Source organism: Eublepharis macularius, chromosome 17 (genome assembly GCF_028583425.1).
Source record: "Eublepharis macularius isolate TG4126 chromosome 17, MPM_Emac_v1.0, whole genome shotgun sequence".
NCBI lineage: Eukaryota > Metazoa > Chordata > Lepidosauria > Squamata > Eublepharidae > Eublepharis > Eublepharis macularius.
In genome coordinates this window covers 13,890,443-14,034,621 of record NC_072806.1, presented here as the reverse complement: position 1 = coordinate 14,034,621, position 144,179 = coordinate 13,890,443, and the positions used below count along the sequence as shown (strand labels likewise).

At 45.4% G+C, this 144,179-nt stretch overlaps 1 protein-coding gene across 1 annotated transcript; it reads right to left on the bottom strand.

The window, feature by feature from the left end:
• Positions 1-42,460: 42,460 nt before the first annotated feature.
• Positions 42,461-113,652, bottom strand: VWA5B1 (von Willebrand factor A domain containing 5B1). The gene is made up of 21 exons (XM_055001735.1): positions 113,514-113,652; positions 111,984-112,133; positions 102,206-102,428; positions 100,339-100,484; positions 98,034-98,165; positions 95,272-95,396; positions 90,053-90,229; positions 83,266-83,376; positions 79,229-79,431; positions 78,217-78,331; positions 68,822-69,007; positions 67,675-67,870; positions 66,217-66,410; positions 58,504-58,726; positions 56,677-56,988; positions 51,480-51,617; positions 49,103-49,237; positions 48,079-48,153; positions 46,998-47,058; positions 44,315-44,438; positions 42,461-43,168 (listed from the first exon to the last, which is right to left on the bottom strand). The coding sequence occupies exons 1-21, from the start codon at positions 113,650-113,652 to the stop codon at positions 42,461-42,463; spliced, it is 3,873 nt and encodes a 1,290-aa protein (XP_054857710.1).
• Positions 113,653-144,179: the final 30,527 nt, after the last annotated feature.

The window sequence follows — 144,179 nt, the reverse complement described above, 5'->3', positions numbered from 1 at the left end:
AGTAATTTCCCAACCCGGAGCTGGCTGGGAAAGACATATAGGACCAACAGAGGCCCCAGACAGCTTGTTCAGATTTCTTGGCCTGTTTCCCCTTCCCAGTCAGAAGCCCTTGAATCACACAACAGTTCTTTCTGTACCCCTGCACTGAAAACTGCAAAGTTTTCCGTTTTTCTCCCAAAAGGAAATCCTTTTCCTCTGTCCTTGTCTGTTGAGAAGACCCTGCTTGGCTGCTATGGAACTCCATCTATTGCAGAGTATTCACAGAATTTCACATGGGGGAATCCTTTGCAGCCCTTTGTGAAGAAACTCTCTCGTAAAGTATCCAAGGTCTGGTTCATGCATGCAAGAGTGTGAGGTGGCATTGTTGAGGCAGAAGAATGGACTGCACCATTCGGATGGCAGATAAGGGAATGCTCTTATAATAATAAAACTCCCTGCAAACAGAAAACTAGCACCTCAGGCAAACAGAGAGGATAGAATCCTTTGCTGGACTAGTGTTTTGTTCGTGGGGACTCTTTAAGGCAGAAGAACGTGCCAGGTTCTGAACTACAATTTCCAATCTGAAGGGGTGCTGGGTCTTTAACTACCTTATTCCCACTTTATCTTCCATCTTCCTCCAGCAGATGAGTCTCTGGTAACTTGCCAGCTACTGCAGAGTAGTTCATACATTCCCCTAGAAGACTGAGGAAAAGACTGCAAAAATATCTCCCCTAGACTATTTATTTTTAAAAGTTTTTCTTTCATTTTCTTTCTTTTCCTCTCTGCTTAGGTGATGGCTTCATTTCTCAGTTTCTTCCTAGGATATGTTCTGGTTTTATAGCAGAACAAAACTCAGTAACGTTCTGGATGCGAGGGAGGGAAAATAGAGCCGGATATTTTTCATTACTCAGAAGTAGCTTTCGTGAAACAAAAGGCTGGCAATCCCTTCACCAGCCTTTCAACTTGTTGGATTGTCTAAGTCAAAGAGTATCATATGCAGCCCCCTTTCCATGGGGTGAGAGCATCATGGTGGGCAGGGGGCAGTGACACCACCCCACCAATGGAGTAGAGCACAGAGAGAGCAGCATGCAATATTCCCTGGGTAGGCTTGCCAAACAGTGAAATAAATTGGGCTGAAAGAGTGACTTTGCAGTGTCACTTTCAGTCACATCACAGAAAGTGATGGCACACATCACCAGGGATGTCTAGCTACCCCCCTAAACTCTATGGTTTTACCTCCAGGTTTGATCATAGATTTTGGGAGGAGTTGCTAGAACATCCTGGCTAAATGTGACATCACTTCTGGTTATGTGAAATGAAATTGCAGCATTGTGCGGCATCATGTGACACCATGTGATGCTCAGCTCTGTCCTCAGAAGTTTCCAGGGATTGCTAGGCTGACAGCCCTAGGTGCCAACTTCCAGGTAAGGCCTGGAGTTCTCCTGGAATTACAACTGATCTCCAGACTACAGAGATCACTTCCCCTGGAGAAAATGGACTCACAACTCTATTGAGTTGCTTTACTCCCCCAAAATCCTCCTTCCCCAGGCACTGCTCCCAAATCTCCAGGTAGTCCCCAAGTCACAGTTGGCAATCCCATCAGATGAGCAACACAGAGGGCTGCAGCTGTCAGGGTAAGGAGAGAGTTGAAGGCAGCTGGGGGTGGAAGGAAAAGGAGAGTGAGGAGAGGGGAGGGAGGCACCAGGAAGCAGATCTAATTCTATAAAGGGAGTCAAGCAAGAAAGGCCCAAGGAAAGTTCTTTCTACTTTTTTTGTATCTCTTCTCTTCTGCCCACTCAGGAGCTCTGTTTGACCCTCAGCCTAGCTCCCAAAGTGGTCCCAGCACAGCATGTGCTTACTTCATGTCACTCCTCCAGACACGACAGTTGGGGCGGCAGGACATCAACCGAGTGCCAGGAAAGATCAGTAGGCGCCATGTTGGGGACCCTTGGCTTAGATGACCCCATTTGAAGATTCACCAGCGTGTTTAGAGAACAGCATTTTACCTCACACAGCTACCGTCTAATGTGCATTAAAGTTCCTCTTGACCACTTGGTGGGAGGATGCAGGCAACAATTGCTTGGCCATCTTTATGTGCTTTCTGTGAGTCTGATACTAGATTTTTGGAACAGTCACCCGGATTATACTGGATTATAGTTCAAAGGACAGCCGTTGCCTAGGCTAAGCTAAACCAACCACACTGACTAAACCAGAGATTGTAAAGATATTTTCCTCAGTTCTGTTTTTCTCTGAGGGACTCTGTCTAAAACTCCTGCTATGCTGGGGGGCAGGGGGGATGCTAGAGTTTCCATGGTTACCTACAAGTGCATTTTTGTTGAAGAAGTTACGTCCAAGTTATTTCTGTGTTCTATTGTTGAGATGAAACTTCTCCTTTGTTGAGATGAAACTAATGATACTCCACCACTCCATTCTCCTCAAAATGCACTCTCCATTTCTAAACAGTGGCCATTGTGTTGATTCTTAAGCCCTGAGCAGAAGTCCATGATGGGGCCCTTAAATCACTAAGGGTTGCGAGGTCCCCTTACTCTCCCAGGATGCTCCTTGAATGCAGCCCCACACTGGCATGATGACATAATCATGCAAGGCAGGGAGCATGCATGCTTCACAGAGGGCTGATTTGAGTCCCAAATGGACCGTATTTGGCTGGTTTGGGGCCCAAATTGTCCCGCTGTGAAGCACATGTGCGCTTTTGGGGCGGTACATGACATCAGTGACATCGTTGCACCAGCCATGGGAATGCACCTGGGAGGCCCATTCCCTGCCTTCTGCCCTGCCTAGTTAGGGTTGCCAGCCTCCAGGTAGTGGCTGGAGATCTCCCGGAATTACAGCTGGTCTTGAGGCCACAGAGATCAGTTCACCTGGAGAAAATGGCTACTTTAGGGGATGGACTCTATGGAATTATGTCATGCCAAGGTCTTTTCCCTCCTCAAACCCCACTTTCTCCAGGTTTCTCCAGGTTTCACCCCCCAGATCTCCAGGAATTTCCCAACTTGGAGGTGGCAACCCTAGCCCCGCTGGCCAGGTAAGCAGTGGTGGGGGCAAAAGATAGGAGGGGAGGATCCCCCCCTGACTGGGGTAATGGGATCCTTGGAATTACTGCCAGAAACCCCTGCTGGGGTCAAGCAAGATGTGGTCCTTGCAAGGTGGGCAAGAGCCACTGCCGCCACTCGAACTCAGCTATCATACCCCACATGGGGCAGAGGCAAGCACGCACAAAAGCATGCTCTTCTTCTCCTTTATCTGCCCACCACAAGCATGGGGCCTGTTTCTAAAGTAACTATGATCTATCCCTGCGAGAACAGCGGCAAGAGTTTTTGGTAAGGGAGAAAATAACGGATTGTCCTAGACGCTGGACAGGGCACACAGTTCCTGATCTGTCTGGACGAGTACCACGCTTATGTTCCACCTGACATCGCGTACTTCCTCTGCAATTGCTTGTTGTACTCCAGACCTCCTAACTGGACTCCTGGGAAGAGAAGCACATGGCCTCCTGTGCCAGCAATCATGAGGGCGATGATGAACAACTCGAAACAGCCCACATAAAAAGGAGGTCAGTATGCTGTATTAAGAGAGGGTGGAAGCCTCATCTCTGCTGAGGACCTCACACGTGTTTGATCAAAGAAGTCAGGCAACCCGCCCCCCCCCCATACCCTGCCTGGAACAAAGATAAACAGGTTAATTATTCACAACTCCCATATCCAAGCTGTCTTCTCCCTCCGCTTGTCTGAAATATATAAATATTCATCCCCCCCCCCCGCTCAAGTAGGGCATGTGAAAGTAGGTCAGCGTTTTACTGGGAAATGTTTTATTTATGATGGTGGAGGAGGAGGGAGAGAGTGACTTTATTCGGAAAGTAGTTTTTTCGCAACGAAGGTGAAGGAATTTGGCCTGGTTTGCAGAAGAGGATGGAGCAAAGTGCTCGAGGGTCGGCTTCCTTTGTGTTGGCCAGGTTCCTAACACAATAAGAGTGGATTCCACAAGAAAGCATGGCTGCCAATGGGATTCCACAAGCAAAAAACAGTATCAGTTCCCCCAGAATAAATAATACGTTCAAAGTGGTTCACAGATGTGATAGCGGTAATTTTTATAACAACCCTATAAGGCAGGTCAGTATCTTGTCTTTCCTCCCGTTTCTCATTTTCTCTCTTTTCTTGACTGTCTTACCCTTCCTGGGAAACATGAAAACTGCAACCAAAATGATCATGGGATTGGAGTGCTTGTCCTAGGAGGTCAGGCTAAAGCCTTTGGATCTTTTTAGTTTAGGGGAAAAAGTGACAGAGAGGTGTCATGATAAAGGTCTACAAAATGATGCACGGTGTAGAGAATGTGGATAAGAAAGAATCCATCTCACCCTTAATGCTAGAACTCTGGGTCCCTGTATGAGAAACTTAGGGCCAAGCTACAAGTGACAAATGACACTTGCCTGGCAAGTGAACAGACTCAGGGCCAAACTACAAGTGACGAATGACACTTGAATGGCAAGTGTATTCCTCCCTGTTCACTTGCCCTCCACTTGCCTCCACTTGATCCACTTGCCGTTCAAGTGTCATTCATCACTTGTAGCTTGGCCCTGATTGGCAGTAGATTCACGAAAGACAAAAGGAAACACTTCTTTACACAAGAGACCAGATTACTCGTGGAACTCATTGACGTGTAGGGTTTGCTGACCTCCAGGTGGGGTCTGGCATTCTCCTGGAATTACAATGGACCTCCAGATTACAGCTTTGGAGGGTGGACTTGATGGCATCATGCCTCCACTTGGAGCCAAGCTACAAGTGACGCCTGACACAGGTTGGACACTTGTCAGCTTCCCTCAAGTTTTGATGGGAAATGTAGGCATCCTGGTCTTGCAGCTGTAATGGAGAGCCAAGCTGTAAAACCAGGATGCCTACATTTCCCATCAAAACTTGGGGTAAGCTGACAAGTGTCCAACCTGTGTAAGGCATCACTTGTAGCTTAGCTCTGAGTTCTGTCCCCTCCCCAAACTCCACCCTCCCCAGGCATTGCCCTCAAATCTCCAGGAATTTTGCAAGTTAGCACTGGCAATCCTACTGACACAATAGGCAGTGAGGTCCACAGGCTTCAGTGAATTTGAAAAGCGATGGATCAAAGATAGATCTATTTGCTTGTAACCATGATGCTCAAATGGGGCCTCTTGGTTATGGTTGCCAACCCAGAGGTGAGGCCTGGAGATCTTCCTAGAATTAAAACTGATATCCAAACAACAAGGCTTTTTACTCAAACGGGAGGGCTGTATTGTAGGGAAAGGGTCTCAGATGTTTCGCTAATGAGTTAGGGACCATAGACTTCATCACTATATTGCCTTACATATTATCTGCTGCTTTAAATATGTACTCCTATGTACCACCACTGCTCCAAGTTGTCTAATGTTAGTCCTAGAACTGATTATGTTCTGCTTCCGTATTTTTTCTACTCTGTATTGGATTCTTGCTAATACTGTGTCTTTGAAACTTGTATCTATTTACCCTATGGTATTGTTTATGGAAATGTCCTTGATACTGTATTGAAACGTACTTGATACTGATTGTACTAATCTCATACTGTGTAATCCGCCTTGAGTCTCAGTAAGAAAGGTGGACTATAAATGACATAAATAAATAGATAAATAAATAAATAAAACAGAGAGCAGGTCCCCTGGAGAAAATGGCAGCTTTAGAGAGGGGACCGTATAGAATTATACCCTGCTGAGATCTCTTCCTTCCTCAAACACTGCCCTCCCCAGGTTCCGCCCCCAAATCTCCAGGAATTTTCCAGCCCAGAGTTAGCAACCCTACTCTGATGTTCAGATGCTTGGGAGTGGTCAGGAGGAAGGGCTGTTACCAGCAGGCCCTGCTTAGGGGCTTCCCTGTAGCACCTGACTGGCCACTGTTAGAAACAATATAGTGAACTTGATTGAACATTGATCTAATTCAGCCTGGCTTCTCTTATGTTCTCCCCCACCCCACCCCCAAGAACAGAATCTGCAAAGCAGTGGACAAAAATGAAAAACAGAACGTCAATAAGGGAATGTATCAACAAAACAAACCCTTCTTAAGAAAAATGCGGTTAAAAAAACCTCTTGTAAACATTCTAAACCCCAAATGAGAAACAGTCCCTTTTCCAGCTGCCTAGGAAAGGTAAAAGGAAGGGTGCCTGACACACTTCCCTAAGGAGGACGTACAACAACTCCAGGCCCAGAAAAAGCTCTGTATCTCATGGATGTCAATTTATGTCTCTATGTAAGATGGAACATGAAACTAGCTTTCACTGGTAAGTATGAAATACTGGGGAGGTTCATGTGGGAAGGTGCTCTCTTTGAGATCGCTCACCATAAGGAGAGAGTCTTGACGCAGTAACGGAGCATATGCTTTGCGCACAGAAGGTCGTCAGTTCAATCTCTGCTGTAAGCTTCCATTGATCTTAGGTCCTTGGGAAAAAAAACTTCCAGTACCTGACATATTGAAGGCTCTTGAGGAGACAATGAGTTAGAGGGACCTGCAGTCTGACTCACGATAATAAACTGTATGTGCATAGATTATGAAGATGTGCCTTAGCTCAGCAAGCACATCTGTCGTGAGCAAGAAAGTCCCAGGTGTGATTCCCAGCCTCTCTGGTTAAAACAATCTCCAGCAGGGTTTTGGGAAAGGCCTTTGGGAAAGCTGCCAGTTAAGAATAAACAGGATTGAGCTAGGCGGGCTAAGCTTTCATCTCATTTTATATAAGGGAGTTTGGAGGCAGCTCTGAAAGTTAAAGGGAAAAACCCAGAAAACTTTTGGATTCACTGCTACAGAGTGTAGCAATGGCCACTAATTGAGTTGGCTTTAAAAGGGGGTGAGTCCAACTGATGGTGGAGAGGTACATCAATTGTACCTCTCACATTGTCTAGATGGAACCACATCAAGAGGCAGCGGTGAGGACAATAAAGGCTAGGCCTTTTGGAGGCACCTGTTTGAAACAGTTTCTGAATGGATTAGCAGACTTTGGGTCACAGGGCACCTTAGAGACCAACAAGATTTTCAGAGTATGAACTTTTGAGACTCCCTTCTTCAGATACAATTAGGAATGGAGATCCCTGTGCCCATTCCTACTAGTACCTGAAGAAGGGAGCTTTGACCCTCAAAAGCTCATATCCTGACAATCTTGTTGGTCTCTAATGTGCCCCGGGATTCAAATCCTGCAGTTCTACTGCAGATCACCCACCTGAAACTATCTGGGTGGATTAGGTGACCCTTTGCTCTGTTCTAGCACTTAGATTCTTCTCTACTAAGAATCCAAGCTGGTTAGGATTTTAAAATCAACACCTTGAATTCAATTGAAAGCCTGGGTAGATGAACAGATGAAATATGTGCTATACCTCTGAAGATGCCAGCCACAGCTGCTGGCAAAACGTCAGGAACTACAATGCCAAGACCACGGCAATACAGCCCGGAAAACCCACAACAACCAGATGAAATATGACTTCAAGTAACTAAGCAGCGGTATTTTTCATGAGTGGAACTATCTCCAAAGGTAAATAACTTTGTCTGTCACTCTGCAACCTTGGTTTAACCTCCAGGGGAACACTGGAAAGGGTAGATTAGTGAGAAAGGATGCTAAAAAACTTTTCTTTGTGCCCTCATCAAACTACAGTTCCTAGGATGCTTTGGGAGATGTTAGGAAAGTTAAACTGGTAAAATACCCACATATTCTTGCAGTGCAAATATGCCCTTAGAGGCCCATCTTGACTGTGTGTGCTGTTAGAAACAAAATTGTCTTTTATTGCTGCAAGTTTCTCTGGCTTTGTTCTTAGACTGCGGTTAAAATGTACTTGCATTTGGAAACAGGGAGAGAGAAGATCTAGTGAAGCCAAAAAAGAAAAAGAAAAATCTTTGATATGCATCCAAACTCTGTTCATTCTCTGCCTGACAATTTATTTGAGACTGAATCTGTGCTAATTAGACCAACGGAAGTGTGTGTGTGCGATACACAGACTGACGCAAGCAGTTTTTGTGTTTCACAGTCTGTACCCTGTCAGGAAAGATATGTGGCTTTCGAAAATGAGAGCCCCTGGAACAACAGGGAAATATTTGCTGACTCTGGACTGGGCAGCTGAGACCCGGCACGCCTGCCTCCCCGCAAAGATTTCCCTGGGTTTTCCCTCAACCAAAACCAATCAAAGCAAATCCGGTGACTCGCCTGGCTCCATGGGCCTCCAAGGAGACCAGGAACACTGGAATGTTGTCCCATAGTCCTCCCCCCTTATCCTTCCAGGTTATGCTAAATCTGCTGTACAGACTGCACAAACTCCACCCTGTACTTCCACAATGGATCAGTGGCAGAATATCAATTTGGCATGCATAAAATTCCAAGTTTAATCCTTGGCATCTCTAGTGAAAAAGATCAGGTGATGAGAAAAACCTTCACTTAGTGTTGCCAGCCTCCAGGTAGTGGCTAGAGATCTCCTGGAATTACAACTGGTCTCCAGGCCACAAAGATCAGTTCACCTGGAGAAAATGGCTACTTCGGGGGGTGGATTCTATGGAATTATGCCATGCTAAGGTCCTTTCCCTCCCCAAACCCCTCTTTCTCCAGGTTTCCCCAGGTTTCACCCCCTAGATCTCCAGGAATTTCCCAACGTGGAGGTGGCAACCCTACCTTCACCTGAGATTCTGGAGAGCTGCTGCCAGTCTGAGTAGACAATATTATTTGTGTGGACTAGTTGAACTGGAGGAGTGAGGGAATGAACTGGCCTGGCTTCCATTTCTATCCCACAAAACTGCAAAGCATTGCATAGAGGCTGTCCTCAGTCTCTGATGTTTTAAGGTAGACTGCCTCTATACATTTCACTATCAGGGTTCAATGATTCTTGATACCCCTTTCTTCCAAAATATGGCTAATCCTTTTTAGCATCCTTTTTAGTCTATGTGACACCTTGTGTCAGTGAGTTCTGCAAGATAATTCTGCTTTGCTTGAATGAGCGCTTTTAAAATTCAAGCCTTCTGCCAATCGGGGCTCTCTTCACTATTCATAATTATATATACTTTTGTCATAGGCCCCTTAACAACAACAACAAACAACAACAACAACATTCAATTTATATACCGCCCTTCAGGACAACTTAATGCCCACTCAGAGTGGTTTACAAAGTATGTTACAATTATCCCTACAACAAACACCCTGTGAGGTGGGATGCCTCTAGCTAGGGCCTGCCTAATTCAATAGGAGGAATTCCAGCTAGTTTGGGACAAAACCCCTTCCCTGGCATTTCTTGAGCTAATATGGCCTGAAGTATGGGGGCAATCAGCCCCCAATCACTTTACTGACTGCAGCCCCCTTTCCACAATTCCAGGGAACTGAATGCACTGAGGGCCAAGCTACAAGTGACGAATGACACTTGCCTGGCAAGTGAACAGACTCACGTGTATTCCTCCCTGTTCACTTGCCATTCACTTGCGCTCCACGTGATCAAGTGGAGCGAAAGTGAATGGCAAGTGAACAGGGAGGAATAAGCTTGAGTCTGTTCACTTGCCAGGCAAGTGTCATTCGTCACTTGTAGCTTGGCTCTTAGATTCCTTGCCATCAGAACAGGGAAAGCTACAGCGGGGAAAATCCTTAAGGAAGAAGCGTAATTCCTCCAACCACAGGAACACCAAGAAAGTATCATTTCTGTCACCCAGAGCAAAAAATTATTTTGATCTGGCCTTGCTTCCCAGTCTTTAACGCTCCATAGGTTATATCTATCTATCTATATCTATCTATATATATGCATGTGCCATCAAATCACAACCAATTTATGGCAACTCCAACAAGGAGTTTGCAAGACAAATGAGGAGAAGAGTGGTTTGCAATTGGCCTTCCTCTGCAGAGGAACCTCAGTCTTCCTTGGCAGTCTCCCTTCTAAGTACGGACCTGAGCCAACCCTGCAAAACATCAAAGCTCTGTCAAGAGCAGGCTATACCATGCCGCCTTCCCCTCCATACCTTGGCAACTCATAACCCCAGAATAGAATGCTGAGAAACGTTCCTTTTTCCAGAGGCATTTGATGTACATCATGGGAATGTTACGCAAGTTTCAATGGTGCGTCGTAAACAGTCATTAAGGTGATTGAAAGGCCTGGGCGGATGTCAAAGGAACATTTTTTTAAAAAAGATAAAGGAAGAATATGGATGACGCTGACAATAATTACAGCAGGGAAGACCTTCCATAAATGTTCAAGTCATCACAAAGGTGAGAAGAACTAGTATACAACAGAGAGATGGTGGATTCAAAATATGAACTTTATTATATGGATGGCGAAAATGCTTCCTGGCTTCTGAAAGTGGTGTGGTGAATCAAAGGAAAATTGTGCTTTACGGTAGATGATGCTATTCTCCTGGGTGGATAGTCTTCACTGTAGGGTTGTCCAAATGTCACTAATTCTTTGCCCTGATTGACTTGTAATTTTGTTACATCAACACGTTAGTTTCTCATGCTTCCAATGATCCAATGTGTATTTCTGCCCAGGGGCCTGAAGTTCTCCTGGAATTATAACTCTTTTCCAGACGACAGAAAACAGTTTCCCTGAAGGAAATGACAACTTAAGAGGACGACCTCTAGGTCAGACTCCCCCACCCCTTCCCCGTTCTTTGCCCTCCTCAGGCACTGTCCACAAATCTCCAGGAGTTCCCCAAGCTGGCACCAGCAACACTAGAACACATTCATAGAAAACGTGCAAAAATAAGACATGTCAGGTTCTGTTCTGTGACACAGTCAATTGAAATGATTTATAAAGAAAAGTTGTATGCCACCTCAGGTTTTGCCAACTCCAGCCTGGTGAATTCCTCAAGATTTGGGAAAGGAACCTAGGGAGAGGGGAGGCCTAAGCGGGGTATAATACCATAGATTCCAGCCTTCAAAGTTGCCATTTTCTCCAGTGGAACCAAACTCTGTCATCTGGAGAACCGTTTTAATTCTAGGAGATCTCTAGACCCCACCCGAGGGTTGACAGTCCTACAGCTCTACAGAGTGGCTCAAATGTGAGATACTAATGGCTTGTTTCTTCTTAGTCTTAAGACATGATGAGGCCCTAAGCTATTCCAAGTTTAAGAGTCCCCTTCAGAATTACCAAAAGATGACAGACGATCTAGTAAATCTTTGTATTTTTTTGTATTTAGATGCCCCTCATAATCTGAGACCCTGACCTGGATAGCCCAGGTGAGCCTGATCTCATCAGATCTCAGAAGCTAAGCAGGGTCGTCCTTGGCTAGTAATTGGATGGGAGACCTCCAACAAAGACCAGGGTGGTAGAGGCAGGCAATGGCAAACCACCTCTGTTAGTCTCTTGCCATGAAAAGCCCACCAGGGGTTGACTTGAAGGTACTCTTCTCCTCATAATCTGAGGCCCTAAACTGTAGTTAATATAGTTTGTACATAAGTCCAGTTTTGACCCCACCGCTCACCAGAATCAAGAAAGGAACAGGATTTTATCTCTCCAGAAACCACAATTTCAGGGAGCTCACAAAATATATGAACTCCTGCCTCAGTTGGTGGTACATGAATACATTTCTGCTGCAATTTTCATGATTGCAGTGTTTGCTAATAATTGAAAAAGGAGAGGAAACTGGGCAGAAAACATGGGACATCTGTCCAGAGCAATCAGAGAAAAGCTTGTTACTATTGAACTGAGCTAGTCATTCCCATCTAACTGAAAAAGGGCTGGATTCAACAGTAAGCATCAATAAAGACAGTGAGTTCAGCCCTTACCAGAGGCCTTTCAGAAAAATATGCATTCATTAATCTACAGCTGCCCAAGAGCAAAGGGGTCAAATGGGTTTCTTGGAGCAGAGAGTTTCAAAGTCTAGGCTACTGCTGAAGAAAGCCCTTTGCTAGAAGAGGCATTCTTCCTTCTCCCTCACATAGCAGGAAATGCCTCTTCTGAGTGTCTCTCTACACAAGACTTCTGACACATGCTCTTCATGTACTAAATACAAAGGTCCCTCTTCTCAAAACATGAACCAGTCAACAATTCAGCAAGTAAATGTATTAAGCTGTAAATCAATATCATGCAAAGTGCTAACATTCTAAGTAGCAATAAATATATTTTCTGAAATTACATACAAATAATACAAAGCATGAATATATACACATACTCCCATCGGCTGTTAGAGTAAAGAATTGCACATAACCAGTATCATCTAATCATAACACGCCCGGGAGGATAAGGCTGTGTGAGTCTCTGCAGAATGCAAGTCCCTTTCCAAGGTCCGTGGTGTTCACAGTAAGATAAGTGATATGTTTTCCAAGTCTCAAAGAATGTAATCCTCAATTCAATGATGCTGTATGAGGTAGGTGTGGAAAATATCCTACTTTATATCTTATCAAAGATGTATAATTAGCCCAACAAAATGCCAGCAGGAATTGTTTCGCTTATTCCAAGCTTTCTCAGGGGCCGTAATTAATCCAGTTCACACATCTAGATTTCGGATGTGCATGGAAGGAACGTGACGGTTACAATTTAGTACGTGTGCCAGTCCTTCCTGTTGCCTTTTTGTTGTTGTACATGCTCTTCATGTGTCAGGAGATGCAATGTTAGCTGGGAAGAGAAGTTTTAAAAGACAGAGCCGGCGGAGATCGTTCCAGAGGGGGTGGATTCTCTCACAGCCCTCCGCTGCCTCTAGCAGGCCAGACTGTCTCCTCTTCCGGAGCCTTTGACCTGCTGAGGCTCGGTTAATTCAAAGTTTTAAGCAGCCAGTCTCTCTACACAAGACATCTTACACAGGGACGCTGAAGTGAAAGATCTTACACTTGTTTTCCCATTGTGGATACAATGCACTGCTACGGAGACAGAGTATACTTGACTATAAGACCACACAGAAAGTAAGTCACTTGAGCGTCCCAGTGTGAGATGTCTTGTGTAGAGAGACTCTGAGATGGGGCTCGCTGTGAGACATACCCACACACATCATCTATGAGCAAAGAAATAATGCTTCTCTCCTCAGAGCTATCATTTTATTCTTATGCAGATTTGCAAAAAAATAAATGATTGATCAATTGATGACGATTCGGCTTGGATTTCTTCATTAAGCTGACTGCCCAAGTTTGGTTGATGGCAACGCATGAATGAGTCCCCAAATGGATTCTTACAAAGCAAATAAGGCAACCAGCCGAGAAACAGCTTCTATTTATGCGGAAGTATCTTAATCAGCCATGTTCGGAGAATGGCAGAAGGAAATGTGTGACTGTTTATCAGGATTTGGGTACAAATGTTGCACAACAATCTACGCTGTGCATTCCACAGCAATTCTTGTGCAGTCGAAGACCACTTGGAGGTACAGGGGAAAATTCCAGGTGGCATTAGGAATACAGGCTGTTGCCGAATTTTGTGAGAACTCTGGTTCAGTTAATAAAATCAAGTTCATTTATGGTTTCTCCACACTTGGGATGAAACTGTGAATATCCTTTCCTCAACCCTATTAACTGAATTAATGGAAATAGTGCCGTTAAAATGGATGATTATTGTTGCATGAATTGTGTATAAATGGTGTTAAGAACTGGAAAGATTACTGCAGCCTGGAGGAAATACCTCTGCCAACCTTTCTTCATCCATGGTTGATCTATTTTTATATTCTCTCTAGTGGCTAATTTCCCCCAAGGATGGGGAGGAAAGAGAAAGGGTAATCGGATGCATAGGAGAGTTAACAAGCAATGGTAGGGCTGCTACTTTGCATGCATGCTTAGACTGGCGTAATTCTTCTCAGGATTGCGCTGTTAGGGTCTGAGTCAGTGGAAGGTGACTTCATGCACTCAAATGCCAGAGAAAGGGGCTTCCAGTTTTCTCAGACGCTCTCCGGGGAACCTGTGGGAATTTTCATCCGAGTCAGGTTTACATACAGCCAGGGGTCATTTCTTAGAAAAAGAGCTGCAGGAACTCATTAGCATAACTCATTAGCATATGCCATTCCCTTTGACAATCACTGGAAGTGTGTCATTAGCATAACTGATTTGCATATGCCCCACTCCCTGACATCACCTATCCTGGCTGTTTTGGACCCAATCCTGGCCATTCAGGGCTGAAATTGGGCCCAAAATGGCAAAAGAGGGCTACAAATGCCCCCCAAATGGTCAGGATCAGGCTGCTGCTGAGTGGGAGAGTGATCCGCCACCCATCAGAGGCCCGATCCTGGCCATTTCGGGACCAATCCTGGCTGTTTGGGGCCTGATCCTGGCCATTTTGGGCCCGAATTGGGCCGTTTTGGCCCCGATCCAGGCTGAAACGGACCCAAAATGGCCAAAAATGAGGTGGGCAGAGCCACCTGACATGTGACCTTTTTGGAGAACTACCGGAACTGCATTCCTGCGCGTTCCCCCTCAAAATGAGCCCTGCATACAGCTACTTTTCACATGCTGAAAATAACGTGAAGGCAGCCTCTCGGAAGAAAGGGCTTAAGATGAAGGCAAAAAGACAGACATGCCAATTTAACAGCGGCTCCTTCGCTAGCATCACGATCCGTACACTTGGTGGATGCGGTTTGGTCTTGCTAGTTTCAAGAAAGCCAGTGTGGTACAGTGGTTTGAGTATCAGATTAGAATTTGGGAGATCTGAGTTCAATTGCCTGCTCTGCTATGCAAGTTTGTGGGGTGACCTTGGGCCAGTCACACAACCTCAGCTGATCCTACCTCACAGGGTTGTTGTGAGGATAAAATGGAGGTGAGGAGAACAATCTAAGCCGCTTTGGCTCCCGTTGGGGAGAAAAGTGGGATGCAAATATTTAAATAAATAAACATTTTAAAGATGTATACTTCAACATAAGTATACACATACACCCTTCATTATATACAAATGTACAAAACAGGGATTTGAATGGAAGCATGTTGGTTATGTCTCTGGAGTCCTCTCCACAGTGAGTTCTTGCCCTGGTTCAAATGACCCCAAATAAAAACTGGCAAAACCAATTTTTAAAATGCATCCCAGAACAGCAAAAGGAACCTATGTACTGGAAAGAGCAAGAGTGCTTTCAGACTGGTCCCTCCGCTCTCAGAATGCTCTCCTAAGGTCAAAATGGTGACAGTCCATTCTGTGACTTGATATTTTTCTCCTTGTGATAGAGCTCATACAACCAAAGCGTTGTTTGAAATCTCACCCCACCTCTCCTAGTTGCCTGCTGATGGCAGACGATCTCCCAGGGGTTTGCCCCATTGCCCGCCGATCGCTGGTGAAAGTGCATACCAGGAGTGCTCCCAGTGGGGTGAGACAACAAGTGATGTCATTGCGCTGGCCACAGGCATGTTCCCGCACTTTGCTGAGGCCAGTTATGGGCCAGAATTAGCTCTGTGTGAAGCGTGGGAGCATGCTCGGGGCTGGAGTGACGATGACATCACTTTCCAGAAGTGACATCATTGCGCTTCTCTGGGAGCATGCACACACAAGGAGATCACAACAGGTAAGTCCCGGAATCCCCTCTCCCACCGGGAGGGTATAAAGATCTGGGAACTCTACTTATATGTCTTTTCCTCCCACTCATCTTTAATTAACAAAGTCAGGGCCAAATAAAATATGACATGGAAAATCTGTGACAAGGATCTCATGTGCTTCCTGCCTTAATAATTGGTAGGACCACATGGCTGCCTTGTAGCTATGATATCAGAACCCAAATATTTTCATTAGCAGAAAAAATGGAACCGATCAGTTGGAGGTTTTCAAGTAGACTCCTGACAGCCGTCTATTGAGGGTTGCCCTGGGTTTCTTACACTGAACAGTGGGTTGGACTAGATTGTCTAGGTATAAGGTAAAGGTAGTCCCCTGTGCAAGCACCGAGTCATTACTGACCCACGGGGGGATGTTGCAGCACAACATTTTCTTGGCAGACTTTTGTTACAGGGTGGTTTGCCATTGCCTTCCCCAGTCATCTACACTTTACCCCCAGGAAACTGGGTACTCATTTTACTGACCTTGGAAGGATGGAAGGCTGGGTCAACCTTGAGCCGGCTACCTGAACCTGGTTTCCGCCTGGATCGAACTCAGGTCATGAGCAAAGCTTGGGCTGCAGTACTGCAGCTTACCACTCTGCGCCACAGGGGCTCTTATCATCTATTTAGTATTTATTAGATTTTTATACTGCCTCTCCTTCGACCGAGGCCTGAAGTGTTTTGCAACAATTAAAAACAATAAATATTAAAACTAAAAACATTACTACAATTAAGGGGTTTAACCAATACAACCAATAGTAAAAAAAATCAGGTGGGAAAGATTTCTGCTGAAACAGACTAGATTGTCTATTAGGCCTCTTCTAACTCTTGTGATTCTATGAGATGTGAATAACAGTGGCTGATGACAGAAAAACAGAAGTGAATTGTTTCAGCATCCTTGCTTTTTTGTAACCTGTAACAAAAGTATAATACAAATCTTCAGCATAGAAACTAGGGCCAAACTACAAGTGACGAATGACACTTGAACGGCAAGTGTATTCCTCCCTGTTCACTTACCCTGCACTTGCTCTCCACTCGATCCGCTTGCCGTTCAAGTGTCATTCGTCACTTGTAGCTTGGCCCCTAGAAATCTCTGTTCATTTCAGACTACACCCAAGCCCTCATTTGCCACAGGGAGACTTTAGTCAAAACTGTAGAGGGCCAGTCTGAACTCCAAACATCTAGTATGCCTCAAATTTAGAAAATCCAATATTTACCTTCATTCTATTCGTTTTTAAGCTGGGTTTTGTTTTTAAGCTGTAAAGCAGTACACTTCTAAGTACTGAGCCGAGAGACCTTCAGTTCTGGGGACATCCTGAGATTTATCCAAAGAAATCAGGTCATGTTCATTCCCCTGGTCTTCCCTTGATATTGACTTCTCTTAAATACCACTCCATGGAAATTGCTGTTCAGCCAAGCAGCATTAATCTTCATTTGGTCTTGAAATTCGACAGAATGACTCTCTCCATAATGATACCAATTTATTTCCTTTTCTTTGAGTGGCTGTGGAGGAAATGGCTTGCATTTTACGGCAAACAGCTGCAGGGCTTCCCCGGAGTTTAAAATTCAGGTCATTCTTGGAGATCTCATAGTGCTGATTGTTATGGGCAGATTGTTTTTCAGAAACTGGCTCAGATCCTTTAAAAAAAAAAACTAAAGTGCAAAGACAAATCAGAGGCAGCTTCCTTAACTTTTCTCTCTTTTCTTTCTGAACAATCTATCCGACACTCAGACCATGCACCCCTCCCTGTCCATTAGTCCTTTCATCCCATATTTTCCTGCATCTAGGCACAAAATGATCGCCAAAGCTTTGTAGGACCTCATCCTTCTGCTTTGTGGCAGCAGAGGCATAAGTGAATCTGGAAAGGACCAATCAGATGTCAGAATGGTGAGACTGACTGATGGTTTTCTAACAGTTTGTGTTTGGGTACTAGAGTTGCCAACTTTGGGGTGGGAAATGCCTGGAGATTTTGGAGGATGGAGCTTGGGGAGGGGAGGGACCTCAGCTGGGTATAATAGAGTCCACTCCACAATCCAAAGAACTCATTTTCACCAGGGGAATTGATCTCTGGGGATCAGTTGTAATTTTGGATCTCCAAGACCCACCTGGAGTTGGCAGCCCTATCTGGTACATACATTTGTGTCACTTCAGTTGTTCAGTTGGGAGGAAGCTGGTGTGAATCCCCTTTTTATGGCCGTCCTCAGCCCTAACTTACTTGTTTAGACTATGAATGTGCCCACCTCTAAAAGGTCTGAATTGGTGCTCTGAATAATTTTTGACTCACATCTGTGATTCCTTTTCATGTACATGTATTACACTTGCTCACATGGATCTTGAATTTTCTTTCCTGAACTCACTCTCTCTCTGCCTCCTCTAATTCCAAATATAATTTCGTAAGGTCTTTAGAATTACAAACAGGTCCAATTTTGTTAAATGCCAAGTTTTACAATAATCCACAAACCAACACAAATTGTTGGTGGGGTTCCCTCCCCCCCACCCCCCGCACCGGACAGTTTTGTTTTTATCCTAGGCAGATCTAACTTAAGCAATGCCAAGTTGTCATAGCAACTTTAAAAGTTAGACTTCTGATCAAAGAGTGGAGGGGGAGGCCAGAATCATCCATGATTGTATATTCTGAGAATATGTGTGGACACTGGAAAGAATCATTAGAAAGCAGCGGGACTGTCTCTCCCCATATATTTCCCGATCGGGAGAAAAACAGCTATTAGTGGTCCCTGGTCCCAAGGAGGCCCGCCTGGCCACGACAAGATCCAGGTCTTTCTTGGTCCTGGCTCCTACCTGGTGGAACGCCGTCTACTGAGACCAGGGCCCAGTGGGATTTATTGTCTTTCCGCTGGGCCTGCAAGACAGAGTTGTTCCGCCAGGCTCATGGCTAAGGCTGGGCCTCCGCCGGCCTGGGGGGGGGGGAAGGAAATTTAACACACACCCCTGTGAAAAACTGTCCACAACAGTATGCATGCAAAATATTATAAGTCTTCCTGATGCTGCCGCCATACAATACAAAATGTCGCTGTTTTAAATGGTGTTTTAATATTTAATATTAATATAGATGTAATGTAATAGATAGCCCAGGAGAGCCTGATCTCGTCAGATCTCAGAAGCTACACAGGGTCGGCCTTGGTTAGTAATTGGATAGGAGACCTCCAATGAGGACCAGTGTTGCGGAGGCAGGCAATGGCAAAACACCTCTCTTAGTCTCTTGCCTTGAAATCCCTAGGGGGTTGCCATAAGTCAGCTATGACTTGATGGCACTCTCCACCACCAATATTTATTTATGCAAAATACTTCCCACCTCATCAGCGAATGTGATCCAGGCAGCCTCCGTCAACTTTAAAAATACAATAACAGCATTCATTTAACAATGAATTAAAGAAACTCATGCTAAAAAGACCAATGGGTTAATAAATATTTTAAAAATAATTGTTTGCAGTCCATAGCAGCGAATGGGGTGGGTGTCAATTAAACCTCAAGGAGCAAGGACGCCATTGAAAGCATTAAACTCGAGTCCAAACTCACCACACTCAGGGAGAAGACCGTAATAAAACCAGAGAGTTTTCTTTTGCTTATGCTTCTCTGTATGTCACTGATGGCTTTAGATAACTCACTCTTTTATCATAACACTTCCCATTTTCCTTTCGGCTCTATTTGCTTGGCTAGGAACCTCGCAGTATAGAAAAGGGGACAAAGATTGTAATGCTTAATAAGCCTGGAAGGAAAAGATCAAGAAACCCGCTATGCATAGATGAACCAGCCATCCCCAACACAGCTACTGCCCATTAATAGGAACACTCTGTCAGCACAAACCCCTCAGGCACTGTGTTAATTCCTTTGCTGATCTCTCCTCTTGAGAAAATCCCAAATTCCTTTGATTATTGACTTGGTTTTGCTCCTTTCTCTGGTTCATCCCAGTTGCTGGATTATTTCAGCTCTTAACTACCATTTTACCAAAAGTGTACTGGACTTGCAAGCTGATTAGACTTGCAAGCTGATTAGACTTCCAGTTCCAAACTTTTCCATGGCCAGTGATCCATTAGCATCTCCCCTCCCTCATTTGCGGGACTGCACATTCTCTTCATGCTCTCTGCTTGCATCCCAAGTCCTTACACACTGCAACAATCACCCACGAATATGGGTTATGTAACGGAGGTTGGAGGTGGGGAGCAAACCTCTTCCCACGCCACCAAGGCAACAAGAGAGGCAGAATATCAGGGGGAAATCATGCAGCATCAAGTTTGGCTGGTGAGCACCAAATACTCTACCTATTGATCAAACAAACACTCCTTGCAGACATGAGCTAGATCACAAGGAAAAGGACAAGCCAACACCAGCCTTGGCATTCCAGTGCTGCTTGATGGGAAGGATAAATTTTGCTTCCCAGTAGGGGTATATTATTTCCTTAAACATTACATGTCATCCAGTAGGTGAACTTCCATATGGAGTCTCCACAGGGGCAGTCTTAGGGAGGGTGGCAAGTAGAACAGGGAATGCAGATGGGAAGAGCACCTAGACTGTAGCACTTTTCTTAACCCTCCTATCAACTGAGCAACAAGGCAAGGTATTGATCCAGCTGCTGCCTTGTAGTCATCGCACTCCCCGTGTCTCCCTAGTCTCTCTACAGGAAACCAGGTATCCCTCGAAAACTGACAGAGGTAAGGAGGTTCCCTGCCTCAATGTCATCCAAGCCACACAGAAAGCCTAACAGCAACAGCAGCACTGACCAATGGTGTCGCCATCACCATTCAGTGTCATGTCATGGATAGAGTAGATTGGGGAAGATCTGGGTTCGGATTCTATGTGATGCAGCTCACTGGATGATTTTGGGTCACATGTCGTTTTTCAGGCTAAGATAAAGGATTGTGATGAATCTGAAGAAGTGGAGCATGTCTACTGCCCCAACCTCCATAGAGGAAGAGCAGGACAAATGTTTAACAAATAATTCTTCTTAGGCTATAGTGCCTTGATTTGGAAACAGAGGAGATTAAGCTGCTTTATATGGAATCAGACCATTGATCCATGAAAGTCAGTATTGTCTACATAGACTGGCAGTGGCTCTCCAAGGTCTCAGGGGGAGATCTTTCACATCACTTCCTCTCTGATCCTTTTAGCTGGAGAAGCCGGGGATTGAACCTGGGACATTCTGTATTCCAAACTGATGTTCTACCACTGAGCCACAGCCCCTCCCCAACTTGTGAAAGTACACAATGGAGTTTGTGCGGTCTGTATGGCTGGTTTAGCTTAACCTGGAGAGGTGAGGGGGGACTATGGGACAACATTCCAGATGCTCTACAACTTAGGCATGGTTCCTCCCCTAGTAAAAACCAAACTGCATCTTTTTTCCAAAAGCAAAGAGCCAATCTCAGCTTTCTTTCACATCCTTGGGACAGCAGGTGCTTCAGAAGAGCTTGGGGGCACGACCTTTTTGTATCCAGAAACAAGATTGTTTGGAAGCAGCTGCCCCCCTCTTGGGAATGCTTGGCTTGGATCCTCCCAGCATTCTGGAGAACTCCCCAGTTTTGTGATTCGCCCATCCTCCCGTGGCAACCATTTTGTGATGGTGTGACCACTGACCTTTTCTCAAACTGCCAAAAGTGTCTGAAAAACAGGAGAAGCAGAAGAGGCTGGCTTCACAGAGGGATGACTGCAAACTATTCTATTAAACTACTTTTCTTTTCTGCAAGAATGTATGCTAACTCTCATTTTTGTCCTTCTTTAGCTGCACACTCTGCAATGTACTTCTGTATTTTCTGTGCCATCTCTCCCTCCTCCCCCCCCCCTCCCCGGCAGCCTGCAGCCAAATCAGTGCTGAAGTTATCTCTATGGAAACCAGCAAAGATTAGGAACCTGCTGTAGATCTAAACATGTTTGTTCTGCATCGGCTTCATGAAACGATTCACCTTTCATGTTCTATTAATCTACTGTAATAACCCTTATAATTCGGGGGCAGTGGGGACACCGTATTTGGCCGGGCTAGCAGATGGGAATCCCAAAGGGCAAGCAACTTGTTATGTTCAGGGCTATTGCAGGTTTCCCCCCAGAGTATGTTGTAAACAAGGTCAGATCTGTAAAGCCGAAAAAGATTGATCCAGAGACAGCTAAGAATGTGATTAAGACCAGTTGAAAAATCAATAAGACTTCAGATTTACTTTTGTTGAAATCCTATTGATTGATGGACTTCATTATTAGGATACCAGAAGATTAAGGAATATTTTAGTTGATTAACCAGCCTTTTAACCAATTAATTGATCTATTAATCCAGTGGTTTTTCCAAACTGCTTTGCAGAAAACCCTGGAATTTCTCAGAAGTTTATTTGAGGTTCCTCAAAGGGAAAATCAGTAATGGTAGATAAGCTTCTTGGAAAGACATCCTACCTCTTGATTTTTCTTATAATGCCCAGCCACCCAAGGAGTTTTGTGTGTCCTATTGGAGGCACAGTTCACAAGCATTAATGCTGACATCTCAAAGGCCCTTTGTGAATATGAATAGGCAGATTGGAATACAATACTTCCCAGAATCCTCTGCAAAAGACATGGCAGTCCAGCAGGGATTCAAATGCCAGAAAAGTAGGGGTAGAAAAGTTTCCCAAAGCTAGAAAATTTGAAATATTTCAATACGTTTTTGTATTTCCCAGACTTCAAACGACTGCTTTGGAGGGTAGATTCTATGACATTATACCCTGCTTAGGTCCTTCCTCTCCCCAAACCTTGCTTTCTCCCAAAGTCTCTAGGATTTTCCTGACCTGTGGTTGGCAACCTTATGGCACTTCTACTTGAACTGAAGTGAGGAGCTGCCATCTTGCATCAACTGTTCTGACATACCTGGAATGAGGAGCTGCCATCTTGTGTCAACCCTCTTGTCATACCCAAAATGAGGAGCTGCCATCTTGTGTCAACCACACTGTCACATCTTCCAGCATGGGCCCATTCTTCCCATCCCTTCTATGAAGTTTGCTGGGAACAATGGCCTGGATCCTAAGCCTTGTTTCCACTCATGTTGCACTGTTTTCCAAGATGGTGGCAGCTCTCTGCTACAGAACTTCCTTAGATGCTCAGGGTTTCTATTCATGCCAGACCAACATCCTTCAAGGAACAGAAAAGTACAAACATCAGTGGAAAACTATGCAGTGGAAGAGTGCCTCTACAGAGGCAGTTTCTGATGGGTAGCAATATTGGTCTGTAGTAGAAGAGCAAGATTTGGGTAGAGTAGCGCCTGAAAGATCAGCAAAGATTTCCAGGGTAAGAGCTTTCAAATGTCAAAGCTCACTTTGTCACATACAAGGAGTGGAAAATTCTACTTCTCATATCTGATGAAAGGAGCTTTCGAAAGCTCATTACCTTGGAAATCTAGTTGGTCTTTAAAACGCTGCTGGACCCAAAATCTTGCTCTTCTGCTGAGGCAAAGGACATACATGGAAACAAGGCACAAGTTATAACTAGAGATGGGCATGGACCAAAATACATGATGAACCAGGCCAGTTCATAGTTCGTGAACCAGCGGTTCATCGGTTCACATTTCTGATGAACCGCCACGAAATTTAGGCTGGTTCATTTGGTTCGTTTTTTTGGTTTGTCACTGCAGACAGCCTGGTGCTGATCAATCAGTTTCCTAGGCAATAGGGGATGGACTTCCTGCAGACCTTCTGCTGACCCGAAAGTGACGGTTTTCTGACCTGGATGTGACGTTTTCACAAACCAAACAAACCGGTTTGCAAACCAGGAGCAGGTTCGTGAAAATTCGTGGTTCGTGAATTTTGATGAACTATGAACCACATAGTTCGGTTTTTTCCTGGTTCATGTGCCCATCTTTAGTTATAACCCAATGGTGCTCTCTCCTCGTAAAAAAAGACCTTCATGTGCACACCAGATCAGTGGACATTAGGCTTGCCACTCAAGGTTGCAAAATTCCTTAAGATTTGGGGGTGGAGCTTGGAGAAGGCAGGGTTTAGGGAAGAGAGAAACCTCAGTAGGATATAATTCCACAGAGTCCACCCTCCAAAGCAGCCATTTTCTCCAGGGGAACTGACCATTGTAATCTGGAGAACAGTTGTAATTCTAGGAGATCTTCAGACCACCCCTGGAGGCTGGCAACTCTACAGCACAATAGTTGTGGGGTGACCCCCAAAGGAAAAAGCCCAAGAAGGGCTCAGAGAATTTAAAGGTCCAATTCCTCCCTCGTGCCTTTCCCGTTATAAATCAATCGTATGACCAACTTATCATCTCTTTTCCACTATTTCAATAAAAGCCCCGTTTGGAAAAATGTGAGTACATATAGTTAGACTAACAGATCAATACAACAAATACAGTGTGATGAAATAACATGACTCATCATCCTTTTTTTTTAAAAAAAAGGGGGTAACGTGCTCCAGAAACCATTCTCCAGTAGTCATTCCTTACAATTTATTTGCTTTTTTATTTATCTCCCACAGCAGTGTGTGTGTATGTATATATATCCACCACGAATCGCTGGCCAGCCCACTCACCATCTGTAATTCTGATATCACTTTCTGGACCATCCTCACATATGCATATTTGACTACGGCCTCTGCTAGGTGTTAACAAGTTCTGCCAAACACAAATCGAGAAACCATGTGAGTCTCTATCAGTGCAATCTTAAGGAGAGTTGCACCCCTCTAAACCCATTGTCTTCCATGGGACTTAGAAAGGTGCAACTACGACAGGACTGCATGGCAAATATCACGATGAGCAGATCTTCTTCTATTATTTCTTGTAACTGGGAGAAATGGCAGCATTAGAAATGCACACCATGACTACAAAGTGGCTTTCAACATAAAATTTGGAAACCTAACTTCAAACTTTAATAATTTTTTTTAAAAAAGTTTCCAGCCCCTTGTGAATGTCATGGAAAACGTATTTCGTAAGCAAGTGGTCTTTGCATCGGACTATGTATATTGCAGCTTTCCTCTGCCTTTGAACCCCTTGGTATCGTTTCTGGTATAATAATTAACATACTTTTAAACTGCACTGAGTGGGCATGAAGTTGTCCTGAAGGGTGGTATATAAATCAAATGTTGTTGTTGTTGTTATATGCCTGTGTTGATTTGCCAGGGAGCAGTTCCAACTAGCAGGTAGTGTATATTTTCTCAAGCAAATCAGTAGCTCTGATTCTGAAAGAAAGGCAGTTCTCAAATTCTCAATGAAAATCTGTGAACATTTTCAGCAGCTTTTATGGTGTGGCGTTATTTATTGCATTGCATTATATTGTTTTTATTCCATTGTTTTCTAACATTGCGGTTCAGTTTTATTGTATTGTTGATTGTATGGGTTATACTGTTTTTACTGCATTCATTTTTTTTTAAAAAAAATTGTATAATCTGCCTTGAGTATCAGTGAGAAAGGCAGACTACAAATGAAGTAAGTAACTAAATAAATCACGCCAGGAGCATTGGTTGAGTCACTAGCTCCTTATGCACTGATCATAACTTTATGGCGCCGAAGGCAATCTAAACTCCCCTCTGTCTGGAGATCAGGGGGCGGGGCCACCAGCCATGTGACCATTTTCACCTAGGGCAATTAAAACTTTTTTTTAAAAAAAAACCCTTGTTCCAGCTGACCCAAAGTGACGTCATTGTGTGGCCCTGAGTTCCACCACTGAGTTCCACCACCTCTTTTCCCAGAAAAAAAGCCCTGGTCTTTGGCCTGTCCCCAGTCGCAAAGCTCATTGGTGGGTCTGGGAGCACCTGACATTATTAAGCTGCCAAATGTTTACATTTTTTAAAAAAACATTTATTTAGTTTTTGAAAAATATAACATAGAACAATTATAACTATATACAAGGAAAATAAGTGCAAAGTGAATTTCAGCTGAGGAACATTAAGTCTCTTTAGTACATAAACAATCAACTTTTATAGTATAAAGGAGTTGACTGGGTATGCTTTGTTGCAAGCCCATACTAGTCATATATTCCAGAACCTGAGTTGCCAAATGTTTAACAGAGGAGGATGCTCTTTCATGGGGGTGGGAAAAGCCACCCCCTTCCCCTTTTGTCCAGTTGTGTAGAAATCTTGCTGGTCCCCAACCATTCTGCTTCCCTGCTCAGCTGTTGAAATTAGGGCTAAAATACACATTACGTGTGGCACGGGTTGGGTCATGGGTGCTTGACCCAACTCTCAATCACACATTCATATGTTGTTATGCTTAGGGGGAATTCTGACTTAGAGATGTTCGGTGATAATCTCACAGATGGTAGCTTCACCCTATTGGCTCCTCAGCCAATGTTTTACCCTACTGGTGATGTATTGTTGCCATAGTAATCTTGCTCAGTACGAGAAGAACTGCACGTTCAGACATTCACATGGGAACTTTAAAAACCTCTCTGCACAGTTCCAAATGCTGCAAGTGGGAAGGAGGGGCTTCAGGCTTCCCAGTTCCGGGCTGGAAAATTCCTGGAGATTTGGGGATGGGGCCTGGGGAGGGCTGGGTTTTGAAAGGGATAAAACCATGGAGTCCACCCTACAAAACAGCCATTTTCTCCAGGGGAACTGATCTGTGTAGTGTGGAAATCACTTGTAATTCTGGGAAATCTCCAGACCCCACCTGAAGTTTGGCAACCCTAGGCTTCCCTCCTGCACCATATTCCCCAGTGAAAATGGCCACGCAGATGGGGCTGTTTGCCCCTTCCTTGAGCTCCATATGACCATATCAGGACTCCAGCATCCTTTCATCCTCATGACAAGCACTCAGCAGTGGTTACCTTCCATCCACTGCTTCACATCCCACTGACTCGTATACAAACAAGAATAATGCTTTCTTCGAAACCTCCCAAAAATGGAAATCCCAAACTCCAAGGTTAAACCCATTCCCCCCCTTATTTTACCTTCAGTGGACTACACAGACATCTTTCTAACTCACCTGGCAACAAATCTTCCTCAGTTCTTAAGATCAGATTGACGGCCACCTGCCTCAGGAGGGGTCAGCCCAAGGGAAAGCGGTAACACTTGGCCATCGGAGTCATACTTGCTGCTAACCACATTTATCACTTCCTCTCCCCCTGTTCTTGTATCCTTAACAGCCCCAAGAGCACAACACTTTGTGAACAAGCATAGCCTTCCCCTTCAAGGCTTTGGGCCCATTTACTGTAAGTCCCTCGAAACCAGTGCTGACAAAAAGATAGGTGGCTGGATCGCAACCAACCGCCACCAGGCCTCCTTCCTTGGGACCCTGTGCTTCAGCTTCAAACAAATGACGCATCATGAGGTGAACGGGAATGAGATGAAAACAAACTCCAAAATGTTTGAAGCTGAGATGTTTCCCGTTTAATTAGTCCCTCTGGGAGGGCATTTGCCATCTCCTTGCTGTTGTTTCAGTGACTAGGTCAGATCCGATTCCGGGAGAGCACCTGCTTTGTTTACATGCAAAATGGCCACCAAGCGGAGGCTCTTTTAAAATTGTAGCTACTTGAGGCTGCCATGTTGTCTTTTTTCCCACTTGAGGTAGTGGTTTGAGCCAACTCCCGCTTGGGAAATTCCTGGAGATTCGGAGGAGGACAGAATTTGGGGGAACATAGGACTTCAGCGGAGATGTAATTCCATAGGGTCCCCTCTCCCAAACGGCCATTTTCTTCAGGGGGAGCTGGCCTTTGTCGTCTGGACTGGAGAATAATTTGTAATTCTGGGAGAGATCCAGGTTCCACCTGGAAGTTGACAATCCTAAACCAGCTCTAGATTTTTGCAGACCCTGGGCAGGAAAGGACCTTGCTTCTTCTCCAATAATAATGCAATGGTCATTCATTTTGGGGGGCCTTAATCTGCCTCTCTTCATTGAGGAAGCAATGGAGAAACAACGTGTAATGAGGTCTAGGAATGTGGTGCATTTGGGGCTCTGCTAGCTAGTCTTTTGAACCATCTGTGATCCCAGAAACTGGTGTTGCTGCTAGCTGTTGCTGTGGTGATAAACCATGTGATGGTTGTTGCCTGCACAGGCGGCTTGTGCTACAGAGTAGCTACCACACAAGTGCACGTTTAGAGGCAGAGTTCCATAGGTCAACTATTGTATTGATTTCATTTATTTGCAAGAGGGATACCCTGCTTTTCTGCCCTCATTAGGGCCACCCATGCGGTTGACAGATCGAAAATACACATAATAGCAACATGTCTTCAAAACCGTTAAAGCCAAACTAAACACATCATTCAAACAATTACAATTAAGTTATGGTACGCATACAATACAATAAAATACATACAGATTTTTAAAAAAATTAAAAACAGTTGGATGCTGTAGCATCGTGGTTAAGTGGTTGGGTTACAAATCAGTACTCTGCTGGTTCGAATCCCACTACTGCCATGTGCTCTGCAGGTGGCCTTGGGCCATCCACTCCTCTCAGCCCCAGCTCCCCAGCTGTATTGTGGGGATAATGATAATACTGCCTTTGTTCACTGCTCTGAGTGCGGCACTAATCTGTCTAGAAGAGTGGTATATGAGCACAGTTATTATTATGAAAGTAGCTGTAACATAATTGTTAAGTGGTTGGGATGTGAATCAGCATTCTGCTGGTTCGACTTCCACTACTGCCATGAACTCTGCAGGCAGCCTTGGGTAAGCCACTCCTCCCCTGCTGTATTATAGGGATAATAATAACACTGACTTTCTTCATTGCTCTGAATGGGGCACTAATCTGTCCAGAAGAGTGGTATATAAGAGCAGTTATTAATCACAGAGGAAATGCAAGTTAAAACTTTATTAAAGGAATCACCCCCCCCCAAATGCTCTTGACTGTATTAAGCTAGAAGAGAAGGTTTGTATATATGGAAGACTGATAATATACAGCTGTCCATTCCATGCATGGCAAGATGGAAGGATAAATCTTTTAGTGGCTGCTTGCCCATTCAGCCAAAAGTGAACGGGAGATTATGAACAAATGGATGGATCCTGCTTTCACTGTGCAGTCCTGCAAGGAACGCACGGTTCCTGAATCCTGGGCACATCATCCCAAGTCCTTTCAAATGTTACATTTGTGAGACATCAGTTGTTGAGGGACAGGATGCAATCTAGAGGGACAGCTGGGCTGTTTTCATACATCTTTAAAATAGCGCAAGACTCACCGAACGCCAGTGGTTTCGGCATGCAATTTCTGATGTCACCCCGTCATGATGCCATTTTCATGGTGCTCTCGTAACTGCCTGCATCCGGGTGACGTCAAAAATCACTCTACAAAGCCACCAGCATTCAGTGAGTCTTGCAGTATTTTAAAGATGTGTGAAAACGGCCCCGGTCTCAGCCAGCACAACCAGTTCCTACCTGTGAATGTGTTTAGCCTCCCATACTACTTTGCTCCGTCCTTGTGGCCTGTAGCCCTCAGATGCAACATAGTGTGTATCAAATGCTAAAAATAATTGAATAATTAAGGAATAATTAAATTAAGGCAATCAGATTTGGCACCAAGAAAGGGTGACTTCTGTAACCGGCTTAAATCAAACAGATCTGAGTAACGCTTTCTGCAACTTTTCCTGTTTTGTCTTATGTAATCTGGTTGCTCCAAGATGCATGGCCTCCTAACTGCTGGAAATCTGCTCAGCTTCTGATGGGCCCGCAGCAATCGCCCACACCCTGCCAAGCAAGCCACAGGGACTAGAAACTTGTCTTGTCTGTAAATCAAGCCTGACGTCAATACCGGGTAAGTTGGTGGGAACTATTATCAAAAATAAAATTAGTGGGCACATTGATGACCAAAAGCTGATGAGGAAAACTCAGCATGGGTTCTGTAAGGGAAGATCTTGTCTCACCAATCTGTTAGAGTTCTTTGAGGGAGTGAACAAACAAGTGGACAAGGGAGACCCGATAGATATTGTTTATCTTGACTTCCAGAAAGCTTTTGACAAAGTTCCTCATCAAAGGCTCCTAAGTAAGCTCAGTAGCTATGGGATAAAGGGCCAAGTCCTCTTGTGGATCGAAAACTGGCTAATTAATAGGAAACAGAGAGTGAGTATAAACGGGCACTTCTCACAGTGGAGGGTGGTGAGCAGTGGGGTGCCACAGGGGTCGGTATTGGGTCCAATGCTTTTTAACTTGTTTATTAATGATTTGGAATTGGGATTAAGCAGTGAAGTGGCTAAATTTGCAGATGACACAAAATTGTTCAGGGTGGTGAAAGCCAGAGAGGATTGTGAGGCACTCCAAAGGGATCTGTCGAGGCTAGAAGAGTGGGCATCCATGTGGCAAATGAGGTTCAATGTAGCCAAGTGCAAAGTAATGCACATTGGAACCAAAAATCCAAAATATAAATACAAGTTGATGGGGTCTGAACTGGCGGAGACTGACCAAGAGAGAGATCTTGGAGTCATGATAGATAACTCACTAAAAACGTCAGCACAGTGTGCGACTGCCATAAAAAAAGCTAATGCTATGCTAGGGGTTATTAGGAAAGGGATTGAAAACAAATCAGCCGGTATCATAATGCCTCTGTATAAATCGATGGTGAGGCCTCATTTGGAGTACTGTGTACAGTTCTGGTCGCCACACCTTAAAAAAGATATCATAGCACTGGAAAAAGTACAGAGAAGGGCAACTAAAATGATTAAAGGGTTGGAACACTTTCCCTATGAGGAAAGATTGAGGCGCTTGGGGCTCTTTAGCCTGGAGAAAAGACGACTGAGGGGAGACATGATAGAGGTTTACAAGATAATGCACGGGTTAGAGAAGGTAGAGAAAGATGTGTTTTTCTCCCTTTCTCACAATACAAGAACTCGTGGGCACTCTATGAAATTATTGAGCAGTCGGGTTAGAACAGATAGAAGAAAATACTACTTTACACAAAGGGTGATAAACACATGGAATTCGTTGCCACAGGAGGTGGTGGCAGCTACAAGCATTGCCAGCTTCAAGAGGGGACTGGACAAATATATGGAGCAGAGGTCCATCAGTGGCTATTAGCCACAGGAGATAGATGGTATTCTCTTTGTGGGGAGGTGGTGCTCTGTTGTCTTGGTGCTGGAAGGAAGGCAGTGGGAGGGCTTCTGGTGTCCTGGCCTCACTGACAGTCCTTTAGATGGCACTGGATTTCTAGCCACTGTGTGTGACAGAATGTTGGACTGGATGGGCCACTGGCCTGATCCAACATGGCTTTGCTTATGTTCTTATGTTCTTAAGCCTGAGATGGAAATGAATTCTGCTTCGAATACCACATTGTGGAATTGTTGCAGATGCGCTGGTAAAAGCCACTGGAGTGGATTTCTAAGAGTAAAACCCCATCACATTTTCTCAGTACTGAGCTTTAGGTACACCACGATTTCAAAAAGGGATGCTGTGTGTTTCCCTGGTCTTGCCTAGCACTGTCAGTGTTTTGCAGCTTTTTCCCAGCATAAAAAGACTCCCCATTTCACAGTTCAGTTGCTCTGGCTCTGCCAGAGATCAGAGTCCCTTTGATTTAGGATGGATGGCTTTCATTATCCTAATTTCCTTCATCTTGTCTGCACTGCATCGTTTTGCAAGGAAGGGATGAGAAGTGGGGGGGAGCCTGCAGTGTGATAATTGCTATGGCAGACGCATCGTGCCAAAAACCCATGGGAGAAATCTTAGTAGGAAACCGCTAGCATTAAATATTCTGCCAAGAATAATGAGAATTGTAACTAGTGGAGGAAAAAAAGGCCTTGCCACAGCTCAAGGGACCTGGCATGCCCTTAAAGCAAAAGGATTGCCGGCAGAGTATTTTTCGGTTTCCATAAGGATTAAAAACACTTCGCTTTCTGCGGCTTCACACACTCTGGGATCTTTCTACTTCCTATGTTTGCAAGCAAAACAGCCACTCGTTCTTTACTCGGGTTCCTTGGCTGGACCAGGGTGGGGGGGGGGAAGAGTATAGCCAAAAGCCATTCTGGGGGATAGGGAAAGGGAAAGAATCAATAGAAATGTACAGAACTATCCCTCAGCTCCATTCCTGGATCTGACCTGACCCTGTTTAAAGTAGGGTTGCCAACCTCCAGGTGGGGCCAGGAATTATCCCAGAATTACAACTGACCTTCAGACTGCAGACATCAGTGCCCCTGGAGAATAAGGCAGCTTTGGAGGGTGGGCTGCTGAGCCGCCGCCCCTCCCCAGGCTCCACCCGCAAATCTCAAGGAATTTCTCTACCTAGAGTCGGCAACAGCACTAAATCTGTTCTCTACAATTCAAATGAGTCAAAGCAACGCAGCAGTTTGCGTATTGACAAGAATGCAAGTGGAAGAATTTGACCAAGCCCAAGCTAGAGCCAGTGAGAAGGCCTACTCTGTAACAGAGGTTGTGGCAAAGTTAGTTCTGCTTAATACCGAACAGTGGTACTCTCCCGGGTGGTGAAGGTAGAACAGCAGGGAGCTGGTTTTTAACTAATGGGATCACATTCCCTACAAAATATCATGTTTGGAGTTTGGATATGCTGGTAGCTTCTGGGTTGCTTATGGTACAATTGGAGGGCACAGCTTTGAACATCTTCAACCAAACGTGATTGTTGAGGCCTTCCTGGAAATGGATTATTTTGCCGCACTTATTATCCTTTAGCCTTGATAGTTTTCTCTGCCCCCATATCGCCTCAGGAGATGTCACTGACTAGCTGTAGCTCAGGTAATGGCTGTTTAAACTGACAGTCCCCTGTGGCGGTTGCCCAAATGGACAGCAGCCTTTCCCTCATCCCAGGGTGGCTTCCAGTTGGAAACAGGGGAATCTCACCCTCCCAACACAAATCCAGATTAGACTGACTCTAAAGCCTTGTTCTCAGGTTACAGTGAACATAGATTCAATCCATGTACAGTATAGACTTGATTGTTTTAATACGTGCATTGGGGAGTTCTCGTTTTATCTTCATGGCATCATAGACTCATAGGGTTGGAAGGGACCTCTCAGGTCATCTAGTCCAACCCCCTGCACAATGTGGGAAATTCACAAATACCACCTCCCCACATACCCAGTGACCCTTACTCCATGCACAGAAGTTGGCAAAACACCACCAGGATCCCTAACCAAACTGGCCTGACCCCAAGGCAGCGATCGGCCTTACTCTGGGCATGTAAGAAGGGGCCACGAGAACTAAGAACTGATGTAATCTTTCCTACGTATGTACGGCTCAATGTGGGCTAGAAACTACACATTTATTCAGTTTCTGGTCCCTGGTTTCACTACCAAAGTGAACATGTGTTGGTCCTGTCTTACAAATAGATCTATATACATCCACTGTAATGCAAACAGGTCTAAAGAAACTATTTATTGCTGCTTATTCAAAATGTGCACCTGGAGGCTTGCTCTTACGAAGCCGAGAATGGCAAAGGTTAAGTACTGAAGATATCAGCTGCATTCCTCCAATCAACTAGTCCATATCCTTTAACTGTAACTGAAAATCATCCAAGCAGTTGAGGGCCAAGCTACACATGACGAATGACACTTGAACGGCAAGTGGATTGAGTGGAGGGCAAGTGAACAGGGAGAAATACACTTGCTGTACAAGTGTCATTCGTCATGTGTAGCTTGGCCCTGAGAAACGACAAAGCACAGATAACATTCTGCCTTTGTAATCACTGGGCAAGGTACTCTAACTGGGAATACAGTTCTGCGTATCCCACCCTATCCAATCACGCCTGCTTTTGTCATTCACCGGTTTTTATCATTTGGCTTCTGTAATCACTCCACTCTCCAAGGTATAAAGACTGATGGACTCACATTCTAGCTGTATCTGAAGAAGTGAGCTGTGGCTCACGAAAGCTCCTTCCCTACCACTAATTTTGTTAGTCTTATAGGTGCTACTGGACTCTTGCTCTTTTCCACTGGGAATACTACTGTTTTTCCATTCTTCAGTTAAGATCATGGACAGCCTTCCCCTGAAAAAGTGTTATAGCAAAATGTGTAGGGGAATTTTTGTTTTCACTAGCACCTAGGATTACCAAGTCCAGGTTGGGAAATTCCTGGATATTTGGGGGGTGGAGCCTGGAGAGGGTGGGGTTTGGGGAAGGGTGGGGTCTCAGTGGAGTATAATGCCATAGAGTTCACCCTTCAGAGCAGCCATTTTCTCCAGGGATCTTTCTTACCTGGAGATCAGTTGTAATTCTGGGAGCTCTACTGCTACCTCTTGGAGACTCAAACCAAAGAACTCGGTGGAAAATCACACTGGAGGTCCAAAGAAATACAATTATAAATATATGAATATATTCAGGTGAAAAAAGACCAGTGCATTCTCTGTAACTATTAATAAATATTTAAGATCAACATTAATAAATAGATGGCAATAAATACACATATCCACAAGACATTTCTCTGTAGAAAGCCAAAATCCAAATAAGTAAAATTCATACGAGCATAATAGTTCATGTACAATACTTTCCTCTTTTCTTGGGTGTAGACGTTAATTCCAGGGACGAATGCTCAGCCGCGGGCAGAAGTATAACAGGTAGTTAATAAAGGACAAAATTTCACTTATCTTTTTTTCCTGTTCTTTTAACAGGTGGAAGTTCCAGAGGAGAATGCTCAGCTGAAGGCAGAAATTCGACAAGTAATTCAAACAATAAATAAAGTCTCTGGGGGTGCCTCCGTCATTTGTGTGGTACCTCTTGGAGACTGGCAACCCTATTGGCTTTTGACTATTTTTATTTTTTTGTGGATTATCAGCATTCAGTTGAAGCTGGCTTCAGGGCTGGGGTGTTACAAGTGTGTCCCTGTGTCTATCCGCAAAATGTTACCAGGCTTACGGCAGGTTATGTATTCACACAAACAAGCTCATGAGATACTGATGGTTGTTGTGGGTTTTCCGGGCTGTATTGCCGTGGTCTTGGCATTGTAGTTCCTGACGTTTCGCCAGCGGCTGTGGCTGGCATCTTCAGAGGTGTAGCACCAAAAGACAGAGATCTCTCAGTGTCCAACGTCAGGAACTACAATGCCAAACGTCAGGAACTACAATGCCAAGACCACGGCAATACAGCCCGGAAAACCCACAACAACCATCGTTCTCCGGCCGTGAAAGCCTTCGACAATACATCGAATCATGAGATACTGTCTGCACTATTAGCACTGACCACAAGCTCTGGGTGAATGGGCACAGTGTACGTGAAGATACAGGCAGGAGATGTCCTCTCAGAACAGATCTGTTGAACAATAATGCCGCTTTCTGCAAATCACAATTTTAGTACAGTTCTCTAGGCCTGCTGGTAGCAACAAGACCAAAATCTCCTGGTTGGGGTGCATGAAGAATCCAACCTGGCAATACAGCACCCCCTTGTGGTATTTCTGGGGATAACCCTGGCAAGCAGACGCCTCTTTCTCTCTGATCATGAAAGCCAGGCGCTTATTTCTTTTGAACATTCTATGCCAAAGGCTCGAGATGGCTCCCAAATATCATGATACAAAGCTTTAACACAAATAATAATCCTGTTATACGCATTTATTTATTTTGAATATTTCGATCCTGCCCCATCTCCTTGGATTTGGAGCAGCTGAACAACAGCAGCGGGATGAAAACAGCAGCCAGGTGACAGTCGGATGGCACGCACAGCCTGCTGAACCAAAGGCCAATGGGAAAAGGTGTGTCTCACACCTCTCCACACAAGGAAGCCAGCAAAGCCTTGCTGAACAAGGCCAATGTTCCATCTACTTCAGCACTTATTTTTCCCTTGACAGCCTACAACCTGCGCATGGAAGTCAACGATTCCTCCTAGCAACAGTTATTCAAAACTGCCTCTCAATAGGGACCCCGGTTTGCCTGCTCTTCCTTGTTCTTATCCATTCTTGCAGGGGGAGAAAGGGGGAGGAGCTCACAGATGCACAGATAGTTACACTCTTGGAATGGGAGGAATTCCCAAAGCATTGCACACTGCTTCCTTCTCCCATGCTCATGCTCAAAGCTCCTTAGATTGCCGGTAGATATCCCGTCGTGAATGTACACCAGATGGAGAATGTATGATGTAGTTTTGTATTGATGGTCGTGGCCAAGATGAGCCTTTGAAAAAGTGTTTATTACGAAATGGGATTATAATGCTGGCGAACGCCCGTCAGTCTCCACTCACTTAATTTAGAATATAATTACAGTCAGGGCTCATTTCGAGGGGGAATGCGCAGAAACGCAGTTCCGGCAGTTCCCCAAAGAGGTCACATGTCAGGTGGCCCCACCCACCTGACTCTTGGCCATTTTGGGCCCGTTTCGGCCTGGATTGGGGCCGAAACAGCCCAGATTGGGCCTCTGAGGGACGGTGGATCACTCTCCCACTCAGCAGCGGCCCGATCCTGACCATTTTAGCCCCCTTTTCGGCCATTTTCAGCCCCTTTTTGCCATTTTGGGCCCAATTTTGGCCCTGAATGCCCAGGATTGTGTCCAAAACAGCCAGGATAGGTGATGTCAGGGGGTGGGGCATATGCAAATCAGTTATGCTAATGACACATTTCTGGTGATGTCAAGGGGTGTGGCATATGCTGATGAGTTATGCTAATGAGTGATGTTAATGAGTTCCTCCAGCTCTTTTTCTACAAAATGACCCCTGATTACAGTTACAACAACTTTTCATTTTTCTGAAAAAAGTTCTGTTTATTGATAAATATCTCCAAAGAAATTGATGTTGGTCTTCTTGGTGGCACTCGACATCACGTTGACAACCAATCATCTGAAAACTAAGAAATAATTATTTGCTAATTAAGACAAAACAAATAGCAGAACACTTATGTGATGCTTACTTATCCTTGGACATTTACCAATGGTGTTTGAGTATTCATCTCTCCTGAAGATATATTTTTGTACTGTGATTGATCGTATTCATTGATTGTACTATTTATATTATCTTTGCACTGTTAAGCACTTTCACTCTGGATTATCCTCCGATGGGCAGTTGCCTTCTTCTTGCTTGCCAGCCTCCAGGCAGTGGCTGGAGATCTCCCGGAATCACAACTGATCTCCAGGTGACAGAGATAAGTTCCCCTGGAGAAAATGGCTCCACCTCTAAAACACCCAGGAATTTCCCAACCTGGAGCTGGCAACCCTAGCAGGTCTGGCAACCTGACTTCTGAACATGGGGTTCCATTTAGCGGTCAGGGCTAATAGCCATTGATGGATTTTCCCTCTGTCAATAATAGTAGCCCTCACTATATTTGGGGCCATCAGTTATACACTCAGGGCTTTTTTTCAGCTGAAACGCGGTGAAACGGAGTTCTGGCACCTCTTGAAAATGGTTACATGGCCGGTGGCCACTTGGCGTAGAGGGCAATCTAAACTCCCCTCAGTCTGGAGATCAGGGGGCGTAGCCACCAGCCATGTGACCATTTTCACCGAGGGCGATTTAAACTTTAAAAAACTCCTCCTTTGTTCCAGCTGACCCAAAGTGACGCCATTGTGTGGTCCTGAGTAGAGATAGGCATGAACCAAAATTAAGCACGAACCAGGCCGGTTCGTGGTTTGCGAACTGTAGTTCGTCAGTTCCCATTTCTGATGAACCACCATGAACTTTAGGCTGGTTCGTTTGGTTCATTTTTTTGGTTCATGACTGCAGACAGCCTGGTGCCAATCAATCAGTTTCCTAGGCAACAGAGGATGGACTTCCTGCAGACCTTCTGCTGACCCGGAAGTGACCTTCTTCTGTCCCGTAAGTGACCTTCTGTTGACCCAGAAGTGATGATTTTCTGACCTGGATGCGATGTTTTCATGAGCCAAATGAGCCGGTTCCTGAACCAGGGGCAGGTTCATGAAAGTGGTTCAGTTTTTTTTCCGGTTCATGCCCATCTCTAGTCCTGAGTTCCATCACTGAGTTCCACCACCTCTTTTCCCAGAAAAAAAGCCCTGTATACACTGCGTAAGAAAAAGCTTCCTTTTGTCTGCTCTAAGGCTACCACCCCTCAAGGTGGCTCTGAGTTACAGGATCAGGGGAGAGAGGAAGGAAAAGTTCTCTCTCCCTGCTTTCTTCTTCCCTTGCCCAAATTTATGAAACCTCAACCATATTTTATAAACTGCTATCCACCCACATGGGAGGGAAAATGACATGGTATAGCTTGGAAGCTAAGCAGGGTCAGTACTTGAATGAGCAACTGCTGAGAAAGATTCTGCAGAGAAGGCTTTAGCAAACCACCTCTACGAGCCCCTTTGCTGGGGTTGCCATAGGTGGATTGTGACTTGATGGCAGACACACACATCCAGCCGCACAGTTAATAAAAATGACGTGCCCTTAAGTTTTCTTAAGCTGATTTTTGCCAGTTTCCCCTGAGCCTCCCACAGTTTTCTGGCTGGGGGCCTGCACTCTGAAATACTTGGAAGTAAGTCCTGTTTTATTAAATGAGGCTTGTGTTCTTAGCCTTCTATATACAGTACCTCCTTGTGGGCCAAAAGCAACTATTTTGGGGGGGGCAACCAGTGGAGGGGGTCTATGATGTAGGCTGCAAGATCCCTTAATGCTGGTGTTGGGGGTTGCTTCTTGGATCATGTAACCCTCCATATCCTCTACAACATCTCACGAGGATGTCGGGTACAGTTTATCAATCATGCGTTTGAGCACAGCAAAAAGGACTGGGACATCCCTAAGTGGGCCATTCCAATGAGATTTACACCACTGTATACTATAAGGAAAAAACTGAGAATCAGGCCAGCATGCCCACCCACACGTGCGGGGGATGAGGTGGGCGGGGGAGAGAATCTTTTGCTCTTTGCTGGTGTTTGGGAATTCTAAAAAGCAATTGTGCGAGCACTAATGAATAACACGGAGATAGGTGCTTTATAAATATACCTGCACCTAATAATTCTCATAATTACCAGGCAAAGGAAGCGAAGGTGTGGGCTGGAAGCAGAAGATTTGAAGTGAGTTTTTGACGCCCCAGATTTCACTGTCAGCTTAACTTTGCTGTGACACTTTGATCACTGCTGGGCTCGATCCTGTGAGCGGTAGGCGAAGTGTTCAAAGGCTTGGAGCCATCCCCCAGCCCATATGTACTGTGCATATGGAGGGAATATGCTTGCACACCTGCCCGCCCACCCCAGCAGTGAAGGATCAGCTCTCGCACCACAGAGATGGTCTGTGTGAAGCAAGGGCTGTTTCCAGATGGCTTACCTTCACGCGGGACGTCGCGCCTCGTTGCGGGGAAAATGCGAAATATCGCGTTTCCTCGCGCGAGTTTTGCGCGACGTCGTGCAATGTCGCACAAAACTCACGCAAGGAAACGCGATATTTCACATTTTCCCCGCAACGAGGCGCGATGTCCCGCGTGAAGGTAAGCCATCTGGAAACGGCCAAGGTGTGAAATCAATGGATTTTCAATCCATGCGTGAATCAGCTCTGTACTGTTTGAGGGTCTGATGGAGAAAACAGAAGCCAGAGAGATGCAAGATTTTTGCAACAGAATCGATGGTGTAAAGTGAAACTGTAAACCTTAACTAATTGGGAAATCCAATATCGGATGCAAAAATAATTCTCTCCAGTAGTCAAACAGGTGACCCCCATGCTCACCAGTAAACTAGCAAAAGAGGCCACCCACAAAGAAATTGGGGGGGGAACCCCCAGGCATGCCCCCTCAAGGACGGCTTATGCTGTGAAATGGTTAGACCCCTTAAGAGGATGGGATCAGAGCCAGAGAAGTGCACCGTGAGGGACACAATCTCTGAACCATTTCAGCGAAAACTCTTACACTCAGCAGAAGGGAAGTAAAAACAGGCCTTTTTTTCAGCTGGAACGCGGTGGAACGGAGTTCCGGAACTGCTTGAAAATGGTCACATGGCTGGTGGCCCCACCCCCTGATCTCCAGTTTAGATCTAAACTACCCTCTGTCTGGAGATCTGGGGGCGGGGCCACCAGCCATGTGACCATTTTTTCCAAGGGCAACCCACTGAGTTCCACCACCTCTTTTCCCAGGAAAAAAGCCCTGAGTAAAAGTATCTGTGCTGCACTGCTCATATTTAGCAATTGATGATGAAGCTCTTTACCCCAACTAGTTAAACACTCTTGTTCTTCTCTCCCTTCTCCCTTCTCCCCAAGATTACTCACAGGACCCTCATTTTCTTACCTAGTTTAGGTACCAGAGTCTGAGAGCAGAACTACAAGCTCTCAGCAGAATTTCAGTTCTTTAAGGCCCAATAGGAAAAGTGACACAGATTTTGTGCATCAAACCTTGATTTATTGGGAAGCGGTCACAAGAGAAGCCCAGCACAAGAAATGAGCTGGATGAGCCAGACATAGTACCATTTGAAGCTCTTCCCGCTGTTCACAATTGGCTCCTCCAAAATGAACACATACACATGCATGCGTGCACAGCATAGGTATTAAATGCCAGGGACAGTTAAGTTTTCATTTCTTAGGCATAGGACTCGCAAGTCAATGGGTTTCAAATGGTGTGACTCTGCTTAAGGCGGCACCGTTAAGTCACCTTGCAAAAGCAGGATTCCAGAATGTTTTTTGAAACGTTCTTTTGGAGTCGAAAGAAGGACCTGTCTTGGACCCCAAACCAACCTGTGTAATCTGCCAAACATATTTTAATCCACCTGACAAGGCAAGAATTCTTTGTTAGCTAGAAAATGAACAAAAACGTTTTTTGATTGTTCCTTCCAAATGCTAAAAACCACAGGCAGCACAGTCAAACAGTTGGCTATATGGCGGGTGTGACATCTCACACAGGCACTTCAGAGTTTGGAGAATTATATTATCACATCCAGTGCTGAGAAAAGCTGCAGAAAGCCACCAGGTGGACTATAGAAAGTCACTAACAAATTGCCAGCAGTTGAAGAACAGCTTTGCAGACACAGCTGTGGCCAAATGCATTCCTGGCAGAAGAACTGGTGGACTGGGAAGTTAGATGAGATGTAGCATTCAGGGAAACTCTGTCCTCTTCTATACCCAAGCCAGAGTTTGCTTGCAAAGCACAAAGAGACTGGGTTGCAACACATATTGGTGCAATTGGATAATTTTATACTCTGATCTTAATGGTTTTAGGGTTACTTTGTCAGTAGTGTCAGGTTGTTCTGAGAACTACAGTTTCCAGAATGCACTGGAAGGAGGACAAAGTGAAAGGATAAAGATGGAGAGCTGAACTTGCCCTTCTCTAACCTGCATTTGGCATTCCCTCGGCTGAGCCAGGGTAGCAGAAGCCCTGGACTTTTGCCTCAAAGTCCAGCCTTGAAGGTACCAATGCCAGGCCATTCTACAAGTCTGAGGGCCAAACTACAAGTGACACCTAACACAGGTTGGACACTTGTCAGCTTCCCTCAAGTTTTGATGGGAAATGTAGGCATCCTAGTCTTGCAGCTTTGCTCTCCGACTGCTGTCCAATGGACTTTTCAACTGTCACTTGTCCAACATTCCACCAAGCTGCCTACATTTCCCATCAAAACTTGAGGGAAGCTGACAAGTGTCCAAGCTGTGTCATTCGTCACTTGTAGTTTGGCCCTGAGTTGGGTTGCCAAAAACCCTGCACCGTTTTTTAGAGCATTGGGACCCAGTCCTAAATTTTTGCACCCTGATTTTTTTCAACATGGCAATATTTTTGCATGGACATGGTGACTTCATGCATGACCTTTAAAGGACTATTTAAATCTATCTAATAAAGCTCTAGCTGCATATATTTTTGAATATATATTTATGACCGTTTCGCCATACAAGGAGAAGACATCTTGCTTTCAGCAGCAGGATGGACCAGTTAATGTTGCCTCTGGACTTCCATCCTCACCCAGGATGTAGGAAAGGGAGTGTAATTCTGGGCAACAGTAATGCTCCGAAGATTCTACCCACGCCAGCTACAGGCAGTGCTGCTGGTGCATTGTTGGGTCTTCTGCTGGGACAATTTCAATGACTATATATTGGTGGAAAGACAGGATGGGGAAACAATGTACCAAATGATAAATAATGCGGAGTTCATTTTATTTTATTTTTCTCAGCCATCATAAGCTGCTTGAAAACACGTGCTGGAAAAAGGGAGACATAGCTATTTTCAACAAGTAAATAAACAAAGAATTCACTCAGTCCTCTGTAGATTCAGACAGCAATGTCCCACATGCCCGTTTGCATTCTCCCTTTTGCCCACGGACCACAGGAAGTGACTGTGCCCATGTGCCTTAGCTCAGCACTGAAACCAGTCTGCGATGCCCATCCTGCCAGTCTAGATAGCTGCAGAATATGGAAGCCCAGGAGAAATCTTGTCTGTCCCCTTTTGCTACCGTTTCTTGGACACACCTTACTGCAAGCACCCACATGCTGTCTATGAAAAGATCATGCTATCTGGGTTTGCTAAATAAGGGACACAAAGAGAAATCAAGTCAGTTTGGAAAGCCAAACAGGTGTCAATCATCGGCATGCTGCTACAGATCCAAACCTGCACTTCCGACCACGTCTGTTGAACTTTGCACACAAAGTTCACAAAGGCAAGGACTCAATTGTTTTGCATTGCGCTGGTGGTTACGGAGACAACAGTTTTTTGGGGAGCTGTGAAATACTTAGCCAGCGGGAATGTCAATCACAATATAGATACAAGAGATCATCACTCCCACACAAGCAGAGGGTGTTATGCTTACAGGGAAGGGCTCAGTGGCACATCACGTGGTTTGCATGCAGAAGGTCCCAGGTTCTATCCCCGGCATGTTCAGTTAAATGATAACAGGTGTTTGGAAAGACCTTTCTCTGTCTGAGATGAAGCAGACAGGTTCGGGCAAGATGGTCCAATGGTCTGACTCAGACTAAGGCATCCAATATCACGTTTGCTATGGGTTTGAATAACACCAGTGACTCTGTGGATGGGACTCAGCGGACACTCGAGCTGACAGAAAGAATGTCAGATGGGAAGAATCATGACAGCCACTTTGCACATTCAAAACAGGATAGAAAGGGATGCATAATATCACCGCCGTATTTAAAAGACACCTGAGCAACTCCCCCGCAATAGCAAAATGTGGGGTTGTTACTGGAACAGGGTGAGAGGCCATGAGGTAAAAGTGACCTCTGAAAGCAGCATTGTTGGACCCAACTGAGGAGAATGTTTCTGGCAGCATTTAGCAGGTTATGAGTGTATTTTGTTAAGGCCTGGGACGGTGTCACTACACCTGACCTTCCCGCCTCTTTCTTTCTCACTACCTGGATTTCCCCTGCTCACCCCCCCCCCCTAAACGTTCTTAGGGTTGTAACAAAGCAAATTAAACTCCAGGTTTTCATCCCAGTGCCTGAGGAGAACAAACAGCTGCTGTGCCGCTGCTTTCACCATGAGCAGGCTTCGGCCTTCTGGGAACTCTTGCTCATTCAGCCACAAGCTGGCCTTGGCTGCCACCAGCTCCCACTCGATGAAGTAGGAGGCAGAGCTGTGCTCGAGCCAGGCCAACGCAACGGCCGTGGCCCAGAGCATTCCCTCCGGCTCGGTCTGTTGCTGCAGCTCGATGTCAAAGAGCCAGGTCTGCAGTTCAGAGTTGTCGGTCTCAGAGCCCCTGCCGCTGTCAGCTTGAGACCCCTCAGGTGATGGAGTGTTCTCTGGGGAGGAGAAGCGCCGGATGGTGATGGCTGGAGGGGAGAGTTTGTTCTCAACCTTCAGGGCTTTGGAGAAGCTCTCGACAGCACTGCCAGAGAGATGGCGGGCCTGGCCCACCTCACTCTCCCCTTGTTTGTCCGCTAAGGGATTTCCATTTTCACATCCAGGGCTCTTGACTTCTCCCGGCAGCACACCTGATTTCCGGGAGTCATAAGAACTGGCGGAAGGGCTGAGGGCCGTCCGATGGCAGGTAAAAGGAGAAGTCCACTTCAGCTTCTCCATGGGGATGTTGATGGCCTTACAGAATGCCTTGGTCAACAGAAAGGCTCCAGAGGCCAGCTGCAGAGACACCTGAGGAGAAAGGGTGACGGCATTTCCTCAGAAGACGCACATTGAAAAGAAACTTAAAATCCACTGTTAAGTTGTAACACACAGCAAAATGCAGTGCCTGAATGTTCATAAACTTGCTGTGTGGGAACTCTCGGAACTTTGAGAAGAACGTTCTGATTAGACAACAATTTAAATGTGAGTTTAACCTTTAAAATGGGGACAGGGTCTCAAATCGATATACCTTCCCTTCTACTCCACACACTTTCACTAGCAGAATAGGGCTGTGGGGACTATTTGTGGGGTTGCCAACCTACAGGCAAGGCTAGGTCTCCCTGAATTACAACTGTTCTCCACTCCTAGAGAAAATGACTGCTTTGATGGGTGGACTCTATGACATTATACCTTGCTGAAGTCCCTCCCCAGGCTCCACCCTTAAAAGACAGTCTGATGTAGTGGTTAAGAGCGGCAGGACTCTCATCTGGAGAATCAGGTTTGATTCCCCCCTCCTCCGCTTGAAGCCAGCTGGGTGACCTTGGGTCAGTCACAGCTCTCTCAGAGCTCTCTCAGCCCACCCACCTCACAGGGTGATTGTTGTGAAGATAATAATAACACACTTTGTAAATTGCTCTGAGTGGGCGTTAAGTTGTCCTGAAGGGTAGTATATAAATCAAATGTTATTATTATTATATTATAAAATATCCAACCCCAAGTTGGCAACCATAGCTATTTGTCTTACTGTCGGTTTCACATTTCTCCTGGACAGACATGTGGAAATGGCAGTAAAACAAACAGCCATCTCCCTCCCAGGCCTTTTCTGCTAGTGAAAGTGTTTGTGGCAGGTGGCTTGGTAGGGAGAGAATTATGACTCTGAAGCCGATTTGTGCCCGTCACCCATTATTTTAAAGGTGAGCATCAGGTCACATATTAAATGAGAATTGGGTTGGGTTTTCCCCCAACTCAACTTGCATTTAACATATTGTTTAATCAGAGCCTAGTGGCCACAGTACAAAAAGAGCTCTTACTCAACGATGCTCGAGTTCAGCATCAGCAAACTGCATAAGGAGGTAGTATATGCCCTCACAAGTGACTCTGCAATCCTTGGTGCCCTTTCTGGAGGCCTGTAGTCTGTTCCCTATGAATTGTGGGGAACCAGTGTGAGATACTTACGAGAGGCAGGTAGTCAATGTTTTCATTGTCATTCTCCAAACTCGACTCGCTGGTCTTGGCGATAGATTTGCCCATGAATCCCCTGGCCGCTCGCGTCAGCAGTCTTGTCTTGTTAAAGGTCAACCTGGGCCAACAAGACCGAGATGTCCCAAAAATAAGGCCATCCCACGCTGCCTCCTGGCCCCACCAACCCTTCTACCCTCTCCCAGACACAGTTTTTGTGAGAGAAACTTTCGACTGGTGAAAGATGGCAGGTTTTTCCTCTGAGTGGCTGCATTCTGCGGTCACAAACAAACCCTAGTTTAGTCTGTGAGGAATACAATATGGGAAGTCCTTTGGTTTTTATATGCTACCTCCCACCGTCACTTTGTACAATGCACCAAAATCGTCAACATCCTGATTTAGGAAGTCTTCAATCTAAAAGAGACTTTTTGAGAGGTCTGAATCTGGGGTGCTTTTACAAAATGCAGTTTCTCTCTTGCCTACAAACCGGGATTCTACAATCACTGCCTGCTCCTGGCTTAAAAATCCTGATTTGTAGACAAGAGAAAAAATGGTACTTTATTAAAGTGACCCAGTTTGGATATGGCAACAAATTGCAACTCAGAACCAAACTACATGAGATGCCAGATACATGTTCTTCATGTGTTCGGTCCCTCAAGGTACATGGGCAGTGTAGTCTTACAAAGAACAGCCGTTTGATGTGATTCTCCACTGGGGGAAGAGCGATAGGAGGGATTCCCTCTCTCTTTCAAAATGCCTCAGCTTGAAATCCAGGGTGGCTTTTTCCAAGAGAGAGAGAATTCCCACCCCCACCCCCACCCCACACACTGTTCTTCTCCTCGGTGGAGAATCACATTGCGGGTTCGCTCTCTTGCAAAAATCCACCCTGGATTTCTTGCCTCCTGTTACACCCCACCCCCCAAGCTCCCAGAGGAAAAACTGAGCTTTTTGAAAGAGAGATAATCCCTCCCAATGCGATTCCAAGAGAGAATCGCATTGAGTGGCCATTCTTTGTAAGACTACACTACCCAGGGAACCTTGCGGGACCAGACATGTGCCCGGGCGTCTTGTGTAGTTTCCCTCTTAGTGTGAGAAGGAAATAACAACAACAACATGCTTATATACAGCTCTTCTAGACAGATTTGATCCCCACAATACAGCTGTGGAACTGGGGCTGAGTGGAGGGGCTTACCCAAGGCCACCTACTGAGCTCATGGCAGTAATGGGATTCAAACCAGCAGAGTGCTGATTCATAGCCCAGCTGTTTAACCACAATGCTATAGCAGCTCTATAGGAAGGAGAGACCTTGCAAACATGAAGATGAGAGTCTGTGTGTGACATCTGGCTAGGAATGCTAGGCTACTGCCTGGCACCCTGCAGGAGCTTTGGGAGCAGGGGAGGAGGCGGATGTGATGTTGCAAGATGAGTCAATGTCATGTCTGGGCAAAATCCCAGATGTCACATCAGCACATCATTTGATGCTCTGTAAACTTTATGGTAATACCGTAGCATCCAGAGTGTCAGCTGACATCATGTCCAGATTTTTGCCCAGATGTCACTTCCCACACTCCACTATTCTCCTGCCAGTCCCTAGGCAAGGGCATGTGGGTGGGGTGAATGGGCAGGGTGATGTCAGTCCCAGGGTGGCAGTCCCGGGCAGTTAGATCCCCAAGTCCCTCACAGCAAGCAGGCAGGTGCATTGATTGAAGAAACTTTATTTAGAGATCTATTCAGTTCAGGTGTGCACTCACAGGTAGAAGCTGGCAGAAGTGATTATTCAAACAATAGGACTACTGATTATAGGGGACGTTCTCCCACCCACTGGCCCGTTTGCATTCATGCGCAAAACCCCAAAAAGTTACATGGGAACAAAGTAGTTTAGTCTAGACAAAGTACAGAGTGGAATCATTCCCTCCTGTGAAAAAGATACATTTCAGTACACAGCTGCAGCTCCGTCCCAAGGACACTCAGAAGTGCATATTTCTTAGAGGGGCCACTAGATCCTTTGGAAATTAGTATTAGGAGTCTAGACACCCTCAGGTGACTTATATAAAATGCATAAGATACAGTATTTAACTTTGGCATCATATCGGTATAAGAAGATGTAGTGCAAGATGCAAAGCACAATGAGCTTCCTTCAAGAGGCACTGATGCTTATATCACTCTCAGTATAAGATGCAGAACACAACAATGGCCTGGATGCTCTCAGTATAAGATGCAGAACACAACAATGGCATGGATGCTTGCATACATGACAGGTGATGCCCACCACAACTGGGCAAATGGTATGCCTGTATCTGGCTCCTTCTTGAATGCACCCAGCAATCCGAATACAGCCGAGGGGTGTGTGGAGCAAGCGGGAAAGAAACAGCAGGATGGACTCCCTGCTATTGACACCAGTTTGGTAGACAGTTGTAGTGATTCAAACACACGCACGACCTCTTTGGCTGGAGATGTTATTAACGAGGCAAAAGAAATCCATGTGTACACCATGAGCAATGGTAGATCTATCCATCCCTCTATCCAGATTGATGCTAGGATCAAGTCTCGGGAACAAGCAATTTCGGGGAAGGTACAGTTGAAGGTCAGTGATTCATACCTTCATTAATAAGGGATGATGTCTATTGAATTCCCTCATTTCGGCAGCCACCCACCCCAGGCTATCAAAAAACAGCCCTACCTGGCTGTAAAGAGGCTCTCGATGGATTTCTGGGAGGAAACTGATGGACTGCGCAGTGGAACTGGGGAGAAACAGAGAGCCAAAAATTAAAACAGGGAATCAGCAGACAAAAGACTATTTGTGTCAGCAGTGCTTTTTGTCCCTTCTCAATCCTATGGCAATCCAGCAGCAGCAGCAGCAGCAGCAGCAGCATAATAATAATAGTAGTAGTAGTAGTAGTAGTAGTAGTAGTAGTAGTAGTAGTAGTAGTAGTAGTAGTAGGTTTTATATCCCACTCTTCACTACCCAAAGGAGTCTCGGAGCAGTTTACAGTCACTTTCCCTTCCTCTCCCCACTACAAACACCCTGTGAGGTGGGTGGGGCTGAGAGAGCTCTGAGAGAGCTGTGACTGAGCCAAGGTCACCAGCTGGCTTCAAGTGGAGGAGTGGGGAATCAAACCCAGTCTTCCAGATTAGAGTCCTGCCGCTCTTAACCACTACACCAAAATGAGAAGGAAAAGATCTGCCTGGGCTTGCCACAGAGCCAATTTTCTTGTCTTCTTTTTAAAAAAAGGTTTTATGTTTTGTTTTTTTTTCCATTTTCAAATTGTTTTATTAAACTCAGTAAGATTCCTTGGGGTGCCAATACTGGTAGAAAGGTGGAATATGAGAACTCTTAAGAAACGGACAGTGCAAACCTACTCAGAGTTACTCTAGTCTAAGCCCATTAATTTCAATCCTGAAGCAAGGATGTGCACCCATTTTCTTGGCAGGGGCGTTACTGACCATACTGGCTCACCCTTATGGCCTAACACAGGCAGACAGCTTCAGAACCCCATAAAGGTTACGGTTACAGTAAGAGTACTGGACATCAGCACGGTACTCTCAAATGCTTGAACTTCTCAGGGCATGCCAACCAGTGATGTGAGCCATTGTCATTGGCCTGTGCTAGGAGATTGGAGGAGAGGCATTCTGTTAGAGAGGGCTGCCCTCCCATGTTCTGAGTCCCTCCAGGGCTCCTGGAATGGCAACAGTCTTTCCTTCCTGCTGAATCTTTACTTCCTCCTCCTTCCCTCCAGGCTTCTTTACAAACCTTTCCTTACCGTCTGGGAAAGTGTAGCGTTCCCAGCTTGAGGAAGAAGGTGTGCTGCATGGAGACAGGCTGTTCTCTTCTATGCCTGCAGAGGGGAGGGGGGGAAAAGAACCGGTGAACACCTGTGCATTCCTCTCCCATTTCGATGCAGCCACGGGGCCTCCCCAGGTGGTTGCTAGCAATTGAACTGTCTACCGTACCAGTTTGAGGCTCACAGACAACTGCCTGCTGATTCAACTCGGAGAGCAAAGGAGACTAGAGCAGACCGCCACAGCCACATCCAGATAGTTGTCTAGAGGCCCTCGTCTCAGTGCTTCTAACTGTCCCTGAATCTAGATCTCTGAGGCATCAGGATTTGAACCCAGAGCCTCTGATTCTGTGTTCAAAGTTACAAAGAAAAGAGGCACCATAGCTCTCCCAAGTCCCTGGATTCACCTGGCAGCCCAGTGGCCCCTCTTTACCTGACTTAGCTGTAAAGTTCTTCTCGTTCAAGCCTGGATCTTCACCATGGCCAACAGTCCTCAGGACATGACTCCTGTTTTTGGATTCACAATTCAACCAGGACAATGACCTTGGCTCTCCCCGGTCGCAGGATGGCTGCCCATGGGTTTTCCCAGGGACATTGCAGGTCAGAAAAAGATGGGTTGGATCTAGTCTAAATTTTCTCAATGTGGAATGGAACTTTCCTGCCTCCCCACTCCCACTGCAGCTCATGGATCTTACCTAAATGCTCAATCTGGGAGACTGGAGACCCTGAGAAACAGCACAAGTGCCATCTGCAGTGGGAAGGGGGAATTGACGGAAACTGCAAGTTTGGTCTGGATCCAACCCATTGTGCTGTGCTTGCTTGGTGCACGGTACTCTTTCTGCTATAGCAAACCCACTCTTTTGCCAGTGAGACAGCCTAAGTATCATAAAGCGTCATCGCAGGATCAGTCTGTCTCGTTTCTGAGATGAAATCACCAGGCTTAATGACATTGGCTCTCTGGAGTCAGCATCTTCAGCAAAAAGATTCAAAAGTGCCAGTATCTTACTCATACTGTAGAATCCGTCGTCTGCTCCCTCTTGCCCGTAGACTGACTGGGTGCGTCCCAGGCCCGGGGAGAACCCCCGGTGTCGTCTGCTCTCAGAACTCAGGCTCCGCTGGCTGCCTGGTTTCAGTGCAGGACCTAGGCACAAAGGGTGGAAATACACATTACTAAGTACCTAGGGACGCTCAACTGCAGGAGTGTATGTGTAGTCCTCAATTCACATGCAGGCTGTTCTTGCTCGGTGCAAGTGAATGCTGCTTTCATGGGAGCTCCCTTTGTGTGACAGCATCTGCAAGTGATTCCGGAGGGCAGAGCGCCAGTTCAGCTCGGTTTTCGCTGCGAGAACAAGTCCTGTAGGCTCCTTTGACTTGCCAATTTGTATTTCTTTAAGGTGTGAGGAAGTGTCAAGATCTGCATTTCAATGAATAGATGTGGGGGAAACTGGGATACATTTAGCAGTTGAGGAGGCACTGATATTGAACGCATGAATGTATTCACATGGAGCAAATTGAAGTGTGACTGTGCAAGCGAGCGCATGGGAAATTGAAGGGGGGGGGACACGTAAAATGAGGTTCACTTGAGAGTTCCTAGGTACAGTGGGCCAAGCTACACATGACGAATGACACTTGAACAGCAAGTGTATTTCTCCCTGTTCACTTGCCCTCCACTCAATCCACTTGCCGTTCAAGTGTCATTCGTCATGTGTAGCTTGGCCCTTAGTAACATGCATTTCCACCCAAAGAGAAAGGAGTTGTTTGTGTTAGGGGTGAGATAGATAAAGCAGAGCATTTGGTTTCTTTATGGCAGTCCATGTGGGGATATTGGCATCTTCCTCAGCTCTTGAGTTGGTTGTTTTGACTGCTGGCACCCTACAAAATGCCTTTTCTTTCTGTAGACCACCTAGAATTTGACTAACCATGTGAATACATTAAGCTGCTTTTTTATGGAGCCAAATCACTGTTCTGCTCTGACGGGTAGCATCTCTCCAAGTTTTAGGCAGAAAAACAGTCTTTCCCAGCACCTACTACTGGAGAACTTTTAACTGAAATGAACCTGGTATCTTCTGCTTGCAAAACAGATTCTCCAATACTGAGGCATGGCCTAACCGGACCCACTTCTTACGAATTTTAATTGGCTCTCTTCTTAATATGTAGTAACACACTATAACCTTTACTGATGTCATTTAGTTTTCTTAGGCACCTGATTGTTTCTTCCTTGATTTACAGTTGTTTATTCTACTACATTGCAGTTTTGTTTATCTGTATCCCAGTGAGAGAGGTTGGAACCTCTGACTTCTCTTATCATTTGGGTAGGAATGCTGAGAGTTCAACTAAAAAACAAACATGAGTTCTGTAAATCAAATATCAAACTGTGAATTTGCAAAAGTCAGAATTCAATGCCTGGAAATATTTTCAGGGGGAAGTGAGATTCCATGTAATGGTGGAATTGCATTGACTGATGTGATTTTACAAGCAATTGATAGCTACATATACTGATGGAGCAAAAAAAAGAAGGAAAATGAGATACTTGAACAAGGTTGCCAGCTCAGCACAAGAGCTTTAGGGAGTGGGGTCATGTAAACAGACATTGCACTGATACCATGCTGTCATGTCCAGCATGAAACAGGAAGTGACATCATCACATTGGAATGAGGGTCTAGGATTCCCTCGAAACAATATCATAGAGATTTGGAGGAATCCTAGAGCGTCATTCCAACATGACGACATCACTTCTGGGTATGCAACAGAAGTGATGTCATGGCATCAGTGCAATGCCTATTTCCTTCTCAGCTAGGAGATCTCCTGCTGGAGTAGGAGTCTGGTGAACCCTGGAATTGAGTGTAGCTGTGATTGTGACTCAAATGTGTTGGTGTGCCAAAAACTTAAAAGATCTACTCTGGTCATTACTTCTTCAATGGAAAAATCTTGTCATTTGCTGTAGCTTAAGAAACAAGGGCAGGATCAACGCTTATGCTATAGACTCTGTAGAATACAGCCTGAGCAGGTCTGTTGCAGGAGGGTCAACATCTGGAAGATTCTCAATGAAGTGTCTAGCCATCGGAAATCCAGATGCTTAGAAATCCACAAGATCCATTCTGTTGCTTTCTTGCACACTTTATTTCACACTGGCGTGCTGTGACTGGATGGAACTTCCAACAAACTCTCTTATCTCTTGTCCTTCCTCTTTTCGTATTCTCTAATATTAAAGAGCCTAGCACAAACAGAATATCCCTCCCTCCATTATCACCCTTTTGCATTGGTTTGTATACTTTTATTGTTCACTCTTGGGTCCCCATGTTCTCCGACCTGGCCCACGTTTCTGACAAATGATTATGGATGGCATAGTGGGCCTTTCTCAAGTGTCAGCCAAACTCCTTTACCTGCATTGGGGTATTCAACCATGGTCGGCAAGTAGCTGTTATTGCTCAGGTCTACGGGAAGGAAGGCTGTGTATTTGCTGATGACATTGCAAGCTTTGCTGGTGTGCATGGCGTTCACCTGGTACCGTCGGCCAGACCCTGAAGTAGGACAAGAAGCTGCAGTTAGAATGGAGGCAGGCTTTCAAGAGGGTTGAAACTATATTGGGAGAAACTTTGCTTCCCATGACACACACAGACACACACACACATTTCTTTTGTCTTGGCGTCCTCTGGCTAAAAGTGTTTTTGAAACTAGAAAAGTCTCCAACAAACCCTGTTTGACAAGAGCTGTGAGTGGGAGGAGGGATGTACACCACCAGCAGTGTGTTTCATCACAACTCCTGCCCCATCCACACATGACATTTGTTGCCCTCTTTAATTAGCCATTGCATTTCAGGAGAGGGCTAGATCTATCTCCAGTTCACACATTACAGAGTACTACAGTGGCCAGCCAAGCCTGGCAACTGGCAGGAGGGTTGGAGGTGGTGACATGGGGGGGGGGAGTATGACATCAGTGACTTTAACAACATCACTATGTCACTTCTGTAGAAAACCCACAACTGGTGTAGGGTAGCTCCAGGAATTGGTGAAAACTCTATGGAAACCATAGAGTTTCTGGTGATTCCTGGAGCTACCCTATGTCACTTTCAAGTTTTCTCCAGAAGCAAGATAGAGACATCAGGAAGGTCGAATGGGAGTCCTCCCACCACAGCAGGAGGCCTGGCAGCCCTGGGTGTGCAGGGCGGGGGGGGCGTATTTTTGTTTCTGCTGCCATTTGTGCATACAATACCTCCACATGCAGCAGCAGAAACAGGAGAACTCTCCTCCTGCCCTCGCACTGTTTTTGCATGGAGAAAATCACTTGGGAGAAGGCAGGAGCTTTCCCTCTCCGGTCAGTAGCTTTCCGAGCGCATTTGGGCTCTCCTTTTTTTATACAAGCCACTCCACAGAGCTGCTGTGAGTCTGTGCAAGCCTGGGTTGGCTCCATGCTGAACTTGTGAAGAAAGTAATGTTAAGAGTGACCCTTAGATCTTCCTCTTCTGGTACATGCGCAACACCATTGCAGAGGCAGGCGAGCAAATGGCACAGCTTCCCTAAGCAGTTGCAGTTCCTACACTCCTGGCTACTCACTTTTTGTGGGGAGGCAGACGGCATCTTGCCAAACACTTCCTATGAAAATACAGCCTTGATGAGAAAACACTAGAAAGGCAGGATAGAAGTATCCTTTAAAAAAAACCAAATGTATAAACAGGCCATAAGCTATATTGATTCTTTGCAGTAAAATCTTACAATGGCTAAAAGAGCTGAGCGTTCCAAGCGTCTTTCCCTGCCCCCTTCTTCCTGCTGTATACTGCGGAGTCCCTTTGCCTCGTAAGTGCTAGGCTTTGGAAATTGGTTTCTCTTGCCAGACACCTGCATAAATGAGGACAAATCTATCTAATCATTCTAACAAGAGAGCGTAAGGCAATTTCCTCCTTCTTGTGACTAATGGCGAAACTTTAAACAGATGCTGCGCACTCTGATCTCACTTCAGCACATTAACGCCCCAGCTCCAGCAGCGACAATGACTCCCCCTTGCCTTCGGAGCGAAATTCAACATGCTGGCGCTTACCTCTAAAAGCCCTATAAAAACAAAGGTGCAGCATCCCTAGAGGGAACTCCCAACACAAGTTTTTAAAGATCAACTGACGCCGTGTATGCAAGATGATCCAGAGCGGCTCTCTCAAAAGCTGCCTTTCTCCTTCAAAATTCCTTTTCCTTGGAGAGTAACGGGAGTGATATCCACATCCCCGCTCTGCTATGGAAGCTCAGTGAATGACCTTGGACCACTCACTCGCCCACCCAAACCTACCTCACAGAATTGTTGTGAGGATAAAATGGAAGAGGGGGGAATGCCGGAAGCTGCTTTTGCTCCCCAGAGGAGAGTGAAGTCAATTAATAAAGTAAATGGGGACATAAGATACAACAAGGCGAGACCGGAATGGATTAAAGCCCTTGCATTACACTGGACAGAGTCTACAGTAGATATTTTCATTCTTAAATTGCTAGCAGACTCAAGAGTAGAAAATTTATTCATTTTAGCCTAATTTTTAGTTCATGCCACAAGAATTCGGGCAACTTATAAGAAATCAGCCTTTTTGTAGTTTACGTATTAGCCCTTTCTGGCCTGAATTCTTCCTTTCTTCCTCATATTTTTAGTAATGTTTGGTGAACAGTACTTAAGACTTATAGGTCCAAAGAAAGAAAGAAAGAAAGAAAGAAAGAAAGAAAGAAAGAAAGAAAGAAAGAAAGAAAGAAAGAAAGAAAGAAAGAAAGAAAGAAAGAAAGAAAGAAAGAAAGAAAGAAAGAAAGAAAGAATATTGCCTTAAGTAGTAACAACAACAACAACAACATTTGATTTATATACTGCCCTTCAGGATGACTTAACACCCACTCAGAGAGGTTTACAAAGTATGTCATTATTATCCCCACAACAAAACACCCTGTGAGGTGGGCTGGGCTGAGAAAGCTAGAAGCTGTGACTGACCCAAAGTCACCCAGCTGGCTTCAAGTGGAGGAGTGAGGAATCAAACATGGTTCTCCAGATTAGAGTCCCGTGCTCTTAACCACTACACCAAACTGGTGTAATATAAGAATAGGGTAGAACAATGAACAAACTTTTATTTGCTCCAAACCCTTGAAGGGGGTGGGTGGGTTATAGATCCACTTTAAGTAAATTATTTCCATGGCATTCTTCCTTGATAAGGGAAAGTGTCACTAAATGGTTGAATCAGGACTAATTCTCCTTGGGAGAGCCTGCCAGGCCAAGCTTTCCTTACCTTCACAGGTATGCACTATCCTGGGTTATATTTATAAATAGAACCCGTCTTGGAAGCTAAGCAGCTAGTGTTGTTGTAACCCGCCCTGAGCCTGCTTGCTGGGAGGGCAGGCTAAATATCAAACAGATAAAATAAAACAATTGGATGAGAGGCCATGCAATAGGGTCGCTATGTAGAGGCACACAATGGCAAACCACTTCTGTTCATCTCTTGCCTTGAAAACTCCAGCTGGGGGCACCATAAGTTGGCTACAACTTGATGGCACTCTCTACCCCCACTATCTATTACTATTTTCCTCTCTGTTAAGGCAAAGCATCCGCTAGATATGAAAGTGTCTGGATTTACGTCTCTGAAATTATGTTCTGTATAAATGTGTTTTAAATGTTTCTAGTTTTGCCCTCGGGTTCATTTAACTTCTTGCCTCAACTGCTAAATGGCTAGAGTTTAGGCAGACCCACTGCAAGGTGCCCATTTAGGGTTGCCAGTTACCTATACCCTCTTGGCAGGCGGGCGGGTGGGCAGACCCTTGCTGATGATCCTCACGTGTGCGCACACTCAGTGCCAAAGCAACAACGTCACTTTCGGAAGTGACATCATTGTGCCAGCTATGGGAGTACTACAACTGGCCCTGTGTGAAGTGCGGGAGCACTCCCACGGCCGGTGCAGTGACATCACTTCTGGAAGTGACGTCATCGCACCTGCTGAGAGCATGCATGTCATCGTATGCATGTCATCACATCTGCTGGGAGCATGCATGTCATTGCATGCATGTCATCGCATCTGCTGGGAGCAGAGCATGCATGTCATCGTATGCACGTCATCGCATCTGCTGGGAGCATGCATGTCATCGCATGCATGTCATCACATCTGCTGGGAGCAGAGCATGCATGTCATCGCATGCACGTCATCGCATCTGCTGGGAGCAGAGCATGCATGTCATCGCATGCACGTCATCGCATCTGCTGGGAGCATGCATGTCATCGCATGCATGTCATCACATCTGCTGGGAGCATGCATGTCATTGCATGCATGTCATCACATCTGCTGGGAGCAGAGCATGCATGTCATCGCATGCACGTCATCGCATCTGCTGGGGCATGCATGTCATCGCATGCATGTCATCACATCTGCTGGGAGCATGCATGTCATTGCATGCATGTCATCACATCTGCTGGGAGCAGAGCATGCATGTCATCGCATGCACGTCATCGCATCTGCTGGGAGCATGTATGTCATCGCATGCACGTCATCGCATCTGCTGGGAGCATGCATGTCATCACACCTGCTGGGAGCAGAGCATGCATGTCATCGCATGCACGTCATCGCATCTGCTGGGAGCATGCATGCTGCGCTTGTTCCCAGGGTGCCTGCTGGTGGCAAGTGATTGCCAGAAGGCTTGAAACCTCCCTCCCGTTGCCGGTGACTGGTGGGAAAGTGGGCAAACTGCCAAAAGTTGCCCACCACCTGCGGGCACCTGTGATCTCTGTGCCCATTACTGCCTGGGTCTGCATTACCCCAGCCAGGCTCAAGCCATGTGGGCTTGGAGACGGAAATGCCGGTCATCCCTCATACCACTGATGTCTAAGCAAACTGAGCCCCTGTAGTGCACTGGCACCCTTCTCACTGGACTTCCCCAGTGGCCACTTGGGTAGCTTTCTCTGAGAACTGGTCCTGAGTTTAACTTACCAGAACATTGGCTGCCAACACAGGAAGGCATCAACCAACAGATCCACTCCGACATGACCCTGAAGTCATCCTGGGATAGCTTGAAATGTTAATATGATTTACTTGAAAGTAGGATTGCCAATCTCCAGGGGAGCCCGGAGACCTCCTGGAATTACAACTGATCTGCTGTAGTGCAGTGGTTAAGTGGTTCGGCTGCGAATCAGCGCTCTGCTGGTTCGAATCCCACTACTGCCATGAGCTCAGCAGGTGGCCTTGGGGAAGCCACTCCTCTCGGCCCCAGCTCCCCAGCTGCATTGTGTGGATGATAATAACACTAACTTGTTCACCGCTCTAGGTGGGGCACCAATCTGTCTAGAAGAGCAGTATATAAGCACGGTTATTCTTATGATCTCCAGACTACGTAAGTCATTTCTGTAGCCTGGAGAAATGAAATGCATTCACAGAAATAACTACATTTCTGCCTTACAGAAGGCAGCTTTGTCCTCTAAATGGCATTCTCTCTCCCCTCCCCAAACACCGCCCTCAGGCTCCACACACCCCCAATCCCAAATAATTTCTTAACCTGGAATTTCTTAACCTGGAAGAACCCTCCAGTGTCTCTCCCCCTCCCTTTCCTGAATGGTCAGAATTACAAGCAAAGGCAGACAAGATACCATGCTCGATTTCACATTCTCTCTCAGCCAGCTGCTCAAAGTCGCGGATGACGGACTTGGCGGCCAGGTGATGAAAGGTTTCATTCCAGAGGTCCTCTTCCTCACTTCTTCTGTCTTGGAAAAGTGGCCCAATATCAAAAGTGATCTCCCACTGAACTGGTTCGTTGCTCTGTAACCCTTTCACCACTGCTTTACAGATGGCTCTTGGGGAGCGCGGCAAACTACTTCTGGCTGAGCTAATATCCAGGTCATGGGTTTCCCAGGCCGATGAAGTCTCGGTTTCAAAGGTAAAAGAAGGGTGCTGGACAGAATCTGCAGGAGAAGGACCAGGGGTCATTTCGTAGAAAAAGAGCTGGAGGAACTTATCAGCATACCTCATTAGCATAACTCATTAGCATATGCCACGGCCCTTGCCATTGCTGGAAGTCTGTCATTGGCATAACGGATTTGCATATGCCACACCCCCTGGTATCACCTACCCTGGCTGTTTTTGACCGAATCCTGGCCATTCAGGGCCAAAATTGGGCCCAAAATGGCAAAAGGGGGCTGAAAATGGCTGAAAAGGGGCCCAAAATAGTCAGGATCGGGCCGCTGCTGAGTGGGAGAGTGATCCACCACCTGTCAGAGGCCCAATCCGGCCTCCGATCTGGTAGACGGGGGCACCTGACACGTGACCTCTTTGGGGAACTTCCGGAACTGCATTCCCCCTCAAAATGAGCCCTGAGAAGGACAGAGGAGTAACGTCTTCCATTTCACTGGAGCAGCAGATGCTTTAGAACAACACCCCAGGAGGCATCACCTGGGTGTCTACAGGTAGCATCCATTTGAGAAATAGCTGCCTGTAAGTCTGTCTACATGAGACATCTCACACAGGGATGCTCAAGTGTAGGGAGACAAAATGTTAGCTGGGAAGTGTAGTTTAAAAAGATGGAGCCAGTGGAGATCGCTCCTGAGAGCCCTCCCTTTCAGGGAGGCGAAGATGAAATTAACAAACCCTCTGAGGAGCAATCTCCACCCACTCTGTCTTTATAAAATATCCTAGCGTAGACAAGTGAAACTAACAGAGCCTTCCGGGAGGTGAAGATGAAATTAATAAACCCTCTGAGGAGCGTTCTCCACAGCTGTCTTTTTAAATTACGCTTCCCAGCTAACCTTGTGTCTCCCTACACTTAAGCATACCTGTGTAAGATGTCTTGTGTAGACTGACTTTCTGTCTCAAGAGAAAGTTTGGCTTGGAACCTCCCAACATTCTGTGGAACCTCCCAATGTTTTGTGATCAATCCTACTTGGTTCTGTGGCAGCCATTTTGTGGTAGTGGCCACCAGGGGTCATTTTGTAGAAAAAGAGCTGGAGGAACTCATTAGCATAACTCATTAGCATATGCCACACCCCCTGACATTACCTAGCCTGGCTGCTTTGGACTCAGTCTTGGCCATTCAGGGCCGCAATTGGGCCCAAAATGGCTAAAGGGGGCTGAAAATGGCTGAAAAGGGGCCCCAAATCCACCACCCATCAGAGGACTGATCTGGGCCGTTTCGGCCCCAATCCAGGACGAAATGGGCCCAAAATGGCCGAGAGTCAGGTGGGCGGGGCCATCTGACATGTGACCTCTTTGGGGAACTGCCAGAACTGCATTCCTGCGCGTTCCCCCTTGAAATGAGCCCTGGTGGCCACTAACTGTTTTCAAAAATTCTGCAAGCGCCCAAAGGATCAACAAAGTTGGTGGTTGCCTGCCCTCCATGGTTTAGGCTATGCAAATGAACTTCTGGATGAGACTGCCAGGCCTATTGTGATTGCTAGAGGGATGTGATGGGGCAGTTTGCTTACCTAGATCTCCGGGGCTTCGGCTCTCTGAAAAAGTTCCCAGGACCGAATTGGCCTCGAGCTGGCCAGAGCACTTCCCTGTTGCTGTCTGAGGGCTGCCAACATGCAGATGCGGTGAATCCAAATCATGGCAAAGCGAGAGACGACTCTGCTGCAGCAGAGATGGCCGCCTTGCACCAACTCCTCGTATTTTTGGAGTAGAGACAGGGGGGCTAGCTGTAAAAGACTGAGAAAAATGAAAAGTCAGATCAGAGAGGGAACGTGATCCTGTACAATGATGGTGGAAAGAGCCATCTAGTCATAGCTATCGTGACCCTTGCGGGCAGGGGTCATTTCGTAGAAAAAGAGCTGGAGGAACTCATTAGCATAACTTATTAGCATATGCCATGCCCTTGACATCACCAGAAGTGTGTCATTAGCATAACTGATTTGCATATGCCACACCCCCTGACATTACCTATCCTGGCTGTTTTGGACCCAATCCTGACTATTCAGGGCCGAGGGGGCTGAAAATGGCCGAAAAGGGGCCCAAAATGGTCAGGACTGGGCTGCTGCTGAGCAGGAGAGTGATCCACCACCCATTAGAGGCCTGATCCTGGCCGTTTCAGGCCCCAATCCAGGCCAAAACGGGCCAAAATGGCCAAGAGTCAGGTGGGCAGGGCCACCTGACATGTGACCTCTTTGGAGAACTGCCGGAACTGCTTTCCTGCGCGTTCCTCCTCAAAATGAGCCCTGCTTGTGGGGTTTTCAAGGCAACAGAGGTGATTTGCCATAGCCTGCCTCTTCATAGTAACCCTGGTCTTCTTTGGAGGTCTCCCATCCGATTAGTAACAAGATCAGGCTGGCCTGGGCTATCCGGGTCAGGGCATTCTCTTGTATCCTGACAGCCACACCTGACAGCCATTTGGGGATACTTCTGAGATACAGCAATGACAGTCCACGTTTGGTTCGGACATATTATAACCCCAACTAGCATTGATATGGCACATTTCATGTGTTTAAACTGCTTAATTACTCTTGCAACAGCCCAGCAATGTAAGCCAATGTTTTCACCATCATAAATTAGGGACCGCCGCTGGAAAGAACAGTAACGTGCCTGTGTTTGTGCTGATTTTAATCAGAGAGTGTAGGAAGAGTCCCCCTGGATCAGGAAAATGGTCCATCTAGTCCAGCATCTTCTCTCCCTTAATAACTAAAACAATGCCCCAAAGAGGTGGAAGAAAGTCTCTGTTGCTGTTCCCCCAGCAATGGACATTCAGAAGTATACTGCCCCTGCATATGGAAGTTCCATTTAGCCATCATGGCTAATAACTGTTGAGGGATCTATCCTCCACTGAAGCCATCAATGGTAGTGGTTGACTAGTCGCCACATCCTGTGGCAATGAGTTCCACAAGTTAATCCTGCAATGTATGGAGATGGAGAACGACCTTCTTTTATCTTCTCGTGACTTCTCTCCTTACACTTTTAGCCACTGTGCGCCACTAGTTCCCCTTCCAACACCTCTAATTATTTGTGTTCCTGCATAAAGTAGTTCTGGGTAGGAAACAGAGCATAACGTGTCATACGACAAACTGGCCATGCAGCAAATGGTGTGTAGCCACCCTACGACAGCCTCTAAGGGGGTTTGTACCATTTCCCACAGCTTCCTTGTAAGAATACTGTCACATCCTCCTTGAAAATTGCAGCTTTTAAGGAGGCTTATCTTTCCTTTGAGGAAGACAAAGCAATATATATAGGAATTTCATTCAGCCGGTTGTTTTAATTACAGAGAAAAAGATGAGATATGAGATACCAGGGCTCAGTTGCTTGGCAACCAAAACTGAACCAAGTTTTTAAAAAGGGCCTTTTGGAAGATGTCTAAAAAGCTTTATCAGTGTGTATGTGTGTGTGTGGGGGGGCATTAAACATTCCAACATGTCATTTTCCTTATCCAAAACAACCCTGTGAAGTCACATTGGCGCAAACGTACAGGTCCCTATTACCTGTTTCAAGACCTGTGACTAGACATGGGCACAAACCGGAAAAAAAAATGAACCACGTGATTTGTGTTTCATAGCATTCCACAAACCACGAACTTCCAACCTTTTCCCAGTTTGTGGTTCGTGGCATTTCAACCACCCTGCACTGGCTGCTGAAGCCGGTGTGGGGTGTTTGAAACAGACAGCCCCTTTCTTTTGCTGCCCGGGCAGCGGGAAAATGGGGCTATCAGTTTCACAGACCCTGTGCCGGTTTCAGCCTGTCGGCTGAACCCAGCACAGGGTCTGTGAAACTAACAGCCCCTTTCTCCTGCTGCCAGAGCGGCAGAAGAAAGGGGCTGTCAGTTTCACAGACCCTGCACTAGATTCAGCCACGGGGTCTGTGATACTGACAGCCTCTTTTCCTGCTACCTGGGCTGTCAGTTTCACAGACCCCGCACTGGAACCGGTGCGGAGTCTGTAAAACTGACAGCCCAGGCAGCAGGAGAAAGGGGCTGTCAGCTTCACAGACCCTGCACTGGGTTTAGCTGATGGGCTGAAACTGGCATGGGGTCTGTGAAACTCCAAACTGGCCACAGAATGGTTGGGAAAAGTAATTTGTTCCGTAAAAACGCGGTCCCATGGAACGCGCGTTTGTCTGCAAATGAACCAGCCATTCCGTCTGGAATTTTGTTCCGTGGTTCGTTTCGTGCCCTTCTCTACCTGTGACAGGTCTGTTCATCAGAGTTATATCTTCTAAAGATACCATTCTGTGCAAACAGATAAAAATACTGTCTGCCCATACCCAAGATCATCTGATGAAGTCAAGAAAGGTCCCACCTTGCTGCAATTCTCCTTTCCACAATGATACAAAACTGAGGGCTTTTTACTCAGATAGGATGGTTGTACTGTCAAAAAGGGGCCTAAGAGATGCATACGTAAAGGGATAGAGACTATAAGCTTTACTACTATGTACTGCTGTCTGTTGCTGTAAGTGTGATCCTTGCGGATAGTTTCTATGTTGTTTAATAAGTCACTCTTAGAACTACTTCTGTTCTGTTTTAGCATTTCTTTAGCTCTTTATTAAATACTTGCTAGTTTTAAAGCTTGGCAAATTTGCCTCAATGCCAGCTGCCTCTTGATAGGGAAGATGAGTGTTTTCTGGACTGTTCCTGAGAAGCTGGCTGGGGGCATGATGTGTGGGCATACAGGCTATTAAGCGTTCTGAGAGATGCTGCTGGGCTTGGAGGCAACGCTCGGGTTAGATGCGGAATTGCCGACACTGCCTCGATTGATTCCTGGAAAGCCTGACCTCGGCCTGAATGATTCTGGACTTCAGATTCCTCCTTTGGCCGTCTTATCCTGAGATGCTGTAACCTGATACTGGAGGCCAGAAAGCCAGTACAGTCCTTCTCCCTCCCTAACCTACATCACAGATTTGTGGTGTGGAAAAAACTGAGGATGGGAGAACCGTATATGCTAAAATGAGTTTCTTGAAGAAAGAGTGGGATAAACACAGACAACATAAATTTAAATAAGCCAGGCTGGTAGGGTAAGGAGGGAAGCTATCCCCCCCGCAAGCTTCTAGGCCCCTACTAAGTTTGGATTTAACACTAAACTTTGGTGGAGATTATCATATTTAATCCCAGTTTTATTATCCACAAGCAATTTCCTGTCTAAATGTCTAAATGATTAACTGCGGTTCTTATCGCTCTGAGCGTTATTAGTTTAGCTGCTCCATGCTGTTTTATCTATATTTGGGATATTTGGTTGGCTGCTGTTTTAAATGATTAGACAGCTGCTTTGAGGTTGCTTTATAGTTTGCTGGGCATTGCAGCTTCTTGGCATCTTGTTTTAATGTGATGCTGTAAGCTGCCTTTGCTATTACTTATAGGTGTGATATAAATTTTCTGAGTGAATAATAAAGACAGCCACATTAGGCAGGCAAAACAGGAAACTAAGCACCCTCTTTCTGCCTTCTGAAGGAGGCTTATGAAATAAAACACCTTTCTGGCATCTAGATTTCCTTGAGAAATCCTCCCTTACCCCTTTCCACATCCCTGTATCCATGTTGACTTATTAAATGCTTGCTCTCAACTCTCCTAAGACTCCCAAGTAAAATAAGCCGCCCACTCGGATGTGCTAACCTTTTGGAGATGAAGAGAATAAACTTCGATGCCTTCCGCTTTTTTTGAAAATGTCATTTCAGTAAGCAGCCCCATGGGGTCACTTGGAACCTTTCTGGCTCAATGTTAGTCTTGCCAACCTCCAGGTGTGGCCTGGAGAGCTCCCAGAATTACAACTGGTCTCCAGACAACAGAGATCAGATCTCCTGGAGGAAATGGCTGCTTTGGAGGGTGGACTGTCTGGAATTATACCCTCCCCAAACCTCATCCTTCCCAAACTCCACCCCAAAATCTCCAGGAATATTCCAACCCAGAGTTGGCAGCCCTACTCAATGGAAAGCAAGATATTGTTGAAAAACACAATGCTTTTTGTAGTCAACAACTGTAATCTCAAGAGATGATGGTTTCTCTGAGCCTTCAGTGCTCACACTTTAATCACTCGCCATAGGTGGAATGTAAGATCTTGAAGAGAATTTCTGCCCATGCCAGGTGGGTTGGTGATCTTTTTTCATGGACTATGGAAGTGATCCACCGAACTGAGCAAGGACACACGTTAGATACAAGTCAAAAACCTGAACAGGAACCATGTGGGAGGGGGTAAAAGCATACCAAATGCCCTCTGGAATTGCAAGGGAAAGAAGGAATTTTATACCCTTTTACACAACAAAGCACAGTGTTAGCACTATTATCTTACATTTCCTGACTCTTGGCCATTTGGAGCCCATTTCAGCCTGGTTTGGGGCTGAAATGGCCCAGATCAGGCCTCTGACGGGTGGTGGATCACTTTCCTGCTCAGCAGCGGCCTGATCCTGACCATTTTGGGCCCCTTTTCAGCCCCTTTTTGCCATTTTGGGCCCAATTTCGGCCCTGAATGGCCAGGATTGGGTCCAAAACAGCCAGGATAAGTGATGCCAGGGGGTGTGGCATATGCAAATCAGTTATGCTAATGAAACATTTCCAGTGATGGCAAGGGGCGTGGCATATTCTAATAACTTATGCTAATGAGTTCCTCCAGCTTTTTTTCTACGAAATGACCCCTGTATATACACATGGAGGAAATAAAATCTGGTCAGGGCTAGCAAATGTGTTTTGCTGTGGAGTCTTGTTTTGGTTTTTTAGTTTTGTCCTAACAACACAATAGTCAAAAAGGAAACAACAACACTGAAATCCTAAAATTCATAAATCTGTGCCGAAAAACTGAACTCGGCAACCTAAATAAGTTATACAAACTAAGGCTGGTTGTGTAATTCTGCCATTTCTACTCGGTTTCTATATCAACTGAGGGCCTGGCAGGACAACTGCTTTTCACACTTCCTGTGATTTTGGTCTTATTCAGCCACTTTTAAAATCCATTTATACCCTGCTTTTCTCCCCAATGGGAACCCAAAGTGGCTTACATCTTTCTCCTCTCCTCCATTTTATCTTCGCAACAATCCTGTGAGGGAGATTAGGTTGAGAGTGAATGACTGGCCCAAGGTCACCCGGTGAGCTTCTATGGCAGAGGGGGGATTCGAACCTGGGTCTCCCAGATCCTAGTCTGACACTCTTATCACTACATCATGCCAGCTTTCCTTCTCCCTTTGACTTCTGGACTGGAGCAAACGCTACCCACATAATTTCAAGTACTTCCTAATGCAAGAGGAAAGCCGATGTGAGGAGACACCATCACGATAGAAAGCATTCCCCTTCTTTTATACTCAGAAGGAGGGAAAGACTCTTCCGGAAACGAGAAGACCTTGTGGTGGCAGAAACAGCATCAGTGGAAAAACGAAGAGTGCCAGTGGTTCTGAACCCTCGTTGGTATTCACATGCAGACGGATGCCAATTTCATTGATTAAAATCCACCCAGTAAACCCTCTACATTTGGTTTAACTGAGCAACAGATAAGCGCAGAACAAAGGAAACATCCATGAAGACAAACGCGAATGAAAATCTCCCTTTAGGAGGGATTCTGTGTTGTCTAAACTAAGGAACTAATCCCCTTCTCATCTCTTGCACCCTTTCCTCATCAAAATCTACGGCCACAGTTGTGATCTCTCTGCAAGAGCCTCTGAAGACTTCAGATACCTGCTTTCAGGTTACTATAGAAACTCAGATGCAGCGAAGCTTTTGCTTCTCTTTCCCAGCAAGCCAAGACCGTTAAACACAGCAGCTATGAGGCAACTGGGCTTACAGGGGGAGAGGGGCACCTAACTGATGGATGGGCCGCAAACACGGGGCAATGGACCATCTGGGAGGGCTTTTCTTTGTAAGTGATCACCGAATGACGGATGGCCTCTAAAAAGGTAAAGCACCGAGTCATTACTGACCCTACCTGGGTGAATTTGGTCAACCAAGAGCAGGGGTATATTGGCCATTTAACTTACAGGGAAATTTCCCAGCGGGTCACACCCCCAGAGGATCACTGGTGGCGAGAAGCATGCACATCCAAGCACCAGCAACGCTACCCAAGCCTCCAACACCGCTTGGGCCAGAACCTTTCTCAGCCGTGGCCGTTTGTGAGTCTCTCTACACAAGACATCACAGAGTCTCTATAGACGAGACAACATACACAAGATTGCTCAAGTGAAGAGAGACGCGATATTAGCCGGGAATCGTAGGAGACAGAGCAGAAGGCCTTGTCGCTTTCACCAGAGCTTTGTAGAGAGGTGAAAGTGACGAAGCCTTCTGCTCTGTCTCCTTCGTTTTCCAGCCAACATCGCGTCTCTCTTCACTTGAGCAATCTTGTGTATGTTGTCTCGTCTATAGGGGATGCTCAAGCGAAAGAGCTTACACTTGTTCTCCCATTGTAGATACACATGCACCACTAGGGAGACAGAGTACAATTGAATACAAGACCACACAGAAAGTAAGTCGTTTGAGCGTCCCCGCGTAAGATGTCTTGTGTAGAGAGACTCTGGGTCAGCTCCCGTTGGGGAGGTTGATGCGGCGGGTGAACTAATGCCCCCTGCTGAGCCAAGAGGCCACGCAGTGCTTGTGGCACAACAGGGGGTGCTCGGCTTGGATTGCCCAAGGCCCAGGGCTTTTTTTCAGGGGGAACACGGGGGGGACGGAGTTCCGGAACCTCTTGAAAATGGTCACATGGCTGGTGGCCCCGCCCCCTGAACTCCAGACAGAGGGGAGTTTAGATTGCCCTCCGCGCGCAATCTCAACTCCCCTCTGTCCGGAGATCAGGGGGCGGGGCCACCAGCCATGTGACTATTTTCTCCGAGGGCAACCCACTGAGTTCCACGACCTCTTTCCCCAGAAAAAAAGCCCTGCCAAGGCCTGTTTTCACCAGTCCACTCCTGAACAAGAGCCTCGAGAAGCACGATAGCGAGCGCTTGGAGCTTAGTAAGTATGAGAGATGATATATAATAAATGTTACGGCTTTGGACACCTCGATGATCGCAGAACAAGCACAAGATGCATTGCAATAACACCACCGCTCGTTTTCATCAATAGATTCAGATGTATCTTTTTTTTAAAAAAAATTAAATTATTGGGGCTTTGGGATTTTTTTTAAACCATCTTTTTTTGATTTTTTTATGCTGGACATTTTTGGTTTAACATTCTTTTTTTTTTGTGCGCCATTTTTACTGATTGACCAACAAGCAGGGCTTCAAGCGTTTTATTAAACGAGCAAGAGGCTTACCTGGAACTCTGCCTGCCAAGGCTGCAGTTCTGGGCTCAGCTGGCTGAGATCCTGCAGCTGGGCTTTCCGGAGTGGATTCTTGACCAGGGCAGAGCTGGGATCACTAGCTGTGGGGATCTTCCGGAATGGCGCGTGGTCAGCAATTTGATTGGTGCTGTATGCCCTCCGCCGGGATGAGGCTTTAACCTCTGTCCCTTTGGGAAAGAAATAGTCTGTTTTATAGACCCAAATGATATTGGAATGCCTCCCAGTTTAACTATTACGGCTTCCCCAGAGCAGTAATTTCAGCACCATGCGAAATAAATTGGATTTCAATTACCTACACTAGTGCTGGGCACACTACTGTGCCAGTTCACAAATGTGTCACAACGTTGAATGCCAGATCACAGGATGCTCTGATCTCAAAAGTTTCATCCACCCAGAGGCTGGTCATTGTATCTCTGCCTAATTCACTATTCTGGCTTTGCCTCCTTCCAATTGGCCAAGGAATAGTCAAATTCTGGATGTCATTGGAGCAATCAGGTTTTTCATAAGAGGCTTCCCAGTGCATCTCTGCACGAGTAGCTGCTCTGGCTATCATGGCTTTCTAACAGCCCAGGTTGATGGGCTGTGATTTGTTCCTCAGAAGTGGGTGGCCAGGGATGTTTCCTTAATGGAGAATCTGGGCAGATCTGGTGTGGGGCAGGGAACGTCAGAAAAAGAAGCATTTTTTGCCGTTTGAATGTGAGCAGAAAGAGACGGGGAGATGGAAATTTCAGAGCCATTCATTAAAACTACACAGTGTGCATGCGTTTTGCAGCTGTTTCCATCTGGAAAAATGAATTAGGTTTAGCCATTTTTGCTTCCTACTTTATTTATTACTTCACTCAGCAACTGGGAAAAAAGTTCTCCCACCAGCAGGTTTCCCACCAGTAGGTACTGGCATACCTCCACTTACTGATATTGGGTTTTGGTGGTATATCTATGGCTGAATCCACACATACTCGCATAGCACTAAAATGTTGGAATGCCAGTGTCTTCCTGGCACGATTTCTGACGCCATCGCACCACAAGAGCAGCATCGTGGCGCAATGATATCAGAAATGACGCTAGGAAGACGCTGGCATTCCAACAGTTTAGGGCTATGCTGGTACGTGTGGATTCAGCCCATGTTTTTATTGAACTACTGGATATTTTTAATGCTGAAATGCTTTAATGTTTGACGATTGCTGCCTTGGGGACCCTATTTGTGGAGAAAGGCTTGGGGACCTTATTTGTGGAGAAATGTTTTAACTAAAATAAATGAATAAACTGTGCCTTGGATCTCCTCCTGTTCATTTTGTTCCATAGATCTGAATGGGAGCCATGGTGGGCTTTGCTTAGGAGGAAGCAAACTGGATTTTGTTTTGTTTTGTTTTTTCTAAACTTTTGCTAACATGCAAACCGGCCCTTTAATGAGCTGAAAGAGGGGGAACTGACCAGAGTCAAGGTCAGACTCGCTCCCAAGGTCTCCGCCAATCCCTAGGAGTTCTGGGGTCTTGTCTGAAGGTAAGCCGCTTTCCAAATCCTTGGGCGAGCTCCAGTGGTCTGCAGTGCTTCCTTCCTCTTGCGAGTGGAAAAAAACAGAGCTGCCTGACTCTTGGGAATACAGCATGCTGTACTTTCGCCTCTTGTCCTAGGAGAGTGAGAAATTAGGAAGGCAATGAATTACAGTCACATCCTCAGTGTTCCACTCAGCCCTCACTTGCCATTCTTTCTTCCAGGGACTGATTTCCAAGGGGCCATGAACGGAAGATGCTGCTACTCCAAGGCTAAACAAGCCTTGATGCTGTTTCTGAAAAACAAGTTAGCAGAATCATATATCTGCTGCAAAGACTGGGGAAGGGTCGCTGGGAAAAGAGTATTTAACCCTTTCTTCCTATGCCTCTTCCAGGATTGAAATAACCCCTCCAGAGAGGCAATTAGCTCCGTGGGTTGGAAAAGACCTATAATCCTTAACCAAACTGACCCCCTGTGCACCTGCTATTTAGGTTTTTTTTATGGCCTGGACGCTCCATTCATAGAACTCCTAGCATCGTGTCTGATTTGGTCCTTAAAGAAGAAATCTGATTTTCTGGGGAATGCCTGCGAAATCTAGAATAGGTGTAAGTCTGTTTTCTCATCCCAGCTACCTGATCAGACAATTTCAACTTTGATTTTGCCTCTTCCTTGTGAGAATCAAACTTCGATTCCAAGGAATTCCTCACATGTCATTTTAATGCAATTTCTTGCAGTGAATTTCCCCTCCTGTAAATTTAATGCATCTCCTCTCTCACCCCCACCGGCAATGCTCTCTGAGGGTCGATAAAACAGTATTGCACAAATAAAGACCATGTCGATTGCATTTAAAAACCACACAAAATAAACCCGGCCTGTCAAACTAAACAGCAAAAAGCAAAGAACCCAAACCAGGTGACAAAAATATAAATGAATGTAAATAGAAACTAAACGGGGAGCGGCTCATTTCCTGCTTTTGGGGTCTAACCCACCAAGGACTTAACAGTCTAAGGGCGGTGGCTCCTGACATTATTTCACCAGCAGCTCAAAACTACACAGAAAGCTAAACACAGTAGTGACTAATACTCACCAGCCTGGGGTTAGAAACATACAAGGATGTATCACAGACCATGCTGTAGCCAACCAACCGGTCCCCTGGGAAAAGGCAGCTAGCACTGAGAGGTGAGATTAAAACTTCTGTTGTTTCAGGAAAAACCCACTCCACGGAGACGTCGCTGACAATGGGAGCCATAGCCTTCTTCAAAGACTTGATCATCTAAGGGCACAGAGTGTGAGATTGGATTTCAAACATGTGGATGGTGGAGAGTGCCCTCAAGTCATAGCTAACTTATGGCGACCCCTAGTGGGGTTTTCATGACAAGAGACTAACAGAGGTGGTTTGCCATTGCCTGCCTCTGCAACCCTGGTCTTCCTTGGAGGTCTCCCATCCAATTACTAACCAAGGCCGACCCTGCTTAGCTTCTGACATCGGATGAGATCAGGCTCACCTGGACTATCCAGGTCAGGGCAGATTTCAACCATCTAGGTCAGTTATTTAAAGTTACCAACCTTCAGATGGTGCCTAAAGATCTCCTGGAATGACATCTCCAGGCGACAGTTTTCCTGCAGCACACGGCCGCTTTGGAGGATGGACTCTATACCCAGCTGAGATTCTACCCTTTAAATCTCCAGGCATTTACCAACTCAGTGATTCCCAAACTGCCACTCAAGAACTTCTATTGCACTCCAAGAAGAAACTTAAATAAGCAACAGCTCAGGGAACAGGAAAGAAGGACTTCCATAGTATCTGGTATTTCATGAGAAAAATAAAGGCCGAGAGAGAGGAAGGAGGGCAAGGCAGTGGGTAGCTTGAAAAAATAAGAAGTGGCCCTTGAAAGCTTCTTCCACAAAGAAAGCGCTAGGTTCAATTAAAGGAAGGATCCAGTCTCGTCTAAAATCCCACGAGCTGTTAATAAATAGAATGGAATGGAAGTTTCCTGTTTTCAAGGATGCTGGTTGATAAAGACTTCCAAGAGAGCCATGCCGGGGTTTAACAAGCTACAGGGCCTGGTGGAGGAAGGTGCGAGGATATAGTTGGGAGCACAAGTGACAGATACTACCCAAGGTGTCAAAATGCTTGCCTCCCAACCCCGGAAGAAAACAAGGCGATATGGCAAAGGGTGTGTGTGTGTTGTGGCTGTCACTATTCAAGATGGCTTTTTAGCTCTGATGCTCTGCAAAGAAAAGCTGAAAAACCTATCATTTTGAGAGTTGTCAGTGTGGAGCTTCAGACATCAAAGGCAGCTTAGATGTCCAACTAACAGGTAAAAAAAAGCATTAAAACCCTCAGTGCCTTCTGTCCCACGAACCTCCCTTTTCCAGGATCCATAACTATACGGGAAAGAAGGTGGAGGGGGAAAGCTTCCAGCACCTGAAACGATAACGGATGCCGACTCCTCTCTTTTTGTTTCATACCTTGTGATGAAAGTTAACAGATTGAACCAGACAGGCACTTCTTCGCTCACCTCCCCCCTGCTCCACCCCCGCCAATCTCCCTGAGACGTACACAAAAGGGTAAATAGCATCTCTCCGGTGACCATTGCGCCAGGGTGCTTTTTATCCGACTGGCCTGGGCCCACTCATTGCGTGGGCGTCAAAGAGCAGGAAATTGTGCCAGCTGCCAACAGGCACCCACCCCCTCAGTCCTTCCAAGCAGAGGGATCATTAAATGATCTGACGCTTGCTCAGCTGCAAAACTGACAGTGACTTGTCATTAAAGCTCCGAAAGCCTTAGTGGGACTTCAGAAGAAACAGGGAAAGAATTAGCATGACTTCTCCGGATGGGATCTTCGAGAGGAAATGGGTGCAAACAGGAGATTATGGAGGATGTACGGCTGCCACCACAAACAGTACCCCAAGTCTCCCCTAGCTCTGTCCCCTGGGATAACAGCACGTGAGTGATGTGATGCCAGCAGTTTCCTTATCCCTTGCAAGTGGCAGCTGATGAAAAGGAGAGGGGCGAGGGGAACACACACATTCAGTTCAGGTAGAATACAAAACCATCATTTATCTTAACTAGGATGCATTTCTCAGAGTCTCTCTATACGAGACAGCTGACACGTGAAAAACACGTGTTGGGAGATGTAATGGTAGCCAGGAAGGGTAGTTTAAAAAGACAGAACTAGCAGCAGGGCAAAGGCTTTGCTATATGCTGGAGATGTGATGGAGCTGTGAAATGCCAGAAGGGAAACTTCAGCACATTATAACCTCTCCAGGTCCAAGCCCAGCTCTGGAAGGCAGCTCCAGGCATTTCCATTCCTCGCTGCCCTCTGGTTGCAATCCTACACAGTTTTAAATGGGAGAGGTGAAACAGATAGAGCCTTCAAGGGGGTGAAGATTAAATTAACAAACTCTCTTTTTGTAAATCAAAAGGAAAAGAGTCTGCATCAGTTACTGTCTCAGGTTCTGGAAGCTTTCCCCCTCTACCCTCTTTCCCGTATAGCTGTGGATCCTGGAAAAGGGAGGTTCATGGGATAGAAGGCACCAAGTATTTTAATGCAGAGCAATCTCCACCTGCTCTGTCTTTTAAAACTATGCTTCTCAGCTAACATTGCGCCTCCCTACACTTGACAAACACACTTCAGGGTGTCTCATGTAGAGAGAGTCAGACCATCCCTCAAATGCTGGTTTCTTTACCTTCACTGTAGCCAGGTGTTTCTATGGCCAGGGAGTATTCCAAAGGCCGACCAGGAAACAAACCATGATGCCTGCATTCGTACATCATGAGAAATTGTGAGAAAACTTAATCATGATGAATAAACCAACATCAGTTTGGTATAGTGGTTAAGAGCGTTGGGACTCTAATCTGCAGAACTGGGTTTGATTCCCTACTCCTCCTCTTGAAGCCAGTTGGATGACCTTGGGCTAGTCACAGCTCTCGGAAGCTCTCTCGGCCCCAGCCACCTCACAGAGTGATTGTTGTGAGGATAATAATACCATACTTTGTAAACCACTCTGAGGGGCTGTTAAGTTGTCATGAAGGGTGGTATATAAATTGAATGTTGTTGCTGTTGCTGTTATCAAACTGTGGTTTCAAATCCTGGTCTGACTGACCCTAATTAACCAGCTTTCGGACTGTCACACCAACCTTCATTAGTTTACCTCAGTGACCTGGGTGGTCCAGGCTAGGCTGATCTTGTCACGTCTCAGAAGTTAAGCAGAGTCAGCCCTGGTGGTGAATACTTGGACGGGACATCAACAAGGAAGGCAAGGGTCTCTATGCAGAGGCAGGCAACAGCAATCCATCTCTGTTCACCTCTTGCCTTGAAAACTTTGTGAGGTCACCGTAAATCACCTGCGACTTGATGGCAGTTTCTATACCACGGCTTTCGCCTTATGACTGGACTGAGACCCTAAGCCCCAATAATGTCATGCGAGGTGATCCGTATTTCTAGACGTTATGAGGACTGAAGAGATCGAGCCATACATCCTCATTTCATTCCAGCGCCAGATGACCTTTGCCAAGTGCATACAGGAAATTACCGTCGTGTGCTGAAAAACAGTTTCCCAGTCCTTCTCTCTCGGGAAGCCTGTATTCTTGCTGGGGGGGTCAGGGAAAATTGACCACTCTACTTCTCTGACTTTCCGACAGGGAAATGATGTTTGAGAAAATACTCATTATGGTGTTTGCAAGACATTACCGAAGAGTAATGGCAAAAGCCAGTAGCCAGAGGCGCAGGGAAGTCCATGAAACATAGTGTTGCAATAAGGCAGGACACAAGATTTCCTAAATTCCTAATCTGCTATAACAAGTGTTGAATCCAACAGAACCTTAAAAACCAATGAGCTTTCCAGGGAACAAGCTTTCAAGTCAAAACTCCCTTCTTCAGAAGGGAAGAAGGTATCTGAAGAAGAGAGCTTTGTCTCTTGAAAGCTTATACCTGCCAGCTGTGCAGTCCTTCAGAGGCCTGCCACCGGTGACATGGAGGCCTGGCACAGATCTCCCAAGGCTGATGCAGCAGCCTTAGGGAGCCCCACCCCCCGGTATGCCCTTCCCACCACCTCCACGGTCACTGCGGGGCCACGCTGTGCCTCACCGCCAGGTCCACAGTGCCTCAGAGGCCTCCCGCTAGCGGCACAGAGGCCTGGCAGACCTCCCAAGGCCCTACTGCTACCATAGAGGTGATGGGAAGGCCGCAGGGGGGGCTCCCCCACACTGTGCCTCCCTGCTGGCTCCGTGGCCTCTCAGAGGCCTGCCGGGCCGACAGCTCAGTTTTGATCAGTGCACCTGCGCCAGACTAAAAGGTGAGTTGTCACTAGTATGGCTCACCTTTTATGTAGTAAGATAGTTGCACTTCTAGCCAGCACATCTCCCATACGTGGTGCACTCTGACACCAGCCGATAGGAAGATCCAGGTTCAAATCTTTATTCTGCCATGGAAACTTTCTGGGTAACCATGGGCTAGTCACTCTCTCTCAACCTCACAGAGTTGTTGTGTTGAGGATAAATGGAGGGCAGGACAACAAAGTTCTTAAGCGCTTTGGATCTAAAGTGGGGTATAAATATCTAAATAAATAAATTTCATTCCCCTGTGTCATATGCCAATAAATGACTCCAGACTAGGGATGTGCGTTTCGGCATTCAGAATGCCGAAAGAATGCCGAAACAAAAGTGTTTCGGCTTCTTTCGGGGAATGCCGAAACGTTTCGGGGAATGCCGAAACGTTTCGGGTAGCCGAAAGAAAAAAGCCGAAACGTTTCGGGATTCTTTCGGCTTTCTTTCGGCTTTTCTATGGGAAAATGCCTCCGTCTTCCAGGATGCCTGGAGGAGGCATTTTCCCACCGAATAAGCCCAAAATTGGTGGGGACCTTCCTCTAACCCTTCTCTAACAACCACCCAAGTTTCAGACAGATTGGACTTTGGGGGGCCATGTTATGGCCCCCCAAAGCAGGTCCCCCCATCCTCCCATAAGAAAGCGAAGGAGCAGCATATTGTTAGCATGCTGCTGCTGATCTTTCTTCATTATTTCCTATGGGGAAAAAATGAAGAGGCAGGCTTCCTTTGCCAGGGGTGGCATTTTGCATGCAAAATGCCCCCCAGCCCTCAGGGGCCCTTCTCCCACCCCTCCTCCCACCCCCCACCAAGGCTCAGCCTGCTCCCACTTGGGGGGGCATTTCATGGCCTCCCCAAGTAGGTGCTCTGCTCTCATCTCTACCACTGACAGCTGGGGGAGGCTTGTGTTGCCAGGGGTGGCATTTTGCATGCAAAATGCCCCCCAGCCCTCTGGGGCCCTTCTCCCACCCTTCCTCCCACCCCCCACCAAGGCTCAGACTGCTCCCACTTGGGGGGGCCATTTCATGGCTTCCCCAAGTAGGTCCTCTCAGCCCCTAAAGTCCACCCCTTACAGCCCCACACAAACCCAATTCCCCCCCAGCTGCCACACACAGACCCAAATCCCCACATTAGCCCCTCACAGACCCAAATCCACCCCCACCTGCCCCACACCCATAACCCCAGGAACAGGCTGGCAAAGGCCAGCCCTCTCCCTTTGTTCCCTATGCTGGGAACTTCTAAACTCTCTTTCCCTGGGCAATTCTGCACAGCCCAGGGGTGCCACAATGGTGGGCACACTTCTGAGTGCCAGCTGGTCCCTGTGAAAGAGCACCTGAACCACAGACACCCTCCCTCAAATTCCCCCACCACCTACAGAGATGGCTGGCCAGCCAGCCCCATTGTTCCCTATGATGGGAACCAACTGCACAACAAAGAATAAAACAAGAACAACACAAAATAAAGTTTTTAAAAAATTATATTCTCCCTTCCAAAGTACAAGTAGGCAAAGCATTATGACACATTACACCAGCAGTCCCCCACACAGAAAAATTAAAACAAAACTCACTTAACATCAGAGAATCACAAAGCATGATTCCTGTCAAAAACACTTTATTTCTTGAACAGCTTTAGGTTACACAGCAGGAGGGAACACCAAAGGGCATGGCAGCACTATCTTACACAAAAATAACACAACTCACTTAACATCAGAGAATCACAAAAGCACAATTCCTGGCAAAAACACTTTATTTCTTGAACAGCTTTAGGTTACACAGTAGGAGGGCACAACAGGGCATGATAGCAATGTACTACAAAAAATAATACAACCCACTTCACCGTTTTTGACAGCAGTTGTGTTTGTGTGATTCTCTGATGTGAAGTGAGTTGTGTTATTTTTGTGTAGTACACTGCTTTCCTGCTCTGTGGTGCCTTCCTACTGTGTAACCTAAAGCAGTTACAGAAATAAAGTGCTTTTGACAGCAATTTTTTGGGGTGATTCTTTAATGTGAAGTGAGTTGTGTTATTTTTGTGTAAGATAGTGCTGCCATGCCCTTTGGTGTTCCCCCCTGCTGTGTAACCTAAAGCTGTTCAAGAAATAAAGTGTTTTTGACAGGAATCATGCTTTGTGATTCTCTGATGTTAAGTGAGTTTTGTTTTAATTTTTCTGTGTGGGGGACTGCTGGTGTAATGTGTCATAATGCTTTGCCTACTTGTACTTTGGAAGGGAGAATATAATTTTTTAAAAACTTTATTTTGTGTTGTTCTTGTTTTAATCTTTGTTGTGCAGTTGGTTCCCATCATAGGGAACAATGGGGCTGGCTGGCCAGCCATCTCTGTAGGTGGTGGGGGAATTTGAGGGAGGGTGTCTGTGGTTCAGGTGCTCTTTCACAGGGACCAGCTGGCACTCAGAAGTGTGCCCACCATTGTGGCACCCCTGGGCTGTGCAGAATTGCCCAGGGAAAGAGAGTTTAGAAGTTCCCAGCATAGGGAACAAAGGGAGAGGGCTGGCCTTTGCCAGCCTGTTCCTGGGGTTATGGGTGTGGGGCAGGTGGGGGTGGATTTGGGTCTGTGAGGGGCTAATGTGGGGATTTGGGTCTGTGTGTGGCAGCTGGGGGGGAATTGGGTTTGTGTGGGGCTGTAAGGGGTGGACTTTAGGGGCTGAGAGGACCTACTTGGGGAAGCCATGAAATGGCCCCCCCAAGTGGGAGCAGTCTGAGCCTTGGTGGGGGGTGGGAGGAAGGGTGGGAGAAGGGCCCCAGAGGGCTGGGGGGCATTTTGCATGCAAAATGCCACCCCTGGCAACACAAGCCTCCCCCAGCTGTCAGTGGTAGAGATGAGAGCAGAGCACCTACTTGGGGAGGCCATGAAATGCCCCCCCCCCAAGTGGGAGCAGGCTGAGCCTTGGTGGGGGGTGGGGGGAGGGGTGGGAGAAGGGCCCCAGAGGGTTGGGGGGCATTTTGCATGCAAAATGCCACCCCTGGCAACACAAGCCTCCCCCAGCTGTCAGTGGTAGAGATTAGAGCACCTACTTGGGGAGGCCATGAAATGGCCCCCCCAAGTGGGAGCAGGCTGAGCCTTGGTGGGGGGTGGGAGGAGGGGTGGGAGAAGGGCCCCTGAGGGCTGGGGGGCATTTTGCATGCAAAATGCCACCCCTGGCAAAGGAAGCCTGCCTCTTCATTTTTTCCCCATAGGAAATAATGAAGAAAGATCAGCAGCAGCATGCTAACAATATGCTGCTCCTTCGCTTTCTTATGGGAGGATGGGGGGACCTGCTTTGGGGGGCCATAACATGGCCCCCCAAAGTCCAATCTGTCTGAAACTTGGGTGGTTGTTAGAGAAGGGTTAGAGGAAGGTCCCCACCAATTTTGGGCTTATTCTGTGGGAAAATGCCTCCTCCAGGCGTCCTGGAAGACGGAGGAATTTTCCCATAGAAAAAAGCCGAAAGAATGCCGAAATAATGCCGAAAGAATCCCGAAAGCTGAAAGCCGAAAGAGATTCTTGTTTCGGCTTTCGGCTTTAACGATAGAGAATCTTCTTTCGGCTTTCTACTTTCGGCTATAGCCGAAAATTTTTGGCTTGCACACCCCTACTCCAGACACTTTCTGAAATATGGGGCTGTGACTTGGCAGTGCTCTCCTCTTGCCCCTTGCGAGGAACGTAGATCAATAAACGTTACACCCAGCAAGCAGAAATCCTCCACGAAGCATCGGTCAAACACTTGCAGCATTCATAGCTCTCAAGTCATAATGACCTCAATTACTGCTTCGGTCTTCACCTCTTGCTCCTTTGAAGTAGTTCCTACCCAAGTGAAATTGAACTCATCTACCATTTTCCGGTTTTCCATGCTGACTGATTGCTGCCTAATTCCTTTCATTACCAAAACTGACGGGTCCATTATACGAAGGCTTCAAAGTTTGCACGGGCTTCCCAGAGTCAAGGCTTGGTGGGGTTCTGCAGTTGTGCAGCCACAGAAAAATTGGTACGGTTCATCACTCTGAAGAACCCCGCACACACATTGATGCACTTGGGAGTCGGAAATTAGGAAGTAGCCTTCAGGGCCTCTACAAAGAGCTCTTTGCCCCTCTGTGTGACTCACAAAAGCAGAATATAATATGCAACATTCATAAATCTATGCAGATGTGCGTATGCAGGTGGCTTCGTTTTGTTCTACATTTTGTTCAGAGCCTCTGGCGGTTTGGCCACACTTCAAGGAGCTGATCACAAAATACAATGCTGAATGGCCTCTTCTTCTATATTCCACCATGATCTCCCAAACACCGGAAGAACACTCTTTTGACATCAGCAGACATCAAGTGTTTGCATTTTCAGGTGGCATCAAGATAGGGTTCCCAACACAGCCTCCACAAATGCCAGGAGATCTTAGGGGGTGGTGCCTGGGGAGAGTGGATTTTGGGTAGGATGTGATGTCACTGCCGGGTGACCCTCAAGGCTGCCTCCTCTAGTCTCTGTGGTCTTTACCACAGAGATTGGGGTGATTCCTAGAGCGTCATTATGTGGAGGCCATTTTTTTATCTCACTCTTCCTTGGGGGAGGAAAATTCTCTGTACCAGCAAGTAAATGAGAGGCCTACATGAGGAGTATTTATTCAAGGATCAGGTAGTAGGTGGGGGGAAAGAGCTCTCCCTGGGACCCAGGATAGCTGCTGCTAGGGAAAAGAGATAATATGGAGTTGACCTTGATAGACCAATGATCTGGCTCAGTATAAGGCACCTCCATGAATTCATTCGTCCATCTAGTTCAGTGTTATCTATCTGATTACCTGGCAGATTCTCAAATCACTTCTCAAATCACTTACCTGATATCCCTCAAATGCAAATTCTACATACTGAGCCTAGGACTTTCTTTACACACAAAGCAGATGTTTCGCCAAGACGACTCTTCTTAAAAATCGGAACATTTGAAGCTGCCTTATATGAGCTCAGGCCATTAGAAAATACCTACTGTATTTTCTATTCTAGCTAGCAGCAGCTCTCCAGAACATCAGGCAAAGGATTTTTCCAGCCTGGCTCCCTCCCTTTTAACTTGGAGGTGCCAGGGACTGCAGCCAGCTCCATATAAAGAATGTGCTTTGTGCCACACTGACCTACAGCTTCTCTCTCATTTGATATGAAGATGAATACTAAGAAAGATACCTTTGGTTGCAACCTTTCTCCCTCTACCAGGAATTCTGCACTTCCTTTGGACACAGCAGCCAGCCCGTTCACCAGCCTCCGACAAGCATTCTGCCCGATGCCAAAAGTGTAGCACCTGCAACAGGAGAAAAACACAGGGATTGGGTGCGCATTGAGTCAGCAGCGGGGAAGGAAGGGCAATGTCCCAGCCATGGAAAGTTTCACAAGGCTAGAAATCAGAACAAGTGAGATTACGGCTACTAGCTGAGGAAAAATGCTCACATTTGGCCCACTCATTTAGCTTTGCCATCTGTAATGGCAGGGGTGAGTCAGGAAAAGTCCCACTGCCTTCCTGGCATGCCCTCACTATCCCCTAGAGATTATGGGGAAGGGTCTTCTTGGCAGTCCTTGCCTGGCTGCATCCAGAGGATTTCACAATGCTGATCCATGCATTTTTAACTCCTAGTCTTGACTACTGCAAAATGGACAGCCCTTGGAGACAGCTAAGATGTCTTAAGTAGAACAAAACATAGCTGCATTGCTTTTTGAAGATATCAAAAGTCATAAACATATCAACTGCATTGCCTTCCTAATATGCTTGAGGGAGGGACCAAAGGAGAGGGAAATTGGCCAGTTCATGTCCAAGTGTATCTAGAATCCTGAAGGGGAAGTTTTGAGTAAGGGAAGGGAATTAATTTATTCTTCCTTAAAGAATAAATTAATTGATTATTAATTAATGATTATATCCACAATCATATGATAACCACACACACATATACAACTCATCTTTCCCCATATTTCACGGCAGCCTGCAAATGCAAATTTAAAACATACACAAGACAATCAAACACCAAATAATGCCCCCTGCAGCCTACACCTTATTAAAGGCCTTCAGAAATAGAGTGGCCTTAAGTGAGGAAATGGTCAGTAAGCATCCAACTGGTGCACAGAGGCGCAAGGGAAGAGACCTTTAGATGCATGGGTCCTTAACCTTGAAAGGAAGTTTATAAGAAGACCCCAGGATCTTCCGTACCTGGTAGAAAAGGACTGATTCCGAACAAGTTCTATGACCTTCCCGGTATTGCTAACAGCCCCATCAGTCAGCAAGAAAAGCAGCCGTGGGTGTCCCCGGTGGATGGGCTGCCGGATGATCCATTTCAAAGGGGATAAGACATTGGTTCCACCCATGTCGGCTCGGATCTTCTTGATGCTCTCACACGCAACGGCCAAGTTCTCCTACGGAGAAAGAAGAAGAGCCGTGTCGGCTCTGTTCGCACGAACAAATGGCATGTGGCATTTGTACCAGTTAAGGTTGCCAGCTCTGGCTTGGAAAACTCCTGGGAGGGTACATTTGGCACCTACTTGCTTTATCTTTAATGATTCTTGGATGGTATATGGTTGAAATAATGAATTATACGATTCATGAGTTTTATGACTAATTTATGATTTAATCAGTGTAGTCAGACAATCACAGTGGCAGCGTTGTTATAGTTAGGATCCGATTTCGTGATTCTCCTTAGTACTTGCTAATTTTCTCCACAGGAACTGATCTCCGACCTGCTTTCTCTGCCAACTAGGGCTACCAAGTCCCTGGTGGGCCCCACCCTCCACCTCTAGGGTGGCCAGTTCCTGATTGGGAAATTCCTGGAGATTGGGGGGGGGGGAGCCTGGAGAGGGCAAGGTTTGGGGAGGGGAGGGACTTCAGTTGGCTATAATGCCATACAGTCCACCTTCCCAGGCAGCCATTTTCTCCAGGGGAACTGATCTCTGTCACCTGGAGATTAGTTGTCATTCTGGAAGGTCTCCAGCCCCCACCTGAAGGATGGCAACCCTTTCTGCCTCCTGCCCCCACTCACCTGGCCAGAAATCGTGCCAGGAAGACACACTCATTCTGTGAGTTTAGCACTATGCTGGGACATGTGGAAACGTCCATTATTATGCCATCCTGATAGCACGCCCATGCTTTTCAACGGGCCGATTTGGGCCCCTCCACGATGACATCACTTCCCAGAAATGACATCATTGCACTGCCCCTGGGAGTGCATGCATGTTTTATGCGTGTGTGAAGACATCAAAAGGATAAGTGCCAGGTCCCCCCCACTCCTGCCGGGAGGGTAATGGAAACTGCCAACACTATTTTAACACTCAACATCACAGAGTCGTTGGGGGAGGGTGGATTTAATATTAGCACAAAAAAATCATATTTCATTACTTTTGCAACTGAACGATTATTTGCTGGCTTTATTAGTCTGAGAGCATTGAGCCATTATCTTCCCCAGGCACTCAAGTGGAGGTGAATTGGAAACTAATCTATCCTGCATGTTAATTTCCCTTGGGAAGGACCCTTCTGAGTAAAATTATGCCTCAGAATTCTCCTCTGCTTGGTACAAAGAGTCACTATGGTATAATAAAAGGCAGCACTTAGATGAGGGAAACAAATTTCTGAAGGCCCCTGGTGGCCCAGATACAGTCTCAGTTGAACTTACCTCACAGGTTGGGTTTCCCACTCCAAGGTATAAAATTTCTAGAGAATTGGGAGAGGAGGATGGGGAGGGCAGAATTTGGGGAGAGAAGTGAACTTAGAGACAAGCTACAAGTGACGCCTGACACAGGTTGGACACTTGTCAGCTTCTCTCAAGTTTTGATGGGAAATGTAGGCATCCTGGTCTTGCAGCTGTAATGGAGAGCCAAGCTGTAAAAGCAGGACGCCTACATTTCCCATCAAAACTTGAGGGAAGCTGACAAGTGTCCAACCTGTGTCAGGCATCACTTGTAGCTTGGCTCTCAGTGGGATATAATATCATAGAGTTCACCCTCTAAAGCAGGCATTTTCTCCAGGAGAACTGATCCTTGTAGTGTGGAGGTCGGTTATAATTCTGGGGCTCCAGGCTCCACCTGGAGGCTGGCAAATGGCAATCCTACTCACAGGATAAAACAGGATGACCTGTGCAGTCTGCCCTTAGGAAAGCAGGACATGAAATAACTGGTCTCTTGAGAACGCACAGAGGAATTCTGGGAAGAGGTGGAGAGGACCTTCCTCTGGCCGTTGCTGCCGGAACAAGGGCATGTGCTCAATTTTAAAAAATAAGCTTGTTCCTCTTGCACCTTTCTAACATCACACTATATTCTGCCCCTAACTACAGGGCTAGCAGAGTGCAACACATCCCTGCCTCTGTTTAATTGTGAAGAAGGTGTATGCAGGTGCATTTTCATGCATGTCCCTTTGTCAGTCTCAAGACTGGGGGGTGGGAGCCTTCCCTGTTTGCTGCGCTCTGTGTGCTTTTAAAATTTCAGGCATCCAATGCTACAAGCCAAGCTTTACAAATGTAGGTACAAAATGTGAAGTCGGAACTGTCCCTCTGCTAGATCGTGTCAAGGCTAGATCTGATCAAGCAGCCATATCCAAATCCATCCTTTGAAATTCTGGGATAAGCAGCTGAAACATGAATGTGAAGGTGCAACAAGCAGGCCGCTATCCTCTGTCGAATGGATGGGGCAAGGCTAGCCTAAAGGTGGCACCTCTGGTCAGCTCCTAGTACATGGTCATCAAGTGTAGGGAGACGCAATGTTAGCTGGGAAGCATAGTTTTAAAAAGACAGAGCAGGCAGAGATCCCTCCTCAGAAGGTTTGTTAATTTCATCTTCATTTTCCCGAAGGCTGACAGTTTCACCTCTCCAGTCTAGTACTGTGTGGGACTGAACCAAGGACAGTGAGTAATGGAAATGGGCTGGAACTGCCTTCCAGAGCCTGGCTTGGACCTGGAGAGGTTATAATGGGCTGAAGTTTCCCTTCTGGCGTTTCACAGCCCCTTCACACAGCTCCAGTGTATAGTAAAGCCTTTGCCCTGCCACCAGCTCTGTCTTTTTAAACAATCTTTTTAAACAAAAAAGCAATCCTTCAACCCAGTACTGGATCCTTGCTAATGCTATGTCTCTGTAAACTTGTATTCATCTACCCTATGACATTGTTTATGGAAATGCCCTTGACACTGTATGGAAATGCCTACCCTTGTCCTTGCTACTGATTGTACTGATCTCACACTATGTAATCTGCCTTGAAAGGCGGACTATACATGACATCAATAAATAAATACCCTTCTTGGCTAACGTTGCATTCCTGACACGTGTTCTTCATGTGTCAGATGTCTTGGGTAGAGAGACTCAACAGCTAACCCCCTGGCCTATCAATACATTCATTGCTTCCTGCCTCCTCCCCCCCCCTCTCTGGGTGGCAGTAGCTTAGGTCTGGGCCCTCTCCCCTCTTTAGACCCCCTCCTCTTCTGGGCTATTCACCATTGCTACTGCCAATAGAAAGAGAAACTCCATTTCTTCTAGTAGCAGCAGTTGCTGCAGTAGTTTTGGGAAGAAGGCAGGGGGTCTTGTTGGGATTCTATTTCCTATCCACCACAGGACTTAATCTTGCACAGCCATTCTCCCTTCAGCAATTGGCACAAGCTGTAAGAACACACTGCCTAATTAGACTGATCCCAGCTTTAGGCCAGAAGGTTCCCGGTTCAAGCCCCCCAAAGTCCCTGACAAATGAGAACAGGAATTTAAAACACACATGATTTGTTAAATCAAAGTGACCTTGTGTCAGTCTCTCATAGGCCACTTGATGCGTTCCTCCTTTGAGCAGAAGAGCAAAGCCATAACAACTAAATAAGCCATCTGTTTGCTACTCGCTGACAGTGTGTCTTTCGCTTGGGGGTGCTCCAGGCCTTGTTTCAGCTGTGGAAGGATATGCAGCGTAGAAACTGACATCGCTGAATCACAACAAGACAGTGGTACCCTGGGACAGGAGATGAGACCAGGGGGATTTGTAGCTATGATGTATGGAATCACCACAAAGTCAGCTCTCAATATGCTCATGTTAGAGGAAAGAGCCACACAAGGCAGGTTGGGAAATGCCTCCCCTCACCTTTAGAGTTGTCAACTCCAATTTGGAAAATTGGAGTCCAATAATCTCCAAAAGAACCATTTTCTCCAGGGGAACTGATCCCAGTCATCTGGGGATCAGTTGTAATTCTAGGAGGCTTCCAGGCTCTACCTGGAGGTTAGCAACACTACTCACCTCACAGTAGGCCTGGCTGGAAGGAAACAAGGCCTTAAAAGTGGACCCGAATCCAATTATGTTGAACAAGCAGGCCGGCATCAGGCTTTTCAGTATAACCAACAGAGCATCCTAAAAAGGGCAGAAAGGAACAAAATATCATGACTCAGAAACTGTCTCCAATGTGATACCCTGCCAATTTGTTCTCTGGTGCCTGCTTACTTCATCCCCTAAAGTAAATTTTATTTTATTTTTTAAAAATTTTACTTCAGTGGGGACCAAAAACCCCAGTGGGGACCAAAAATGGCTTACATCATTCCATGTTTTTCCTCACAACAATCCTCTGAGGGAGGTTGGGCCGAGAGCGTATGACTGGCCTAAAGTCACCTGGGCCGTTTCCAGACGGTTTACCTTCTGCCGCTCCATGCCGCAACGCCGCAGCTCGTGCTGTGGCGAACGCGAAATATCGCGTTTTCTCGCGCAAATTTTGCGCAATGTTGCGCGGCTCCAGCACGAGCCGCGACGTTGTGGCATGGAGCGGCAGAAGGTAAGCCGTCTGGAAACGGCCCTGGTAAGCTTCCATGGCAGCGTGGGGAATCGAACCTCGGTTGCCCAGATCTTAGTCTGTCACTGTAGCCACTACTACACCACACTGGCAAATCCTGGTTTTCCTTCACCTCACCAAAGCAGGAGGATCTTCAGCAGATTCTAGGAGGTATCACCTTTGAATTTCCAGGTAGGATCCAGCTAAGAGGCAGCAGGGAGAGTGGATAGAGGGCAGGAGATCTCCCGCTGAAGTGAGACATTTGATCTCCCTCCTGCTGTGGGATAGCTGAACCACTGTGGGGGTAGAGGAATAATCTCTCTCTCTCTCTCTGGGATCTGTGCCTCCACCGCTTGCATATTTGTAAATGAAGTAAATACTATAAAGACACCATACATTTTCAATGCTCTCTCCTCCAGAGGGAATCAAGCCAGGTAAGTGCCTACTTTTGGAATATCCCACCACTCAGGCGCAGAGTGGTAAGCGGCAGTGCTGCAGCCCAAGCTCTGCTCACACGACCTGAGTTCGATCCTGGTGGAAGCTAGGTTCAAATAGCCGGCTCAAGGTTGACTCAGCCTTCCATCCTTCCAGGTCGGTAAAATGAGTACCCAGTTTCCTGGGGGTAAAGTGTAGATGACTGGGGAAAGCAATGGCAAACCACCCCATAAAAAGTCTGCCAAGAAAACATCGTGATGCGACGTCCCCCCATGGGTCAGTAAAGACTCAGTGCTTGCACCTTTACCTTTTACAGGAGCATTTTACAATAGTGTCTATGATGTTCTAGAAATGGTAGCCGTATTAACTCAGAGCAATGAAACCAACCCAGCTGCAGGAAATTAAAATGCCTGAACTTTCCCCCTTAATATATATTTTTAATTTAGTCCTTCGTTCTGTTTAATCCTCTGCATTGCAACAGATAAGATCTACTCTGGATTCAGAGAGAACGGGGGCTGCTTTTGCACTGCACATTTCGACTTGTTCTTCTGAGCCTCTTATGCCTGAATGTGTAGACCAATTCAGCCTATGGAAAAGTAAGTTCTGACCATCAGACCAGAGCCCATCCCTGCTTGGTTGGGGGGGCAGGGGGGATCCTCTAAATATAGAGAGTTAAGAGGGAAGCAGAACCAAGATAAATTAACACACCCATTTGGTTCACGTAGGTACTGGAGCTATACATTTTTCTCCCCAGTCTAACAGTGAAATCCTAAACAGAGTTACTCCAGCATTGAAACCAAAGACCCAAATTGCCTTTTAACCAGGTAACTGGATTATTGGAGTACAATTTTTCCCCAGGGTGGATTTAGAGGCATGTTCCTATTATTGAGATTTCTATAGGTATTTTTATTTGTATGAATGCCATTTGGTATTCTTTGATGATGAGTTGCAATTTACCCTTCAGATAGGGTTGACACCTCCAGGTTGGGAAACTCCTGGAGATTTGGGGGAGGAGCTTCAGTTAGGTATAATGCCATAGAGTACATCCTCTAAGGTTGCCATTTTCTCCAGGGAAACGGATCTCTGTACACTGGAGATCAGCTGTAATTCTTAGGTGGGAGGGGTATTGCAAAGAAGAGAGTGGGATTTAAGGCTCAGGAATCTCCATTTCTGCTTGTATCTGATGAAGGGAGCTTTGATTCTTGAAATCTTATATCTTGAATACCTTGTTGGGCTTTTAAGGTGCTACTGGACTCAAATCTTGTTCTTCTGCCACAGACCAACACCCATCTGAAACTATATTCTCATATAAATGATGTAATACAGCATAAATTGCTTATATCAATTGTATAACAATGGGATTTATCCAGCCACCTTTGCTAGATGGAATTCCCATATTCCCTGTTGTGCTTCAAAACAAAGAATGAGACACTGGCATGTTAATGACTGAAATTCTCCTTGAGTTTTCTCATCCAAACAATAAGCAAGCTTGACTTTATTCGTCTTAGAAGAGCTATTGAGAGGGTAGCACAGCCTGAAGAGAGCATTAATTAAAAGACGTGACACTCATTCCTAAGGTGACTACGCCACCATTTCTCAAGAATAACTTCAGAGGTACTTAGCTAAATGAATAACAAGAAGGAGGCTGACGGCATGTTTTCAAAGGTCTATGAATCGGTGAGCAACCTCTTTGTATAGAGGCAACAGCAACAGGCCATTTGGGTAGGGAGCAAGCAAACAGAGGAATCCTTCTGATAAACATCAAGAATGTCCACTTACTCCTGCAAATATATCTGCCTTCCTGAACACTGACACTGCATTTTTAGAACACTTTCCTTTGCAAGAGAATATGCAGTTTTCTCACCTCTGCATTGGTTTTTTTCCCTTCTAATTTTGGAATTATCACTGCACATCACTATTGCATGATTATCACAATTCACTATTGTGTGCTATTGCACACCACTTGCACCACTGACTTAACTTTGGAGGGTGGTCATCTCAATGATCACCCTCTGCCATCCTCTTATGTTCCCTCTGTTCTGAGTTGCCTGCAAATACATGTTAGGCTAGTCTCACGTACAGTGAGGTCCTATGCTGTCATGACAGCACCAGTCAGCATTGTGCATGATAAATGCGCATGATCCCAATAGCAACGTTGCGAGGTTCCTGCAATCAACAACGTATGAAATTAATGATGTGCCAGGCAGACTCTCCAAGGTCTGCACGTTTGTTCCGACTCTTAGCTTTTGTTCTCTTCTTATCTCTGAATAAATTTTGCACCTCCCAGGTGAGAAAAAAAGGGGTTTTAGGCTTTATATGTCAAAGTTGCCATTCATCCCTGAGTTAATTTATCTGAAAGTTCTTGTTTGTCCAGGAGGAAATCAGAAAAGGGGAAAGGCAAGTAATATTAATGGTAAATAGGATTTATTTGAAACTGAGCAGGGTTTCAAGAACAGGAGAATGTTTTCACTGTTGACTCTTCAGGGTGTGAATAAAAGAATAACTCAAAGAGAATTTTCATAATACTGTAAAATGATGTCGGCCATGTTGAGGACCTTTTCAATGAAAAGCGGGGAATAAATCTAACTAAAATCATGATGTTCTTAGAGAATAGATAAAACAAGTGGGGATCTGCAATAGGGGGTGAGAATCTCACCCACCCCCTACGGGCATCCTGCCGCTGCATCACTGCCGCTTCCACAGCTAACTGGGCAGGGGGGTGGCAGTTTCATTTCCACCTTCCCCTCGTTCCCCTTCCCCTCTGCCACAGAGCCTGGGTAGAGGTGCATTGTCTGCACAAATATAGATAGTGCTCCTCTGTTTGGGAGGGATTTAAACTCCTCCCTTCATTTAAAATTTTTTTTTTTGAAAACCCAGGATTCCCCCCAGTTTGCAGAAAAATCTCCTTTTCTCTACGTGGCCCCAATTAGCAAATTTAAGTATCCACAGGTGGGGCTACAGTGAGAATTAGATATATGGATGTTAAAGGTAGAAGATTATTTTTAAAAACTATTGTGCTTTCCTGGCCCAATTTAAATAAAGCCAAGCCCAGACAGGTTGCTGTCCTAACATCTGAGAAGTGTTAGCAATACCGCAGAGGTCACTGGATTAAAAATCTGAAAACGATCGCCAGGACACAGCTTTTCAAATTGACAGGAAGGTGTCCAAGCAAAAACGCCTCACGCATTTGGAAGAATACTTTGAAATACAGCTCCCTGCCCTGGCAATTTTTCAGCTCCAAAATTATTTCCGTTGTGCTCCCTGACAATTGACTCCATATGCCTGCAGTGATATCATTACAAAGCCAAATCTCATTGGTTGTGAAATCTTCATCATCATTGTATTTTGCCTGACTAGATGAAAGCAGAAAAAATTAGTTAAGGGGTGGAGCGGAGGATGAAAAACAACAGCAGCTGGGGCAACCAGGCACCAAAAGGATGAAAAGGATAAACAGTCACACAATCTAATGTTTGTTGGAAAACATTTCTGTTTAGGGTTACCAGTCCCCCACCCTCTGCCCCCTGTCACCACTTACCTGGTCAGTGGGGGGAAAGGCAGAGGAACACACCTCCTAGGGAGTGCTCCTGGGCCGCTCCCATGCTCTGCAGGTGGCCAATTTTGGCCCCAAACAGACCCGATTCGACCTGCTACAGAGTGTAGAAGCGGTGCTGGAAGGACCCTGGAGAGCTCCTGCACTTCACAGCAAGCCAATTTAGGACACAAAGGGGCTGAAATTGGCCCGCTGCAGAGCATTGGAGCACTCCCAGGGGAAGCACAATGCCCTGCACAATGATGTCACTTCCTGGAAGTGATGTCATTGCATAGCTCAGGAACGTGTGCATGAAAACATCAGCAAAGGTGTGTGCCGGGTCTCCTGCCTCCCACCTGGAGAGTGAGGGGCCAGAAATTCTACTTGACCCAAACTGCTTTTAGTGACAGATATGAAAACTGAAACTCAAGACTGAAAAGCTTCTAACATTTCAGTAACGGCAAACTTGGTAATATTTTTCTTTGTGTCCAGATATTTAAATTCCTCCTTCCCTAAAAAGTGAGAAAAGGAAAAAAAATCCCAAATAGTTCCTGATCTGGATCCAATTACTGAAAAGGCCTTAATCATATGGCGCTTGTCTCCCATCTGAGAAACAGGGCTTTGGATGAAGAATAGGTAGGTTCATAGTGGGGAAGGTGGCCAGTTGCTAGGATATCCTGATCCCGGGCCATTTAGGTATATTTCAGTGCAATTCTAAAATTTCAATGGGCTTTGACTGGAATGACTCTGTTTAGGATTGCATCGTTTATTCATTAGATACATGTACACCACTTTTTCCCCCAATGGGGTCCCCAGAGCAGCTTTCAACACCATTTTTCCATTTTATCCTCACAACAACAAGCCTGTCAGGTACATGAGGCGGACAGATTATGATTTGCCCAAGTTCACACAGAAAACTTCCATTGGCACAGTGAGATTTCGATTTCTCAACCCGTAGGTAGGCACTCAAACCACTACGCCATGCATGGAATCCTGCATTCGGCAATGAAATAGGCAAGTACCTCAGGATAAAATGAATGCATTGCACACGCATGTTAAAGGATTTTTTAGACCTCTTTTCAAAAATCCCATTATGAGTATTCACTCAAGCTAAAAGCACAGAGACACAGAAGGTAACCTTGCTCTAATGTCAAATTCTTCCTCCCTTGCTTCATGATTAACTGCAGGTCAGACTGGTCTCAGGGTAGGTGAGAAAGGTCTCTGAGTAAAGTGCAAACATCCTCTTGTTTTGGTTTTTATGATCAAGATTTAACCTTGGACGAGCTTCTTCCATATAACAAAAATATGGCTTCAGCTTTTGAAATGTTTGTATGATTCACCTATCACTCAAGCTTGTTGGGTGCCATGCATTCTGGGAAAAAGTCATTCTGAAGGGATGTTTGTATTAACCTTTTTGATCTTGTATTCTGTAAACCATTAGTGCTAAAATGCTCCCCGCTCTACATGGGAATTAAATATCTGACCCAGTTCGACCAGCCTCATTACCTCAGTATGCTAGTAGTCCCAAAACTGAGGCGGTCATACATGGTTGCACGTTGCAATGCCCGTTGCTGACAGCCCAGACGAAGGGCCGCTTCCTCAAGATACCATCAGATCAACGCTTCTGCAACTGCCCTTTGGCTGAAGTTGACTCGCTATCCCCTATTTTCTTTCACTGTCCAAAGCATGAACTAGCCAGAGAGAGAGAGTCTTTAAAAAAATGGCTACTGAGGCATTCAAACATCTCTGACGCTTCAAAATTAAGACTATTACTGAGAGCCAAGCTACAAGTGATGAATGACACTTGAACGGCAAGTGTATTCTCCCTGTTCACTTGCCCTCCACTTGCGCTCCACTTGATCCACTTGCCATTCATGTGTCATTCGTCACTTGTAGCTTGGCCCTGAGTAGCCTCTGTAAAAACTGCATTGTAGACATGGCAATCTTTTCTTTAACCATTATTTTTAATTCTTAAACTTTGTTAGAGTGTATGGCCTATGGGCTGTTAAGCTGAATAAACTGAAACTGAATTAGTGCTAAGGTATACAAGGTTCTCTGATGTTACTGTTTTTTATGCATACGAGCCAGAAAGAGGCAATATGCGCCTGAGCTTTATTTGAACAATAAAATTCATTTTTCTTTATAGATCATTGTTTGATGTCTTAATTATTAGAGGTTATTGGCTGAAAGGGGATTTAAATTGGCACACAGAGTACTCTGAAATAATTCACCCTTCAACACACACACACACCCCACCACCCCCAAAGCATGTATCATAATTCATACTCTAGGCATGGTACCTTGACACGGTTGATGTTCATCCCACTCATACTTCCACTGCGGTCAACAAGGAAGATGAATTCTCCTTGGGTTTTTCGGAGGTTGGGCTGGACAGTCCTCAAGTCAGGACAGAAGTTCAACATGATGACAGGGTGATGAGGGATGTCCTTGTGGAGCCGTTTCCTGATAATTTCTGTCTGCAACGAGAAAATCAGAATGGCTCTTTTAAAAATATCCTTAAAATGCTTAATCTCCTCGTGAGTCTCATTGTTTTGACTATAGCAGGGGTTCCCAAACTTTTTGAGCCTGCAGGCACCTTTGGAATTCTGACACAGCATGCTGGGTGCAGCCACAAAATGGTGGCCACAGCTTACCTTCAGTCACACAGTGAAGATCCTTGTGCAGTGGTGGCAGCTGCTGCCAAGCAACATTTAAAAAAATCTGAACAGCCAATCAAATCTCCAATTGCCAATCAGAAGACTGCTGGGCAAAAGCCCCACCTGGTACTGCCCACTTTCTAACAACACTTGGTGGGCGCCAGGAGAGATTTCAGAAGCCACTATGGTCTCCATGGACACCATGTTGCGGACCCCTGGACTACAGAAAAGATGTGACATGAACTGAGCCAGCTCATAATTAATTCACTATGAGAAGAGGCAGGGGTTTTTTTGCGGGGAGGGGGTAAAAGGGAAACATAGGACTGGCATTTTTGACCATGTGGAGTCTGTATGGATTAGGAAACCTGGGTTCACATATCGACTCTGCTATGAAGTACTTTGGGTGGCCTTGGTCCAGTCACTTTCCCTCAACCTAACTTACTTGACAGGGTTGTTGTAAGGATAACATGAAGGTTGTTGTGAGGATAACGTGTATATCACCACGAAATCTTTGGAGAAAAGGTGGGACAGACTGATAAATGAAAAATGTGTATGCATTTACATTCAGGTGCACTTAGGTTAAGATGTGCCACACAGAGATTTCTCTTTGAAAGACCAGGGCGGGGGTAGGGGGCTGGACCATGAAGCACTCTGGTGCACACACATGCCAAATCACAACCTATTTTCAAGGCAAGCAAAATGACTTCGCAACTGGTTTACTTGTTAAAAAGCCCCTGCGATAGCCTAGATATTACACGGGTGGGGGGGGGGGGGAGACTGCCTGAGGAATCACCTTCTAAAAACAAAAAACATAAAAAAGAAGAGGCGAGCTATGAGGAAATCAGAGAAAACTGTGTATTGGTTTGTGCTATTTATTTTTAAAATGGAGAGACCCAATAATTAACATACCAGCAAAGGAGGCGGGAAATGAGACATCAAGCAGAAGGTAACGAAAGAAATGCAAGAGTTAAAAAAACAAAAGAGCTTTTAATAGCTTTGGAAAACAGAGCAAAAAGTACACCAGCCAAATATCTAAAGGAAAGGCATTCCACACTTAAGCCACAAGAGAGTAGGCACATACACCAAGTGGAGTGCACTCCACTTTGGAAATGTGCAGTGCAAGGAAGCATAGTTTGATTAAGGGGGCACTTAGGTTTCCCAAAGGACAAGATTGGAATAGTAGTTTTCTATAGAGTAGTAGCAGAAAATAGGGATTGTTCCCAGTTTGGTTGTTGGGGGTTTTCCGGGCTGTATTGCCGTGGTCTTGGCATTGTAGTTCCTGACGTTTCGCCAGCAGATTTTTCAGGACAGCCTGAAAAATCAGCAGTGGCTGAACATAGCCTAACTCAAACAGGGCACAGTATCTTATTCCAGGACACCAAAATACTGGACAACACTTCCAACTACTTTGTCAGACTGCACAGGGAAGCCATTGAAATTCACAAGCATAAGCAAAACTTCAACAGGAAAGAAGAAACCTTAAGAATGAACAGAGCATGGGCTCCAGTTCTGAAAAACACCAGGCCAACAAAACACTCCACACCCGACAATAGCCCTGCAGAGAAGATTAGCACATCAAGCACCAATCCATATGCAAAAGAACCTCCTCAGGTTACAGTGAAGCCTCCCGCCATTAGCATTCCACACCCTGGGAAACTCTTACAGAATGACTCAGCTCAACCCCACCCCTCCTGAGTAGATACAAATGACCTACATCTTTTCCACACTGTGACACTGAGAGATCTCTGTCTTTTGGTGCTACACCTCTGAAGATGCCAGCCACAGCTGCTGGCGAAACGTCAGGAACTACAATGCCAAGACCACGGCAATACAGCCCGGAAAACCCCCAACAACCATCGTTCTCCGGCCGTGAAAGCCTTCGACAATACATTGTTCCCAGTTTATTGGGATAAGACACAGAGACTGTACGGTATGTGGCAGCAGTTTGGAGTTAGGTAGAGCAATGGCTTCCATCAGAATCAAATATGATTTCTCCTTAGTCATCTGGAATATCCCCATGCGACTAAACTGGGGGATGGAAGTGACATCTCCACACTTGTCTAGTGGTTGTTTTTTTCTATGTGCATTATCCAATTATGGTATAAACTAATAAGATCTCATTAGCTGCCCACCGATTCCTGAGGATGTTTGTCCTACATAATCCTGCTAGCTAATAAGCATTTGCACGGCATGTCAAAGACAGGAAATTAATTACCATCCGCTACTGACATTCCTCGGCTTAATATGTTTCATCGAAAGAGCAACGAGACAGCCGATGCTAGCATGGGGAAACATAAGGTTACCAACCTCAAGGTGGGGCCTGGAGTTTCTCCAGGAATTACAACTAATATATAGACTACAGAGCTTTGGAGGACAGGCTGTATGGCGTCGCATCCCGGCTGAGTTCCCCAAATCTCCAGGAATTGGCAACTCAAATTGGAAAGGGCTCCATGCACCCGTTTATGGGACCCCTCCAATTAGGAATAATAGGTGCCATTTACAGTTTGTTGACTCCAAACCAATCCCATTGACTTGAACAGGATTGCTTTAAAGAGGCTGCAAATCTTGAATGTTTGGGGAAGAGTAGGTTTAAGCTGTTTCACATACTTACCTTTTTTAGGTGAACACCTAGGATTTTTTTTTAAAGTGTACACTAAACATGTAACGTGTGAATGGGACAAACAGATGGGAGACCTTTGATTCCTATATGTCCTCATGCACCACGGTCTTCAGGTTGCCATCTATGGTTGGCTCCCCCACTTAAGGTAGCCCACCTGGTAATCTGCGACAGGCTGTACTTTACCTGCATTAGCTCCCATTCTTGACGAGGCATGGTGGTGGTGCTGTCTTTAGAAGCTTTTAGGAGGCACTGCGCGATTTTTAATGGGGGTGTAATCTACATTTTTTGGGGGAGTGAGGTTAAAGGAGGTTTGCTTATTTTGTATAATCTGGGATTTCAAACTAACCTGAGTCACAAAGGAAAGTTGGGATATAAATGTTTTAACAAATTTATTTATTTATTTATTTATTTATTTATTTAATTTGATTTATACACGGCCCTCCCCACAGACGGGCTCAGGGCGGCTAACAACATTTTAAAAATACACTAAAAGTCACAAAAACATAAAATCAATAATAATTTTTTAAAAGTCATTAAAATAGTCCAGGAGCAGGCTATTTAAACAAATATTGGGAGTCCGTATACGGGCATAGCAGATGGCCGAGGGCAGCCCCAGAAGAAGTGGCGGTCTTAGATGGAAGAAGGAGGACACCCGCTGGCACTCAGCTGAAGGCCCGGCGGAACATCTCTGTTTTACAGGCCCTGCGGAACTGTAACAGGGCGGATCTCCAGCAGGAGAGCGTTCCACCAGACCGGGGCCAGGGCAGAAAAAGCCCTGGCCCTGGTTGAGGCCAGACGGATGTCCTTCGGGCCGGGGACCACCAGGAGTTGCTTGTCTGCAGAGCGCAACACCCTGCAGGGGACGTAATGGAAGATGCGGTCCCACAGGTATGCAGGTCCCAGTCTGTGAAGGGCTTTAAACAATAACAATCAAGGAGGTCATCATAAGACACTAGACTGGCCTCAAATTGTACAATGCGGCACATATCTGACTTTGCTACATGTGTAGAATGGCTCTATGAATATGCACAGCTGTTCTGTATAGTGCAGCAAGTCCTTGGAGGGGGAGTGGTACAGCACATCACTTTCAAAAGAGGGCTCCTCCTATGCTTTCAAGGTTTCTGATGTTACCCATTGACAGAAGTCACACTGACAAAACAGGCTTGTTGGTTAATTATCTTGCCCCTTATGGCGCTGGCAGAAAGGGAGGTATCTTTCCTCCTGCTGATCTCTGGAATGCAATTAGTGAAAAGTCTTGAGGTGTCACATGGCTGTAGTTCAGTAGAAAGGGACTATCAATCAAACTGTCTTTGAATACAAGGGAAAGGAATTACACTGCCGCTTCGTAAATCTGTCTTTCCTTAGGAACAAGAGTCTTCAAACATGTCACTGTTTCAAATCTGTTTTCAGCCAATGGCTGGACCGCAAGGAAGATCTGTTTTCTACTGATTTCTACTGGGATGTGGAGTGTATCAGAGGATTTTACTGGAGGATAGATATAGGGTGGAAATACACATTACTAAGTACCTAGGGATGCTCAAGTGTAGGATTGTATGTGTATTCCTCAATTCACATGCAGGTCGTTCTTGCTCGGCGCATGTGAGTACCGCTTTCACAGGAGCTCCCTTTGTGAGATCACATCTGCATGTGATTCCCAAGGGCAGAGCGCCAATTCAGCTCTGTTTTTGCTGCAAGAACAAGTCATGTAGGCTCCTTTGACTTGCCAATATTTCTTTAGGGTGTGGATGTAGGGGAAAACTCGGATACTTTTAGCAGTTGAGGAGGAACTGATATTGAACATGTGAATGTACTCACATGGAGCAAATTGAAGTGTGACTGTGCGAGCGAGTACATGGAAAGTTGGAGGGGGGACACATGAAATGAGGTTCACTTGAGTGTTCACTTAGTAATGTGCATTTCCACCCATAGATGGCCTTGTTGTTGGACTAAGGGCTGTGTATGTGAGACTTTTAGTTTTTGCTGTCACGTCGCAGTTGTCTTCAAGGCAAGAGGCGACAGAAGTTGTTTGCCATTCCCTGCCTCTGCATAGGAACCCTAGGCTTCCTTGGTAGTCTCCCATCCAAGTGATAACCAGGATTTACCCTGCTTAACTTCCAAGATCTAATGAAGCTAGTCTGGGTTATCCAGGTCAGGGCATGTGAGATTACAGGGGGTTTTCTTTTTCCAATTCAGGTCCGCTGATTCTCTGTTTGTCTTGGCTGATACCTTCCCATCTCCTCACCTTTTTCTCAGCACTGGGATCCTTCTTCGTCCCTTTAATGAAGTCACTTCGCCCCTTCAGATGTTGCTCATACTCAGCAGAAGACATGTCACCTTCTTCCATCAAGACATGAGGCATGTGAGGTTCTGAAGGGCCAGAAAAGAACAAAAGTGAGGTGTGGAGGGGAGAGGGGAGCAGATGGAATAGTTTATGTCTGGAGAGAGACTTTTAGTTAATCCTACAAGTCTGCTACCACAGCCTTGAGACACCTAACCAACACATATGTTTTTGTGAGTCTTCATATTCACACTAAAAGTCTGCCTTATACTACAAGCAATACAAATTTATGGTACTGTCAGCGCACTCCTAAGCAGAGTTACTCCAGTCTAAGCTCATTGAAATCAATGGACTTGGACTGGAGTAACTCTACTGAGGATTGCACTGTGTGTGATGTAATATGTTTGAGATCTCTCTGAAAGGGAATATTGGGGAAACTTCCCCTCAGGAGTGCTGATAGTAATTTAGAGGTGTCCTTAGACCAAATCAGAACTTCCATCAAACCTTTTCCTTGTTTTTAAAGAAGGCAACGGCACATTTTTTTTTAAATTCAGAAGAAGTCTGTACAGCTTGCTTACCAAATTTCTTGAGCTATCACCTCCTATTAATAACTCAAAAGGGGTTTTATCTCTTGAGCTCCCTGAGGAGTGTCACTACAATGATGTCTAATTTGCAGAGACTGAAATAATTAAGGTCTCAGATTTCTCATAATAATAGCTACTTGCTCAAATGATACCATTATCTAATACATTTTTGCAAAGTATCAAAAGCAGAGACCTTTCACACCGCAATATGACTTAACGGTTGTGTTACAGAAACTATCTGTTAATTGGAAAGCGAAACAAAACAAAAGAAAAAAACTGCCCTGAAATAGATGGAATAGTCTGGGCCTCAAAACTGATTTAACTTTATACCAAGTATAAAGTACCTCTGAAGATCATTTATGGAATGTGCCTTCCTCCCAGTCTCTTTCCTGGAATCATATACATAGCTTTTAAAATCAGATTTTCATACTTCGTTCTCGCACTGTCTTATCTGGATCAAAGTGCTCCTTCAAAAAGTCCAATAGATTTTTTTTAATATTAGCCCCTTTTCTTCTTCTCATGTATACAGGGCTTTGACCATTCTTCTAGGAGGCCTACTGCACCAAATACCTTTTTGTAAACATTTTAAAGGAATCCAGTACTGATGCAATAACTTCCAAAGCTGTATTGATGATAAACAGAAATAATATATATTTGGGGTAGAACATTTTTTCTACAAAACAAAGATATGCTCTTCTAGCATAAACATCTGTCTGTCTGTCTGTCCATCCATCTGTCCATCCGATTGATGAGCTCAGGGTAATATCTGTGATTCTTTCCTCCTCTTCATTTTATCCTAACAACAACCTTGTGAGGTAGGTTAAGCTGAGAAGGAGTGACTGGCCCAAGGTTACCCAGCGAGCTTCCATGGCAGAGGAGGGATTTGAACCCAGGTCTCCCAGATCCTAGTCTGATTAAGAACAGCGTGGTCCTTTTTATTCCATTTATGAACATATGGACTGTTTCTCTCCAACCCTTCCTCTTTCGCACTCTCCACCTCCAGCTGAGCCCATCATTGTATGTTTGTAAATAATTTACCTCGGCGACAGACCTCTGTATTGTATTTATTGTATTTATTGCACCCACAGAATTTTTGTACCTTGTTTATACACTATTGCACCTTTGCACTTTATTATAAATTATTACATAATTATTGTTCATTGCTGTGGCGTCCTCCGGTTTTTGTTGTATGCTTCCTTGCCTCCGGGGGCTTCCCTTTTGGCTTTTGTTATTAAGAACATAAGAACATAAGAGAAACCATGTTGGATCAGGCCAACGGCCCATCCAGTCCAACACTCTGTGTCACACAGTGGCCAAAAACCCAGGTGTCATCAGAAGGTCTGCCAGTGGGGAAGGGACACTAGAAGCCCTCCCACTGATTGCCCCCTCAAACACCAAGAATACAGAGCATCACTGCCCTAGACAGAGAGTTCCATCTATACCTTGTGGCTAATAGCCACTGATGGGCCTCTGCTCCATATGTTTATCCAATCCCCTCTTGAAGCTGTCTATGCTTGAAACTGCCACCACCTCCTGTGGCAGTGAATTCCATGTGTTAATCACTCTTTGGGTGAAGCAGGGCTTTTTTTCAGCTGGAATGCGGTGGAACGGAGTTCCGGAACCTCTTCAAAATGGTCACATGACTGGTGGCCCCGCCCCCTGATCTCCAGACAGAGGGGGAGTTTAGATTGCCCTCCATGCCACTGAAGCTGTGTGGAGGGAAATCTAAACTCCCCTCTGTCTGGAGATCAGGGGGGCAGGGCCACCAGCCATGTGACCATTTTCTCCGAGGGCAACGCACTGAGTTCCACTACCTCTATTCCCAGAAAAAAAGCCCTGAGGTGAAGAAGTACATTCTAGCCCCTACATCTACTGCCTGCTCTGAACTACATTCAGCTGTACTTCATACACTTGACATCAGTTTCTAATGTAAGGGGGAACAGAGGAAGAGGCTACGAAGGAAATCCAGTTTCTAGAAAATGAATCAACCCTGTGTGCAGAGTAGGATACCACGGGGTCTTGCATTTCACCATGATGAAATAGGTATGCCCCACGTTGCCTAGACAATGGAGGACAAGGCTTTGTTGAAGCACAGCACCTCTACCTAGCAATCCCCAGAGACAAAGAGTACGGCCCACCTACCGCTGGGATGGATCAAGATCTCCACAGGGCGGTCAAAGGTATGCTTGTCAGCCAGAGTGATGACAATGCTCTTGGCAGATCTGGCTGAAGGGTCGGCATCTGCTCGAATTTCGTGAGTTGGACTTTCAACTCCTGGTTGGGGAAGCCAGTGAAAAAAGAGGGTGGGAGATTCTAACAGAAATGCATGGAAGGCGTGGGATGACTTGCGCAATGCTGATGTGGCATTTCCAACCACAATGAAGCTTCGTCTTTGAAATCTGCACACACACACACACCCAGACCCCACCTCCTCTCTGCTTCTTGATCCAGGATAAAAATGAAGTCTAGGCATATCAAGACTGAGAACCAAGCTACAAGTGATGCCTGACACAGGTTGGACACTTGTCCGCTTCCCTCAAGTTTTGATGGGAAATGTAGGCATCCTGGTCTTGCAGCTGTAATGGAGAGCCAAGCTGTAAAACCAGGACGCCTACATTTCCCATCAAAACTTGAGGGAAGCTGCCAAGTGTCCAATCTGTGTAAGGTGTCACTTGTAGCTTGGCTCTTATACTAATTCAAAATCCTACTGTAGGTTAAAAAAAGTTATCAGAATGCTTTAAATTGTCAATATTTAACAGTAAAAAGCAGACTTAAATGCTGATATCATTTGCTGTTCAATTTGTAGGAAAATGGTCCTAAGATTACAAACTGTACAAGACCTGAGGTCCACATTACCTAACAGGTTTAGCAAAAGTTGTTTTAACTAACTTGCAAATGAGACGAAGTTTTCAGGGGTTTCCAGGAAGCTGAGCAGTCTTACTAGACATTTTGCTGAGGGATGACATTTTAGAGTTCATTACCAAGGGTAAGAATTGCAGCAACCTTTAAAGGCCTTCTTTTAAACAAATTCATGGTGAATTGATAAAAGGAGAAAAAAACCCAATGTGTTGTAAAGACACTTCCTGTAGTTTCTTTTTATATCTCATAGTAACTATCAGTTGGTCAGTTATCAGGCCATTTAACTTTTATCTCACTCATAGTGGACCAGTTCTCTTGATAACAGCATTCTACCCGGTTCATTTCCACACATTCTAACATCGCACAACACTCGTGGAACGAGGACATCTTCATGGTGCAATTTCTGACATCATTGCCACGAAAATGGGATCATGGTGCGATTACATCAGAAATTGCACCATGAAGACGTCCTCATTCCGTGAGTGTTGCGTGATGTTAGTACATGAGGAAACGGCCCTGTTTATGTGGAAACAACTCACCATTTTTGAGGAGCAAGGTTCATCCCAGGATAAGCTTCATCTATTACTCCATCCTTTCTACAACCCCCCACCCCACCCAACACATAGATACATTATCCTTACAACAGCCCTGTGAAATAGATTAAGCTGAGAGAATATGACCAGTCCATTGAAGTTTTTCGGCTCTAACACTCCAGCTATTATGTCTGTCTTACTGGTTTACATACGTATTTACTTCACTTATACCTTGCCTTTCTTCTCAATAGGGACCTAAAACTGCTTACATCATTCTGCTGTCTTCCATATTACCCTCACTGCAACCCTGTGAGGTAGGTTAGGCTTAGAGGATGTCACTGGCCCAAGGCCACCCAGCAAGTTTCCATGGCAGAGTGGGGGTTCGAACCTGGGTCAAGATTCTAGTCTGACACTCTAAGCAAGCTACTGCCCTGGTACATGTTCAAATGGCGTTTGAAAAGAGCAGCTCCCTTGGTAACATAGTAAGCACAGATTGTTTTTGAACTGCTAAACCCAATTTACATTTATCGGCATTTTATAAAACAAGGGAGGGATGCTGGCCTATTGATGATGATGATGATGATGATGATGATATAACAGTAACAACAACATTCGATTTATATACTGCCCTTCAGGACAACGCCCACTCAGAGCGGTTTACAAAGTATGTTATTATTATCCCCACAACAATCACCCTGTGAGGTGGGTGGGGCTGAGAGAGCTCTGAGAGAGCTGTGACTGACCCAAGGTCACCCCGCTGGCTTCAAGTGGAGGAGTGGGGGATCAAACCCGGTTCTCCAGATTAGAGTCCCATCCCTCTTAACTAGTACACCAAACTGGCAGCGATGAAGAGATGAAGTCAGCTGAGGAACCGCTTGCCTTGGTTATTGAGGGGAACCCTGTGAGGTGAACGCAGCTTGGGACATTTGGGGCATAGGAGCAGAGCCTTGGCACTAGTAGGATGTTGAACTCAATAATGCATTTCCTTATAAAGCACTGATTCTTACAGTGGTCTAACCTTAAGATTTACCCTGTATTAAATCTTGTTGACTTACCTGCAAGTAAGCACGGCCCCCTGATTTCTAGGTAAAAGCTGAACTCATATTCTGTGGGGTTGGTTGCTTCTGTCTCCAAAAGCTGAGCCAAACAGAATTTGCTGGCTAGATCGGAAGTTGCAGTACCGCAATAGTGTCTGTCTCTGCTAAGGGGAAGGCAGCATGTCAAGAGAATGCTTTTTGGAGCACATCTTGTAATTGCTAAAATTCAGGACAAACCTATCAACCAATTGTATTAATGAGGCACCTTCTCAAAGTATACCTGGGATGGGTGTAAAATATAACAATTTGTTTTCCGTATGGAATCATTAAGTATGTTTTCGAAATGGTGGATAAAAAAAGCATGCCCAGAGGCTTAGTGAGGGCAGCATGTCTGGCAGGGCAATTCCATTGGCTCTCTATTAGCAGCTTAACACAATACAGCACATTAAGCCACTGGATACTATTGGCAGGGAGAAATAAAATAGGAGACTGCTGCTAATGGGATATAAGGAATCAGCAGATTTTCTCAGCAACACACAGCAGATCAGCAAGAGCAATACATGATCAGCGAGATGTCAGCACTGCAGTAATACCCTAGATTTTACCAATCCCGTCCTGCAGGAATTAATCTAGGAGATGCTTGGTCTTGAACTTTTATTTCCGATCCCAAACAGTCTTCTAGATGATTTTTTAAAAAATCCTCAGTGTTAGTTCTTCTAGGAGGCAGTGGTGTAAAAGTGGGGTTTTCTCCAGATGAAGAAATGTGGCTATAAGCCTTTGGGATGTTTTGGGTGTGTGTGTGGAAATTTCACAAAGAATAACTGGTGTTTTTTTTTTTAAATCCTGCCTCCGATGTGACATCTTGAAAACATACATTCTACGTTTTTGAGGGTTTTTTGTTTTGTTTTTTTGTTTTGTCTGTATGTTTTGTTATTTTTGTTTCTCTGTTAGCTGATTTTTTGTTTGGCTAGTCTTTTGTGTAACTGTATTTTTATGTTTTGTCTTTTTATTAAATAAAACGCTATTTTAAAAAAAAGATGTGACATCCAGGAGCCAGCAAAGTCCCGAAGACCAAATAAAATTGTGGGATTATTCCTTGGCAATATGTGGGACATAACAAATAATTAGATGATGAAGATAGAGCGGGACCGCATAATATTTACTTGGGCTGAGTAATAAGATTCTGTTGTATTTAGTACAACTATATTCAGTAGTAAGCTTCAGCTGTTGTATTTGGGAGTCCAAAAAGAAATTCTCCTTTTCTAGGGTTGCCATCCTCTGGGTGGGATGAGTTCTCCTGGAATAACAATTCATTTGGCAACCAGCAGGAGGACTAAGATGGGGACAAGAAGGTGTGTGTCACATAATATCATGACATCAGATCACAAGTAAGGGAAACTGTCTGTTATAAAGAGAGGGGAGAACATAATAATAATAACAACAACATTCGATTTATATACTGCCCTTCAGAACAACTTAACACCCACTCAGAGCGGTTTACAAAGTGTGTTATTATCATCCTCATGACAATCACCCTCTGAGGTGAGTGAGGCTGAGAGAGCTCTGAGAGAGCCGTGACTGACCCAAGGTCACCCAGCTGGCTTCAAGCAAAGGAGTGGGGGATCAAACCTGGTTCTCTAGATGGCACAGGAAGGCTGTTTTCCAATGTACGGGATGGCCCAGAGAATTCCTTCTCTGTGGTTTGGGGCTTGTCTGACTCATCTAGAACATTCTACTCTGCACGGTCTTGTTTCTTGTTGTGTGTTGTGTGAGTGCTGCCTGGCAGAGGGAATGTTGTGTAGTTGGCAATCCTACAACGTCAAGTTTCTATCCCATATGTTCCCCTCTCTCCCTTTGCAGTGCCAATAACCAGCAGATTTCTTACAGTCGGAGGTGATGTCCGGAGAGGATGGTGGTAGCATTGGTACTGTTCTGGGGGACCTTGGGAACACACACAGCTGGAAGGAGGACCCTCACAGCACCACTGGGGAGGGTCTGCAGTTCTGAAGAGGTGCTGATACAGATAGATACGCTTTCCTGCGGTGGCACCAGGCCCACGTTGGCCACAAAGACGATCCTCTCCAAGTCCTCATCTAGCACAATGCGCCCTGCATTTAAAAAAAAAATCCACATTGGTGAGATGCCGAAGCAAAGTTTCCTGTGGCACCTATATTGCTGGCAGAATCCCGAGCAGAAATTCTGATGTTGCCAGTTAAATGTCTTAAAGCAAGCGGAGAGTTCCCTATTCCAAGAAGGAGAGGGAAGCTACACAATGCACTGTTTTCCGTCACCTCATCCATAACTTGTTACACATTTTTGCTTTTAAACGTATTGTGGTTGATTTTCTAAGGACCAAAACAGGTGCGGTACCAGGATTCCAAGAATGATCTCCCCAGTATTTCCCCCTTTTTTAAAAAACTAAAGTGTTCAGGACTCCGAGCTGGATTGGGATCCTGGGAGGGTGATAAATAAATCACTATATAGGCCTCAGAAACCTAATTAAAGGATTCCATGTTTGGGCCATTAGCAGAGTCTATCGTGTGGCATAGAAAGCGTGATTATAGGAGGTTGTGAGCTCGTTCTGCTGGCTGGTCCATGTGCAGAAATGAAAATAATAAAAGCATACACTTGGTTTATATTTGGAAAAGAAATAAGAGCTCTTTATTGCAGGAACCCCATACTCTGATAGGAAAGGATGATAGATCCTAACTACCTATCTAGTCTAAGGATGGACATGGATGGCAGGGCAAGGCCTGCATCCATGCTGCCAAGATGGAGGGAGGAGAAGGAATAGGGTTGCCAGCCTCCAGGTGGTGGCTGGAGATCTCCTGGAATTACAATTGATCTCCAGGTGATAGAGATCAGTTCCCCTGGAGAAAATGGCTGCTTCGGAGGGTGGGCTCTGTGGCATCTACTATTCTGAGGCCCCTCACCTCCCCGCCCTCTCCAGGCTCCACCCCCTAAATCTCCAGGAATTTCTCAACCTGGACCAGGCAACCCTAAGGAGAGAGGTGTTGCCTGGAACAAAGCCAGGAAGAGAAGGAGAGAGAGGGAGGAAGTCAGGAGGAGGAAATTCTGAGAATAGCAATCTGCATATTAAAGGACAGTCAGAGCAGCAAACAATAGTAAACAGTAAACAGAGTGCCTTGGCCCCTCTATCTTTCTAACTCTTTGGTTTGTCCCCCTCTGAAACCTGAGGAGTGAGATAGCGCTGGTCTTCCCCCTCCCAGTGCTGTTCTTCCAGTATGATACAGCTCCACGGAATTCCAATTTGCCCCACTTGGCATATTAGAACCAGCCGTGTGCTGTTAGCCGCAGCTTAGAAGCTTGTATTAGCCCTATCAGAAATGTGTGTTGCCTCTTTACAGGCTTTGAATGATGGGAATTGTAGTCTACACTGCCACCAACGGGGCGAGGGATATTTAAATCCTGTATTGATCTTGTTCCTGCTTTAGTGTGATTTTTACAACCTCTCTTCCTCCCTTTGTCTGTACTGAGCATCTCCCATGAGGAAGGGGAAAGATGACTGCTTTTACTGCACCTCTAAATAAACTCCTGCTAGGGAGAATATATATTTGTTAGATAGAGGAATATATAAAGAGTAAGGGAAAAGGGATAAAGGGTTGGAAAACTGTTGGAAGTCAACAAAATGGGGGGGGAAGGGAGGGGGTTAGAAATTGGGAAATGGGAATATTTTTTTTTTTGAAAAACTTTTATTGGGTTAGAATCCGTTATTTTTACATTTACATTCAATTTCCCCCAAATTTTTCATTTCTAACCCCCTCCCTTTCCCCCCCTTTTGTTGACTTCCAACAGTTTTCCAACCCTTTGTCCCTTTTCCCTTACTTCTATTAAATTCCTCTATCTAAAACAAATATATATTCTCCATTATACTAAGCAGTACATCCTTAACTATTTTTCTTATTATATACCCAAACTGTAAGTCTTTGTTTCCATCTTAGATAAACAATTTATCCCATTTTCCATTTTTAAATATTTCTATATATCATAAACCTATATATCATAAACCAGAAAAATCTTACACATTTAAATCAAACAATTTGACTTATTCTCTATATATTACTCATTCTGTCTTTTTATGGTAATTCTATATAACTCTCATCACATAGTCAATCAATTTGACTCGTCTATACCTTCAGACATTCAGTTTGGTGCATTATACAAATCTTATCAAAGAAAGAAAATATTGTTGGTTACTCAATCCTTATATTTAATCCTTATAGTTAATTATTTTCTATCAATATTCTATTTATTAACCTATATATATCTATATATATGTCAATCTGTTAATCTAACTGCTTATAAATTCACATTTATCTCTTCTCCCCCCGGTAAAGTCACCCCCCTCTACATTTTATTATACTTCAGTAGTTCTCAAACTGCCACAGTTTTCCTCCCACCTCCCATTTCTTCTCCAAATATTGTTTCAGCTTCTCCCAGTCTGTGTTAAACTGCCCTGAGTACAGATTTCTCAGTTTTCTTGTCATCTTGTCCATTTCCGCCATGTACAGCAATTTGTAGATCCAATCTTCGATAGTTGGCACTTCCTGTACTTTCCATTTTTGCGCATACAATAGTCTAGCTGCTGCCGTCATATAAAATATCAGCGTCCTGTGATGGGCTGGAATTCCCTCCATTCCCAAGTTCAGTAGCAGGAGTTCTGGGTTCTTATTAATTTGAAATTGTAAAATTTCACTCATTTCTCTTATTATTACCCCCCAGTACTGCCTGGCTACCTCACACGACCACCACATATGATAGAGGGAGCCCTCATGCTTCCTACATTTCCAGCATTTATTAGAAGTGTTCAAATTCCCTAGCACAATCTTCTTTGGTGTCATGTACCAACGATAGATCATTTTGTAGATGTTCTCTTTGATATTTGTACATGTCGTTGTCTTCATTGTAGTCTTCCACAAGTATTCCCATGCCTCCATTGTTATTTCTTTATTAAAATTTATAGCCCATTTCACCATTTGTGTTTTAACTGTCTCATCCTCAGTATACCATTTCAACAGTACTTGGTATACCTTGGATATTCTTTTCTTGTCCTCTTTAAGAAGGGTCTGCTCTAGTTCCGAATTCTCTATTCGTATACCTCCTTTTACAGAGTCCGAGTTATACAAATCTCTGATCTGTCTATACTGGAACCAATCGTAATTAGGTGATAGTTCCTCTTGCGTCTTTATTCTAAGTTTAGATGCTTCTACTTTAGTTATTTCTTTGTATGTTAAACATTGTCGTTCATTATCAACAGCTCTCGGATCTATCACCTCATATGGAACCACCCACCAAGGAGTTCCTTCTTGTAGATAAATTCTGTACTTCTTCCAGGTTGTGTATAGACTTCTCCGTACAAAATGGTGCAGGAACATCGAGTTGACCTTTACTTTGTCGTGCCATAGGTATGCGTGCCATCCAAATATTTTTTTGTATCCCTCTAGGGCTAATAGTTTCTTGTTCTTTAATGTCATCCACTCTTTCAGCCAAACTAGGCAGATTGCATCATGGTAAAGTCTCAGGTTGGGCAGTTGCATTCCGCCTCTTTCCTTTGCATCTTGTAAAACTTTCATTTTCACTCGAGGCTTCTTGCCTGCCCATACAAAATCTGATATTTTCCTCTGCCATTTTTCAAATTGTTTAGAGTCTCTGATGATTGGTATTGTCTGTAGCAAAAACATCACTCTTGGTAACACATTCATTTTAACTGCTGCAATCCTACCCAACCATGACAGATTGAGCCTATTCCATTTAATCAAGTCTCTCTCAATCTGAGTCCATAGTTTTTCATAATTATTCTTGAATAAATCTATATTCTTCCGGTTTGGGATTCATGGAGGTCTAACGCAGCTCCATTTGCGGAGCTGACCGGACTGCCGTTTTAAGCGGCCGGCGGGGTGAAAATAGCCCGCGGCCGACTGCTCTCAGGCGGAGAGCAGGCAAAGAACGCTCAAGACCCTAGGGTGAGTTAGATCTCGGACGAGGGGGGGCTCTGCGTGAGGGGTCCCCTCCCGATCCTTGAGGTCCCACCTTGCGACGGGTCGGCTACAATCTCTGCGGCAGTTTTGGGGCCAATTCGGCTGGCATAAGACCTACATACCCAAGCTTCGATTGGGGGAAGAAGTGGAAAGGAGAACTTGAAATCGAAACAGCGATTACAACCCGAGGAAAGTGAAGGGAAGGTAAAGATCACTATCTTCCGATACGGGACAGATTGATAAAAACAGAGAGGAAAAAAAAGTAGATTTTTAAACTGCAACAGACTAGCGAAAAGGAGGGGAAGCTTCGGCAGGAGTTGTATTTGAAAAGAGACTAAGTTTAAAGAAGTTATTAAAGAAATCGGACTATTGTTTTGAATACCTGTGGCTTTGGAGCTGTGAGAAAAAGACACCATCACGAGATCTGCTGTGGGAAGACGGGAGACAGGAAGTGCGTAACAACAATAGAGCGGCTGGAGAGAAGCGGCCCTTGCTGGAGGGCAGGAAGAAGGGAATCGCCATCTTTGAGAGGGGAAGGGTCGCGGCCTCAGCGGAAAAGGAAGTAGGCCATATTGGATTATAAAATCATAGAGAGACCATAGAGAAAAGACGCCCGACATTTTGGACCCTTTAAAATCAATTTATGCAAGAAGACCGGGACATTTGAAATAAAAAAGGTACTAAATTTAACGCCACGGAGCTAAGGAAGAGAGTGGACTCGTGGGAGCGAGCCAAAGCAAGCCCCACGATGTCGAAGAAAGAGTGGCAATCGGCAATAGAAAACCTGGATAAAAAACTTTTGGAGGTGATTAAAGAATTTAAAGACATGAAATTGGAGCTGATCAAAGAGGTTAAACAGACAGTAAAATCGGAGCTGTCAGAAGTAAAATCGGAGCTGTCAGAAGTGAAGAAAGGTATGGAAACAATACAAAGTGAACTACAAGGGACGCAGCAGAGAGTTAAAACAGTAGAAGGAGCGATGGAGAACTTAGCAGATACGCAACAAACAGAGATGAGGCTGATGAGGGGAAGGATGGCGGTTGCGGAAAGTAGATATATGGAGAAGCAGCTGAGATTTCGCGGCCTGCCGGAAATGGAAGGAAAGACAGCGCAAGAGCAGATGACGGAGGTGTTAGCTGAATACCTGGGGAAGGAGGAGGAGGAAGTTGTGGCTATCCTAGATGTGGCATATCGTGTGAACTCGAGAATTGCAACCCAGAGGAAAGTACCAAGAGATGTGATTGTACAATTTACAACAAGAAACATGAAAGAGAAGATTGTGACTAAACAGTTTCAAGATCCATTGGAGATCGATGGCAAGACAATCATTATAATGAAGGAACTACCCAGATCAGTGTTACTAGATCGGAAAAAATATAAAGCGCTAATCCAGATGTTGAAGGACATGAAAATCAGGTACAGATGGGAGCTCCCAGAGGGTTTGTCCTTCGAATTTGGAGGTGCCAAAAAGCGTATCAGATCTGAGCGGGAGATGGAGCGATTTATAAGGGACAATGAAAAAGACTTACCAACAAGATTATGAATATGGAGTGTAAAGTATTATCTTGGAATGTAAATGGACTAAATTCACCGAATAAGAGAAAAAATATTTTTCACTGGCTACTAAAACAAAAATGTGATATTGTTTGTTTGCAAGAGACTCATATTCGAAAACAGGATGTAAAATATTTAAAACTGGGAAAATTGGGCAAGGACTTTGTAGCGGCCTCAAGTAAGAAAAAAAGAGGAGTGGTGTTGTATGTAAAAGAGGAGCTACAACCAAAATTCATAATGAAAGATGTGGAAGCAAGATTTGTAGCAGTGGAATGTACTTGGAACCTAAAGAGAGTGTTGGTAGTCGGAATTTACGCACCTAATGGTGCAAAAGAGTGCTTCTTTGAGGATTTGAGGAAGCATTTAGACGATCTTTCATATGACCAGATAATTCTTGCTGGAGACTTCAATGGAGTGACAGACTTGGAACTGGATAAAAAGACTACAATAGCACAAAAGAAAAGAGGACTATTACCAAAGCTCTTTTTTGAGCTGATTCAACAAGAGACTCTTGAAGATGTATGGAGGAGAGAATATCCTAAAAGCAGACAGTTTACTTTTTATTCTGCAAGGCACTCCACATTATCAAGAATTGACATGATCTGGGCCTCAAAAGATTTGGCGTTATGGACTAAAGATGTAGAAATAATGCCGATGGTAGGCTCAGATCATAACCCAATTATGTGGAAATTAGGGAAAAGGAGAAAAAGGAAAGCATGGAGAATAAATGAGGACTTGCTACAGGAAAAAGAGAATATGGAAATATTGAGAAGAGAGACAAAGTTTTTCATACAATACAACGTGAATAAAGAAGTACCAACTGATAAAGTTTGGGATGCTTACAAGGCGGTTATAAGGGGCATACTAATGGACTTAAATGGCAGAGCAAGAAAGAAGAAAGAGGAGAAGAGACAAGAGATTGAGGAGAAAATAAAAGCTAAGGAAATACAGTTAAAAAAGAGACCAGGGAAAAAGAAATTATACCAGGAAATTAAAATATTGCAAGAACAGCTAACAGCAATGAGCAATAAAGAATTGGAGTGGAATCTCAAAAGGCTGAATCAGAAAGCGTTTGAGGGTGCAAATAAACCTGGGAAGTACCTGGCATGGCAACTGAAGAAGAGAAGGGAAAAGAAAACAATAAATAAAATTTGTGAAGATGACAAAACGTATTTGGAACAGACTACCATTAGTAGAGCCTTTTATAAATTCTACGCTAAACTGTACAACAAGAAAGAAGTAAATAAAGACTCAATAGCGTCATATCTGGAGAAAATGACGCTACCAGAAATCTCGGACGCTTGGAGAAATAAACTGAATAGCGAAGTAACGGATGAGGAAATAAGTAAGGCAATACAATCTGCAAATCTAGGAAAGGCGCCAGGGCCAGATGGACTTACAGCTAAATTTTATAAGACTATGGCCAATGAGCTGGCACCATTCCTAAAGGAGGTGATCAATGGAGTTCTAAGGGATCAAAGGATTCCAGACACTTGGTCTGAAGCGAACATATCATTGATCCCAAAAGAGGGCCAAGATTTGACTAATGTGAAAAATTACAGACCTATATCGTTACTCAACAATGACTATAAAATTTTTGCGAAGATACTGGCGGAGAGACTGAAGGGGTGGCTTTCGGAAGTTATAGAGGAGGAGCAAGCAGGCTTTTTGCCAGACAGACAAATAAGAGACAATTTAAGGACAGTGATTGATGCTATTGAATATTATGATAAGCGTTGTGATAAAGAGGTTGGTTTCTTCTTTGTTGACGCTGAAAAGGCATTTGACAATTTAAACTGGGACTTTATGTTTGCCACTATGGAAAAGCTACAATTAGGAGAAAGATTCATCAGAGCAATTAAGGAAATCTACAGAGACCAGACTGCAGCAATTGTGGTGAACGATGAATTGACTAAGAAACTGATTATAAGTAAAGGAACAAGACAAGGTTGCCCGTTGTCTCCACTGTTGTTCATTTTAGTATTGGAGATCCTGATGATACAAATACGACAAGACGAGGAAATTCGAGGAATAAAAATAAAGGACTACTCATACAAGGTCAGAGCATTCGCGGATGATATAATGTTAATCGTAGAGGACCCATTGGAGAACATGCCAAAAGTGATAGACAAGATCAAGGAGTTTGGAGACTTGGCAGGTTTCTATATCAACAAAAAGAAGTCAAAGATACTATGCAAAAATATGACTAAGCAGAAACAACAACTGTTAATGGAAACAACGGACTGTGAAGTAACAAGTAAGGTGAAATATTTGGGAATTGAACTGACTGCAGGGAAATGGGAATATTGACTGTAATGTGTAAACATTTGATCCTAACCCAATAAAAATTTTAAAAAAAAAACTCCTGCTATAATACACCGGAAGCATCCCTCTCTTGGCTCAATTGTAAGTTGGTTTTGGGTTATTTGGAATGGAATCTCTTGGGTCAGCAGGTAGCTAAAGAGGAGTAGTAACCTGGAACTCCAGGATAGGTTGTTTTCATGTCTTTAACATGACATAAAATTGCGTAAAACTCATGGAACGAGGGTGTCTTCATGGCGCGAGTTCTAATGTCATCGTGCCACAAAAATGGAATCATGACGGGGTCACGTCAGAAATCGCGCCATGAAGACACCCTCGTTCCATGAGTTTTGCGCAACTTTGCACCATGTTAAAGACATGTGAAAACGACCCAATGCAACACCTTAGATGTTTACCCTTTCAGTGCAAATAACAATGTTGTGAGTCTGTTTCAGGTTAAAAAAAAATGGCACCATGGGGAAGCATAAGCTGTGCCCACGATCCAAACGGGGGTTATTATGCATGCCTGTTTTATGAAAGAAAAAAACCTCATTCGCAGGTAGTGTTGCCTATCTCCACAGGAAGGTCTGGAGTTCTCCTGGAAATATGAGCCAAACTACAAGTGATGCCTGATGCAGGTTGGACACTTGTCAGCCTCCCTCAAGTTTTGATGGGAAATGTAGGCAGCATGGCAGAATGTTGGACACATCCATTGGACAGCAGTCAGAGAGCCAAGCTACAAGACCAGGACGCCTACATTTCCCATCAAAACTTGAGGGAAGCTGACAAGCGTCCAACCTGTGTCAGGCGTCACTTGTAGCTTGGCTCTAAAACTGATCTCTAGGCTAAAGAGACCAGTTCCACAGAGGAAATGCAGCTTCAGATATGCTCACTGAGTTCCTCTCCAAACTCCACCTTTCCCAGGATACATCCTCTGATCCTATAGAATCCCCCAAAATAGAGTTGGCAACTCTATTCACAAGTCTTCCAGCATCCCAACAGTGTGTACCCTGGAGTTTGGGATATAGCACAATACACACTACTGTTAAATTAACAAATACAGTGGATGGAGAAAAGCCTTTCGCTGTATTCTAAGAAAGGTGGATGTAGTAGAAGACATATAATTTATGGCAACCTATGTTGGGTTTCAGGTGGGACCTGGATCTTGCTCTAAGTTGGATTGGCCACTGCAGGTTAGAGATTTGGGAGCAGTGCCTAGGGAGGATGGAATTTGTGGAGGGGCTCATCAGAGATGCGATCTCTATGGTACACTATAGAATCCCGCCCCCCCCAAAGCTGCCATTTCCTCTAGGGGAACTGAGCTCTGTAGATCAACTGTAGTTCCAAGAGAACTCCAGGCCTCACCTGGAGATTGGTAACCCAAAGCCTTCCTAAAGGAAGTCGCAGAAGAGCCTGGTGCACAACTCTGGCACTCCACCAATAGGGTAGGGAGTATCATGGCCCGTTATGAACTTGGACCAGAGGAGACCAAAGGGGAGGCACCACCAGAACCACCAATGAGATTCCGGTCCAAGATTGAGCCAACAGGGCCCAATTGCTTTTCCAAACAGGAAAAATATTCTGACAGCCGGAAGAGAACGTAAGTCAGAGATGGTGCATCCTGTTTGACTAGATTTTCCATGACCCTTAGAAAAGCGTCTGTCTGGGCCTAAGACTTGATAGAGTTATCCTGATTCTTGGTATCCTGATTCCCAGCAAATACCTGGAAGCTATAATCCATCCCCCCAAAACTGAGCAATCTGTGTTATTTTCCCCTCAAGTTATTGTTGTAAAGATTCGTCTGTCCACCTTCACCCGGAGTACGTCCCTCGCAGCAGTCAACGTAGCAGTCGTCTATCTTGGCTTTGTCCTTGATTTGGACGGTCACCACCCGATTGGAAATGACAGCTTCAAAGCCAACCACAGTTGTGTATTCGTCCAGCGGATAGACAAAGAGACCTGGAAAAGGGAAGGCTTAGATCAGGAAAGCCAACATATACTGGCCACCCACCCCACCACACCTGGGCTCAGAGGTCATTGAAGCCTGACAGGTGCTGAGGGCCCAGCCCGTTTCAGGGGTCCACTTACTGGGAACCAGAGGGAGGCATTCAGACTTGCATTCCTTGGCATAATGTGAGAATGGCAATCAAGAAATGCAGTTGTCCTCATGTGCAAACTGCCTTTAAGGCTGTCTTTGGGGGTAGTTGCTTCAAGTACATCAGCAGTGAATTTTATGAGATTATGTAATATGCATGCACTTATGATGCACAGGAACAGGAAGATGAGTCAGGGTTGCCAACTCCAGGTTGGAAAATTTCTGGGGATTTGGGGGTGGAGCCCAAAAAGGTCAGTGCTGAGGAGGGAAGTAACTTCAGCAGGATATAATTCCATAGAGCCCACCTTTCAAAGCAAGCACTTTCTCCCGGGGAATCGATCTCTGCCATCTGGAGATCACTTCTGCTTCTGGGAGATCTCTAGGCCCCACCTGGACGTTGGCAATGCTAAAGATTGTACACACTATTCATGCATTCAGCTGAATGTTCACATTGAATTAGAGAGAGATTGGGAACTCTGGAAAAGCAGTGTTCTGAGCAAGTTTTGTGTGTGTAGAGTGGTGGTGGAGAGTCATAGCTGACTTATGGCGACCCCTGGCAGGGTTTTTATGGCAAGAGACTAACAGAAGTGGGTTGCCATGGTCTTCCTCTGCAACCCTGGTCTCCGTTGGAGGTCTCCCATCCAATTACTAACCAAGGCCAACCCTGCTTAGCTTCTGAGATATGCCGAGATCAGACTCACATTGGCTATCGAGGTCAGGGCATGTAGAGTGGTAGACATGTAAAATCGATGCAAATATTAAATTGCTGGGCGCGGGACAGTTCATACCATCCAGTTCTGATTTAAGAGCTTCTGAGCACTGCCAGACCATAAACAGGTGATGAACTGGTGTCTCAGCCCAACAGCCAAGTCAGCTTTTGGCCAATTCTGGGGCATGAGCATAGAGAAGAAGTCTCTGTGGCCTCCGCCTATGGATGTCTCTGTCCCTAGCCCACAAATAATAACAACAACAACATTCAATTTATATACTGCCCTTCAGGACAACTGAATGCCCACTCAGAGCAGTTTACCAAGTGTGTTATTATTATCCTCACAACAATCACCCTGTGAGGTGGGTGGGGCTGAGAGAGCTCCGAGAAGCTGCCTGTGGCTGACCCATAGTTACCCAGCTGGGTTCAAGTGGAAGAGTGGGGAATCAAACCTGGCTCTCCAGATTAGAGTCCTGCTGCTCTTAATTAATGCACCAAGGTGCAGAAGCAGGCAAGAATGCAAGTTCCCCCTGACCTTCAAAAGGATGGCTCTCAGAGTTGCCGTAGGTGAGCGAAGCAGTCATCCCAAAGGCGTAGCCACTGACGCAAGAGGTGACCTCCGAAGCAGTGAGTGGAAGGGCACTGTTGCTTGTCTGGTTGATGAGTCCAGGCATCCTGCTGACCGTATCTGAATTGGAAATGTTTTTCAAAAAGACATTTCAAAACAACCGGGAACAGGGTGGATAAAAATCAATGATTTTTAAAAAATTAAAAAATAAAAATCAGATTTTAAAAATTTAAATTGGATTTTTTGAGGAAAAGTCTGTTAAAGATCGTTTTCTACTTAAGATACATTACAGTCCAAGTTACTCATCATGAAATAAGGATTAGTTTTTAATTATGTAGCATGAGGCTGTATATTCATGCAATGTTTAGATTTGGGGGCAAATGAATTTCATTAATCCATTCACAATGCCATGCTCTTCCAGAAGTTTCTGGAAGATTATTGGGCAATTTTTCTGTCTAGAAGATAGTATCACAGATGCTTGGTTTACAGTTCTCAAAACTGTGAATTTGTGTCTGCAGAGATCACATGCGTCATCTTCACAGCAAAATGTTACAAAATAAACATACAGAGTTGAAAGACCTCAATCCCATTGTTCCTTCGCAAATGACAGACAGCAGAGCTTTATGGTTCTTTTTGTAATATTTCCTTATTTACAAATATACGGCACAGTTGGAAACAAAGAGACTTTCCGACAATCGCTCCATTAACCCACATCTGATCCCCAGAAAGAAACTGTCCTGGAAACCCAAGATGCTTTATCCTCCAAGCAACTCACAATGATTTCTCTCTCTCACACACACGCTCATGTCTGCATACTCCATCGGTAGGGCTAGATTCCAGCCTTTGAGACTTGCGCACTAAAGGAATTTGATTTGTCTTAAATCCTAGATTCTAATCAGGCAAAAGGATCACAACAGACCCGACCGCGTTATACAAAACATTGCAATCAAATGAGAATATTTGTTTTGGATTGCATAGTACTTGGTGGTTCTTGCTTAGTATTTCAGAGGGGTTAGGCCATCAAAGAGGCCGCCTCTATGAGCCTGTCCAGCATTTCAGACTGTCGTTTTACTTTTGCACTGTCATTAATTATGATGACTGGGAAGGTAAGAGACGATCAACACCTTGAGAAAATTCACATCATGCAGTCATCCCGGGATTGTATGGCTTGGGAGGGCATGTTTGCACGTCTCCCTCTGAAATCTCTGAAAATTAATACATCAGGGAGAACACATTACGATCTTCCTTTATAGACGTCCATACATTTCCCCTCTACCTTTTTGCTGAAGAATGTTTTGCTCATGGGAAACTATTCAGATCTACAATCTGTGTTCTGGTGTATATGAACCTAGGAACATTGAACAAAGTACTTTATTCTAAACCCCATGCACAGGCCCCAATTCTAACTGCACGTCTTTCATTGCGGCTCCCATTCATTTCTATGGGATTTGAGTTGGAAAAATTAATTGCTATGTATGGTCACCTACAGCAACCACATGAAGCCACTCCAGTGTGACAGTGACATTTATATGTCCCACCTTTCTCCTGACACACTCAGGGTCCAAGGGAAGAGGCCAAAGCAATAAATACAGTACAAAAACACTTGTTTGTTAAAATCATTCAAACACATTGCCAGGATCCAGTGGGTCTATGCTGCTGCCCATCCAAGTAGCGGCAGACGATCCATTTAATTGAAGTTTGTTCCTTTTTCTGTCATTTGCAAAGGAACAATGGGACACACATTAATTGTAACAAGCGATTAGTTACCCCATAATTTCACAGCCCGTTCACGTTGCCCCATAAGCACTTTTTAAAAATTACTTTATTTATAACCCACATTTCTTGCTGAGACTCAAGAAGAGCTACAGAATAAAAACAATGTACTCAAACAGCATAAGGCATTGTGCGACGGGCCCAAAGTTCATGGCAGAAAGGACTGCTCTTGTTGCGCATGAGCTGTAACAATTATATCCTCAAGACCAGGGTGGGAGGATAGCCAAGAGATTTCGTTGTGATGAAGCAAAATCGAAAAGAGTCCAGTAGCACCTTTAAGACTAACCAACTTTACTGTGGCATAAGCTTTTGAGAATCACAGTTCTCTTTGTCAGATGCGTAGACTACAGGCTAACACGGCTAACTCCTCTGGCGTTGTGAAGAAGGCAGTTGCCTCACAGGTTCATATCTCAAAAGATATCCTCATATGTGGGCCTTGGGTTGCCAGCTCATGGTTGGGAAATTCCTGGATATTTTGGGGGGCAGAGCCTGGAGATGTTGGGGTTTGAGGAGAGGGCGGGATCTCAGTGTGGTATAATGCCAGAGTCCGTCCTCCAGAGCATTCATTTTCTTCGGAAGAACTGATCTGTATGGTTTGGAGATCAGTTGTAATTCTGGGAGATCTCCAGCTACAACCTGGAGGTTGCCCCGGTACACAGATATAAGGAACAACAAACCAGAGCTCAAAAACAATCATAAGCAAAAGTATAATCCAGTTTTACATATTATAAAGTGCAAAAGTGCTGAAAGTACATGCATAAATACAAAGGATTATACAGTATAATTCAGAAGTGCATAAATACAGAGTCCGTTCATTATCAAATATAAGAACATTACAAATCTACACTTGTCCGGAACAAATCCAACAGTTAAAGTGCAAATGCCACAGTTAGCAGAGAAAAAAAGCTAACTGTGGCATTTGCACTTTAACTGTTGGATTTGTTCCGGACAAGTGTAGATTTGTAATGTTCTTATATTTGTTAATGAACGGACTCTGTATTTATGCACTTCTGAATTATACTGTATAATCCTTTGTATTTATGCATGTACTTTCAGCACTTTTGCACTTTATAATATGTAAAACTGGATTATACTTTTGCTTATGATTGTTTTTGAGCTCTGATTTGTTGTTCCTTACAACCTGGAGGTTGGCAAACCTATGAGTGGGCCCAGATTGTGCCGTGTTTGGAAGGGAAGCACCTTTTGCAATAGGTCTTGCAATCTTCCTCCTAGACTAAAACTACGACTTAGCAGCAATGGCAGTCCACATAATAAAGGCATCGTTTGAGGAATGGGAATCTGCTGGAAGCTCACGTGCCAACTCTGTCTCCAAATCTATTCAGACAACCTTATTACAGGGCCTAAAGACTTCACCTGCTTATCTGTCAATGTGATATATGCCAGCCACTGCCAAGAATGCCCTTCTGCTGTCTACACAGGACAAACAGGTCAGACTTCACAAAAAAGAATAAACAGACACAAATCTGACATCAGATGCGACAACATTCAGAAACCAGAGGGAGACTTTCAATCAATCTCCCAGGACACCCCGTGGCTGACCTGTAAGTCGCCATTCGTCAACAAAAAGAATTTCAAAAGGAGAAATTTCCTGCCCAGAATGGATGGCTGAACTCGAATGCATAAATAGGCTTTGATTCTGTTTCATTTAGACCTCAAACAAAACCAGGATTCTCTCCCCCACTACAGGTGTTAAATTAAGTCTCGGGAGAGGGTGTTATCACCTATTACTGCCGTTGTGAATGTCAGTGTGCTTATCTATATACGGCTGGGCTTTGCTGAGAAATGTCACGGAATGGATCTCTTGCATTTCATTTGCAATTTTTCTCCTCTCTGTACTCACGCCTCTGGAGCCAACTGAGAATACAATTCAGGCAGCGAGTGACGTGGGCTTAGTCCGGAAATGCTATTACTCTTAAAGGTTCCATACAACTCGCATTTATGTTTGCTGTAACCAGGGCTTTTTTTCAGCGGGAACACGGTGGAACGGAGTTCCGGCACCTCTTGAAAATGGTCACATGGCCGGTGGCCCCGCCCCCTGATCCCTCCGCTCGACGTGGAGGGCAATCTAAACTCCCCTCTATCTGGAGATCAGGGGGCCGGGGCCACCGGCCATGTGACCATTTTCACCTAGGGTGATTTAAACTTCCATGTTCCAGCTGACCCAAAGTGACGTCATTGTGCAGTCCTGAGTTCCACCACCTCTTTTCCCAGGAAAAAAGCCCTTGCTGTAACAGACTTAGGCCCTTTTCACACTATTACCTGCTCCCAGAACGTTGCAAAACATCGTGCAAAAACCGCGGAAGATAGCGTCTTCTCGTGAGAGTTTTGCACGATGTCACGCAAAACTCTCGCAAGAAGACGCTATCTTCCGCGTTTTTTGCACTATGTTTCACAACGTTCCGGGAGCAGGTAAGTAGTGTGAAAAGGGCCTTACATAGTGTTCAGTGGTTGTTCGCTCCAGACACCCCTGGAATGGGGAAGAAGCAGAATGGAACATGATGGCAAGCAGTCACCCCTTGCATGGTGCATGGCTACCAAGAAACTCCCGGCATCGTGCTAGGGTGACTCAAACCAGGGCGGGGGCCAGCCGGGGCAATGCCAGCATCATGGGGCTAGGGGGTTTGTAAGTTTGAGTTTCCTTGTTCAAGGCTGAAGAACACTCACAGCCAGGAATGACAAGCCCAGAGGCAGAAGCCAACGCTGGTGGCTCATTGCAGAAATATGAGTAGAAGGACTCAAAGTCCACTCTATTTCTCTCCCCTAATCTGAGAGCCAAGCTACAGGTGAGGCCTGACACAGGTTGGACACTTGTCAGCTTCCCTTAAGTTTTGGTGGGAAATGTAGGCATCCTGGTCTTGCAGCTTGGCTCTCCATTTAATTGACGTGTACAGAGCAGAAGTCTATGGGAGGGAGAACATACGGTCGGGAGGGGAGTGCAGGTGTTGGGCTCTCACTGGGCGCCCCCCCTTCCACTCCGCTGGGTGTGTGTGTGGGGTCTGTAAACGTCAATTAAGCTGTAAGACCAGGATGCCTACATTTCCCATCAAAACTTGAGGGAAGCTGACAAGTGTCCAACCTGTGTCAGGCCTCACTTGTAGCTTGGCTCTGAGACCCCTGCAGAAGCAGGTGGAGGTATGGCAACCCTGACACCTCAGAGGGCTATTATTCATGCCTGCCCTACTACCCCAAATTCACTGCTACATGGCCACCTTTCTAAATCTAAAGTGTAAAGGTGGACTGGTCAAGCATTGTTGAGATCTGGTGCAAATCTTACCTTTATAGGGCTTAATGGCTCCTGGAGTTGCCTGATCACTGTTGTAATGCCACCTTTTGGCCATCTGTAGTGACAGCGCTGAAGCAGTTGGTTTGCTCTCAGCTGTTCTTTAGCACCATGACTACAGACAGGCAGAATGTGGTATTGCAGCTACTAGTTCAACAGGGTCAGGTGACACAACAGGGCCAATGGGGTTTCACAAGGTCTTCCGAACCTCTATGTCCGGCCAGCCTGCCTGCCTGATAGCCTCCAGCCAGATGGTGTAAGTTTCCCAGGTCCGTCCCCCCCGCCCTCCCAAAATTGCAGTGCTTGACAAGAAATCCAGTGGTGTGACTCGTCCATTTACATGGGAATGTTGGAGTATAGCAAGAGCTTGTGCACAAAGAAGATGAGAAGAAGATCCTGCAAGGGGCAGCAAGCTCTTTCTAATCAGGGTTTTTTTCCTCCTTGTCTATTTGCAGAATGCAAGGCAATCTGCTTTTTCTTCTGAGAACTTTCTAGAACTTTCTCAACTAGCAAAGCAGCTAGTTTTATTTCCTCTCTTCCCTATTCAGTTCATTAGTTCTATTAATAAAGTTTTTGTTACTCTTAATTAGTTCAGTGTCCTGACAGCTGCATAAGCACTCTGCCAACAGGGAAAGCCTAAGGCAATGATGTTTGGTCTTATTTGGTGCAAAGGAAACATTTGAGGATGGGACTGCTTTATTGAGGGGGGGGGAGATAATAAACAACAGATGTTGTTCACTGATTTCATTCACAGCTTGTGGGCTTCCCAGAGTTTTCTGGCTGGGAAAAGCATGCTACGTGGACCTTTCCTTACAGATGCAAACCTGGCTGCATTAAGATAAAGGCGACAAGGGATGGACTTTAATTTGCAATGACTGCCAGTAAGATGCGAACGCTGAATATATACGCCAACCAAGATTCGTGTAACGTGCGCGCAAAGCGGCAGGGAGCTTTCCACAAATGCTGGTGAACCAAAAAACAGCTGGAAAGATGTCAACAGAATCACAGCTGGGAGTAAGGTTGCTAAGGGAAACGACGGCCGGAGCTCAGCCAATGGGAAATGCTCTGCCCCCAGCATCGAAAACAGATACCAATTTTTTTTTAATCTTTTGCAAGTTGACTGCTGGCCACTCCTGAATCCAACCAAATTTGATTAGCAACAGCAGACCTGTGAAGGCACTGAAGGAATTTATGTTTTCTCTCATTTAGATTGCATTGTTGGGGGGGGGGGGGAGAAGGAGGCAAATGTTCTCACTCGAATGTGACAAGTTATAAAAGGTTCAGAGGAGATGAGTGTTTGCCACTGTCATTACACCTTTCCATAATTCCAGTGCCACCCTGTGAATTGCCTGTCCTTGGTGCTGTTTTTTTTTGTAGTTTCCGCAAGACTGTGAGCCAAGCTACAAGTGAGAAATGACACTTGAACGGCAAGTGAACAGACTCAGGGCCAAGCTACAAGTGACGAATGACACTTGAACGGCAAGTGTATTTCTCCCTGTTCACTTGCCCTCCACTCAATCCACTTGCCCTTCAAGTGTCATTCGTCACTTGTAGCTTGGCCCTCATGTGTATTCCTCCCTGTTCACTTGCCATTCACTTGCTTTCCACTTGATTAAGTGGAGTGCAAGTGGAGCACAAGTGAACAGGGAGGAATATACGGGAGGGCCAAGCTACAAGTGACGAATGACACTTGAACGGCAAGTGGATCAAATGGAGAGCAAGTGGAGGGCAAGTGAACAGGGAGGAATACACTTGCCGTTCAACTGTCATTCCTCACTTGTAGTTTGGCCCTGAGTCAGTTCACTTGCCGTTCAGGTGTCATTCCTCACTTGTAGCTTGGCCCTGAATGTCGATGATCCCCAACACAGTTCCTGGTGGTGCCACAGCACCCATCAGCGGGTTTCAGGGTGCCTACTTGCTTCTGCCCAAAATCAAAGAGCCAATCCTGGCTTTCCTCTAATTGGTTGGAGGGGCTGGTACTTCAGAAGAGACTGGGAAGCGTCTCCTTTGCATCTACATCCATTTGCAAACAACTCCCTTCATCGTAGAAGGATATTTGGCTTAGAATTTCCTAACATTCTGTGGAACCTCCTAACGTTTTATGATAGGACAGAGCCTCTATGGCAGTCATTTGGGTGCTGGTCCTCCTACCCCCTTCCCCATTTCAGGTATCTTGTTGCGGTTCCTGCTATAGGTTCAGTCTCACTGACAAAAACCAACAATTCCCCTCTACACTATCACTATACAGTACAAGGATTTACACAGTTTTAATAAAGTGCAGCAATGTCCGTCTTGCCGCCGTCGAGACCAGACCAGATCAGAGATTCCTCTCTATTTGATTGTTTTCCACTTCTTATACGGTAGCCCCTGAGAAAGCTCATACTGCGAAACAGATTTTGCAAGTGGTTTGTCGGGCTGAAGTATTTGCCAGCAACTCCCACGCCCTTTTGGATTGCCGCGTGAACGACCAGTGGCCACGCTACAGATTCTGATGGGGAGAACAGCTGGCTCGTTTCAGAACTTTGTGGACTATTTTGAATAGACATTGTCATTGTGGTGCCTTGTATTACCAATTTGTGTTATGCAATGCTTGTTTACTATGCATTCTGACTGGACTCTTGTTGTTATTGACTAATCATACAAGATACTTTGGTCTGTTATTTATTGTATATTTATAGACTGATTGTTTTGTATACTTATAGTATTGTTGTAATTAGTATTTAGTGATTATATTTATGACTTACTGCACTTTATTCACTACTTACACTTTATTAAAACTGTATAAATCCTTGTACTGAATAGTGATAGTATAGAGGGGAATGGCTGATTTTTGCCTTTTGGTCCTTTCCCCTGGAGAGCCTCTTGCTTTATAATCAGTCTCACTGACAGCCAAACGGAAACCTTCAGTGGTTAAAAACAAGCAGGTTCCCCATGTACAGCAAGAGCATCCCATTGACTGCAAAGGCTACCAGTATATAACGGTTAGGAGCCCAGCTAAAGCAATAAACTTCTTTACCCATGTCTGTCTGGACCATGTGTGGACTGGATGGAAGCAAAACCAGAAAGCACAAGGTACTGTTATGTGTTCCTGGCATTTATAGGAGGGCTGGCCAGTTCAGACACTCCACAAAACCTGCCAGTTGGAAGGGATGATGTCGCAGACCTCTGTTGCTTGAAATGGGCTCAGGTGGTACAAACACCAGCAGAACAAGGAAGATCAGCAAACTAGGTCTAAGCCCTAGGACCAACAAGATCCTGAGTACAAGCCTCAAATATCCTCAGCACTTACATACATGGGAATAGTAAAAAGTCCAGTAGCACCTTTAAGACAAGCCAACTTTATTGAGGCATAAGCTTTCGGGAACCACAGCTCTCTTCATCATGCATCTGACAAAGAGAGCTGTGGTTCTCGAAAGCTTATGTCTCAATAAAGTTGGTTAAAGGTGCTACTGAACTTTTTGCTCTTTTGTAACTTCAGACTAACACGGCTAACTCCTCTGGATCTAGATACATGGGAATGTCCCTCATACAGGTGCATCAAGGAGAAGGGATATGGTACCATGTGACTAAGTGTAGCACAATTCAAACCAAAGGATGCCACAGAAGAATGGGTACATCTGGAGAAATCTGTAAGCCCCTTCGGAAAGAGACTCAAAACTTTTTTCCCCAGCTTGCATGTTTCAATTTACAATCGGCAGATTATTTCTTTAGTAACTGATTTTCCCCACCCTCCAATTATTTGTTTTTAAATACTTTAACTTGCCTCTCCATGGGACAGAAGAATAGTAAAACAAAGTCCGCTGTGACTACCTAACTACTGCAAAGTTAGGTCCTAAATGTAATGAATATACCAGAGCGAAAGAACAAGAGATGGTAGATTCATTTGGGACCTAACTTTGCAGTAGTTAAGTAGTCACAGTGGACTTTTTCTTACGATTCTTGTGTACTTCCATGATTCTCTTTTTTTGTTGTGATGTCCATGGGAAAGGGCTGGCTTTGTAAAAATCCAGTGGATAAGGGAAAACGGAACTCTTTGAAGCCACATATGATGACACACCAGAAGCAATCTGTGGGTTGGGACCTTCCCGTGAGTAAAGTCTTTTGGGGTCATCTAATTTCTGATTTCCTCTTCTCAAAACAGGAAGATAAATGAGGAATGATTTATTGCAGGGCTCTGCTTTCCCCGCAATGATCATAAATTCGGGATGTGATGTTCCTAGGCAAAGGAATGTACAGAGGAGCAGACAGCTGCGACACTGAAGGAAGAGATGCTAGAGAACTAAGCTGGCTGGGTGCTCTTGCCAGCAAAAGCCATGTGTAAAATACACACACGCCTTTTGTCAAGTATGGAAAACAGATGCGGCAAGCTCGAAGCGTGACCCTTTCAAATGTTTAGAAGCAGGGACTGGAAACGATCAGGAATCCATTTCTGAGTATTTTAGTGTACCAAGTACTCGGACATACTATGCAGCTACATAATGGGCCATTTTGGATATTACGCCACTCCTATGCCTGATGGGGCACAGGAGAAGCACATCTTACCTCTCTACCCACCCCACGTGCCGGCCATGGCTCTGATACTCGTGGGCATCCATGCATTTCTGTATTGTACGATTTGGCATGTATTACTCCCGGCTGCACCTGGTGGTTGGCAACCCTAGCCGGGAGAAATGGATACATCTCTTTTTCTCTGCGCCTATCCTCTGCAATAGTACTTAGAATATTGCTTCAGAAGTGCCTTTCCTAACCCTTGTCTGTGTACGTTGCCTGGGAGAAGAAACGGTTTTAAAACACCATGAAAAACTGGCAGGCCTTTGCCCTCTCCAATTTAATGGTGTTTTGTCAGAAATAGGCAGTTGCCCAGAAGTGTGTACTCTGAGGGCACCAACGGATGTAACAAAAATCACAGATCTCCCTCAGTCAGTGTAAGGTAAAAACATATGCCCATCTCTGTGATTTGTTTTGGGGCTGTGCAGGGGGTGGGGATATGACTCTCCCAAGTCATCCCCCCACCCCGTTACATTATTCAAAACTGAACTCCCTATGCAGCTATCATTTTATTTTATTCATTTACAAAATGTATATCCTGCATTTCTGCCCAGCCAGGGCCGCCGAGTGGCTAACAATGGCCATTTTCACACATCTTACTGGCTGCGCAAAATTGCGCAAAACTCCCGGAACAACCCCGATGACTGCAAAGCTAAGAATCAAGCAACCCGTGCTCCTTTGTGCACAGGGGCATTATTGGCGACCGATTGGCCAGCATGCTAACCTACACATGGCTGGATAAATTTCGCACCACAAGCCGGAGTCATCATGACAGGAAATCGTGCCAGGAAGACACTGTCATTCCAGGAGTTGTGCGCGATTTTGCACTGCTGGTAAGACGTGTGAAAACGGCCAATGAAAAACAAAACATTCTTAAAAACACACGATAAAACTAATTACAACCCAAACTTCCAGACATAGATAAAAACACACAAAAATTTCAATTAAACCATAGGGCAGCAATGTCATTGGGATAATGAAGGTCACTGAGGGCAAGAAAGTTAAAACCAGGGCTCATTTCAAGGGGGAACACGCAGGAACGCAGTTCCAGAAGTTCCCCAAAGAGGTCACAGGTCAGGTGGTCCTGCCCACTTGACTCTCGGCCATTTTGGGCCCCTTTCAGCCTGGATTGAGGCCTAAACGGCCTGGATTGGGCCTCTGACAGGTGGTGGATCACTCTCCCGCTCAGTAGCAGCCCGATCCTGACCATTTGGGGCCCCTTTGCAGCCATTTTCAGCCCCTTTTTGCCATTTGGGGCCCAATTTCGGCCCTGAATGGCCAGGATTGGGTCCAAAACAGCCAGGATAGGTGATGTCAGGGGGTGTGGCATATGCAAATCAGTAATGCTAAAGAACCACTTCTGGTGATGGCAAGAGGCGTGACATATGCTAATGAGTTATGCTAATGAATTATGCTAATATGTTCCTCCAGCTTTTTTTCTACGAAATGACCCATGGTTGAAATGAAAAAGTCTTCACCTGCGTGGAAGACAGTGATAGAAGGAGACAGGCAAATATCCCTTGGGAGACTGTTCCATGATTTTGCTGCCATGACCGAGAAGGCCTATGTAATCTCAGAAAGTAAGGTTCCCCCAATGCAGCTCCTCGGCAAATGAACTTAGTAGCCAGGTAAATTCATATTGAAACAGTTCGTCTTTCAGCTATGCTGGTCCCAAGCCTTATAGGGATTTAGAGGTGAACACCAGCACTCTTTATTGGACCTGGGAACCAGTATAGATGGTCCAGGACTGCAATGATATGGTCCCTGATAGCATTTTGCAAGAAAAAGGACTGGTTTTTAAACAGCACTGCTTCTTCCTCCCTTTGAAACACCAATAATAGCAGGGTATTCCCAGTTCTGGTTAGTAAAATGCAGTGGGAATAAAACAGGGCTGTCAACTCTAGCTTGGAGAATTCCCGGAGATTCATGGGTGGTGTCTGTAGAGGGGATAAATGGGATAGTCAACAAGAATCAATGGTATACCACAGGGTCTGCCCTCTGGAGCTGCCATTTTCTCCAGGGGAACTGATCTGTCTAATCTGGAGATCAGTTATAATTCTGGGAGAACACCAGCTACCACCTGGGGGTTGGAAACCGTCAAATTGGAGGGTCAACCTCACCCCTTCCTTTGCATGTGGGCCTGATCCATCCAAATCAGGGCTGCATGCACACATAATTTTCCATTAACAGCTGACAGAGATCCGTGATCTCAGCACATCTGTTTTGTCCCTAACTGCTAGGGTTGCCAGCACCAAGATGAGACATTCCTAGAGATTTGGGGGTGGAGCCTGGGGAAGGAAGGGTGTGGGAAGGGGAGGGACCTCAGCAGGATATAATGCAATAGAGGCCATGCTCCAAAGCATCTGTTTTCTCCAGGGGGACTGATTTCTTCCATCTGGAGATCCGTTGCAATTCTGGGAGATTTCCAGGCCCCTCCAGGAGGTTGGCAGCCCTACTAGCAGCAGCTCTTCAGGCCTGTCAGGCTGAGGACGGTCAGGGACTGAGCCTGGAACTTTCTGCTTCCAAAGTAGGTATTCTTCCAGTGAGCCACCAGCCCTCCACCAACGTAAAACTTCTGGCTACTGTTGCCCCGTGGCACAGGGTGGTAAGCTGCAGTACTGGAGTCCAAGTTCTGCTCACACAACCTGGGTTCGATCCTGGCAGAAGCTGGGTTCAGATAGCTGGCTCAAGATTGTCTCAGCCTTCCATCCTTCTGAGGTCGGTAAAATGAGTACCCAGTTTCCTGGGGGTAAAGTGCAGATGACTGAGAAAGGCAAGGGCAAACCACCTGTAAAAAGTCTGCCAAGAAAATGTCGTGATGCGACATCCCCCTGTGGGTCAGTAATGACTCGGTGCTTGCACAGGGGACTACCTTTACCTTAATGTTGGGCTCTATGACTCCTTTCTGTTCTCTCTTTTCTCCTCCTTTTCTCCCTCCTCCTCTCCACATGCAGCTCCTATTGAACTGCTACCATTATCATTTATCTCTGAATGAGGCCAACAGAGACGTGGATGCTCTTCACTCACACAATTATGATCGAGCCATATACCTGGTCAGGGAACAAAGCAAGCAGAAGGGAAGGTCTTTTCGTTGTGAGAGCCAGTGCGTGCAAGTAGTTGGAGTGCTGAACTGGGAGAGACCCAGGTTGAAATCCCCGTTCTGCCACGGAAGCTCACTGGACGACCTCGAACCAGTCACTCTCAGCTTAAACTACCTCACAGGGTTGTTGTTGTGAGGATTAAAATAAAGGAGGGGAAGATGATGTAAGCTGCTTCAGGTCTCACTGGGGGAAAAGCAGAGTATTAATATCTAAAGAAATAAATAGTTGCTTCTCCTTGGATACTGACCACTCCACAAGGACACGCTGGCCTCCCTTCCCCCAAGACTGGAGCTACAACTGAACGGTGACAGAAGTGGCTTTAAATTTGAAAACAAAATCTAATTGAAATTTGTATTCGTTGTGGAATCATGATGGGATTTTGAGAAGAGGCAGTGGACGCAACAATAAAATGGCTGCCGTGGGTGGAGGGGCAAACTATTGACAGGAAAAGAAAGACCTGGTATCCGATTCCCAACTCAAAAATAATAGCTCTGAGGAAACCACAGATAACACAGGAGAGTAAATAAATAGAGACAAAGAGGGGAGAGTATGAGGAAGGCGGGGCGGGGGGGGGGGGATGCTCCTCAGCAGCAAGCAAGAAGTTCAAGGGGTTAACTCTTCAGACTCGCCCCTTCCCATTTTACTCATGAAAGAAAGCAGCACATGAAAATAGCCATGCATGGATGCCTCTTCTGGTGCTCCATCTTGGCTGGCCCTAAACTGGTCTTTTGGGGAAAGGGGAGTGATCTGTGGAAAAGCAGGATAAAAATGTTTCCACTGAAACGTCAAACAGAAGGAGAAAGACACCTTCATCAACCACTGCCCACATCACAGAACATTCCTCCACCAGAGGTGAGGCATAATGCCACATGCAGGGACGGACAAGTGAAGCGCAGAGTAATATAAATTAGGAGGGCCCGGTTTAAAATCACACTGTGTGGAAGTTTAGTTGTCAATTTGCTGGAAGTTATTCCACCACCCTCTTTTGCACAAAGGTCACACATGTCATGCTGGCTCCACCGATCTCCCAAAGGAACAATGCGCAACTTCCTATGCTATGAAAAGGCCACTGTAGCTGCCAATGCAGCTTTATGGCTCCGAAGTATTTTGTACTCTGGAAATGCCCAGAAGGTCCAGAAGTGTCCATAAGAACCAAAGGATCCAACAATGATTGTAATGAAATATGTGAAGTCGATCATCGATTCGACTTTCCAATGTGCTTATTTAATGTATCTATACCCTTCCTTTTCTCCACAATAGGGGCCAAAACTGGCTTGCACTGTTCTTCTCTCCTCTACTTTATCCTCATAACAACCCTGTGAAGGAGGTTAGCTAAGAGGGTGTGACTGGCCCAAGGTCACCCAGCGAGCGCCCATGGCAAAGCAGGGATTCGAACCTGGATCTCCCAGATACTAATCTGACACTCTAACCACTACACCACACTGGCTCTTTTTGCCAAAACTCTGCCACTTTGCAGCATCGCCAAAACATGTGGGCAATATTTAGCACCAGGTTTGCTACTCACCAGTGTTCACTAAGTGCCCAATGATGGAATTTATCCAGCCATGTGTAGGTTAGCATGCTGGTCAATTGGTAGCCAATAATGCCCATGTGGTCAAAGGCTCGCAGGTTGCTTGATCCTTAGCTTTGCAGTCCTCAGGGGTAAACCTAGCATCAAAGCAAAGCACTCCCCCCCTGGTTATCTCAAAAAAAGAAGAATCAGCCTGCAGCTAGGGTTGCCAACTCTGACCTGGGGGATTCTGGAAATTTTGGGGGTGGTGCCTGGGGAAGATGGAGTTTGAGGAGGGAGCTCGGAAGGATGTGATCTCACTTTTAAGATTTCCGTTTTTCCTAGGCTCTGTGATGCACCAGAAAATCTGACCGCCAACGCTGTCATTTCTTCAAGGAGAACTGATCCCTATAGCCTGTAGATAATTTGTAATCCTGGGAGAACTCCAGGCCCTATCCTCAGTTTAGTAAACCTACCAACAGCCTACTTAGCACTACTTTGAAAAACTGCCCTTGAGGTATCTGGTTTTTTGCTAGTTGATCTTACTTGACTTCATTTCTGCTTTAATTCCACTTTTTAAAAATGCAGCTGTAGGCTGACCCCAGTGTCCCAGGACAGAAGCCAAAAAGAACTGTTTTGTGAACAGTTTTTTAAAAGAATTTTTATAGGAGTGTGGCCTAACATTAATAAAAAGTATAAAAGGGAAATGTTGCAAAGTTTATTTCATTTTGGAATAACAGCTAATTGACTCCTTTTGTAATTAGCAGGAGAGTAAAACCTGTTGATCATCGGTGTCTTTTGTTGCGGCTATTTGAATATCATCCACGCTTCAACAATACTTGAGCTCCAGGCCAAGCATTTGCCAGCTTTTCCTCCCCTCCGCAGTCTCAGGAATTTAGCCTGATGCACTGACAAAGCCTATTTGGTTTAGGTTTCAACTTCATGTGCAAGCTTGGAACTGCACAGAATGTGTATAACAACGTCTGAAGCATAGAGACGCTTGAACTGTCCTGTCACATTGTGTGGCACCTTCAGGTGAGTCAGTGTGGTATAGTGGTTACGGGGTTTAGCTGAGAAACCTGGGTTCAAATCCCCTTTCTGCCACGTCTCAAGGTATGAGGATAAAACGATGATGGGTAGAACCACACATATCCTCCCAAGCTTTCATTGTATATTTTTCCTCCTTAAACTGCCTTAAGCCAGTGTGAGAGCATGTTGGATGTTGGCAGAGTAGGATCGTTTGCAGAGAAATGTGTGATGCAGGAGCTTGAGTTTAGAGAGAGAGAGAAAAACTTACACTATAAGCCTTGGTTAAGCTTTAGAAAAGAAATGAGAGTTCTTTATTGTAGGAACTCCATACAGGATAGGAAAGAGGAGAGAGAGATCTCCATCTAGCTATCTAGTCTAAGGATGCCAGTGGATTGCAAGATGAAAGATCCTGTATCTATGGTGCAAGATGGAGAAGAGAGATGGAGACTGTGACAGGGAGAGGAAGATGAGGTGTCACAAAGAGGAAGTCTTGAGAATAGCAATCTACATATCAAAGGATTGTGCCAGGACAGTAAAGAGCAAAGGGTAAACAGATCCCTGACCTTTCTATCTTTATAACTCTTTGGTTTCTCCCCCTCTGAAGCCTGAGTAAAGGTACAGCTCTAGTCCTCCTCGTCTTACATGTGGCATATTGGTTAGAGTCTTGGACTGGAATCTGGCATTTCAGGGTTTAAATCCCCATCCATCCATAATGGTCATTGATTGACGTCGGGCCCTTCTCTCTCTCAGCCTAGCCTCTCTCACAAGGTTCTTGTGAGGTTAACATGGGAAGGAAGAACCATGTATGCTACTCTGAATTCCTCGGAGGATAGAACCTTTGGAAGGGATGAGCAGTACTGAGGGTGCTCCACAAAACTCCAAACTGGGAATTTTTCTAGTGGTCAGACTCAACTGGGATCTGATTTTGAGTGTTTAGTTGATTCATAAACACATTTTTTAAAAAAGGTATGCAGTGTTAATTTTACGTTGTGCATCAGTATCTCACAACTTCTCCTAATAATTAAAAGCACTGAAATATTTGTCTATGTAGTCGCAATGGCACCAGAGAGGGCAGCGGCAGCAACCGGGGCAGCCTGCTGCCTCCCCCAGCCCAAAGTCCTGGGCCAGCTGCCCCACAGTTAGAGGTAATGACCTGGGCGGGGGTGGGGGGAGGTTGGATGCAAACTTTAAAACAACAGTCAGACTAATACTGTGTCCATTCATTATGTTATTAATTAATTTCACAAAACTATGTGTTTTTAGTAACCCCTTTCCCCCTAGAAAAATATAGCCATGGAAATTTTTTTATCCCAGGTCCCTGGAGGTGAGAAAGACATTTAAATGGTTCTCTCTCTCTCTCTCTCTCTCTCTCTCTCTCTTGCTCTCTGGAGCCATCAATCAAAGACCTTTAACAAGCACAAGCTTCCTTGGAAGAACAAGCAAGGACGTGAGATTTCTACAGAACAACCCACAAAAAAAGAAGAACCAGATTGCCACACGGTCTTAAGAGCAGAAGTCGTCACTCCTTGGCTGAGCTGAGTTTCACATAATCCACTGGCACACAATAGAACGTGAGGCATCAGATTAACACTTGCTGAAGTTGACATAGCGCGTCTTTAAACCGTCACAGGGTTTGCTATCTTCTCCACAATAGAATGGGGGTGTGCAGACCCTGGAGTTCCCACAGAGGCTGACAACACAGAGCCAATTTGTGACAAATGCATGGAAAGCAGAGCAGGCACCAGGGATCAACTGCAGCCCCGGAACCTGCTTGCAGCGCCAGCGCCGAGCCCCGAAATGGTAAGGATGTTAACAAGACCACAAGTAACAAAAATTGGGGCATCATGATTGGAGTCAAGGGTCAAACCAGGAGCTGAGAAATCGGACTCAGGCAGGCTTGCCAACCTCCAGGTGGAGCCTGGAGATCTCCCAGCATTAGACCATCTCTAGATAATAGACGTAAGTCCCCCTGAAGAAAACAGCATCTTTAGAGAGTGGACTCTAAGGCATTATACACCACTGAAGTACCTCCCCTCCCCAAACTCTGTTTTCTCCAGGCTTCAGCACCAAATCCTCAGGAATTTCCCAACCCAGAGTTGGCAACCCTAGACTCAAATCCCCACTGAAGCTCACGGTTGTATGCTTGTGGCAGTCTAACTTACTTCACAGAGGAAAAGAGTAAGAATCCAGTAGCGCCTATAAGACTACCACTAACAAAATTAGTGGTAGGGTATGAGCTTTCGTGAGCCATAGCTCAAGTGAGCTGTGGCTCACGAAAGCTCATACGCTACCACTAATTTTGTTAGTCTTATAGGCACTACTGGGCTCTTGCTCTTTTCCGCTGCTACAGACAGACTACCCATCTTGATTTACTTCACAGGGCTGTTGTAAGATTTAAAGCATGGTGAGAGGAACTATGTATAGTGACCTGAGCTTTTTTCAGAGGCAGGACAGCATAGACATAAATGGCAGTATGTACTTCTAAGTATCTACAGAGGTATCCCTTCTCACTCCTACTAACCAGTGTTGTGTAGTGGTTAAAGTATCAGGCTAGGATCTGGAAGAACCAGGTTCGAATTTGCACTCTACCATGGAAGCTTGCTGGGTGATCTTTGCCTAGTCACATTCCTTCACCCTAACCTACCTCACAGGGTAGTTGTGAAGATAAAATGGAGGAGAAGAGAAAGATGTAAACCGCTCTCGGTCCCCACTGGGGCAAAAGGCAGAGAATAAATGAAGCAAATAAATAAATAACCACAGCCGTCACGGTCTACCAAAGAAGGACTTTTGGGAGCAGACTGCACGGCTTCTAAACCTCCCTAGCAGAACTCTGACTCGAGAGCACAGAAAAAGCACTGGCTGCAGTGTGCAATTTTTAAAATGTTTTTGTTGTAAATGGTTCATTGTCTATTTAAAAAAAATAGACTAGAATATTGGGTTACCCAGGGTGCTCTGCAGAGGAAAGGTCTCTGCCCCAAAGACCTTGCCATTTACATTTCTACAGTGTGTGTGGTGGAGGAAATGATAACAGGACAGGAAGGAGGGGCAATGGGACCAAGCAAAGGGGGAGCAATGAGATAGGCAGCCGGTCTGAACGCTCTATGTGTGACCCCCTCCCCTTCCTCAGTCAAGACTCTGGTGTTTGGCAACACAGGTAATCCTCCAGAGGAAAGGGCTAGAGATGACCTTAAGTTCCCCAACAGCCTCCTCCCTTTCCATTCTGCAGCTCTGAATTCCATCACCCCCAGATGTGTCAAAGCAAGGGGGGGTGTAGTGGGGCAGATGAATCAGCCAAGAGAACCTGAAAAGGGTTCATGTTGACTCTCTGGAGCTCTTTTCTCCACATTCACCATCCAAGAGGATTTAGCATAACAAGCACAGTACCTTTCTCTCTCCCCTTCTCCCCAGTTCCACAAGCCTCCTTCCCACCCCTTGGCAGAAGAGAGAGGTTGGGGTGGCGGCTGGGTGATCCCGCAGCTAAAGAACAGGTCGAGATGCTAAAACTCTCTCTCTCCCTCCCCAAAGTCTGCAGAAAGTGGGGGGAGGGGGGTGTTGAATTGCCACCACCACTAGTATACACCGCTTTGGAGGGGCACAGAGTCCGGCCATACACAGCGCCGCTAGACACACACAACCTTCACGGAGATCTTCAGAAGAGGAGATAAAAACATGCTGCCACCTCGCCCCCCCCCCATCCCACTTTTCTCTCTTACCTCGTTTTTTGAGGCTGCAGGAGGCTGGGTCAACTTTGCAGGTTTCCTTGACAGTTCTTTCCCTCCCCTTCTTCTTCCTCCGTGGACCAGAAAGATCGGGCAATTCTAGGAAGCTGCCAGCATCTGCCACTTCTACTGAGTCTGAAAACACAACAGAGAGAAGAGGGAGGGAGATTCAGCAACATGTGGCTTCCCCCCCTCCCCATTCCTAAATGCGCTCAGCATCCTCCCCTCTCTCACAAAGGTCCTGGACCATCACTCCAGGTGCTGGCAGAGAAGGGAGGACCGGCCTCACCTGGGACACAGAGGCAGTCCACCTATTCCTGCCTATCAAATCTCTACCCTTCCTTCCCAGCTCCCCGGAGCGGTTTGTGATCTTGTAGGGAAGGCAAAGCAGGGACAGAGAAGCTTCTCATCCTCTGGCAGCCTGCACATCAACACATGCGAGCGCGCACACTTTTCTGGAGCGCTGTTTGGGTGTCCATCATGAAAATGCTTCTGCCAGAAGAGGTAACCATGGCAATTCCCCAGTCACACCTTAGCCTTCCTTGGCATAACTCCCACCACCCCTTAGGACAGTCTTCGGGGTTCCTTCTTCCCTCTCCTAAGGACTCTGGAGAAGTTCTCAGATGCACAGCAATTGCCTTCCTGTTTAAATGGGCTGGATCTTTCAGTCGCTGCAAGGAACAGATGGGAAAACAGGTCATTCAATTAACCTTTGCAGAGGATGTGGACTAGGGTTGCCAGCTCTGGGTTGGGAAATTCCTGGAGATGTTGAGAGTGCAGCCTGGGAAGGAGAGGGTTTGGGGAGGAGAAGGACCTTAGCAGGGTTTAATGCAATAGAGTCCGCATTCCAAAGTAGCAATTTTTCTCCCGGGGAGCTGATCTGTGTCACCTACAGATCAGTTGTAATTCTGGGAGATCTCCAGCCACCACCTGGAAGTAGGCAACCTTACGCAGTGTGGAGGGGTTGTGGTTTTTATATATTTGAATTGGGTTATGATGGATGTGGATCCTCAGATGATGTGAATTTGTATTATGCTTGTATTAATGATTCTTATGAAAGTGCCTTATTAAACAAGTTGATATATTCATATAATCTAGTTAGTAGGGTGCGGTTTATACAGTTTGTTTGCTGATTCATCCCGCACCTCTCTCCTGTGTTAATTACCACCTGGAAGTAGGCAACCTTACGCAGTGTGGAGGGGTTGTGGTTTTTCTCAGATACCACCAGACCCAAACAAGCTCCAGCCCAAATCCACTTGCATCCAATTCTGTTTCCCTGTAATGGTTCAGGGAAGAAGAGGGAACATCTTTGCTGGTGAGGGGGTGCAGCCTGGCTTATTCAATTTGGGGAGTGGTGGGGAGAACCAGGGGAAATATTTATTTACTTAGGCAATTTATACACCACCCCCTCAGCATAATGACTCACAAGGTGGAATCCAAAGTTAAAATGCTGAAACTGTAGATTTAATAATAAGACTAAGCTGAGGAAGAGACCCCAGGGACTAGCTCCCTACTGTCATAAATCAATACACCTACCATCAGCAAACGCAAGTTCTTGCAGCATGCAAAGCAGGAGGAGGAAATAAGATGCAGATAGCCTTGCCAACCACCAGGTGAGGCCTGGAGATCTCCCAGAATTACAACTGACCTCCGGACTATGGAAATCCATTCCCCTGGGAAAAAATGGCTGCTTTGGAGGGCAGACTCTATGGCATTATAGCCCACTGAGGTTCCTCCCCTCCCCAAACCCCACCCTCTCCAGACTCCACCCCCAAATCTCCAGGAATTTCCCAAGCTGGAGTTGGCGACCCTAGGTACAGGCAAAGTTTGACTAAACCCCATGACACATCAAAGAATAACCCAAATCAAAAAAGTATTATCAGCAAAAATCCAGGGAGACTCAGTGGTGCATGCCGAATGCCAGATGCTCATTGAACTTGAAAGTAATTCTATAAACAAGAGGCCACACCTGAAAAAAAATCCCATCTCAAGGGTTCAGGCACCTAATTTCAGAAGATGGGGATTTAGAGAGCAGTGCCTTGCTCAATAATCGAAATTGATGGACAGGTTTGTACAGGGAGCATTAAGTACTTGATCCTAGACTATCTAGGGCTATAATGACTATAACCATCACTTGAACTGGGTACGCAGCCAGCGTACTTCCTGGTAGCCTGTGCCAGATGGTAAACTTGCGGCTGCCTTTTGCATGGATGAAGACTCTCCAAAACAGTCTTCAATGGCAGTCCCAGACAGACTCCACTGCAGTAGTCTAGCTTTGATGTGATCTGAGCAACACTGGAATGGTGACCATGAAACCATCAAAGACAGGGAACAAAGGTTAATAAAAAAGCAGAGCCAATGAGCATTGCCAGCTCCATGATCTGGGGAGGCTGAGAATAGCCCCTTATAGTGCATTCCCTTAATCTGAAAGGGAGGTGCATGCAAAATGAGAACTCTTTCCAACTATCATTTTTGGGATTCTCTGAGCAAAGTGAGAATTTTGAGGCAGTGGACTCTTTCTTAGGTCCGGGTTCCTCAGATAATTTGCTCTCTTCTAAAGTTAGACCTGCAAATTAGCACTGCTACAAGTAAAGAGTTTAGCCTTACTGGCATTTATTAAGAAATTTAGATATGTGGGAGACTATCACAGCAGGGAAGTGCCCACCCTCTATTTTATTTTTAATCATCATAATGTGTTAATGCATTTTAATCAGGTTTTTTTGTATTAGTTCTTAATACCTACTGGCTCATCAATTGCAATGTGCTATACATAGGAGTATATCCTTGAAACAGTTTTGCCAGTGCACAAGACTATGGCATATCGTGTACCACAGGAAACTTACAAAGCATGGGCCTGCCCTGTTGGATGTTTGCTGGCTTTTTTGCATGCTTTCAGAGCATGCAAAAAAGGTCAAAGCGTCAGTGCTTACCTGTTGAAGCATTAAATAATTGAACAACAGTATGGTGCCTGGGTCCCTTACAGCCTCTCAAATGGTGGGTATAAATATTAAAATTCAGCATTTTAGGCACAGGGCTTGGCTCTTACATCATGCCCTGCATCACACTTTATGAGCTCCTGCATGGGTGGTGGACGGCCTTCAGTGGTATGGCTGGCAAGAGGACAGCCTAGCCCCCACCAAATGCCTGGTGGAACATCTCTGTCTTGCAGGTCCGGCGGAAAGATAACGAATCCCGCCAGGCCCTAGTCTCCTCAAACAGAGAGTTCCACCAGGTCGGAGCCAGGACTGAAAAGGCCCTGGCTCTGGTAGAGGCCAGATGGACCTCCCTGGGGCCAGGGACCATCAGCAACTGCTTGTTAACTGATTGAAGCGACCTCCAGGGAACATTTACAAACAATGCATAACAATGGTTGTTGTGGATTTTCTGGGCTGTATAGCCATGGTCTTGGCATTGTAGTTCCTGACGTTTCGCCAGCAGCTGTGTCTGGCATCTTCAGAGGTGTAGCACCAAAAGACAGAGATCTTCCAGTGTCACAGTGTGGAGAAGATGTTGGCAGGTCATTTATATCTACTCAGGAAAGTGGGTTTGGGCTGAGTCATCCTGTAGGAGTTTCCCAGGGTGTGGAATGCTAATGGAGGGAGGTGTCACTGTATCCTGAGGAGGTTCTTTTGCATATGGATTGGTGCCTGATATGCTAATCTCCTCTGCAGGGCTATTGTGGGATGTGGAGTATTTCTTTGGCCTGGTGTTTTGCAGGGCTGGAAGCCATGCTCTATTCATTCTTAAAGTCTCTTCTTTCCTATTGAAATTATGTTTATGCTTATGAATTTCAATGGCTTCCCTGTGCAATCTGACAAAGTAGTTGGAAGTGTTGTCAAGTATTTTAGTGTCCTGGAATAGGATACTGTGTCCTGTTTGAGTTAGGCTATGTTCAGCCACTGATTTTTCAGGATGGCCAAGTCTGCAGTGTCTTTCATGTTCTTTTATTCTTGTCTGGATGCTACGCTTTGTGGTCCCGATGTAAGCTTGTCCACAGCTGCAGGGTATATGGTATACTCCTGCAGAGATGAGGGGGTCTCTACTGTCTTTTGCTGAACGTAGCATCTGTTGTATTTTTCTGGTGAGTCTGAATACTGTTTGTAGGCTGTGCTTTTTCATAAGCTTTCCCATATGATCAGTGATTCCTTTGATATATGGCAAAAACACTTTTCCTGTGGGAGACTGTTTTTCCTTAGTTGTTTGATTTGTCCTTGCTTTACTCGCTCTTCTGATTTCATTTCTGGAGTAGCCATTTGCTTGAAGTGCATGGTTTAGATGATTAATTTCCTCATTGAGAAAGTGCGGTTCACATATCCGTCTTGTACGGTTTACTAATGTTTTTATTAAGCCTCTTTTCTGTCGAGGGTGGTGATTGGAGTTTTTGTGTAAGTACCGATCCGTGTGAGTTGATTTCCTGTAGACCTTGTGACCTAACTGAAAGTTTGCTTTGTGGATGACCAAGGTATCTAGAAATGGAAGTTTACCCTCAGTTTCTTTCTCCATGGTGAATTGTATGTTCAGGCGGATATTGTTGAAGTGGTTTAAAAACTCCATCAATTCTTCCTCACCATGGCTCCAAATGATGCCAGCCACAGCTGCTGGCGAAATGTCAGGAACTACAATGCCAAGACCATGGCTATACAGCCCGGAAAATCCACAACAACCATCGTTCTCCGGCCGTGAAAGCCTTCGACAATATATCAATGCATAACAACAACATTCGATTTATATACTGCCCTTCAGGACAACTTAACACCCCCTCAGAGCGATTTACCAAGTGTGTTATTATTATCCCCACAACAATCACCCTGTGAGGTGGGTGGGGCTGGGAAAGCTCTGAGAGGGCTGTGACTGACCCAAGGTCACCCAGCTGGTTTCAAGCAGAGGAGTGGGGAATCAAACCTGGCTTTCCATATTAGAGTCATATTGCTCCTAACTGCTACACCAAACTGGCAAGTGTAAGTAGTCAGCATATAAATGCGTAGTCAGTATCTCATAGAAGCATATGTAATCCCCTGTTCACACAATCAATGCAGCTGGTCATATGCAATCCAAAATAAATACAGTTTACTGCCAAAATTCACATCAAATATAAATTCTTATATCCAATCCACAATGACATATAATCGACGTGTTCCTGGTTATAAACCACATTTTGTTAAGAGTGGCGGAACTCTAATCTGGAGAGTCGGGTTTGATTCCCCACTCGTCTGCTTGAAGCCAGCTGAGTGATCTTGGGCCAGTCACAGCTCTCTCAGAGCTCTCTCAGCCCCACTCACCTCACAGGGCGATTGTTGTGAAGATAATCATAACACACTTTGTAAACTGCTCTGAGTGGCTTTCCACAAACGATGCAAAACCGAATTATTCCAAAAGGATTTTTACTCAGATAGGAGGGCTGTATTGAAGGGAGGGGATCTCAGATGATCTGCTAGTGAGTTAGGCACCATAGACCTCACCACTATGTTGTACCAGATTCCTGCTAATGCTATGTCTTTGTGAATTTGTATCTATTTACCCTATGGCATTGTTTATGGAAATGTTCCTGATTATGGCCGTTTCCACACGGCTTACCTTTGCTCAGAACGACCCAGAACATCACGCAAAAAACACGGAAGATCGCGTTTTTTCGTGTGAGAAAACGCGATCTTCCGCGTTTTTTGCGCGATGTTCCAGGTCGTTCCGAGCAACGGTAAGCTGTGTGGAAACGGCCATTGACTGTATTAATCTCACACTCTGTAATCTGCCTTGAGTCTCACTGAGAAAGGCGGACTATAAATGACATACATACATACATACATACATTACATACATAAAGTTGTCCTGAAGGGTGACCAGTATAGCTTCTGCAGGTAGGTTGGGAGCGATTGTTGATGGAAGTTATCAGGGGTCATTTCGTAGAAAAAGAGCTGGAGGAACTCATTAGCACAACTCATTAACATAACTCATTTGCATATGCCATGCCCCTTGACATCACCAGAAGTGTGTTATTAGCATAACTGATTTGCATATGCCACACCCCCTGACACCACCTATCCTGGCTGTTTTGGACCCAATCGTCGCCATTCAGGGCTGAAATTGGGCCAAAAATGGCAAAAAGGGGCTGAAAATGGCCAAAAAGGGGCCCAAAATGGACAGGATCAGGCCACTGCTGAGTGGGAGAGTGATCCACCACCCGTCAGAGGCCTGTTCTGAGCCGTTTTGGCCCCAATCCAGGCTGAAACGGGCCCAAAATGGCCAAGAGTCAGGTGGGCAGGGCCACCTGACATGTGACCTCTTTGGGGAACTGCCGGAACTGCGTTCCTGCACATTCCTCCTCGAAATGAGCCCTGGAAGTCATTGTGATAATGTTGGTGTTGTTCTGTTAAAGGTAACGAAAGAGTATCATGCATGCAGCCAAATTTGACTTAAGATGGCGAGTAGGGCGCTGTGTTTTAATGGCTTTAGCGCAGCACTTGGCACTTCCTAAACTGATGATGCTTATGATGCCTTATTCCTATACAAGCAACATCCAGCATTCTTTGTGTTTTCTGCCATCAGAAGTGATGCTGACAAATGACAGGGCCTTTTCAGTGTTTGCCCCTGGCTTTAAATGTCCTCCTCTTCTCCTAACACCTGGCACAATCAATTAACATATTTCAGCCAAGACACCTTAAACATTTCAGTGTTTTTTTTAGTCACCGTGGTTGATGGCTGTTCCCTTTGTTATATATTTCAGGTTTGGGGAGGAAAACAGAGACATCATTATGAGTAGGGCATAGATAGATGTTCCTGGCATGCAGCCCAGAGTTTGCTCAGTTGTCACTGGTGGTTTCACCGTTTTAGCATTTCCTTGGCTTTTTAAGCTGATTTTATGCCAGGGGATTGTATGAGGCTGTTTTTACTTCTTCATTCTTGCCGGATTGTGTTGCAAATTGCCCTGTGCATATTGCTGTGGAGATGTGATATGTAAATATTTGAAATAAGTAATTATCAGCGCCATCCAGATAATATAGTTCTTTTACTGCTCTGTCTGTTTGATAGGGGAGATGAAGTTGCTCTCCCTCTCGGGGTGCAACTCTCCTCTGGGCCAGTTTATACAACCAGTGAAAGAGGCTCGGTTGCCAACTCTGGATTGGGAAGTTCCTGGAGATTTGGGAACAGAGCCTAGGGAGGGTAGGGACCTCAGCGGGGTGTAATGGCATAGAGGCTGTTTTCACACTACTTACTTGCTTCTGGAACATCGCGAAACGTAGCGCAAAAACCGCGGAAGATAGCGTCTTCTCACGAGAGTTTTGTGCAACATTGCGCAAAACTCTCACAAGAAGACGCTATCTTCCACGGTTTTTGCGCTATGTTTCGCGATGTTCCGGAAGCAAGTAAGTAGTGTGAAAAGAGTCCACCCTCCAAAGCAGCCGGTGGTGCCAAACGAACTGATTTCTCTTATCTGGAGATCAGTTGTAATTCCAAGAGATTTCTAGGCTTCACCTGGAAGTTGGCAACTCTAGGTTGTACTCCACCCTCCTTAAATCATGGGTGGGCTTAGCACTCCATCACCACATGCCCCCTTTATTCTTAAGAGTGGGTCTCCCAGCCCTTGCTTAAAGAGAGAGACTTGCCACCGTAATATCCAGTTTGGCCTTCAGCCACAGCTCTTTCCCAGCAGCCTGTCGGATTGGGCTGAGATGCAGAAGGGTCGCGATTGTGACCGGCTGAAGGACGCACAGAGAAAAACAGAGACATCATAATGAGGAGGGCATAGACGTTCCTGGCGTCCGGCCCAGAGTTTGCTCAGTCAATTAGATCATACTTCCACATTAACTTGTCAAAGCTATACAGTTCCCTGATGCTTGTAGATTTCAAGGAGGGGGGAAAAAACAAAAGAGAAAAGACATGCCCTGTGTCATTTTGCAGAGTGGCTTGGGCAGCTTTTTATTTTTACAGCTTTATTATGGCAATGGGCTACTAGCTGTACTGATCCACAAACTCCCCCCTCCCCAGTTAAGAAGCGTAACTCACATCTGCAAGCATCAGTGGCAAAGTGCATGGCTTGGGAGCAAGGCAAGCCTGCTAGATGCCAGGCAATCTGGAATAATACAATTTGTGTTTCTTATAAGCTCTTTCTTTCCCACTTGAGATCACTAGGATATCAAGAACAGAGTGAAGAGGCTGGATGAATGCTTGTCAGAGATGCTTTAGACTGATCCTGCACTGGGCAGGGGGTTGGACTAGATGGTCTCTATGGTCCCTTCCAACTCTATGATTCTATGAGTATTTATTCTGGGGCAAAGCTGATGGGAAAAACTTTTGATGGCCAGCTTTTGAACTCACCACTTCAGATTGTAAGAGCTGTAAAATGGAGGTGTGCTGCAGGCAATTAGGCTAGGCTGTGATGAATCAGAAAAAATGACCTCAGGTTGCACTAAAGGTTACTGGGACAAAGAGCCCATGGTTGCGCTGCCTTTGAAAATATAAATGCCAGTAGTAATTCAGTTCTGTCTCCAGAACTTACTAGAATACACAGGTTCTTTTAAGTCTGAGAGTCTCTCTACACAAGATGCCTCAGTGCATGTTCATCAAGTGTAGGAAGATGCAATGTTAGCTGGGAAGCATAGTTGAAAAAATCAGAGCAGGTGGAGATCACTCCTCAGAGGGTTTGTCAATTTCATTGCCTCCCCAAAGACTATGTCAGTTTCACCTCTCCAGTTAAAACTGTATGGGATCACAACCAGAGAGCAGTGAGGAATGGAAATGGGCTGGAGCTGCCTTTCAGAGCCAGGCTTAGACCTCATGGGCTGAGGTTTTCTTTCTGACATTTCACAGCCTCTTCGCACAGCTCCAGTGAATAGCAAAGCCTTTGCCCTGCTGCCAGCTCTGTCTTTCTAAACTATCCTTCCCCGCTAACATTGCCTCTCCCGACATGTATTCTTCACGTGTCAGATGTCTCATGTAGAGGGACTCTGGGAAAATAAAGAAAACTGTACCCATCCTTAAACTTTATTTTATCAATTCTTCATAAATTTTATTGTATTAGCTCATAGCCTTAGCAATATGCTATTACTCCACTCCACAAAGGGCAAGACACTTATACTAGAAATGCGGGCATTTAAAAATCAGAATGGGAATGACTTCTCAAATTCAGACTTTGTATTTAGAGTTTGATCTCAACATTCAAAATGTGAACGTGTGGTAAAGTCCCATGAAGGGGAGAGGGGGAGTCCATTAAAGGGGAGAGGGTCTGTAGCTTGCTGACAGAGCGCCTGTTTTGCATGACGTTTCAATATCAGGCATATCTGCTTAATAGATCCCAGCAAGTGATAGGTAAAGACTTTTGCATGAGCTAGACTTTGGAGAGAGACTGTCAGTCAGTATTTATTTATATGAATTAACATTTATATCCTGCCTCTTCTAACATTCAGGGTGGAAATCCTTAAAAATACCACTATAAAATACAACAAAGCGGAAAAGATGTAATATGCTTTAACGACCAACACAGCCCATTTAAAAAAAAAAAAACCCAGGGCATAGAAAACGCAGGAATGCTGGCCCTCCCGCTACCATGGCATCCTCCAGAGGGAATACGGCTTGCCTTTTGTTTAGAAAGACTAGTCTGATTAACAGAAGAATGCTCACCAAAAAAGAACATGGCTAATGGAGGGAGTGTGGCTCAGTGGAAGAAGGCTGCTGGCATCTCAGGTAGGAGATGATGTGAAAGACCGCTGCCTGGGACCTTTGAGATCTGCTGGCAATTTGAGCAGAAATACTGGCTGTGATGGACCAATGATTCAGTATAAGGCAGCTTTCATGTGCTCAAGTAAAGAAGCCACCCTCAAGATCTCTTCCCTGACAACTATGCTGGAAGAGCAGGGCTATGAAAAAGGCTGTGGCCATTTGCACCAGCTGAGGAACAGATAAAAGCTGTTCTGAGGACCTTAAACGAGCATGCGGGTCTATGTAGAATGAGGCTTCGTGGGTACAAAAGCTTTTTACAGAACAGCACTTTCCAAAAGCCAGCAATTTTCCTGATTGTCAGCTGTCAACTGCCGAATTCCACGGCGTTATTATCAGCTATTAAATACCGACTGCTGTTATATGCCAATGGTTGCTGCTTGTCTTCGTCATTCAGTATTTCTGAGGCAACATGAATCACTTTGGGCAATTCTTGCCTCTCTTCGTGTTATTGACAATCTCAGGAAGTATGTCGATCATGTTCCCATTTTACAGGCAGGCAACCGAGCCAAAAAAAGAAAAAATAGCAGTCCACCCAAGGCCACCTAGCTCAGTTCTCTTCTGTCCCTCTCACATCCACATTCAGTTGTATACAGGGCTTTTTTTCTGGGAAAAGAGGTGGTGGAACTCAGTGGGTTGCCCTTGGAGAAAATGGTCACATGGCTGATGGCCCCACCCCCTGATCTCCAGACAGAGGGGAGTTCAGATTGCCCTCTGCACTGCTGCAGCGTGGAGGGCAATCTGAACTCCCCTCTGTCTGGAGATCAGGGGGCGGGGCCATCAGCCATGTGACCATTTTCAAGAGGTTCCAGAACTCCGTTCCACCGCATTCCGGCTGAAAAACAGCCCTGGTTGTATATAGTTCATAGGGGCATGTTTAGGTTCTAATGTTTTTCACACTCATGTGATCATGCTGTCATGTTAGTGCGTGAGCATGCAATGAAAAATAAAGGGGAAAAATTATAAAAACAGAAAACCGCCAATGTAGCACGTATGCACATAGAATGACATTTCTCCAACTGCAACTGTTTGGTCATCTAACCTGGCTCTACCGATACTAGGGTTGCCAGCTCCAAGTTGGGAAATTTCTGGAGATCTGGTGGGTGAAACCTGGAGAAAGTGGGGTTTGGGGACTGAAAGGACCTTGGCATGGCATAATTCCATAAAGCCCACCCCCCAAAGTAGCCATTTTCTCCAGGTGAACTGATCTCTGTGGCCTGGAGACCAGCTGTAATTCCGGGAGATCTCCAGCCACTACCTGGAGGCTGGCAACCCTAACCAGTACTGACTGTGGCTAAGTTTCCTCCTCTACTGGACAGGAAGCAGCCATTTTCTTAGGACAGGAATTCCATGGAGAACGATTCCTTCAGCAACTGCACGTAAGCTCCTAATTCACCTTTACTCCAGTGAATGTTTTAAATGGGATCTTTGAGAATACGTATTTTCAGTAAACAAGTTAGGGCAAGATTCCTGAGTCATTTGTGCACTTTTGACACAAACAGGAGAACATGAAGGGATGTTTGAATGAGTGGGCCCAAGGAAGAGTTGTGAACTTGTGAACTTCCAAGCCAAATCAAACGTCTTACGGTTCTCAAATTCAGTTGTTTTACATCTGGTGGTGATGAAAGTTGGAGAGATGACAGCCCTCTCCATGTAGATTTTGCAGGCCAAATTTCAAACTTATTGGAGAAAAGTATTTTGTCCTGGGAAACGAGAACCCCTTTTCCTCCCCTTTCAAGTGAACGTAGGTTGTTGTTTGAGATTACAAAGATTGGAAACAGGTCTGAAAATAGCCCTGGCTCCTCTTTCAGCTCCACTCCTTGGCTTCACTATGGACACAAAGGCGGGAGAGGAAAAGAAGAAGAGCTCTTGGCCCCACCTTGACACCAGCCCATTCATCTCTGTGGGACAAACTTCAGCTTGTTTGCAAGATCTGAGAGCAGA

What these genes read in the sequence shown, in the direction of transcription:
- VWA5B1 (XM_055001735.1), bottom strand. Translation starts at nt 113,652, where the DNA reads ATGCCTGGACTCATCAACCAGACAAGCAACAGTGCCCTTCCACTCACT. An exon ending in GGGGCCGTGCTTACTTGCAG is followed by an intron (nt 98,166 to 100,338) that starts GTAAGTCAACAA and finishes TTCCCCAACCAG; the next exon opens with GAGTTGAAAGTCCAACTCAC. An exon ending in GAGAAAGGTTGCAACCAAAG is followed by an intron (nt 69,008 to 78,216) that starts GTATCTTTCTTA and finishes CTGTGCCCTTAG; the next exon opens with ATGATCAAGTCTTTGAAGAA.